The 144,179-nt window shown below is 39.4% G+C and overlaps 1 protein-coding gene and 1 pseudogene across 2 annotated transcripts; one reads left to right on the top strand and one right to left on the bottom strand.

Moving 5' to 3' along the window:
- Window positions 1–31,194: 31,194 nt before the first annotated feature.
- Window positions 31,195–89,916, bottom strand: LOC308266023 (116 kDa U5 small nuclear ribonucleoprotein component-like; annotated as a pseudogene). The gene is made up of 5 exons: window positions 89,810–89,916; window positions 45,138–46,745; window positions 43,708–44,973; window positions 42,561–42,574; window positions 31,195–31,278 (listed from the first exon to the last, which is right to left on the bottom strand). The product of its transcript is annotated as a 116 kDa U5 small nuclear ribonucleoprotein component-like (transcript).
- Window positions 89,917–97,256: 7,340 nt separating this feature from the next.
- On the top strand, window positions 97,257–98,522 carry TPBG (trophoblast glycoprotein; the record flags this gene model as incomplete). The annotated part of the gene is made up of 1 exon (XM_080700712.1): window positions 97,257–98,522. One exon carries the CDS (start codon window positions 97,257–97,259, stop codon window positions 98,520–98,522), a length of 1,266 nt encoding a protein of 421 aa, XP_080556838.1.
- Window positions 98,523–144,179: the final 45,657 nt, after the last annotated feature.

The following is a 144,179-nucleotide window of genomic DNA, read 5'->3' as shown; positions in this document are numbered from 1 at the left end:
GAAGTTATTAGAGACAAGCATAGGATCAACACTCCAACATATAGGCGCAGGGAGTAACTTTCTCAGTAAGACTTCCAAAGCGCAGGAAATAAAAGCAAGAATTAATAAGTGGGATTCATCAAACTAAAACGTTTCTTCTCATCAAAGGAAACCATCAAGAACCTAAAGAGGAAGCCTACAGAATGAGAGAAGATATTTACCAACCACCACTCTGATAGAGGGATAATATCCAGAATATACAAAGAGCTCAAAAGACTCTACACTAGCAAAACAACCCAATCAAGAAATGGGCCACTGAACTGAATAGACATTTCACAAAAGAAGATATACAAATGGCCAATAGATACATGAAAAGATGTTCAACATCACTAGCCATCAGGGAGATGCAAATCAAAACTACGCTGAGATTCCATCTAACCCCAGTCAGAGTGGCAAGCATAAAGAAATCAAACAACAAATGCTGGCAAGGATGTTGGGAAAGAGGAACTCTTTTACACTGTTGGTGGGAATGCAAAGTAGTTCGGCCGCTATGGAGATCAGTGTGGAGATTTCTTAGAAAACTCGGAACAGCCGGGCATGGTGGTGCACGCTTGTAATCCCTGCACTTGGGAGGCGGAGACAGGAGGATGGCGCAGGTTCAAAGCCAGCCAGAGACTGTTTCAAGAAAAAAGTATAAAATAGGTCTGGGAGTGTAGCCCAGAGGTACACAGGCTTCTAGGAACTCCAGTACCACCAAAGGGAAAAAAATAAAAATAATTTTAAAAAAAGGAAACTGGGAATAGATCCACCATTTGATCCAGCTATACCACTCCTTGGTATCTTTCCAAAGGGGTTGAAATCAGAGAACTACGTTAACATATGCATACCCATGTTCATAGCAGCACAGTTTGTAATAGCCAAAATATGGAACCAACCTAGATCTCCATCAACAGATGAATGGATTGCAAAATTATGGGAAAGACACACAATGGAATTCTATTCAGCTATAAAGAAGAATAAAATAATAGCATTTGCAAGAAGATGGGAGGACCTGGAGAACATTATGTTAAGTGAGATTAGTCAAGCACAGAAAGAAAAGTGTCATATGTTTTCTCTAATATGCCCAAGCTAGGGAGTATTAGACTCCAGTCCAGTCCAGAGGGACTCCAGATGATGGAGGGGAAATTTCAGCAAAGCTAGAATGGAAGAATAGGAGAGGAAGAAAGCTGAGGTTGTTCAATGGAGGAGCTACATATGAATATGTGTAATAGCATAAATGCAACATGATTAACCTGAACACTCTTTATTGGGAGGGGGAAGGGAAATGGGAGGGGAGAGGGCACAAAGCACAATCTAAATAAATGTACACCATTTTCAATATGTTCAACTTATAAATAAAATAAAATATGGAAGAAAAAAGTATAAAATAGGTCTGGGAGTGTAGCCTGGAGGTAGAAGGGTTTCCAGGAACCCCAGTAACACACACACACACACACATACACACACACACACACACACACACACACACACACACAAAATGAAAAATAGGGGCTGGGAGTGTAGCTCAGAGGTAGAATTCCCCTGGTTTCCAAAAAAAAAAAAAAAAGAAAAAATAGGGTTAGGCTGTAGCTTGGAGGTAGAACACCCATGGGTTCCATCCCCAGTACCACAAACAACAACAACAACAACAAAAAATAAATAAAATAATAGGTCTGGGGGTATATCTTGGAGGTAGAATGCCCCTGGGTTCAATCCCTGTACAACACATTTAATTAATTAATTAATTAATTGAAATCTTTAACATGTCATTATTTTTCAGAACTGAGGAATAAACCTAGGAGCACCATACCTCTGAGCTACCTCTCCAGGCCTATATTTTTTATTCATTATTTTGAAACGGGGTCTCACTAAGTTGTGGGTGGTCTCCCTAAGAGGCTGAGGCTGGCCACAAACCTATGATGTCTCAGCCTCCCAAGTACTGGGATTACAAATGTGTGCCATCACGACCAGTTCAGTTTGATTTTTATGATTAGAATCTATTTTAAATATTGTTTAACATCAACACATCTACATGTCATTTGAGTAAGTATGAAGATTTTTTTCCACTTCTTTGAGCATTTTAATATACCTCTAAAACTATAGTACATATGGGAGTTTCTTCTAGCCAGCTGTGGTGGTACACTTCTGTAATTCCAGCACTTGGAAGCTGAGACAGGAGAATCACAGGTTTGAAGATAGCCTCAGCAATGTAGCAAGACTGTCAGCAATATAGTGAGATCCTGTTTCAAAATGAAAAATAATATAGAGCTGGGGTATGACTAGGAGTTAGAATGCCCCTGGGTTTAATCTTCAGTACAAAAAAAAAAAAAGAATTTTTCTTCTAGAGATTCTAGTTCTAGAATATTTTTTTACCTAATACTCAAACCAACCAAGATGACTAAAATAGAAGTTTTAAATCTGGAGGTTGTTCTTGAGTCCTTGATTTATACATGAAAATGAAATCTTTATTGAAATAAAGATATTAATGTACACAGAATTTATGTAGAATGCACAAATGTTATCATATTTTTGTTTTATATAACATATCTTTTATATTTATATATAAAGTTAAGATACACACACACATTTACCTATATATTTATAAACATCCCATTAGGGTATGAGTCTCTTACATGCCATTTGAAAACCTCCTACCATTCCAGAACATTCACTGCTAAGGATCGTCATATTCTGAGTGGAGAAGGTCTTTCAATTTTTTTGTTAGTTGGTTCAGCAAGTTGAACCCAGATGAACTCCACTTCAGAGCCACACCCCCCAGCTCTATTATATTTTTTATTTTGAAATAGGATCTAGCTAATTTGCTGAGGCTATCTCTAAGTCATTGAGGCTGGCCTTCTGTCTCAGCTTCCCAAGTGCTGGAATTATAGGCATACACCACCATGCCCAGGCAGTCTTTGTTTTTTATAGTCTGCAGGTACCACAGTTGCATTTTTTCCTTGATGTCATATGATCCATTCGTCACGGCTAGTCCTCTGCTCTTCTGCCATTGATACTATATGAGACTTTAGAACCTTCTGGTCCAGCCCCAACTCAAGCCATATATACATTTTCCTTCAGAAGACAGTCTACTAACAGTCTAGTCCCCCTCATTACTTATGTTTATTTCAGACATTTCATGCAGACTTCTCATGCACAACCTAGTGCTAAGGTGGTCAGTAGCACTCCCACAGTCTTTCCCACTGAGGTTTCCCAACAGAAGTGTGATTTCCAAGCAGGCTCAGCTCTTGCCTGGTGGAATCCATACTATGTATGCTTCTTCTTACCCCAACACACAGGAATCACTCCATCCCTTCTAAAAAATATATATAGTTATATTGTCTCCACAGATCTGAATGAAGATACACACACACACACACACACACACACACACACACACACACACACACTTATGTTCATTTTTATCAGATACATTCTGTTTAGTACTCAAATTATAAAAAGCCCTAAAAGGATAAGGATACAAGAGATCATTAGTACCTTGGAGTTAGATGTCCTTTTTTTTTAAATTACATGTATAGAAACCCATTTTATGAAAAATTTTGATTCACTATAAATAGCCTGGGGCATGACAGACACACATTTTTTGGTATCTTGAAGTGGGGCAAAAGCACAAAGTCTAATCCCCAGCATCTGTGCTCTCCTCTGTACTCCATTGACAGGAACTCAACAGACAGATTCTAAGAGAGGGATCCCATCAAGCATGGTCACACCATCCTCCTGTGTCACTATTGTGTCTTATTATTCTTTTACTTTTTATTTTTTGTGGCATTGAGAGTTGAGTTCAGGGGCATTCTACCCCTGAGCTACACCCCAACCCTATTTTTTTATTTTTATTTTGAAAAAGGGTCCCACTAGGTTGATGAGAACCTCACTATTTGCTGAGGCTGTCCTGGAACCTATCATCCTCCTCTCTCAGCTTCTTAAGCATGGCGATTACAAGTGTGCACCACTGTGCCAGTTCTACTTTTAACAATAGCACAAAATAGTGCCTTATAGGTTACTGGAAAGCTCAAGAACTAATGCCAAACCAGAACAAGATAAAAGAGAGAAAGACTCTTTCACTATATCTCCAGAAAAACTCTGAAATAATGCCCACTCAGCAAGGAGAAAAAGAGATGCCGACACAGATTATGTGTCACCTTAATTAAAACTCCATAAATGATTCTATTAAGATTTTTGTTGTTGTTGTTTATTTGCCATACTTAAGGTTGCAAGAAGATACACTCACCATGACCTTGCATCTATCATGTTATGGTTATGTAATTACAAAATAATTAAACTGCCTTCATATAATTATAGGAAAATTAAATGATTACATTTTAGAAATAGGCTGCTTAATCCTGTTCAGTTTCTAACCCATAATAAACTTGGCACCACTAGAGAAGGTTGGAAGTGAGACATAAAGTGAACACTGCTTGGCTTTCTTCCACACACATTCCTGCTGTGGAAGACTGGCCCTTTCAAATAACACCAAGTACTGAACTGGTATTTAATTTAAAAATCTTCAATCAACAAGGATCCCAGCAACCACTTGAACATCACTGCATGTCAACTCTAACTACCAATTACAAAATCACTGCTAATGCCATCAATAAAATAGGAACCTTTGGGAGTAGGAAGGGGATGGGGAAACCATAGAGATTGAGAGATCACTATCTTGGTTTTTTGTTTGTTTGTTTGTTGTTTTTTTTTTTTTGTAGTGCTAGGGATTGAACCCAGGGGCATTCTAATTCTGAATTACACCCCAGCCTGATTTTTTGTTCTTTATTTGGAAACAGGGTCTCAGTAAGTTGCAAAGGGCCTCACAAAGAAACTGAGGTTGTCCTCCAACCTTTGATCCTCCTGTCTCAGCCTCCCAAATACTGGAATTACAAGCATGCACCACCATACTCGACTTCAAAGATTTTATAAATCTCTTTAATTAGTGAGGGAACTAGAAAGGTATTAAAGTTGACTCATAGGAGAATTATTCAAATGAACTCCTCCCCAATTTCTCTCTCTCTCTCTCTCTCTCTCTCTCTCTCTCTCTCTCTCTCTCTCTCCCTCTCCCTCTCCCTCTCCCTCTCTCTCTCTCTCTGTTCTATAAACCCTGTGATGATATGGCAAGAAGTACCTTTGTCACTAGCTGGAAAGTAGGCAATGATTGACACATGCAGACGTGGTCAGCCTATTGGTGCCTAGACAGGAGATTCCCCAACCCCCATGAAACAGAGCAGCTGGTAAGCAGGGTACAAGATGGAGACCTGATCCTGAAGATATCCCACAGTCTAAGCAAAACTATCTGTAAGGACAGGTTGGAGATCACTCTTTGAAAGGGAAAAAACAAATACCTAATATATTTGCTGGGCTTAGTGGTGCACACCTGTGCTCCCAGTACTTGGGAGGCTGAGATTGAAGGATCATAGGATGGAGAACAGCCTCAGCAAGTAGTGAGACTCTCATCAACTTAGTGAGACGCTGTTTCAAAATAAAAATAAAAAATAGGGCTAGGGTTGTAGATTAGAAGTAAATGCCCCTGGATTCAATCCCAATTACTCCCCCCCCCCATAGTTAGCAGTTTCTGATTTGTCTAGGATTTTTTAACTCTTTGTTTTCTTTTCACATCCCTAGAGGTAAGTTAGTTTATTGATTTTTAACTTTGCGGAACAACTTCTAAAACTCTGCCCTCATAGATGTACATTTCTTTAATAAGAATAATTAAAGATACCTTTTTACATTCACATAAGTAAAATTTAAGAATGATTAACTTAAGCAAGAGAAGTTAAAGAGGGGTGAATGTTGTAGTAGTGTAAGTGGTATAATCAGTTTTGTTTTCTTGGATTATTATCATTTTCTAATCTCAGCAGAATCAGTATTTTATTTTAGTATGATAGCTACAACAGAAAAGTTCAAACTTCAAATATCAAGGAAGTCATTCTTTAATTAGTGAAAAAATTTTCATCTTTTCTGGCTTAAACCACAAAGCATATTAACCTTAAAACTCTCAGTGGCACCAAAAAGAGACCTCAGGATTAGATTATTCCCAGAGGAGGGGAAAATTGAGTTAAACCTGGAGATTAGCTGGGCATGGTGGCTCACACCAGTAATCCCAATACTTGGGAGGCTGAAAGAGGAGGATTGCCTCAACAACTTAGGGAGACTCTTGGCAACCTAGTTGGACCCTGTTTCAAAACAAAAACTGGGAATGGTGGTGCATGCTTGTAATCCCAGTACTTTAGAGGCTGAAACAGGAGTATCACAAGTTCTCAGCCTCAACTACTTAGTGAGGCCTTCTGCAACTTAATGAGACCCTGTTTCAAAATAAAGAATAAAAAAATAAAAAAAGGACTGGAGGTGTGGCTCAGAGGTAGAATGCCCCTGGGTTCCATCCCCAGTCCTGCAAAAACAAAAACCAAAAACCAGGGTTGGGGTGCAACTCAGAGGTACAATGACCTTGAGTTCAACCCCTAGTACCAAATAAATAAACAAACCACCCTAGAGTTTTCAAACCAGAACCTAATGGTCGTGTGTGTGTGTGTGTGTGTGTGTGTGTGTGTGTGTGTGTGTGTGTACGTCCCTGTGTGCATGTCCCGGTGCATGGGCCTGCAGGTGCTTTTTCAAGTTGTCCCTGGGGGACACACAGCTTTTTAATGTGTCTATCACTAGATGGCACTATATAAACACCGTTATTTTTACTTTTTGCCTCTTCCCGAAGAAAGTGCCAGGAAGAAGGAAAATATTTGGTAAGGCAAACCAGTTAGCCTTTTTGAAATTGCTACAGTTTGTTGATTTAACGAAATCATTAATTATAAGGCTAAACACCTTGTAAGTGATTTGTCAATACCGTATCCGTTTACCAACAAGTTCAGTTCTGTTGACAGTTTCGTAGAGAATAGCTCAAAGGCAGTTTTAAGTTTGCTATCTGTCAGATCGAAAAATGAATAATAAGAAGGCAAGAAAATTGATAATATGGTAGAAGGAGGAGAGAAAAAAGAAACACATTTACAAGAGAATGTACAATCTTGAATTTTCTTTGGTTTCTATTAAAACTGCTGGTGCCTCAGAAGCTTGTCAGTTCAATGTTCTATCCGTAGTTCTGTAATTTATTCTTTTGTCACGTCATGAGGCTTGGAGATGAAAAGGCCCATGCTAGCGGAAGGCACGAGAAGAGATTATGTATGCAAATAATTCTGTCAGCTCTTGTACCAGGAGAGTTCGTCTGGTAATATTTCTTTTAAGTCACACATAGAAATCTTTGGTGGGTCGCCAAAAAGCAAAATTGTCAGATTAAAAAGAACAGGGAGAAAGGAAGAGAATATTTGAAAGGAGCACGCAAAGCTATGATGAAAACTCCGAAGATGGATGATAGCCGCAGTGTCTGTGATATTTTTAATAGCTAAGAATAGAGGGGATGAGGGAGTGGGTAAGGAATACAGAGAAGCCTAGAGAAGCAAGGTTAAGTATATTCAAGCCCGGGGAACTGAGGACATCTGGTTATGTGTGTGAAGGGTGGTAGGTAGGGGAACCCAGGTCACTGCCTTTCCTAAGGTAGGTCGCTGCTTCTTGACTCTTCTTCCCAGGAGCAGAGGGCTGTGTTCCACCAAGCTGCGGTACCATATGCTACTCCCAGCCCCCAGGAAATGAGCAGACACGGAGGGAGAGTTTTTTAAAGACATTAAAGAGCTTGAGAAGACTCATGGTCTCTGTAGCTGGCTGTCCTACTAGTCTAGGAAGGTCAGGGAGGAACGGAGAAATGAAGGATACATGCGTGGGGTGGAATGAAGAGGCCTGGTAGAAATGAGTGTTCTTCTATCACATATTCAGTAAACTTTCTCCCTCCTTCCTTTGTATTTTAGCTTAAAAACACTGGCTCCTTTCTGAAAAGGTCACCCTGCTATTCAGATAGATTTTGGACTTTCAGCAGCTGGGAATACCTTGGAAGCAAAGAGAACCTATTAGAAGAGAGGGAAGAGAGGGAGAGACAGAGAGACAGAGGAGAGAGAGAGAGGGGGGGGGAGAGGAGAGGAGAGGAGAGGAGAGGAGAGGAGAGGAGAGGAGAGGAGAGCCATTGCTGAGCCAAAAGAGAGAGGAGTCTTTTTAATGACAAGAACACAAAACATTTCTCTTTTTATTCATAACCTTAATAAATTATATTTATCATCTGCAATAATTACAAGGTGTTCTAGATACTTTTATATTAGAAAAGGGTTTAATCTTAGTTTGAATTACTTTAGAGAAGAAATTCTCTATTCTACCACTAAAAGTTATGGAAAAAATCTATAATGGAATTTTTTTTTTTTACTCTCACTAATGAAGAAAGAACTTAAAAAGGATTGCTGGTGATTTCAGAGCTTAGTGAATCGTGTTTATATCCACAATAAAATGCTAGGTGACTACTTCAGAAGAGCCTTGGTTCATTTATTTTGACACAAGTATTTGAAATAATTTAGTTTCCTTGGTAAATGGTCTGTGGACTCTTCAAAGCGTTGTTAGCTAAAATATTATTAATGTGAACTCACTCAACACATCTCATAATTTTGCTGAGAAATGAGACGTGAATGCAGCATTTTATGGTAGCAAGAGCTTTAGGAGGGGAGCTGAGAGGGGAGTGCGGATAAACAGTGTAGGTGAATTTATGGGAGGGGGCTCAGAGTTGCAGATTAAGAGGGACTGGCAATTGGAAAAAGAAAGCATGAAATTTGGATTTGGCTACCAGTTATCATTCAGTTTCCACCTGGAAAATAAATAGTGAATAAACATGCTGAGGATAGTTAACCAAAGTGTCCATAGCCTGCCCAACTAATGATTTAACACTGTGGAAAAGGCTTTTGGAGAACAAAATGTTGATATATTGACTTATAAAAAATAAAATGTAACCACAGTGGAACTAATTCCAAATAAGTACTATTTTTTGTTTTTGCAGAGTCCCTGAAAAATATTTTGAGGAAGAAAACGTCAGGATGGAAGGAGACTGTGCAATGAATCACACTATCCCATGACATGGACTGTGCTGTTCAGAGGTGGAGGCACCAAGTTTCTGCTTTGCTTTGCTTCTAAGGGCTCCTGCTTTCCACCTGAGCACCTTCTCTTTAATCCTTTCTGAGATTTTTCCACAGTGCTATTCTATAAAGTCACCCCACTCCACCCCTGCCCCCTACATGCAGGCCAACATAATAATGTTCTCCTCTGAACCTATTGCCCTTTAACTGAATTCCTTTCAGGTTGCTTTTTAATTTATTCTGTACTGATTTGTACAGATAGCTTTATTGAAATAGAAACTCTTTGCAGGCAATGACTTTTTCAGAACTATCTTTTCAGGTAACAGAGGCTCACATATATTTACATCATTCTCCACATAGCTCTAAAAATAATGTTTCACATGAACTGTAGTCATATGGTTGGGATTTCCCTAATCATTCAATGTGATCTACTCTCCATGTGTTAATTCCGTTGACTTAACAAATGTTCCACAGGTGTTTGTCCACCCAGCACTTCACTGAATTTATGCTGGACATCAGTTCTAACATGATCATACTCCCACCTGCTATTGCCGGGCAGCATTCGGGAAGTCTGCTCTGTGTCCCAGAGTCAGGGTGACCAACTGTCTCAGTTTGTGAAGAACTAAAGGTTCCCCAGTAAGAGAGACTTTTGGTGCTAAAACAGGGACAGCACCAGGTAAACTGGAACGATAAGTCCCCTTAACATTCCTCTCCCAGCCTCTCGAATATACTTCTGTTTTTCATAAGCATAGTGTAATATTTGATTTTCTTGTTTGTCTCTCTAACTAGACTGTCTCATCACTCTGTCTCCTTGGCATCTAGCACAGTGCCTGGTGATTAACTGATACTCTTTTAGAACAGAAAAAAAAGGAGAAAAATATGTTGAAATATGTAGGGAGCAGCAGCAGTCCTTCTTCACTTCCCCACAAGGAGAAGCTTAATCATCCATGCTGAGGTGCCTTCTCTATGCTAAGACAGCCTGGCCTAATTTCCCTCCTTCAGTGGGCCCTGTCCCTCATATAACCTGCATCACATATAGAACTGCTCTGAACTGAGAATAACAAGTGAATAAATAAACAAGTAAACAAACATAAAATAATTATGGTAAAATACCAATCATTTCTTTACCATTTTTAAGTCTATAGTTCAGTAGCAGAACAACAAATATTTTAACTTGCCAAATAAAATAACTTCAAACTAAGCAATTGTATTCAGTTAAGGACTTTGCTGATTCACAAGTCAATTCCCTATTGCGGATGTCCCTTTCCTTTTTGCTTTTGTACTCAAGATAGGGTTTTTCAGGGAAAGTATTCTTGACAGTGCAGGAAGTTGGCACCCATTGATCACGTTCTACTGGTCTTCGCCACCTAGTGGGTGGAATGAAGACATCTCTGGACTTGTGTCCCTTGAGGAAAGGCCGTGAGCCTCTCTCGCTCTTTCCACCAGCATCCTTCCCCAAACCTCCACCCTAAGAGTTGTTTATTCAACTTCTATCTTTCTCTGGAATTTACTGTTTTTCTTTTTCTTCCTCTTTCCAAAGGACATCCTCTACATCCTATACTTTTATCTGGTGGTATTAACCACAATGACTCAGCTTTAATAGTGGATGAGTTATCTTCACATTTTGAAAGAAAATCTGATTTGAGTCTTAAGATATAGCCTTGTAGTAACTTAAAAACAAGAATTACTGAGTACCAACCAAAAATTTTTCCTTATTACATAAATAAATAAAACTGATTTCACAACCTTGAATCAATGACTTCAAGCAAAATATCTTTACTATATATTGTCTTAAATTCAGATTTTTGGGGGTGTATGTATGTGGTACTAGGAATTGATCCCAGTGTGTTCTACCTCTGAGCTATGCTCCCAACCCTTTTATTTGTTATTTTGAAACAGGGTCTTGCTAAGTTGCTGAGCCTGTCTCTGAACCCATAATCTTCCTATGTCAGCTTCCCAAGTACTTCCCAAATACAAAAACATAATTCACTTATCTAAGTATCTCATGAGGTTCTTCCCATGTGCTTATCATGTATCTTTCTGACTATATATCTGACAACTGGATTTAGAAAATAAGAATATATGTACTTATTAAGTAAAAATATGTACTTATTAAGTATATTAAAAATAAAGGCTATTTAACATTTAATATCTACTTTTGATATTTTTGTATTTTCTGAAATGAAATAATGGGAGCAAAAGATAGTTATCAATTTAATTAAAATTGTAATATGGTTGAGTTTTATGATGAGATTAGTTGGATATTGATATTTTAGGCATATATGTTTAATTTTCACTGATATCAGGACAAAAATATTTATAAACAACATTTATACTCCTGGTTTTATAAAAGTTCTTTAATATGGAAAAAGAATAAGATACAAAATTGAAGAAAATCATGAATTATAAAAACAAGAATTAATCTTAATTTTAAATTAAGAATTAATTAAAAAAAAACTTTAAATACAGAGACATAGCTAATCCCTGCAACACCAAAGGATGTTAGATAGGACAATCTACTTAACACTTGCTTAATTTTCTGCAATTTTCCTGGTGGCTCTGATTGACCCTGCTGCTAGTATGGTTAATACACTTTTATTTAACATAAGCTTGTTCTATCCTTATTCATGTAGTAGTATCAGTCAGGTAAGAAATTGGACAGAGTAGATTTTTCAGACCTAGGTAGGTTTTTGTGGTTGCTGCCTATCCATTTCAACTAAGCTGTACCAAAGAACTTTAGTTTTCCTGTACACTGCCACATTCTCCTCCTGACCTCACTCACTTTACAATAGACCACAGAAAAGGGGGCATGGTCTCTCATCCATTCCAAATCTATTTTAGACTCATGGATCAATATACACTGAACATCAACTTTGAGAAACTACGGAGACCTTTACCTTCTTTTATATTTTCCAAATATTGATCTTTCTTCATTTTCTATATTTAGGGAAAGTGTGAGATGAGTAGAAGGCTGCAAAAAAAAAAAAAGTGGCCTTATGGGGTTAAGATGAAATGAAAGATTAACTTCCATTGTTGTAACATGAATAGAAAGCACACAGTAGGCGTGAAATAGTGTTGGCCTCTAGAATCAAGGGGATTGCTATGATTCAAAGATCCTTTAAAGCCAATAATTATATTGGATGTGACTTAGTAAATTGTAAAAAACAACAAACTTTAGGCAATGAGAATAGCTAAAATGTCTTGAACAATTTTAATGCATGAGGTACTTACGCATTAAATGAAACTTAACCAGTTTAATTTAATCTTCACAATCTCATCTTGAGGGTAGTACTATCATTATTCCTTTTTTACAGGTAAGGGAAATGAGGAACAAAGAATAAATTGTTAAAGTCACATGGGTAGTAAATGGAAGAGTGCTTACACTCACTGATATAATACCCAATTCTTTAATTCATATATGTATGTGTAGCATACATTTATTCACATATATTTGTAAGGATACACACAAATAATAAAACTAAATTTGTGAAGAAGCTGTCTTTTTTTGGGGGGGCGGGGTACCAGGAATTGAACCCAGGGCATTCTACCTCTGAGCTATACTCCCAGCCCTATTTTTTATTCTTTCTTTCTTTCTTTCTTTCTTTCTTTCTTTCTTTCTTTCTTTCTTTCTCTCTTTCTTTCTTTCTTTCCTCCTTTCTTTCTTTTTCTTCTTTCTTTGTGATGCTGGGGATTGAACTCAGGGGCATTCTCCCTCCAAGGTACACCTCCAACCCGACTTTTTTTTTTGCAGGTCTGGAGATGGAACCCAGGGGGCATTTGATCTCTGCGCTACACCCCCTGATCTATTTTTTTTTTTTTTTGCAGGTCTGGAGACCCCCTGATCTATTTCTTTTTCTTTTATTTTTGCAGGTATGGAGATGGAACCCAGGGGCATTTGATCTCTGAGCTACACCCCCTGATCTATTTTTTATTCTTTATTTTGAAACTAAGTAGCTGGATCCTCCTGTCTCAGCCTCCCAAGAACTGGGATTAAAAGCATGAGTCACCATGCCCAACTGTATTATTTATTTTGAAAAAGAGTCTCACTAAGTTGCAGAGGGCCTCACTAAGTAGCTGAGTCTGGCCATGAACCTGCGATCCTCCTGTCTTAGCCTCCCAAGTACTAGAATTACAAGCCTGCACTACCACGCCTGGCATGAAGCTGTCTTCTTGAAAGAAATGTTTTGTTAAGAGGGACAGTTTCTGTTGGAGATGATGTAACTCAGTGCACAGTAATCTCTTTCCATAAACTCTGCTATCCAGTACTTGTTAACCTCTATACCACTATAATCTCTGAATTTGACTGCTTTGTGTCTCATATAAATGGACTCATAATTTCAGGGTTTTTCCATATAATGGCATGTGTCAGAATTTTATTTTTTTCTGTAGCTGTATAATAGCTCTATGTGTACATACCACAGTTTGTTTATCCATTCATCTGTTCATGAACACTTCTATTTTTTTCTTTTGTGTGTGTGTGTGTGTGTGTGTGTGTGTGTGTGTGTGTGTATGTGGTACTGGGATTGGAACCCAAGGGCATTCTACCTCTGAGTTACATCCCCAGCCCTATTTTTTATTCTTTATTTTGTTTTTTGTTTTTGTTTTTTGTTTTTTTGTTTTTGGTGGTACTGGGAGTGGAACCCAGAGGCTTTCTACCTTCGGGCTACACTCCCAGACCTATTTTATATTTTATTTGGAAACAGGGTCTCATTAAGTTGCTGAGAGCCTCACTAAGTAGCTGAGGCTGGCTTCGAACCTGCGCAATCCTCCTGTCTCAGCCTCCCAAGAACCGGGATTACAAGTGTGTGCCACCACGCCTGGCTTTTATTCTTTATTTTGAAACAGAGTCTCACTGAGTTTCAAAGAACCTCACTAAGTAGCTGAGGCTGTCAGCAAACTGTAATCCTCTTGTCTCAGCCTCCCGAATGCTGGGTCATGAACATTTCTTGCTAGTGTAACACTTCAGAGAATATTATTTTATAAGTAAAAAATAATACCAAGAGGGACAGGGTAATCTTAGCATAATATTCTCTAGTTCTATCCATTTTCCTGCAAATGACATAATTTTGATCTTCTTTATGGCTCAGTAAAATTCCATTGTGTGTATATACCATAGTTCCATAGCCCATTCATCTGCTGATGAACACCTATGCTGTTTTCATAGTTTGGGTAATTTGAATTGTGCTTTTATGCTAAGTGAGATTAGCTATTCTCAGAAATTGAAGAACCCTATATTTTCTCTCATATGTATAAGCTAGACAGAAACTGGGTAACAAAAGGACTTCAGATAAATGAGGAGAGATACGAACAGCTTAGTGGAAGGGGCTTTGGGAATGGAGGTGGGAAGAAGAAAAGGGAGACCTGACAAAGGAAACAGTTCAAACAATTCTAAGTACATTTGTGAAGCTATCAATATCAATTTCAATATTACAAATAAGGAGGAGGAGGGAGCGGGTGGGATCCAGAGGGAAAGGCACCAGGTTATAGTCTCTATAACACAGAACCTCAATATGATATATGGTCAAAAGACACCAATAAACATACATTAGAAAAGAAAAAAGACAGAAAGGAAGGGAATTCCCCCCCCCCCCACATTTGTTGAGTAGCTTTTCAGTCTACAACAAAAAACATTAGGCCAGTGAAGAAAAATAGTATACCTGAAAGGAAACTAAACAATTTGTGGAGATTCAAGGAAGACAGCAAAGATGAGAATCTTTTCAGAAAAGCTAAGAATGGAGTTTTGTTGTTAGTCATTTCATTTGTGCTTTGTTAATATTCAACCCAGACTTGGTTATTCCACTATCCTTCTTCTCTAGCAGCAGATTATTGGAGCTGGGTTTTGCCTTCCCATTTGTGTGCTTTTCTATCTCAGTACATCTTCCACAATGAGACTGTGAGGCAGGCAGGGAAGGGTTGTCAGGAAACACTGGGAAACTTAGAAATGTAGCATGACCATTAGAAGACCCAGTAGGAAGGGACATCACTCTGTCCAAGATAAGAATATTATTGTTATGGTCAGATATAGAGCGCCCCCTGCAGAGCTCATGTATTAATGTTCAGGGTTGATATAGTTAAGTCAAGAGGCTTGTATCCATTTCAATCTCATTGTAATGGATTTATCTGGGTGGAAACATAGGCCAGTGGGGTATGGCTGGAGGAGGTGGTTCCCTGGGGTGTGGCTTTAGGGATTGTGCTTGTGATTTTGAATCCCCTCAATTGTTGGTGCTCTATTTTGCTTCTGATCTTCCTGACATGAGGAGTAGAACCAGTGTGCTCTTCCTCTCCCCTTCCTGCCCCCCTGCCCTGAGATCCAAAGACACTGGCCTCACATGGACCAAACCCTGAATCTCAAACAAAAACAAAAGCAAAAACAAAAACTGTGAGCAAATAAATCTCTTCCTCTAAGTTGAGTGGTAAGGCTTTTTTGGATTCTAGTAATTAGGATGTTGACTGACACAATTATCATAGAAAAAAACAAGATGGTAATCACTAGTGAAGAGCTTTAGTTTCCATCTCTTTATTAGCAGCACAGTCCTCATGATTCTCTGGGATTCTACAAGCAACTGTTTCTCTTGTTCAGTCACTTATGGGCTTCTAAGCGATGAGGAAAGGTGCCTCCATGGGCCAAGAAAGAAGAAATTCTTGATCACTTTCAAGATATATACATGAAGGAGAGTTCCAGAAAGTCCTGAAAAATTGAATATGAAGTGATTGCAAGCCAGTGTCTGCTATGGCTTCTCGGGAAGACAAACAATGTGTTGGAGATAGTGATGAAGAAAAGGGCTCTACAAAGGTTGCCCAGGGATCTTTGGGATCTCTGTGGAAAAAAAATCTCCATGTTTGGTAGATATGCTCTACAGAGTTTTATACAAATTAATTAAACCTTTTAATAGAATTATGTGGCAAGAGCTCTTGTGATTAATTCAAATGTTTCTTGGTTCTGGGGAAGGGAAAGAACAGGGAGGGAATTAAAATACTAGATGCAATTATGCAAAAATAGTTATGAGGAATTTATAAAAGTTGATTACAAGGATGATTGTATCTGCCAATGTTAGTGATTTCATTCTTTACTAAGTGTTGCTCGTTATTGAATCATATTGGTATTCCAGTCCAGGCTTTGATAGTCTTTCTTTCAAGTTCTTGCTTTTGTATTAAATGAAGATAACATCAGTCTCTCTCTGGTGTCTTTTAGCCTAATATAAAAAATATATAATTCAATAATTAACAGATTTTTCTGCTAAACTCTTTTTTACTTTTATTTCTTTGTCAGACTAATGGAATTGAATATCATAGATAATGATAAATAGGTATATATACACACATATAGAGACTACTTTGCACTTATAAACTTAAGAGCTATGTCTGTAAGTCCACATTTGGCTCAGTTGATTGGAACTGGGAATGATTCTGCATAGAATATTGTTTGAATTCAGTCCTCTTAAAATATATATATATATTGGGGCAGGGCACGCCAGATGGGGCCCGGGTCGAGGGACTCTGGGCCCCTGCCGAACTGCGCGTAGCACGCCAGACCCCTGGAGAAACCGGACCCAGTAAGACGCTGGGTTCTGGGCGGGGGTCGCGGGCTGGGCACGCCAGATGGGGCCCGGGTCGCGGGACTCTGGGCCCCAGGCAGAACTGCGCGTAGCACGCCAGACCCCTGGAGAAACCAGGCCCAGTAAGACGCTGGGTTCTGGGCAGGGGTCGCGGGCTGGGCACACCAGATGGGGCCCGGGTCGCGGGACTCTGGGCCCCAGGCAGAACTGCGCGTAGCACGCCAGACCCCTGGAGAAACCAGGCCCAGTAAGACGCTGGGTTCTGGGCAGGGGTTGCGCGCGGCGCACAAAAGCCGGGGCCTGGGTCGCGGGACCCTGGGCCCCGGGCCGAACTGCGCGTAGCACGCCAGACCCCTGGAGAAACCAGGCCCAGTAAGACGCTGGGTTCTGGGTGGGGGTCGCGGGCGGGGCACGCCTAATGGGGCCCGGGTCGCGGGACTCTGGGCCCCTGCCGAACTGCGCGTAGCACGCCAGACCCCTGGAGAAACCGGACCCATTAAGACGCTGGGTTCTGGGCGGGGGTCGCAGGCTGGGCACGCTAGATGGGGCCCGGGTCGCGGGACTCTGGGCCCCAGGCAGAACTGCGCGTAGCACGCCAGACCCCTGGAGAAACCAGGCCCAGTAAGACGCTGGGTTCTGGGCAGGGGTTGCGCGCGGCGCACAAAAGCCGGGGCCTGGGTCGCGGGACCCTGGGCCCCGGGCCGAACTGCGCGTAGCACGCCAGACCCCTGGAGAAACCAGGCCCAGTAAGACGCTGGGTTCTGGGTGGGGGTCGCGGGCGGGGCACGCCTAATGGGGCCCGGGTCGAGGGACTCTGGGCCCCTGCCGAACTGCGCGTAGCACGCCAGACCCCTGGAGAAACCGGACCCAGTAAGACGCTGGGTTCTGGGCGGGGGTCGCGGGCTGGGCACGCCAGATGGGGCCCGGGTCGCGGGACTCTGGGCCCCTGCCGAACTGCGCGTAGCACGCCAGACCCCTGGAGAAACCGGACCCAGTAAGACGCTGGGTTCTGGGCGGGGGTCGCGGGCTGGGCACGCCAGATGGGGCCCGGGTCGCGGGACTCTGGGTCCCGGCCGAACTGCGAGTAGCACGCCAGACCCCTGGAGAAACCGGGCCCAGAACAGAAAAAGATAAAGAAAAATATCGGAGAGGTGGTAAGAAAGCCGTTATGGATGCCAGGACACTGGAGATGCAGACAAAACTTATCTAAATGCACTGGAACTTATGGAAAAATTCGCCGTGAAAGAGGACTGCTATTTCTCTATATTGTTAAGAATCTCAGACATCACATATAAGGAGAGAGTTTAGCGGAGACCAAGGAGAAATGCGGTGTTGAAAGAGTTCTTCGCGATGGTGGTGGAGACTTGTATTCAGGAGAAGCAGAAACCGGATCTTACCAACTTTATTTTTTTGGAGAAATTACACTAAATGTCGAATGATACCATCACGCATGCTTAGGAACACTGGACAACTTTCAGAGTGGAAAAAGAGCCTGGGAAGGATTTGAAACGGTGGAGGCAGTGACAATGCCAGTGGCCAATATTCGGGGGAGGCAGAGATCTGATACATTACAACTGGAACCTTTGAAATAATAACCACAGAGACAGTGATCGGAACCTGCTGATGGGTTAGGCGGGCGCTGGGGCCAGTGGCCGACATCTGAGCTTGCTGTGAGGCAAGGCCACTACTGAGGCCTCCGTGGCCGGGATTGGAACCTGCAGAGGGGTTAGACCGATGCTGGGGCCAGCGAGGCCGGCATTGGAGCCTGCCATGATGCAAGGCTTGTGCTAGGGCCTCCGAGGTCGGGTCCGGAACTTGCTGAGGGGTTAGGCCGGTGCTGGGGTCAGCGAGGCCGGCATCGGAGCCTGCCGTGAGGCAAGGCCAGTGTTGGGGCCCCCGAGGACGGGACCGGAGCCTGCTGAGGGGTTAGGCCAGTGCTGGGGCCAGCGAGGCTGGCATCAGAGCCTGCCATGAGGCAAGGCCGGTACTTGGGCCTCCGAGGCCAGGATAAGAGCCTGCCGAGGGGTTAGGCCGGTGCTGGGGCCTCCGAGGCCAGGATAAGAGCCTGCTGAGGGATTAGGCCGGTGCTGGGGCCAGCGAGGCCGGCATCGGAGCCTGCCGTGAGGCAAGGCCGGTACTGGGGCCTCCGAGGCCAGGATAAGAGCCTGCCAAGGGGTTAGGCCGGTGCTGGGGCCAGCGAGGCCGGCATCGGAGCCTGCCTTGAGGCATGACCAGTGCTGGGGCCTCCGAGGCCGGGATCGGACCCGCCGAGGGGTTAGGCCGCTGCTGGGGCCAGCGAGGCCGGCATCGGAGCCTGCCGTGAGGCAAGGCCGGTACTGGGGCCTCCGAGGCCAGGACAAGAGCCTGCCGAGGGGTTAGGCCGGTGCTGGGGCCAGCGAGGCCGGCATCGGAGCCTGCCTTGAGGCATGACCAGTGCTGGGGCCTCTGAGGCCGGGATTGGAGCCTGCCGAGGGGTTAGGCCAGTGCTGGGGCCAGCGAGGCCGGCATCGGAGCCTGCCGTGAGGCAAGGCCGGTACTGGGGCCTCCGAGGCCAGGATAAGAGCTTGCCGAGGGGTTAGGCCGGTGCTGGGGCCAACGAGGCCGGCAGCGGAGCCTGCCGTGAGGCATGACCAGTGCTGGGGCCTCCGAGGCCGGGATCGGAGCCGGCCGAGGGGTTAGGCCGCTGCTGGGGCCAGCGAGGCCGGCATCGGAGCCTGCCGTGAGGCAAGGCCGGTACTGGGGCCTCCGAGGCCAGGACAAGAGCCTGCCGAGGGGTTAGGCCGGTGCTGGGGCCAGCGAGGCCGGCATCGGAGCCTGCCTTGAGGCATGACCAGTGCTGGGGCCTCTGAGGCCGGGATTGGAGCCTGCCGAGGGGTTAGGCCGCTGCTGGGGCCAGCGAGGCCGGCATCGGAGCCTGCCTTGAGGCAAGGCCGGTACTGGGGCCTCTGAGGCCGGGATCGGAGCCTGCCGAGGGGTTAGGCCACTGCTGGGGCCAGTGAGGCCGGCATCGGAGCCTGCCGTGAGGCAAGGCCGGTACTGGGGCCTCCGAGGCCAGGATAAGAGCCTGCTGAGGGGTTAGGCTGGTGCTGGGGCCAGCGAGGCCGGCATCGGAGCCTGCCTTGAGGCAAGGCCGGTACTGGGGCCTCGAGGCCATGATAAGAGCCTGCCGAGGGGTTAGGCCGGTGCTGGGGCCAGTGAGGCCGGCATCGGAGCCTGCCGTGAGGCATTACCAGTGTTGGGGCCTCCGAGGCCGGGACTGGAATCCTGCCAAGGGGTTAGACTGGTGCAGGGGCCAATGGCCAGCATCAGAGCCTGGCGTGAGGCAAGTTCACTCCTGCGGCCTCCAAGGTCGGGACAAAAGCCAGCTTAGGGGTTTGACCGGTTCAGGGGCCAGCGAGACCAGAACTGGGTCCTCCCATGAGGCAAGGCCGCTGCGTGAGCCAGCGAGGTCTGGATCAGTCCACTGAGTAGCCAGGGCACTACTGGGACCATCAAGAGTGGGATTGGTACTTGCAACGCAGCATGCACAGAGAAATATCGCAGAAAATATAAATCAGACGCTTCCCTTAATCAGCAATAACTAGGAGGAAACGGGCAACAGGAAGAGGTTGAGCTATAGAAAGGGCCCTATAGTGAAGCAACTAATGTGACCAATCAGAGGGTATGTAATACTGGAGGACGGAGCCTCTTTAAAATGCAGGAGGTACATAAACAAATGTATCAAAGTAAATCACCAAAGAAGTGTGGGATGGAGGGAGGGGGAGGGAATGGGACGGGGGCTGCAGGAGGGCTAATTGGATGATGTGTGCTTGTATATCCTCTCAAGTCTTGTACTCCAATGTGATTGATATATGACTACAATGCACCAATTTAAAAAATAAATTAATTAAAAAAAAAAAGAAAAACAAAAAAAAAAAATATATATATATATATTTAGCCAGGCGTTGTGGTGCAGATCTGCAATCCTAGTACTTGGAAGGCTGAGACAGGAGAATCATAGATTCAAAGCCAGCCTCAGCAATTTAGTGAGGCCCTCAGCAACTTGGTGGGATCCTTTTCAAACAAAAAATAAAATAGGGCTTGGTGTATAGCTCAAAGGTAGACTGCCTCTAGGTTTAATCTCCATTACCACACAAACACACACACACACACACACACACACACACACACACACACACACACTTTATTTGGGAGGTTGAAACAAGAGGATCACCAGTTTGAGGTCAGCCTTGGCATCTTAGCCAGACCTTGTTTCAAAATAAAAAATGAGAAAAGACTTGGGGGTGTCACTCAGTGGTAGAGTGCCCATGAGAGAATAATGCTCTTCTCCCAATATTCAGTGTAATATAATTCATGGATATATTTTTGGGGGGTTTAGGAATTTTCCTCATATATTTTGTCTTAGTAATATAAGATTTGAAATCTGACTAATTTGTATTCATCATCTAATTTAATCCTCACAAATATCACATTTTATCGCTAGAAAAATTTAAATGACTAATTGTCCCTTGGCTACTCAGATACTAGGCAGTGGAGCTAGTGTGTTGAATTTAAAACATGTTCCTTTCCCTGGAAACTGAGCTGGCCCTAATGACTCACTTAGCACTAGCAGAATCCGGTAGAAGTGAACCTGTGCGACTTCTGAAGTGAGGTTAGAAAGGTCACGCAGTTTTCACCTGGCTCTTTCACCATGAGTTTTCTAATAGAAACCAATAGGCATGTAAGAAATTTAATCATCCTGAGACCTTCATGCCAGAAAGGCTACATGTAGGCACTTTAGTCAACAGCCCAGCACCAGCTGTTATCATGTGAGTGGGCCAATTATATGCCCAGCATTACCACCTTCATATGTTTGCAGGCCCATGTCTGCCTATAACTGCATGAAAATATTCAAGTGAGCATTACCTGGTTGTTGCTTTATACTACTTAAGTATTAGGGCATTTCGATATGCAGTCATGACAATGAAAATAGCAAGAAATATAACTTGGGTCTTCTGGACTCTGAAGTACATCTGGAGTTATACATTCTACTGTCTCTTTTAACTTTTGATACTCTTACTACTTGTCCATACTATAAACTAGTATTAGACTCAACTAAGTATACAATTACACATTTAGCTATTTAAATTTGGTATAGTCATAATTATTTGAGTTCGGCAAAATAGAAAAAAAAATTCTTGAATTCTATTCTGTCTAACAATCCAGAGCATCACAATTTTACAAATAATGGTCAAGTTCTTATTCACTCAGCGAACATTTATTGAATACTTACTATATTTTAAACAGGATAAAAACTCTCAAGAACATACAAATGAATAAGCATAAGCTTCATTACCTCAGTGGGTGAGGGCTAAAATAATATGGGAAAAGATGAACATGTAAACAAAAAAAAGATGACAAATGAGAGTTATATAATAAAAGAGAGCACAAAAGAGATGCTGGTTCAGCAAAATTTTAGTTTGGTTTTCCAGGTAGTTAGAAGGAGGTAGAGAGGAGAAAGGAGAAGGGTATGGACTCACTGGGCTAGTTAAATCTAGAGTACTAACTTCAAGTTCTTAGTTAAGGACCCCTGAGTACTGAGAAAGGGGCATGGATAAAAGACTCAAAGGGTGAGAACTAAAGCCACCCTCCTGGCAGGCACCCACATGTTAATCTGCCAGGAGAGGTGCTGAGTTAAAGGTTCCCTGTTTTCAGTCTACCAGACTTTGACTTCAGATAAAGACATTTTCTCTTTTTCCCCCATAAAATAATGATCATCATCCTTATACTTAGAGAAATTATGGTCTTTTAGAACAATGAATGAGATACTATCTATATAGATTCATGATTTCCTTGCTTAACAATAAAAAAAGAAATCTCCACACTGATCTCCATAGCAGCTGAACTAGTTTGTACTCCCACCAACAATGTAGAAGAGTTTCTTTTCGCCCACATCCTCACCAACATACGTTGTTATTTGACTTCTTTATCTTTGCCACTCTGATTGGAGTTAGATGGAATCTCAGTGTAGTGTTTTGTTTTGTTTTGTTTGGTGGTGGTGGTACTGGGGTTCCTGGAAGCCCTTCTTCCTCTGGGCTACACTCCCAAACCTATTTTATACTTTTTATTTGGAAACAGGGTCTCTTAAACCAGTGCGGCTGGCTTCGAACCTGAGCAATCCTCCTGTCTCTGCCTCCCAAGCGTGATGATTACAAGCGTGCGCCACCACGCCTGGCTCAGTGTAGTTTTGATTTGCATCTCCCTGATTGCTACTGATGTTGAACATTGTTTCATGTATCTATTGGCCATTTGCATCTCTTCTTTTGTGAAGTGTCTATTCAACTCAGTTGCCCATTTCTTGATGGGGTTATTTATTTTGCTAGTGTAAAGTCTTGTGAGCTCTTTATATATTTTGGATGTTAGCTCTCTATCAGAGGGGCAGTTGGTAAAGATCTCCCATTCTGTAAGCTTTCTCATTAGATTCTTGATGGTTTCCTTGATGAGCAGAAACTTTGATGCTATCCCATTTGTTAATTCTTATTTTAATTTTCAGCACTTTGGAGGTCTTGTTGAGGAAGTTACTGCCTGTGCCTATATGTTGGAGTGTTGAACCTATGCTCTCCTCTAATAGCCTCAGAGTCTCTGGTCTGATAAAAAGCTGTGGGGAAAGGAAGTAACCATTATTCCAGTACTACTGGTTTTACAGTTTAAGAATAAGAAAAATGTCTCAATCTTTGTTCAAGTATGTGGTCTACTCCAGCACATTGTATTTCTTACTCAGTGAGGGAGCAAGTAATGTTTTTTCATCTGCTTCTCTCTTGCTCACATTCTTTGTTTAGCCACCCATGATTAGAGACTGCCCTGTTTGCTTATTTGGTTGTGAACAACTTTGTTTTTTATTTTATTTTCTTACTTTTTAAATGTCTGTCCACCTATTTTGGTTTGGGGAGCTATGTCTTTTGGGAACTGTCAGTCATATGGTCTCATCAGTCCTGCTAGAGATAAGTCTATGATTCATGGTAGCCAACAATCATATTGTACTTCTCCTCAACATTATTTAGTTCAAGGATAGGCATCTGTCCAAGTGGAGACTGAGTGTATTTTAGGAATTGATATTTATGATTGATGAGAGAGGGTACTTAAGGTCCTAAATTTCAAGGACTATGTAAACCTGATGCTATCAGGAATCATCTTCTCCATGATGTAGACAGTCAACCCATGAAATAAAACCAACCCCCCCAAAATTAATAGATGAAGATATACAGAAAAATGATTACAGGAAACTTCATTTAAGTGCCTGGTTTTATACTTGAAGCTTCCAAACCCTTGGATATTTTGATTAACTAAGCCAATAAATTCCATTTTTCCTTTCTGATTCAAACTAGGTTGAATTGAGTTTCTGTCACATCCAACCAAGATTACCTCCACTTTATTTCACTTTTTTATATGGATTTATAATTCTGGAAATAACTTTTACCATTCATAGATCTACCGCCTCATTACCTTCCTTCCAAACCTTCTGACACATTTATTCAGTGTGGTGTGGTTGTTAAGAACAAATACTTTGCCGGGCGTGGTGGCGCACGCTTGTAATCCCCGCGCTTGGGAGGCAGAGACAGGAGGATCGCGCAGGTTCGAAACCAGCCGCGCACGCTGGCTTAGGAGACCCTGTTTCCAAATAAAAATGTAAAAAAAAAAAATGAATTGGTACAAAAAAAAAAAAAGAACAAATACTTTGAAGTCCTGCAGAACTGGGTTCAAATACTTTGAAGTCCGGCAGAACTGGGTTCTAATATCAGTTCTACCAGGTATAAGTTGTATGATTTGGGGTTAAACCATGACTTCTTTAATAATGTTTTCTCTGCAAAATAGGGGCATTTAGCGTGTGTTTTCTAGATTTGTTTAAGGTAATTTATGTAAAGCATTCAGCTCAATCCTTAATGAATTTTAGGGTCTAGTTAAATGAATCTTCAGACAGTAATCTTACCATTTCTTCTACAAGCTAAGATAGACACTAAGAATGTTAAGGGAAGATGTGAGTAACTGGTTTGTTCAAGAACACTTCTTTATTTTAGTCATCAAATCATCTCAGAGTTAACTTAACAGAAGACATCTTTCCTCAGAAATTTCACAACACTCTTTCTTTAACCCTCCATCCTAGACACATGCAGATCAGTGCTACCTCTGCTACCATTGCTCGCAAGAGTTGAAGTAAACACTGACCTACTAAAAAATTGAGTTAATTAAAAGACTTCCATAAAACTTTCCATGATTCAATTTCAGACCTAACTAGAGAAGAAGCCACAGGCAACTGTCCAAACTTGTAGAAAGAACTGAGGTATTTGTACTGTATCACCCAATTGTTGCAACAACAACAACAACAAAACAAAACATCCCCTAAACTTAGTATTTAGCCCTAAAGAAGAAACAATCCTGAATATTTTTTATGGCTTTTGATAATTTGTGCCTCATTTGCTATGGTCTGAATGTTTGTATCCCCTACCAAATTCATATGTTGAATTCCTAATCTTTAGGATTAAGAGATGAAGGGGCCTTTGGTAGGTGATAGATCATGAAGGTGGATCTCTCTGCTTAGGATTAATACCCTTATACACAAAGACCCAGCTAGGCCCCCTACCCTGTAAGAACACTTGAATAGGTGCCATCCATGAGTCAGAAAATGAGCCCTCAGCAGACACTGACTCTGCCAACACTTCAACCTTGAACATACTAAAAGTCTTTAAAAAATGTTATCAGAGATTTTGAGAAGGAGAGACAGGACTTATTTCATTTTGAGCAATATAAAATAAAACAGTCCCAGATGGCTGGAGAGTTTAAGGATATATTTACTGGGACAATTGTGTTGCAGCTGCATAGTGTTGTTTAATTAATAATGAAACTCATTGTGACAGACTTTTACTTGTAACTCTCAAATGCAAAAATAAGATCATATGAAGCTTATATCAATTAGATAGACTAAACAAGAATAATAATGCTAAGATGAGCTATGAAAGTATGTTTCTGAATTTGGAATTACTCAAACAAATTTTGAAAATACCAAGAGAAGACATGGGTATTTGCACTGACAAATGAGAAATTGTGCATAAGTGCTTAGAATAGTATCTGGTACAGTCAGTACTGTGTATATGCTTGGTCTTTTACTGTTTCAAGGGAGAACCATCTATAAACAACTAATATCTTAGCAGAAAGGCAAAAGAATTACAGAAGATAGATATAATAAAGGAAAAATTCTGAGATGTTGTTATGGTTTGGATATGGAATGTGCCCCGAAGGCTTGATCCCCAGTACAACAATATTCAGAAATTGAGTGTGAAGAAAATGATTGGATTATGAGGGCTTCAACCTCATCAATAGATTAATCCACTGATGGGTTTATAGCTGATGGCATTATGGAGAAGGGGTGTACACTTTAGGAGGTATAGGGCCTAGTTAGAGGGAATAGGTCCCTGGGAGCATATCCAAGAAGGATATTTTTTGTTCCTGGCCCCTTCTGCATTTTTTTAAAAAATCTCTGTTTCGCAGCTATCATGAGGTGAGCAGCTCTCCTCTACCATGCTTTTCCACCTGAACAATGGAGTCTGCTGACCATGGACTGAGCCTCTGAAATCATCAGCCAAGTCTTTCATTTTCTTGCAAATTTTGTTCTTTATTGCTAAATAAAGTTTTACTATGTGGATATTCCATAATTTTGTAATCCATTTATCTATCTGTTGATGGACACCTAGGTTGGTTCCATAATTTGGCAATTGTGAATTGTGCTTCTATGAACATGGGTATGTACACATTACTGTAGTTCTCTGATTTGGGCCCCTTTGAAAAGCTATCCAGAAGTGGTATAGCCAGATCATATAGTAGATCCATTCCCAGTTTTCTGAGAAAGCTCCACATTGATCTCCATAGTAGCTGAACTAATTTGCAATCCCATCAACACTGTGGAAGAGTTCCAATTTCCCCACATCCTCACCAACATTATGTAAAGTGAGGTTATCCATTCACAGAAAGTGAAGGGTCATATGTTTTTGCTAATATGCAGAAGAGAGAGGACAATTGGGATAACAGAGGGACTTCAGATAATGAAAGAGAAACTTCAGTGGAGTCCAGAAGGTGTTGTAAGGGAAGGGGAGGGGGAAGAGTGAGATTCATTACTACCATTGGCTATGTGTACATTTGTGAAAATACCAATGTCAATCTCAGTATACTGTATGGGGCATGGGGGAGATGGGGAAGCAGCCCAGGGGCAAGCACCAAGTGTTGTATACATGTATGTCACTGTTAACACGATTTACATTATGAGGTGAGATGATAATGCACCAATAAAAGCATATTTTAAAAAAGAAATCAGCCAAGTGAGTTGCACATGCTTATAACTCCAGTACTTGGGAGGCTGAAAGGAGGATCACATGTTTTAAGCCAGCCTCAGCAACTCAGTAAAGGTCTCATCAACTTAACAAGACCCTGTTTCCAAGTAAAAAATAAAATAAGGTTGGGGGTATAGCTCAGAGGTAGAATGCCTCTGGGTTCAATCCCCAGCACCATAAAAAAATGAGCTAAGATAAATCTTTCCTTCTCTAAGTTATTTTTCTCATGTGTTTTGTTACAGTGATAGAAATCTAACTAACAAAAATGTCCTAAATATAATTACAAAGGTCAGGTGGAAGGGAAACGCAATAAAAAGAGATAAGAAAAGTTAGGACTTTTTTTTTTTTTTTTAGTGGGGATTGAATCCAGGGGCATTCTACCTCTGAGCTACACCCCCATCACTATTTTATATTTATTTTGAAACAGAGTCTTGCTAGGTTGATGAAGATCTCACTATTCGCTGAGGCTGTCCTTGAACCTGTGATTCTCCTGTCTCAGCCTTCCAAGTACTGAGATTACAAGCGTGCACCATCACACCCGACTTTATATTATAATCTTGACTCATTTCCCATTATGGTTGACCAGAGTGTATCGACATTCTAGATTGTTAACCCCAACCAATCCAGAGGGAACAATCGTATCTCCTGATGGACTGCCCCACATCTTAAATCTTCCCCCACCTCGCTTTGTGTTATCATGCTCCTCTTACCTGTAGTTGTGTTAATGGGTTTTCTGTCAATATAATGATGTACCTAACATAAATACTTATTAGAGAAAAGGTTTATTTAGCTCACATTTCTGAAGGTTCCAGTCCAAGAATAGGTAAAGCCTTTGGTTTGGGGCCTCTTGTGAGAGTGTGGGGTGACAATGGGGAGGAGCCAATGGTGGAGCAAACTGCTCTCCTCATAAGCCAGGAAGCAAGAGAGAAAAAGGAAGAGGCCAGGATTCCACAATCTCATTCAAAGGTGTGCCCCTGATAACCTAAGGACCCTCGCAAATCCTCTCTTCCTAAACTCCCCTCCACTTCTCAATAGTGCCACTCTGGTGACCAAGTCTTTAACACAACCCATGGACCTTCAGGCAAGATTTAAGAGCCGAAGTATGGTGGGTATGTATGGTGGCACACACCTGTAACCACAGCTACTCTGGAAGCTGAGGCAGGAGGATCACAATGTAAGGCCAACCTACACATCTTAGCAAAATCCTGTCTCAAAATAAAAGGAAAAAGAAAGAGGTGGAGATGCAGTTCAGTGCTTGCCTGCATGTGTGAGGCCCTGGGTTCAGTCTCCTATGCTGCAAAAAGAAGAGTCAGGGGGGGAAATATCTTAACCATAGAGATAGCCAATGTAGGATCAATGTAAATAGTGCTTTCCTTTCCCAAAGTTTATAAGAATATTCTTAGTTCTAGTTCTGATGAACAAGTTCCAACTGCTACCTAGTTCTGCTTTTGCAGGAATTTTTCCCAAGACCTGGTCCTTTCTTAACCTGGTAATTAGTCTGAAAAAGGCTCAATAAACCCTTTTATTTCAGAGATCTCGGGTCTCAAGAGTTTTGGTTGAGCAGATAGATAGATAACCTACATAGATAAGTAGATAGAGTAGAAGAGTGGGTAGATAGAATTTTAAATAAAATATTAGACAATTTTTTTTTTTGGTGGTACTGGGATTCCTGGAAACCCTTCTACCTCCGGGCTACACTCCCAGACCTATTTTTATATTTTTTTATTTGGAAACAGGGTCTCTTAAGCCATCATGGTTGGCTTGGAACCTGCAAGATCCTCCTATCCCCACCTCCCAAGCACGGGGATTACAAGCATGTGCTACCACGCCTGGCTAGACAAATATTTTTAAAATATTAAACAAATAATAATTAATATTGTGTTGCTATTTTATGACCTGAATTTCATTGTTCAAAGAATGGAGCACCTTTTATTCTCCCTTTTGTTTTCTAGTGCTCAAGTTATACCCCTTCCCCTGTTTCTCCTTAAGGATATATATATATATATATATATATATATATATATATATTTTTTTTTTTTTTTTTTTTTTTTTGGTGGTACTGGGGGTGGAACCCAGAGGCTTTCTACCTCCGGGATATACTCCCAGACCTTTTTTTATATTTTATTTGGAAATAGGGTCTCACTAAGTTGCTGAAAGCCTCACTAAGTAGCTGAGGCTGGTTTCAAACCCATGCGATCCTCCTGTCTCAGTCTCCCAAGCATGGGGATTACAAGCATGTGCCACCACGCCCAGCTCACATAGCTACATATTTTAAGAAATTTAAATTTAACTCAAACAAACATAACCTTATGTTCATAATCTATTGAAAGAACCATTGATGGAAGAGATAACTCTTTGCTATTCACAGGAAAACAACCCAAACTATTATTATTCTTACATATTATGTAGAAAATTTCATTTTAAACACTTAGATAAAGCTGATACTCAGAGTCACTGCTCTATTATTATCCTGGTTCACAAAGGAAGAAACTGAGGTGCAGAGAAGTTAACTAACTTGCTGAGCATTTCACAGCTGAAAGTAGCAAGACCAGGGTTTAAAGCAAGGTAGTCTAATTTTAGAGCAGAAGCTGTCAATGAACCAAGTTACCTAATTTTTCAAAAACCAGAAATAATCAGTCAAAGCTAGTCTTCTATCTTGACCCGTTTTTCTAAATATTTTATTTTTATCTTTGGGGAAGTAATCCTACTGTATATAACAGACTAATTCTTTATCACTGAGTGGGGGAGGGCAACATTCTAGTAGAAGTTTACTCATTCTTTAGTGACCACCTACCATGTATCAGGAACTCTTCTTGGCATTGACTCTATGGCAGCGAACAGGACAAGCAGAAATCTATACATTCATGAAGCTTATGCTCTAGTGGTGTGGATGCTGTTGATCACCAAATAAGCACAAGTGTTATGAAGAAACAGCAGGATGAGTAGACAGGGAAGGCCTCAAAAGAAAGTGGTTCATTTGTTTAGGAAGCCATGGAGAAGAGAAACGAAATCTTGTGTTCAACTTTCTCCCCTTACCTTTGGTCTTTTCCCCAGTAAGATGACGCATAATTGGGATCCAGGGCCCCACTGGACACTGCTTAACATGATTTAAAATTTCATACTTGAACTCATGCAAAGCCAGAAGCGTCGTTGCTCCTCGTCGTGGCCCCCTCTACGTTGCAGGTTCTTCCCATGCAGTGCTGCTCTGTGCAGTGGCACATGGATGTGTCTACAGTTCTTAAAAGCTGCTTAGGGAAACTTCTACACCTGAGGACCTCATTGTTAAAGCATTGTGAAGATTTAAACTTAGCCAAATGCAATTGCCTTGGGCAATTCAGTGTCCTTTACATGGGATAGGATCTTGGCTTGTGGAAAGATGAGTTGGATTCCCTACGACCTCATCTCAAATATGTTAGTAGTTAAGGTATCGAATAATGAGATTTCCCCCTTCTATTGCTATTTTAAATGTATGATCATCTATTTATACTAAGACGTCTACCATGGCAGAGAAGCTAGAGACAATCATTATAGAAGTATAGAATCATGTTGACAAAGTGTATTTCTCCATGGATTCTCATAAATGATCTAAACACTCCAAAATTGTAATAGACACTCCCAAAACAGAATAAAAAATCCAAGCAAAGTCCCAAGCATGAAAAGGGTATATATGAATTCATCAAAAGATTTATTTCACCCTTTAAAACATCTTTAGAGCTGGGTGTGGTGGCACACACTTGGAAACCCTGTATTTGGGAGGTTGAGACATGAGGATTTCTCAGGTTCGAAGACAGCCTCAGCTACTTAGTGAGGCGCTCAGCAACTTAATGAGATCCTGTTTCAAAATAAAATATAAAATAGGTCTGGGAGTGTACCCCAGAGGTGGAAAGTCCCTGAGCTTCATACCCAGTGCCCAAAAAAACAAAATAAAATAAAAAATAAAACATCTTTTGAAATCCTAAATGGCCATCATCATTTACTCCTGTTTTCTCTCTGCCTCTTTAGAAAGGCCATTTTCTCATTCATCAAACATAACTTAACCTGTTTGTCTGGTTTTGAATATCATGAAAAGCAAAAACTGGAAACTAAACATATCAGTTGATGCTGCAACTGCAGGGCAGTTTTGCAAAAGCTTAAGTTTTATCAGAGCCTGATTCCAGTCGGTTCACACAGGAACCCAGTGGGAAATGCTAGTAAGGCCAGCCTTCCCAGGAGCAGCCTGCCCACCGAGCTTGCTCACTCCCTCTCACGCTTCCTCCTCATTCCAAACTAGGTAGCAATGGTCACTCTTCCTCTAGCATCATCTTCTCCCTTCTCCAAAGGCTTACTTTCGGATTTTCCATTGTTTTCAAACTTTAGAGGAAATGGGAATTAAGAAAGAACTCAGATATCTCCATCCTTTCTTTAAAACTGACAAATAATAATTACATACACTTAATGGGCTACAATGTTATGTTTTGATACATGTATACATTATGAAATGATCAAATCAGGTAAACTAACATATCTCTCTCCTCAAATACTTATTTCTTTTGGGTGAGAACATTTAAAATCCATTCTTTCAGCTATTTTTAAATGTATAATACCTAACTGTGATTCCCCCTACTGTGCAGCGCAATACCAGAACTTAGTCCTCCAGTCTGAATGAAACTATATATCCTTTGACATCTTCTCTTTCCCTGTCAACCCTCCTCCATCCTCTGGTAAGTAACATTTTGTTCTCTATTTGTATGCAACCAACTTTTTCTGATTCTACATATGGAAGATTGTGCAGTATTTGTCTCTCTATGTCTGACATATTCTACTTAGTATAATATTCCTTAGGTTATTTCATGCTGTTTTTTTAAAAGCTGAACTGTATTCCATTGTGTATCTATCTATATATCAATTTTTAATGTGTTCATTTATTGCTGGACACTTATAGTTTTGTTTCCATATTTTGACTATTGTGAGTAATGCTGAAATGATCATAAGAATAGAGGCATCTCCTTAACACTGATTTCAATTCCTTTGGACATATATGTAGAAGTGGAATTGTTGGATTATATGTTAATTCTATTTTTAGTTTTTTGAGGGAACTTGCATACTGTTTTCCAAAATAACTGCACTTATTTACAATATCTCCAGTGGTGTACAAGTGTTTCCTTTTTTCAACATCCTGGTCAACACTTGTTATCTTTCATCTTTTTGGTAACAGCCAATCTAAAAGATATGAGGTTTTAATTTGCATTTCTCTGATAATTAGAAATGTTGAACATTTTTTCACATATCCATTGGCCATCTGTACGTCTTCTTTTGAGAAATGTCATGGAATATACATGTGCTTGAGTCTTTCCTCTTATCTCAAAGATTGTGATTTCCTAGGCCTGGGCAGGGTCCTAGAATCCACATTATAAATATGCATTCCAGGTGATTCTTTCATAAGGAAGTTTGAGGGTCACAACTTGAAAAATAGTGTTAGTGGCAGCAAAATAATTTATCAAGAGAAGATCTACATAGAATTTTAGATTTTATATATTCAGTGTTAAATAAAGCTTAAACTTGGAGCTGTGGAGATGTAGCATTTTGGAACATTCAGGCTGGGAAGGGAGATCATTCTGGTCTAATGCCTTCATTTTATAGATGAGAAGATGTAGGCTCTGAGAAGTGCCCCAGGGTTATGTAACACCACTGTGGCGGAAAGAAGGTTAGACATAGGTCTTCACTCCCCATTCAGCCCTCCCCTTTTCACATTCTAAAATGAAATAAAATTAAAAGGATTGATTAGAAAAGCTCATATAATTTTTAACACCTTTTGTAGGGCTCTAGACTTTCTAATTGTCTTTCCAAATATAGCTCCAGTCTTTTTAAACATTTGGAAGGTAATGAAGAAGTTGATTTTCATGAAAGTAGAAAAGAGCATGGAAAAATACAGCTGATAGAGGGCAAGTTTGTCTCCACAGAGAGATTCTAAACAAAGATGGTATGTTTTAAATATCTGTAATTAGACCTCCCAGTATAAGCGGCGGCAGTCTCCTTTTAGCTTTTTTGCACAATACTTTTCCTGCACAGCAAGGTCAAGTCGTGTGGTGTTGTTGCACACATGATGAACGAGGTACGTGTATCATGAATGTTAACACCCAGTTATCATTTTAGAAAATCAAGTATCAAGCACCTACAATGCCAAGATGAAAAAACAATCCTTCAACAGACTCTTCTCCATTTCTGTCAAAGTCTTCTGCATTTTTATAGAATAAAAAAATCTATTTCAAAGTTGTGCTGCTGGCAGTTTTGTAGGAAATTTATAGATTTTAAACATGGCCATGAAGAAAAATACAAACATGAGTAACATGTGCAATTATTATACAAATTGTACTGTCCTGATTGCTTGGAATATCCATTATCCCAGATGTTCTCTTTTTTAAAAGGGAACATCAGAAAATAAATTGCACATTTAGAAATTGAAAATCTGACATTCTTTAAAAAGGAATAAAGTTTTCACTTCTCCAGAAAGAATTGAACATATCAGAGTAGGAAGAGCACTAGAGTTGAAACCAGGTGACAGAAAGCTGCTTCAAACAAGTTTTGAATAAAAACTTGATTCCAAATTTTGCTGTGAATCAAAATCTCTGAGCAAGGTCAGCAGCTCTGAACAAGTTTCAACTTCTGTTTCTGTGAAATGAGAATTATATCCCAAACTACCTGACAGGTTGTCAGCAGTCTTCTATGAGCTTATACTTGTAAGATGATAAAATAAATTATATATTATTTAGTAATTGATAGGTTTATTTTAGTGAAAGTAGTATTGCAAGATATAGTCACAATACTTATTTTTTATACATTACCTATTTCTGGTGAAAGAACAACAGTCTTTTGCAAGCATAACATTTCAGAAAGCATTTCAGTACTGTTATTCAGTTTGTGCCCCCAGGGTCTTGGAACCAGCTCATAGGTGCTGACTTTTTTTCCAGCCCCAAATCTTCATTCTAGGCAGGAATTGAGCCAAGTGGAAGGAGACCTGCTGCAGAGATGGGAGCACAACTAGAGATAAACAACCATTCTACACTCCCTGGTAGTTCATCAGTTCCCTGCACACAGGCATGCACTGAAGATTGTCTCCAAGAGGACCACCTGCTGCAAGCTATTTGCTTGTGTAACTTGTCAAATCTAATTCACTAAATGAGACAAATCAACAGCAGTGTTCTGAACGCCACCTTGTCATAATCAGAGAGTTTGGGGCTGGAAGGGATCCATTTTTCATAAGTCTCCAATGTGATTTTGCTATCCAACCAGGTTTGGGAACCAGAGCTATACATCACGTAATGCAGTAGCTCTCATTCTCTGGTGTGCACTAGAATCTAGAGAATTGTTTTAAAAAATTTGTTCAGGCTTTATTCTTAATATTATATTGAAATGTGTTGGATGTGGTGGCGCATGCCTGTAATTCCAATACCTGGGAGGCTGAGACAGGAGGAAGAATTCCAATTTGAGGACGGCTTCAGCAGTGTACTGAGACTCTAAGCAACTTAGTGAGACTCTGTTTCCAAACAAAAAATTAAAAAGTGTTGTGAGTGTAGCTCAGGGGTAGAATGCCCTGGTTTAAATTTCCAGTACCACACACACATTAAAAAAAGGGGGGGGGGAACTATAGTGGTCCTAATATGCAGCCAAATCGAAAACAATTGGTCTCATTGAATTCCTTGTTCTGGGAGGAAAGAGAGCTCTTCTCATAAAAGAAGGAAGTAATTAAACTTCTATAAGCATGTACAAATATGAATACTCAATTCAATTCAGCAAAACTTTATTGAGCACCTACCTACATATATGGTATAAATCCCTATTCAAGTGACTTATCAACTCATAAGAGGAGTGAAAGCAATTCAAAATTATACAGACAGAATAAATGCCTCAGGGCAGGAAAGGCAAAGGGTTTTGGTATTTCAGAGACCTGAGAGAGAACTTGAAAACTATGAGAAATCTGGTGGATGGTCCCTTAGAATCAAAGGATGATGATTTCTGAAAGCTAGTGAGTTCTGAACTTGTGGAGCTGAAAATAATATTATATGATTCTGAAATTCTACCTCAGGCTTTGAAATTTACCTGTATACCAAAAATTGTAAAGATTGCTCCTTATGGGAGTTAGCATTTAAAAGTGTCCTGGAAGAACATATAATACAATAAATACTATATTGTAATAAATAAGAATAATTATTATTCTTTTCAAAATAAGTATTTAATATACAAAATTGTCATGTATGTCCACACAAGTTTTTTACCCCAATATGATGTATGAATATAATGCACCAATAAAAAAATTTTTTTTAATTGCACTATTTCTAAAGACCTGGAAAATTACTTGAGAGTCACTACTATATTTTTTGTTGCTGTGTCCAAATTAAGGACAGCACAACTTAAAGAAGAAAGGTTTATTTGGTGCATTGGTTTTAGAGGTTCAGTCCATGGTTGGCTGGCTCCAAGGCAGAAGCATCTCATGGGCAAGGACTCAGGACATGGCAGAGGAAAAGCTTCTCTCAATGCATGGCAGCCAGGAACAGATATGATCCTCAAGGCCATGCCCTCAGTGACCCACCTCCTCCAACCATTACCCATCATGTGAGCTTTGAAAGACACTTCAAACCCAAACCTAAAACTACTAATGATAGCTCTGAAATATGTAGTCTTTCCTTGTTATCTTTTATTTATTTTTAATTAATTATTATTATTTTTTTGCAGTACTGGGATGTAACCCAGGGGCATTTTACTTCTGAGCTACACCCCCAGCCCTATTTCTAATTCTTTATTTTTTGGAATTATTTATTTATTTATTTATTTGTGCTACTGGGGATGGAACCCAGGGACCTTCTACATCCAGGCTATACCCCCGACCTATTTCATATTTTATTTGGAAACAGGGTCTCACTAAGTTGCTGAGAGCCTCACTAAGTAGCCGAGGCTGGCTTTGAACCTGAGCTATCCTCCTGTCTCAGCCTCCCAAGAACTTGGATTACAAGCGTGCGCCACCATGCCCAGCTTCCTTGTTATTTTTAAAAATTCTCTTTTTCACTGTCACAATATATTTTATGTCATTGATTTTCTAATTCCAGGGATAAATTACTTTCAACTACTTTAGGTGTTTCCAATGGCATTATTTGAAGAGATATTATTATACGGCCTTCTCTAGACTTCTCAATATTGGACATTGTCTATCGATTTTCTACTCTATAGGATGGGGATTTAGCTCAATTATACATGCCTTGTACCTTCTTGCAATAACTCTTAGGAGGAATGGTGATATACCATTGGGTGTGACTATGTTCCTATACTTATGAAATTACATTCTGGTGTGTAAAGGTAAGAAATAAATGAGTAACCAAATAATTAAATAATATAGTTTCAGAAAGTTATCCATAATGTGAAAAAATAAAAGAAAAAAGGGGAAAGATGACATGTATCTCTTTACTCTATCTGCCCAATATGGTTGTAATTCAATTTTTGTGCTTTCATTTCTGTGGCTAGATAATTATTTTTGTTTGGGAGGGGTTAGCACTGGGGATTGAACCCAGGGGGCATTTACCTCTGAGCTATACCCCATCCCTATTTGTGTATGTATGGAGGGTATTGGGGATTGAACCCAGGAGCATTCTACCTCTGAGCTATACCTCTAGCCCTATTTTTAATTTTGAAACAAGGTTTCACTAAATTGCAAAAGGCCTCACTAAGTAGTTGAAGCTGGCCACAAACCTGAGATCCTCCTGTCTCAGTCTCCAAAGTACTAGGTTTACAAGCATGCATCACCACGCTTGGCTCTTTTTTTGTGTTTGAAGTAGGGTCTTGCTAAGTTGCTGTGGCTGGCCTTGAATGTATGATTCTCCTGTCTCAGCCTTAAAAGTACTGGGATTACAGACCTGTGCCATCATGCCTGGCTAGAAAATTACTTTATACTAAGGTACATATTATACTATGAATAAGTTTCATTTATTTTACAACTATTTATTTTCTCCGAGACTGCAATTGCCTTGTTCTTACATTTGGTTCATTTACATGTACTAAGAATAAATTCATTCCTCAACATTCTGTCAGAATTGTAAAACAGCTCTCAATATGGTCAAACACAACAATTAGTCTCCATTTTCTTCCTTCTTCTCTTTCTCTCTTATCATTTCTTCTTTTTCCTTTCTTTCTTTTCTTTCTTTCTTTTTTTGCAGTACTGGGGATGGAACCCAGGGGCATTCTACCTCCAAGCTACACCCCCAGCCCTATTTTTTATTCTTTAGTTTGAAACAGGGTCTCACTGAGTTGCAAAGGGCCTCACTAGGTAGCTGAGGCTGGCCATGAACTGCAATTCCCCTGTCTCAGCCTCCCAAATGCTGGGATTACAAGCGTGTGCCACCATGCCCAGCTTTCATCATTTCTTGAGAAACTTCTGCCTTCCTACTTTGGTTCCTGTGCTTCCCAGGCTCACAGCAGAGCTGCCGTTTAGGGCCTTCTCCTGAATGAGTCTCTTTTTCTGGTCACCATATTCTCCATTATCTTGATTTAGTTCTCTCTAGAAGCTTCTTGAGAAAGGTTGCACAGAGAGTAAATTTTTGCATCACCTAGTGAATGAAAATATTTTTTATTCTCTTCTCACCCATCATGGGTAGCCTGGCACAGAATTTTAGTTTGGAAATATTTCTTTCCTCCCAAATTTGGACTCATTGCTCCATTGCCTTCTGGATTTTAGCATTGCTACTGAGAATTCTGATGCCATTCTTGTTCCTAGTCCTTGATATGTGATGTGCTTTTGTTCTGCTGAAAATCCTAGGGCCTAAAATTTCAGAATAATTTAGCTTAGATTTTTTTTTCATGAAGAGAAGAACGTGTGGTGATTAAGAATACATATTCTAGAGCCAGACTGCTGGGCTCATCACTTAATTATCTCTATCTATTCAGGCAGATTACTCAACATCTCTGTGTCATTGTTGGGATTGTTGGACACAAAATGAGGGTAATACTAGTGCCTATATCATAGGGTTCTGGAGGATAGCAATAATACTTAAGATGGTCTAGAATAGTGCCTGGCACATATAAGCCTCCTGTTCACATCAGCTATCATCATCATCATCATCATCATCATTAATGTATGAGACATTTACTTCAATTTGGAAACATGAATTTTCATAGCTGGGAGATCCACCTGTGTTATATATTTCTTTAGTAACTTCTTCCCCTTTGTTTTTTGATACCTTATTTCTGGAATCCTTGTTGTTAATACAATTTCCACAATGTTATACTTTTGGGAAAATTTTTTCTAGCTTATTGCTCCAGATTTTTTTTGATAAATGTTTGTTAAATAAGTAAGTGTTCCCAGAAATAGCCCTATCTCATACTCTCTGCTGGCATTCCCCAATCCTGACAAATTAGAGGTAAAGGTGTTTACAGGAATGCCTCTCAAACTATACAACTTAGAAGCTCAGGTTTGCAAGAATACTTTAACAAGTAAAATGTAAGAGAAGAGAAATTAAGTCAAGTCAGTTTTATAAACTCTGACCTCAATAAATTAAATTTCTTTGCATCAAGACTTTTTAGAACCTTAACTATGATAATCTTCAAGGAAATAATTGTTATATTTTCTAAATTTATCTTACCACCAGTCTTACTTAGGTAGCATACTATTAACTCTTTACAAAGTTAATTACATCAAAATATATTTGGGGGATTTTTTTTATCAACAGCATGTTTCCTAGATTTATACTTATGAAATTTATACTCCTGAAGAGTAATTTTATTTCTCCCATTATCAATTCCATTCTGGATTCTGATCTCTTATGATTAATATTTTGAAAGCCCTTAGAAAATCACATTGGCCATCTTCCTTCAGGATCTAAATGATGCAGTGGGAAATAAAAATGTATGTCAGAGAAATTTACATGTCAAAATTATTGAGGAGAAGCAGGGATGAATAAGGAATAACAGTGGATGACATAACATAAGAGAGGTCATTCAGGTAGTGCTGAGCTGAATATCTTGCCTTAGGGTCAGTGTTAATTTTAAGGCAGAGTCAGATGGAAAAAGAAATCACATCAAAGGTAATTATTAAGCATTCTTTTCTCTGTCTTCTTTCTCTGCTCTTTAGTGTTTGCCAAACTTTCTCATTGCATATTTTAAAGATTCAGATTTTGTGGCCAGAACCTGATGCTGACTGCACCAGAATCTCCAGGGGAGAGCCTTAGGCATCTGCTTTGAAAAGATGATACTCAGGAGTAGCTGAGTGTGCAGAATTTTTTCAACTGTGCCCTGCGCCGCCCCCGTGAAGCCTGTTGTCCACTCCTGACCCTGGCCTCCACTTGCCTCTCATACCCGTGGTAATCCTTTTGGAGAATGTGAATTCGTTATTGTCTCAAGCTCCCCTTAGCTTCGAATTCTGACCGTACAGTTCTCAAGCCTGGGCTCTCATCTTGGTTCTGGTTTCTTCCCCTCAACTTAATATTTTAACTGGCATTAAACTGAGTGAATTTTCTCTCCTATTAATCTCACCAGAGCAGCTTAGGAAAAATGATCTGGATACCTCTTCTAATATTTGAGAAAATTGGATGTTAAATAGGGACTTAAAAATAGTTGACATAGCTGGGCGTGGTGGTGCACGCTTGTAAACCCTGCGCTTGGGAGGCTGAGACAGGAGGATCTCATGGGTTCGATGCCAGCCTCAGCTACTTAGTGAGGCTGTCAGCAACTTAGTGAGACCCTGTTTCCAAATAAAAAACATTAAAAAAAAGAGGGTCTTGGAGTATAGCCCGGAGGTAGAAAGCCTCTGGGTTCCATCCCCAGTACCATAAAAAAAAAAGCTGACATAGAATTTTAAAAAGCACACACACACACACACACACACACACACACACACACACACTCACACACACACACACACACACACTCACAAACAATCATAATCTAAATCATAATCTAATCATAAATGGACAGTATGATCCTTCTTTGCTGTTTCTACCAGCAGTGTAGTTTTACTTCTTGGAGGCCCTTTTTACTTTATGAATCCTCTGGAGATAGTCTAATGTCCATATAAACATTTGTCTAATATGTGTGTGTGTATTTGTTTTCCCTACAGGTATCGTATTTTCGACATGTTGCTTTATTATGCTTTGCATGTTGCTTTCTTTATCTACTTATCTTGATAATTACTTTAGGTTAAATCGTTTCCTCTCAAGAGATATGTTAGAATAATTAGAGATAATTCCATCTTGTTTTCTTAGTATCCTCAGTACTTCAGAAAATGACCTTATTTGGAAATAAAGCTGTTGCAAATATCATTAGTTAAGATGAGGTTATTTTGGAACAGGAAGGACCCTCCATCCAATGTGACTGGTGTCCATATTAGAAGAGGACACACAGAGGCATAACTTGAGAATGCCACATGAGGAGAGACAACAGAGGCAGATAAACACCAAGACTTGCTGACAACCCCCAGAAGCTAGGAGGACGCAAGGATGGATTCTCCCCTACAGGTTTCAGAAGGAATGTGACCCTGCCAGCAACTTGATTTTGAACTTCCAAGACCCAGAGCTATCACACAATAAACTTGTTTTACATTAAATTTTGTTTTAAGTCACACATTTTGTGGTACTTTGTTTCAATAGTCTTCTATAATGAAGTTAGAGACTTTCCCATATCAATAGAGAGATGCTTCATCCTATTTGCCAGCTATATAGTATTCTGTCCTATGAGTGGGCCATGACTTATTTATCCAGTCCTCTATCAGTGGAAATTTGATCTGTTTTCAAACTTGTGTCATTAGAAATAGTGCAGAAATAAGTAACATATATGTGTCATTTTCATGCCTGTGGGAGATTATACTGGGCTAAGTATCTTGGGGTGGTGAATACTTGAATTGAAGCAACATGCTTTGCACATGAACTAGTGAAAAATAATGTGACCTGAGTAATCTTGAGTGTACATAGAGAGTATTTAAAAACTGCGCTCAAGTCAGCAATGATGATAAATGGAATGTTTTGTTCTGACTTCTCTCCCATCTGTCCCCTAAGTATCCACCTGTGCATGAACCAGCCATTCTTCTCTGTGTCTCTGCTGCACTTGAGTTCTCAGTGTTATGATACTGAGAGTCTTAGGGTAGTTGCAAGGATCAAATGAAGAAAATCTTTGTTAAAGTAATTACCCTGCACAAGATGGGGGTTTGCTCTTGCCTTTGTCTTGGAGAAACACTTGCCAACCATATTATGCTCCTCGTCCACATTCTATGCTCCTTCCACACTTGCCTGGGTTATATATCAATTTCTCCTGTATTTATGTTTTCATACATTTAGTAATTTTTTATTGTCTCTTCCTTTGTCTGCTTCCCAGAGAGTTTGTATAGTATCTTTTCTACGAATGACAACTCCTAATACATGTTATATTCAGTGCTTTCATGATCTAAATTTCTCAAGAAGTAAAGTGCTTTATTCCTCAAGGTGGTCTCAGGCTTTAACTTTGTAGAGAACCATCTCTATGAAACAATTTCTTCCTCTTATTTTCATAGATAAGAATAACTGGTAGGGGTATATATTTTGACTAATGGATTTGAAAAAATTCAGTAAAAATTCCAGTTAATTGTCACAGATAATTCATGATAAGGGCTATACAAAGGAAGAAAATAATTTTATCCTGTTTTCCTAGGTCATTTGGAATTTTATTCAAAAGCTCATGTATTGAAACCATAGTCCCCAATATGACAAGGTGCAGAGGTTGGACACATGGGCAATAATTGGATTTTGAGAGCTATAACCTCATCAGTGGATTAATGCATTTTATGGATTAATAATTTGAACAAACTGTAGTAACTGTAGGCAAGTAGACGATTGGGGCATGGCTTTTAGGGACTCTATTTGTCCCTAGCCCTTCTCTCTCCCTCTGTCTTTGTTCTGCTTCCTGGCTACCATGAGTTGATTAGCTTTCCTCAGCTATGTCCTGCAGCCATGAGGTTTCTCCTTGGAGCCTGCTGGTTATGGGCTGAAACTCTGAAACCATGAGCCAAAATAAATCTTTTCTCCTCTAAGTTGTTCTTATCAGGTATTTTGTTCATAGCAATGAAAAGCCGACACAGTCATGAAGACTTTTCTTTCAAGGAAGGTTTGGGTTTGGGACTTTGGTCACATGGTTATTATTCTTAGTATGCTCAGCCTTCTAGCCTGCCAAGAATTGTCAGCGCTAAGAGTAGGCTGTTGTTTATATGATATAATTGGTGAAGTGCTAGGAAGAGTTTTAAGTCTTCACACATCTCTCCTAGAGCATTCCAAGGTACTTAAAATTCCAAGCTTCAGAATCAATGCTTTTGTGAATTCTCTCCCCCTAATGTAAATAGCCTGAAGGGATATCATAATAAACCATTATCAGGCAACAGCAACTCAGTGTGAATCAGTCCATTAGATTCCTTTCCAGCTGACATTGGATGGCCAAGAAGAAAGCAAGAATTCAACAGAGAAGCTTTTGCTCAAGTAAGCTGTGTGCCACCTCTGCAGAGAGCAAAATGTAGTGAAGTATATTACTTCCAATCTTATCTTCTTATCACTGACCTGTAGACCCAGAGCTTCTTTCAAAAGAGCAGGTCCTAGGATTGGAGAGAACTAGAGAGATCTAGAGTGTCCATCTAAAGAAACTTCTTCATCACTTACCTGCACAGGCAACTCTAGGCAAAATTGTGGAGAGGGAGCTGTTAAGTTTTTCTAAACTTTCAGTTTGATAAATATCAGAATGATTCTGGCGGAGCTCAAAATGGTATTTGGCAGTCAAAATGGTTCATCACACTTCTTTAAAGCATAATGTTGGGAGTGGCTGTTTTTTGAATCAAGCCACTTACTAAGATAAAAGTAGTCTGTACTTTACATTTTCCCATTTCTGTGACTATTGTAGGGCAACTAAACTTCATCCATTTTGGAAGAGGTTTTTTGATTAGCTGAATATTTTATGGTCATCAATGTAGTCAGTATTCTCCAGTGCATGCCAGTGTAGCCTGAGATCCTGAGATCTCCTTGGGGGTATTGACTGCCTGGCTGATTCAGTTTCTCTCTCTCCCTCTCTCCCTCTCTCCCTCTCTCCCTCTCTCTCATCTTTTTAATTTTCACATGACTAGAAAAACTGTAGTGAAGAGGTGCTATCCCATCTAGATGAACCTGGCTAGACTCTTGCCCATGTCTCTCAATAATTCATGTTCATTTCAGAAGCAGTAAAAAACTACAAATTGAAAGCACACCCCATGGAGGAAACACTTTCTTTGCTTGAAAATAGCCAACAAATTATAGGTAGTTTCATGAATTAGATTCATCCAGGGTTGTTTCAATTCAAAGATTGGTCTCACATTGATTTATTGAATTTGCTACATTATCTCTCTGTGATATTTATCCTTGATGAGAAATTGTTTTCTAAATAAATAAATTTTCAGTTCTTATACTCATTGCCAAAAACCCTGCTCTCTACATCCTAGGAAAAAGAAATCCTCCTTTGGATCCTGTGTTCTATAAAATGAATGCATTATGTTTTCTTCTCATTTCTTGAAGACTTCTTGAAAAGTCTCTGTACCCCACCCTCCCATTTTCTCACCAATGAATTGCAATAATTTCAGCATTAATGGTAACAGCTGGTATTTGTTGAGTTAATAATGCATGCCAAGCACTGTGCCGCTTACATGAATTACTTCATTGACATCTTCCAAGAGTCTAGTGAATCCAGTGAGGTCGGTATATTAGTATCCCTTTTTATACATATGGGAACAATGGGGGCTTAGACATTAGAGAAACTTCAGCTTTGTCCTACAAATGATACTTAAGACATTGCTCTTGGGGAGGATGGTGGGACATGGAGGGGTACTGGAGATTGAGCCCAGAAACATTCTACAGGTTTTGATCATGAATTCCTGGCAAGGTGAGGATCTAGCTGTGGCTCCAAGGTGTAGATGACAATGCTTTTGTCCAGAGGATCACTGGGTACAATCTGCCAATGGTGGAAGACTGACAGGAAAAAGGCCTGTATCTGAGTATGAATCTGGATATCAGTCTCGAAGCCAAAAGATTTAATGGCTGGGATGAAAGCTTTAATACTGTAGATGAGTCTCAGATAGGTGCATCCTGAGTCATGTGCCCCCTGCACCTGGCCAGGACAGGATAAACAGCAGACATACAGTCTGTGGTGGGGGACTCCCACAATATAGAAAGGCTCCATTAGATGAGAAGTGGCCATGAGGAAGGCAGAGTAGATGATTATTTTGGCTGTGGGGATGATCTGGCCACTGCCCTGATGTAGGGATTCCTGGGCAACAACTGCGTACAGAATCTTAAACTTGACATCCCAAATCAGCTCATAACAGAGAGGTTCCTACTTGGTTCCCTACTGGAAACCTTGAAAAATGCTGTTCTTTACTGAGCCAAGAAGATCCTTGTTTACCTCAAAGGGCAGGGTATCATCTACCAGGATGTTGGAGCCCGTGGCATCACAGCCAAAAGCCTGGATGGAGTGTGCACCCAGAAGATCCCAATTGTACTTGGTCTGGAAGTTCTCCCAGCTTCTTTCTTTTCCATGTATTCTGGACCACCTCCTTCTCTGACTTCAGTGAGGCCCTTCTCCAGCAGCTCTGAAATCATAGTGATCTTATTCTTCTTATTGGGCATTTTAGCAGAGCACTTGAGGGAAGATGGCTCTACCACCATCTCACAAAATGTAACAACTGGTTCAGCCACCTTGATGTCTATTTCTGAGTACATTTTCTGCAGATTGTGTATCAGAGACACTCCAGGTAGAGTCCCTGATGCTCAGGATCACATGCTCACCAGACTCTTCCACTTTGGTGTTGAGGGATAGATAGCTCTTGCTGACTTTGTGCAGGCCATCACACATCTTGGGTAACTCTAAAGGATTGACTGGATCCACAGCAATCTTGATAACAAATGTGGTATTGAACTTCACAGGCTGGAAAATCTGAGCTTCCTCATTGCCTTGGAGTTCAGTTATGGTTGCTGTCTTCATGATTGGCTGATTAACACCTTCAATCAGAACCAAGTTGCCAGCAGGAACATAGTTCACCTCAAATAGTACCTAGAATGACATCCAGTAAACAGCCATGAACTTAGACAGAGCATCTGCTCCAAAAATAGGTACTTAAAGAGCTATGCACAGTGAGGCAAACCTGCAATCCCAGTACTTGGGAGGCTGAGACAGGAAGATCACAGTTTCGAGGAATCTAGGGGGAACCTGACCACAGAGATCCAAAGGTGGCCCACAGCATATCTGGGAGTCCTCATCTTTCAAGGTGTAGTTCTTCCCTAGTACCTTGAGGGGCTGCCCAGCATGGATGGTACTGCTCAGTACCTAGCTGAAGGTGTGAGACTGAACTCCATCATCTGTGCTGTGCATCTTAGTAGTGTGGCACATCTGGGAGCCATGAGGGTCACATTTGCTCATGGCCTCATCAAGTCGCCACTGCCAGTATAGGTGTGCTAAGTCTTTGGCTTGGATCCCACCTTTGTAAAAGAGATATGCTGTACACACATGTCTGCAAAGCCTGCAAACTCATGAAGAACTTTTTGCAAACCAGCTTGAGCAGTGGGCGATGTTTGGCTATAACTCCTCTTTGGTCAGGTAGATGCCAAATTTGTTTGAAATCTTGGGAAGCTGGGGTCCACATCACCCATCACTTGAGCAAAGATGTCATAGGGAAACTCCAAGATAAACTCCATGAAGCTCCTCTGGGAGATGCTAGTTGAAGCTTTCTTTGTGAATGCCTCTGGGAGATGCTAGTTGAAGCTTTCTTTGTGAATGTTCTTATCTTAGGGTTGAAGTAGATGTCACTCCAGAGTCTTATCAAATTCCTGGTAATTATTGTCACCAAAGGTGTTGGCATAGATCTTGGCAAAGGAGCTCAGTGTGAAGCAGATGCTGTACTGGGAGCTGAAGAAGCAGACGTTGCTCAGAAGCTGGGAGAGGATCATGTTCTTAGAGGTGGAATATATATTTTTTTAATCCATTGACCTCATCCACAATGTGGCACAGCTTACAATAAGTATCAGTTGGAGGCAGTTTCAGCTCCAAGATCAACTGACCAATCTTGTTGATGCACATGGTGACCGCCAACCTCTCCTGCACCACATGCTTTATCAGGCCTCGGTGACATTGATGAAAAGGACCGCTCTATCTGAGATATGTAAGCAGTGGTGACTCATCAGAAAAATACGCATGTCTTGGAGTGTTCATGGTATTGAAGAGGTAAGATTTTTCTTTGGTGTTTAACAAGACCACTGTCACAGGAGTGTTTTTCATGCCATTGACTCTCTCTTGCTCTGTAAAGAGGATGTCAGTATAGCATAGATTTTAGTCATTGCATTTTCGGATTTCTGGGTGTGTTTTCTCTATTAAAAAATCCACAAAACACATCTTGCCATGGTGGAGGGGTTTCATTAGGTCACATTTCTGATGAGCTCCAATTATCCATTAGATCTGCCAAGAAGTCTGTTTCATATACTGTGACAGGTAATATCTTTTCCATTAGAGTGAATTTCTTGGTTTCTACTGGCTTAATAATGGGTTCTATGAGAGACTGGGCATCTTCCTCCTGTACGTAGTCTCCACCCCGGGACCATACACCTCCTTTGCCATGGGGGTAATACTTCATGTCTTCATGCAGCACCACCTCCATCCCAGGGTGATCATCATCCTGCTCACCAGTGTCATTGTCCTCATCCTCATTATCATCCATATCCTCAAGATCTTTTATTTCGTTGCCCAATTCATCATCATCTTCATCAGAATCAAGCTCTGGTCCAATATAATTCCCGAATTTATCATACAAATCATATCCATGATGCTCCTGCCTTTTCAGTTAAGAGACTCAAGTCTGCCACTGAAACTCTTTTTATGTTTTTAAGTGTTCTCTCTGACTTTGCTAATTTGTTATTTCCCTTTTTTATTTCTTTTTCTTTTATGGGGGAGTAGGTACTGGGGATTGAACCCAGGGACATTGTACAGCTCAGCTGCACCCCCTCCAGCCCTATTGTTATTTTTTATTTTGAAAAAGGGTTTCACTAGATTGCCGAGACTGATCTTGAACCTACAATCCTTCTGCCTCAGCCTTCCAAGGATCAGTATGAAAGTCATACATGTGCCACCACACCTGGCTAATTTGTTCTCTTAATTTTTTCTTATATATTGGTGTAATCTGAATTTCTTCATCTTTTGAATATGTTCCCTGAGTAATATCATAGTCCCTATGGTATAATAATCATCTCAGTTCTAATTATAGTGCCTTTCTCTTAAGCTCCAGGTTAATATCTTATAGGTATCACAAACTAAAAATAGCAAGGCCAGCATAATTATTTCTCATTCAAAATTTATTCCTCCTTCTTCATTTCCTCCCTCATTCTAAAATATGTCTTATATAAACATACACACTGAAGGAAGGGGGAAGAAAGCCACTTTTATGTCTGTTTTCCTTTCACTTCTACAATTAATCAGTCAGCATATTCTGTGTATTCTAATTTATATATTTGTCCATTCCCATCTACTATCAGTTCTGTTGCTTCAGCCCAGGGCCTTATCCTTGTGGTATGAATTCATTTAATTTCCAACAACACCTAGCACAATTGTGTATACAGAAATAGATCATAAAAGAATAAGTAAAGAAAATGTGATATATATGCACAATGGAATACTATTCATCCATCAAAAAGTACAAAATTCTCTATTTTGCAGCAAAGTAGGAGGAACTGGAGTGTCGGGACACTGGCTAATGAAAACGTTTTATGAAGAAATACATTGGAGTCTCATGAGGAAGCTCTGAGAAGAAAGACCTTCACTTAGTGTAGTACTTTGGACTAAGGTGTGACCTTGGCTGTGTTCTGGTGTTCCCTGCCAAATCAGTATGTTTTAATCAAACAACCCTAGAAACAGGTATATTTCTTGTAACCAGAAAGACTTTTTTTTGCAGAAGACCTTGATTTGGCTTCTTCTGAGAATGAAATCTATTGTGCTATGTGTCTATTGCTGTCATGTAGTCTGTAACCTCTAAAACCTGCCTGGGTCCCACTGGGTTATAAAACTTTTCAGATCCCAGTATAAGCTAGCTATAGCATAAGGCTATGGTCCATCTCATTTATTAGGCTTCACAGTTTCAGGTCCAGCACTGACCTGGAGAGCAGTGGTCTACCTGGAGGAACATTATTAAGTGAAATAAGCCAAACAGAAGTATTGCATGCTCTCTCCCATATGTGCAAGCTAAGAAATGCTGATTTGAATGTAGAAAAGTCATTGCTAGAAGTTAGGAAGGTTGTGGAGAGAGGACAAAATACCACACTGAACCCCATTATCGTATAATAGCAAATATTAATCAAAATAAAATATAACTAAAATAAGAAACAGACCATCAAAGATTTGTTAAGTGAATAGATGCTTTATTTCTCTGACAGTTGATGAAGACTATTTCTAATGCTTACATATTGCTTGCTATTCACCAGACATTGCTTTTTTCAGACATTTAAATTATTTAGCTATTTTACCTTATTTAATCTTTGCAATCTTCTTTTGCAGTGCAGTTATTATTCCTGTTTGATCGATAAGAAGACTGACAGAGAAATGAAATCACTTGCCAAATTTGATGTGGCTAATAAATGGTAGAACTAGAATCAGGTTACATATTGTTTGGCTTCAAACCCATTTTCTTAGCATTATACTTTCTTATGTTCCCTTTTTTCTTTACCTCTGTGTATTATACTTATCCTAATTATTCTTCCATTATAGATACAAAATATAATAGTTACTAAGTTCACACACATAGGTGTGGATCTAGGACTAAATTCACATTCTTGGCTTTGTCCAACCCCTTCTCTAATTCTAGAACACTTCAGAACCCAATTTATCTCAGAGTTTGAGAAAAAGCTGGAAATTAAAGTAGGGTCCAGTGACTCAAAAACGTGTGAAACATAACCAACATTGCTCCTGAAACTTAAAGCAAAATTAGGGTCTAGGGTAGGACCTGGACAATTTGGTGAGCATTAGCCCTGCCACTCTGAACTGTGAGCAGCATAGAACTGAAAAGACAAGGCTGTGGGGCAAAAGAAAGTATACTTGCCTTATTCAGTATGAACTGCCATACATAAGGTGAGCAAATGGTCTAGAGCCAATCAATGAAGGTCATAGTGATATCCATATGGAGGAATGAATTGAAGTCAGTCAATATAAACTGATCAATAATATGAAGAAACTTAGCCAGGTGTGTCACAAGAGCAGAAACGTGTACCAGAGCAACTGTGCCTTCAAACTCACAACAAAGTCAGTCTGATGTCTTGCACACTATTGCAAGGTGGAAAGGTTTTTGAATTGAGTGTCTGAAAACCTGCATTACAACTTGGTTCTACCATCACTCTCAAATGTGATAATAGAAAAGCCATTTAAACTACCTAGAGTTCAATTTTTTTCATCTGAAAATTTAGAGATTTTAATGTGGTAACTTTTGAGAGTTACACAGTTACAAATTCTCCATATAGTGGTCTTAAAGATTTTAGCCATGAACTCATTAGTAAAGAAATCTTTGCAAGTATGTCTAATAAAGTGATGAATGGACAAATTTATAAATTATTAGGGAGTAAATTAATACATGTACCACTTTACTAAATATATTATGAAAAAAGTAATAAAATAAAATGAAACAAGCTGGGATACTTGTAATCCCAGTTTGCTTGTAATCCCAGCATTTGGGAGGCTGAGACAGGAGGATCATGGTTTGCTCCCAGCCTCAGCTACTTAGTGAGGCCCTTTGCAACTCAGTGAGACCCTGTTTGTGTAGCGTGGGGGTAGAATGTGCTTGGGTTCCATCCCCAGTACAGCAAAATCAAAAACAAAAAACAAACGAAAGATGAAACAAGATATTTTATTTTATTGTAGCACTGGGGATTGAGCTCAGGGATATTCTACTTCTGAGCTACATCCCCATACCTATTTTTATTTTTATTCGGAACCAGAGCCTCATTAGGTTGATGCAAGTCTATTTGTTGAGGCTGTCCTCAAACTCATGATCCTCCTGTTTCAGCTTCCTAAATACTGAGATTACAAGTGTGGGCCTTCACAACTGGCAAAATAAGATATTTTAATGTTTTGTCAATTGTAATAGTATCAGCTTATCACTAATTAGTATCTAAAGCCACAATATACATTATCATGATAATGAATATAAATCTTTCAAATAGTCTAACAATTTTGACTTTTGGCCAACTGCTTGACATCTCTGATTAGATTACCATTATTTTTATATTGCAATTTGACTGACAGAGACTTCTTACTTGAATTCAGAGAAGTCCCAGCAGTGTCATTTTCTTGTTCATTCACTCTTACTTATCAATGTCAGCTTCATTGTTGGTGCAAGTTCCTTTGCACCAATTTTTTGGGGCATATGTATATAAGTACTAACATATAATGTACACATGCTAACTAGACAACATAGTACACAAATCCACTCACCCTGACTTCTTAGGTTTCCTCAGCAGCAGACCTTTAGTCAAGGACATGAGGCAGGTCATTAGCTTGGGAGGTGATCCCAGGAATCATGAGGGAAGGAGTCAGCAAAGTGAAATAAAGGGTGTGCTAAGTCATGTGGAGCACACCTCAAACCATCCTTTCCTGGATAAAGAGAAGTCTGGGCGTTTATCTACCAGTGGCCATTCCCCACTGCTTGATGGTTGTCTCTGGTGGCATTAACTCTTTTTTGCTTTGGGGTTAGCCTGTTATGAGAGAACAAACTCCCAAGGTGATGGAGACTCATGAAGAGAAGAGATGCTGGAGCCAGAGGTGAAAACATTTAGCATGCTGCAAACTGGTTATCATACCTAAAGCAAAATCAGATGGGCGCAGCAGCCATGGGATGGACTGCACCTGGTTATGGTTAAGATTAGGGTCGAGATTAGTGCTTCTGATGGGTTGAAGCAAGCAAAGAAAGGAGCCCACCTCATTAGCCTCTTCCTTTACTCTTTCCTTGGGATATACTGAGTCCCATATTTTGTCTGTCTGTCCATCTATCTATCTATCTATCTATTAAACATTAATAAAGCATCACTTTATTACTTTTAATCATATATATGGGTCAGACTGAGGAACAAACCCACTGCCTGAATCATGCTATGTAAGTTGTCTCTACCACTGAACCACACCCCAGCCCCTGGACATTTCTTTCCTTTCCTTTCCTTTCCTTTCCTTTCCTTTCCTTTCCTTTCCTTTCCCTCTCTCCTTTCTCTCTCCTTCCTTCCTTCCTTCCTTCCTTCCTTCCTTCCTTCCTTCCTTCCTTTCTTTCATGCTGGGGATAAAACCCAGAGCATTATGTGTGCTGGGCAAGTGCTCTACCAGTGGCTGTATCCACAAACCTGCTTCACTTGGGATCCCACCAAGGTAAAGTTTAATAATAAGCACATTTGGATTTGGAAAAGACAAAAGTCTGAAACAGACTTACCTCAGTGACAACTCCATTGGGCTCAGGAGAGACAGGTTCAGAATATTTCTTGAAGGTCTTGTGGTCTATTTTATTTTATTATTATTTTTGCAGTAAAGTATTGGGGATATACCCCAGCCCTATTTTTTATTCTTTATTTTGAAACAGGATCTCAATAAGTTGCAGAGAGCCTAAGTAGCTGAGGCTGGCCATGAACCTGTGATCTTCCTGTCTCAGCCTCCCAAGTACTAGAATTAAAAGTGTGCACCACCATGACCGGCTCGGTGGTCTTTTTTAAGCCATAAAACTTTTGAAATATGATAGCAAACATTAGAAATAAAACATTTTGAAAATTTTGTGCCAACAAGTACATATCAGTTTTCTTGAGCTTAGATTGTTTTCTCAATAAAGATTTTATAATAAAATGGAACATTAAATGTTACTTCTTAGCCGGGCGTGGTGGTGCATGCTTGTAATCCCTGTTATTGAGAGGTTGAGACAGGAGGATTGCGGTTCGAGGACAGCCTTAGCTACTTAGTGAGGCTCTTGGCAACTCAGTGAGACCCGGTTTCAAAATAAATAATAATAAAAAAAAATAGGGCAGGGGCTGTAGCTCAGAGGTTGAATGCCCCTGGGTTCCATCCCCAGACCTTCAAAAAAATGTTATTTATTTTGTTTCTTAGCCAAAACCAAATTTATAGTAAGATTACACACATGGAAGAGTTTACATTAGTAATTATAATAGAAAATCAAGCTCAGCAAAGCTATCAGAAATTATAATAAATCATGTTTCATGTTCAAATAACTAGGTACTCTATTTTTAATATTAGGTGCAACTTGTAGTCCAATAAGTATATTTTTTCATTCTATCTAAAGACAAAAAGCTATAATGAACTGCTTATAATAAAACCTATTTGTCATACTGACCTATCACCTCATGTATTTAAATCATCTATTGGACAACTATTGAAAAATATATTTCAGTCACAACCTCAAAATTAGCATTTATATTTTTTCTTCATGTGAGCTTTGATAAACCTTGTTTTGGTCTTAAAACTTCTCATATTAGCCACCAGGGAGATGCAAATAAAAATTACACCGAGATTCTATCTAATTCTAGAGTGGCAAGCATAAAGAAGTCAAACAGCAACCAACACTGGCAAGAATGTGGAGAAATGGGAACTCTTTTACACTGTTGGTGGGAGTGTAAACTAGTTCAGCCACTATGGAGATCAGTGTGGAGATTCCTTAGAAAACTGAGAATGGAGCCACCATATGATCCAGCTATATCACTCCTGGGTATACATATACATATACATATACATATACATATACATATACATATACATATACAAAGGGGTTGAAATCAGAGAACTACGGTAACATATGCATACCCATGTTCATAGCAGCACAATTCATAATAGCCAACATATGGAACCAACCTAGGTCTCCATCAACAAATGAATGGATTGCAAAATTATGGAAAATACACACAATGGAATTCTACTCAGCAATAAAGAAGAACAAAATCATATCATTTGCAAGAAGATGGAAAGACCTGGAGAACATTATGTTAAGTGAGATCAGCCAAGCACAGAAAGAGAAGGGACATATGTTTTCTCTAAAATACTCAAGCTAGGGAGTATTAGGGATACCAGAGGGACTCCAGATAATGGAGGGGAAAGCTCAGCAAAGCCAGAAAGAAGGGGTAGGAGAGGAAGAAGGCTGAGGTTGATTAATGAAAAAGCTACATTCTAATATGTGTATACATGTGAATATAACATTGTTAACCTGGACACTCAGTATTGGGAGGGATGGAAAATGGGAGGGGAAAGGGGGAAGAGCACTAAGTACTGTGTGAATATATGCCATTGTCAACATGATCCACATTATGATGTGAGACTATAATGCTCCAATAAAATAAAATTAACACTTCTCATAACACCAAGCTGCTAAAGTAGCAAGCTAAATTCTATTGCTTAATACTGTTAATGTTTCCATCTTGAATCCATGCCATGAAAAGTATATTATTATTATTATCACTTATTTCTCTTTTACAAAGAATGTTCATTGTGACCTTCAAAATTTCACATATTCCTTCTGCCTCTACATCCCCACAAACCAGCTGTGAGCCCCTCAGCCAGGCAACCAGCTAACACCAGTGTGGTAAGTAACAAGGGTCCTTGCCACAAGTTCTATTTCCTGCCCTCTCCTGACAGTGACCTACTGCAATTCACACAGCAATGAGATTTCCCCTCACCTCTTCTTGTGCGTCCTACCCTGAACCCCAATAAAGGCCCTTGCCCATGAGTCCTCCCTCTCTTCTGCTTCCCTTCCGCTGGTCCTGCTCCCTTGGACCTGCTCCTGAGTGGCACCCTTCTCAGCACTGGACCTCTCTCCTCTGTTTCTCCTTGTGACTTCACCTGACTAACCATCTCACCAAAGAGCATAAGACAGAACAAAGAGAGTAAGAGAAAAATTTGTCTACATTAAAAATGCTATGATGTAGCCAGGCATGATGGTGCACACTTGCAATCCCAGTACTTGGGAGGCTGAGACAAGAGGATCGCGGGTTCTCAGCCAGCCTCAGCTACTTGGTGAGACCCTCTGTAACTTACTGAGACTCTGTTTAAAAAAATAAAAAAGTAAAATAGGGTTGGGGGTGTAGCTCAGAGACAGAATGCCCCTGGGTTTGATATACTCAGTACCACAAATATATATGAACTTGTTTGAAAAGTTCAAAAATCTTCAAAAAATCCCATTAGCTAAGAAAGAATTTGATTATTTAAGTATTAAAAATTGCACTATTTTATCTGAGGTAAATAACATAAAATGTTTATTTTGGGTCTCAGTCTTAAAGAATTCAGAGTACAGTGGCTCATGTCTATAAATCTCTTGGGAGCTAACACAAAGAGGATTTCAGGTTCAAGGCCAACCTCAGCCAGCAATTTAGTGAGACTCTCTTTCAAAACAAAAAGTCTAGGGCTGTAACTCAGAGGTAGAATCCCCCTGGGTTCACTATCCAATGCAAAAAAAATGCGCTAAGATTAGATAAAACAGATGATTGAGGCATTGTAATTACTTTGTCATCCATCCATTCTTCAATCCATCCATAGTGCTTCAAAAGGTGCTTTGCTTGGCACCGATAATATGATAATACAGAAAAGATCCAAGGCTGATGTAAAAGTTAACTACGTAAGCAAATAACCGTCATCCATGAAATAAGTTCAGCAACAAAGGTGCACACTTCATAGCTGACAGGGTAGGGTAGAGGACGGAGCAGAGCACATTGCCAGAGGTCCAGAAATTTCAAGAAGAAGGTGACATTAAGCGAGTATTAGAATTTAAGTATGAGTTTACCAAGCAGGCAAAACAAAAACAACCAACGAAACAAAAAATACGTATGGAAGGCTCTCTGAGCACAGTGTTAAATGTGAAGAAGACTGAGCCAAGAAAGAGGGTAAGGAAGGGAGGGCAGGAGGGAGAGAGGGATAATGAGGGAACCATAGCTGTTTTGTGTTGTGTAAGCATGGGATGCAAGAGTGGTTTGAGGCAAATGACACAGAGTTAGGAATTTTACACTAAGAGAGGTGGACCTTGTCGACAAGGTGAGGAGGTACCATTAGGGCTTAGGGAAGAGTGAACACCTTTGAATTTTGTTTTTATAAAGATCATTCCTGGGTGGAGGATGAATGAGAAAAAGAAGAATCTGGAAGTACTAGATTGTATACATATGTTTCTATTTTCATTATAGAATGTATTCAGTCCTTTTATATGAGCCTATATTCATGCCAAGTACTTTAATCTAGGGGTTTAAAGTTTAATAGCACCACCCAGCAATCCCAGGATGCTTTGAATTATGGTCTTGTTATATTTTAAGTTAGCTATTACAACTCACTTGTCTGATGATGTTTCTTTATAATTCAAGTTTTTCTTATTATTTTATACTTTAGCAGTTTTATTGAGCTATTAACACCATATATAATTCTTTAATTTCAAGTGTGCATGTCATCGGTTTTTAGGATACTCAGATTTATGCACCCCAATCAATTTGTAAATTTTCATCACCCCCAAAGCAAATTCATATTTCTTAGTGGACACTCTTAATTTCCCATACCACAAATTTAAGCTTTAGTAACCACTAAACTACTTTCTGTCTTCATAGAATTAACTATTATTAATAATTTGTACAAATGGAATCATATATGTGGCTTTTTTATTTATTTATTTATTTATTTTTATTGGTGCACTGTATTCATACATCAAAGTAGGATACATACTTTTGTAGACATACATGCACACTTTTTCCAGTCAGCCCCCACCCAATCCCCACCCCATTCTCTCCCTATCCCTCCCTCCCATGCTTGGCTTAGTAGTTGACATCTAGTATTATGGCAATTTATCTAAAATTAAAAATGATAATCTCACATAACAGTTTCATTTGTCTGATACCAAGCTTTTGATGACTTAAAGATAACATTTCAATATTTCTTTTTGCTTTCTTTCTTACCAGAGAATTTTTTTCTATTTTTTAGGTGAAACTATCATATATTTATATATTTATTTTTCAGAAAAAAATCTATCCTAATATGGAATATGGACACTAGGTACCCAAAATGATCTTGAAAAAGAACAAAGCTAGAAGATATATATTTTCTGATTTCAAACCATATAAAGCTACAATAATTGAAACAGTGTAGTACTATTCTAAAGGCAGATATATAAACCATTGGAGTTAAATAAAAGCCTAGAGCTAAATTCTTCCCTATATTGTCAAGTTATTTTTGACAAGGTTTCCACGAACATTTGGTGGTGGAAATATTAATCTTTTAATTAATTTTGTTAAAAAATAATAATTACATGGAAAAGAATAAAATTGGACCCTTACCTAATCCCATATACAAATATTAACTCAAAATAGATAATAGACCTAAATATAAATCTTAAGACTATAAACTTTTAGGAGAAAATCTAGGTCATTAAACCTCACAACATTGAAATTGGCAGTGATTTCTTGGTTATGATTTCAATGGCACAGGCAACAGAGGAGTATACAAACTCCCTATAAAAAAAAATTATATATCCAAAGACAATGTAAACAGAGTTAACAGTTACTAATAGAATGGGATAAAATATTTCCAAATGCTATATCTGAAGGTATATTAATATTCCAACTAGAAATCCTAAAAATTAAGAACAATAAAGGCAAACAATACCCTTTAGAGATAGGTAAAAGACTAACATAAATAATGAATCTCCACAGATAACCAATCTTAGTTGTCTGTTGGATGGAAAATCATGTTTCTCTAGTTCTGGAGTGTGTTACCTATTTCTTCTTTGTAGTTAATCTCTTTGAGTATTTTCTCTAGTGCTGGTTTTGAAGACATAAATTCCTTCAGTTTCTGTTTGTCCTGGAAGCTTCTTATTTCTCCATCTAATTTGATAGAAAGTTTTGCTGGGTAGGAAATTTTTGGCTGGAAGTTGTTTTCTTTCAGAGTTTGGAATATGTTACTCCAAGCCCTTCTGGCTCTCATGACTTGGTTTGGGAAGTCTGGAGTGATTCTAATTGGTTTGCCTCTGAATGTCACTTGGCCCTTTGCTTTTGTTGCCTTTAAGATTCTCTGCTTGGCTTCCACATTGGTCATTTTGACAATTATGTGGCGTGGGGATCCTCTTCTCCGATCCTGTCTAAAGGGAGTTCTATACGTTTCCTGGACCTGTGTATCAACCTCTTGCTCTATGTCTGGAAAATTTTCTGCTATTACTTCCTTGAAGAGATTGTTGATCCCTTTGGTTTCACTTTCTTTTCCCTCCTCTATTCCAATTATTCTTAGGTTAGCTCTCTTAAAATGGGCCCATATTTCTTCAATATCAGATTCCTGCTGTCGGATATTTTTTTCTAGATTAGAAACTATGAGTTCATTTTTGGATTGCTCATCTTCTAAGAGCGAGATTCTGTTCTCCATGTGTTCTAATCGGTTGTTTGTGCTTTGAATTGAGGCCTTTACTTCATTAATTGCATCCTTTATCTCTTTTTGGCTCTCTCTGAGTTCTTTTCGAAGCACCTCTATTATTTCTACAGTTATTTTCCTGATTTGATCTTCTAGAAATCTCTGATTTTCTGTTTTATCGGGTTCTGATGTTGTGGGGTTGTGGGCATTTATTGCTCCAGTATTATTTCTCTTTCCCATGATTTTGGATGTTTGTGCCTTCTCTGGGTTCTTCCCTTGGGTCACTATGACTTCACTTAAGGTGTTCTGGATCTCGAGTCAGTAGTATCTCAGACCCCACTACTCCTTTACTGGGTTTTATCACAGAGTCTCCGACCCAGAGAGTCGATAGAGGCTGCTTTAGACTGTGGGGGGTGCCAGGTTGCACGTTCTCCTATGGTGTGATATCTCTGCCACCGCCCCTCCCCCACTGGGTCAAGTCCCAGGGAGTACAGTACTGGGATTTCTCCTCTGTGGCCTGCAATTTGACTCACTGTTCTTGAGTACGCAGATATAGCTGTACTGGCCTTTCTGAATTCGGTGCTGCTGCCGCCGGTGGCAATATGGCGCCGCTGCTACACCCTTGGCTGTGGGGCTGGTGTTTTTCTTCTTGGTTTTGATTTCCACTCTGAATCCCTGCAGCGTGTGCTGAGCTCGGCCACTGGGAGCTTTAGATGCTCTCTGCGCGGAGAAATCCCGCCTGGCTGTTCCGCAGCGTCTCACCTCGGCTTGCTGTAGCCATCCCGTGAATTTGCCGGTGCTGCCGGTAGTATGGCGCTGCTGCCGCGTCTGCCGCGTCCTTGGGCGTGAGGCCGGTTATCTCCTCTGTGGCTCTGTTCTCAGTCCGCTTTCTCTCTGGAGCCTGGTGATTTTTTGTTTCACTGGTGATGGTGTTTTCTGGCTATGAAAGGCGCTGATTTTGTGGTAATGGAGATTGGTTGTTAGCGGGGCTCTTAAGCCCCGCTTTTCTCGGTCGCCATCTTCCCGGAAGTCTCATATGTGGCCTTTTTTGACTGTCTTGTGTCATATAATGTGATGTTTCTGAGATTCAGGTTGTATCATGTATTAGTACTTCATTCCTTTTATTGTCAGGCAATATGTTTATGATATCTTAGATCTAGAATGTGTCCCCAAAGCCCATGTTTTGAAGGTTTGGTCTAAGTGTGGAGCTTTCAGGAACTGGTGGACACTAAGAGATAGGTCTAGTGGGAGAGTATAGGTCAATGGGCACATGCCCTTCAAAGGAATATTAGGGCCCAGTCTCTTGCACTTCTTCTCCTTTTGCTTTTTGGCCACCATAAGTTTGAACAGTTTTGTTTCACCATGCACTACCACCATGACGAGCTGCCTCACAACAGGCCCCAAAGTAGCAAGGATGGCTGATCATGGACCCACTCCTCCAAAAATGGGAACCAAAATAACCTTTTTATTTTGCTACTAGGGATTAAACTGAGAGGCATTCTACTTCTGAGCCACACCCCCAGCCCTATTTTAATTTTTATTTGGAAACAGGGGATCTTACTAAATTGCTGAGATTGGCCTCAAACCTGAGATCCTCCTGCCTTAGTTTTCAAAGTATTGGGCTTACAGCCACTATGCCTGGATAACCTTTTTTTTTTTACAAGTTATTAATTTCATATTTGTTACAGTAATGCAAAACTGATTAGCACAAACATTATTACAAAAGTATACTACATTTGTTCATCCACTCATCACTTGATGGATATTTGCATTGTGTCCATTTTTTTGTTAATTTGAATAATGCTGCTTTGAACATTCAGATGTTCACACAAACACAATTTTTTGACATTGCATATTTTTATTTATTTTTATAATTTTTAATTTATTTTTTATTTTTATGTGAATCATACTGAAAATGGCATACATTCAGACTGTGCTTGGTGCCCTCTCCCCCACTTCCCATTATCCCCCCAACAGTGAGTGTCCAGGTTAACCATGCTAAATTCATACTCCTCCATTCATATTCATATTCATACTCCTAAATTCATACAGCTCCTCCATTAATCTGCTTCAAACTTCTTCATCTCCTACCCTTCCATTTCAGCTTTATTGAGGTTTCTCCTCCATTATCTGGAGTCCCTCTGGTATTCCTAATAGTCCCTAGTTTGGGCATATTAGAGAAAACATATGTCCCTTCTCTTTCTGTTCTTGGCTGATCTCACTTAACATAATGTTCTCCAGGTCATTCTATCTTCTTGTGAATGTCATGATTTTGTTCTTCTTTATAGCTGAGTAGAATTCCATTGTGTTTATTTCCCATAATTTTGCAATCCATTCATCTATTGATGGAGACCTAGATTGTTTCATATTTTGGCTGTTACAAATTGTGCTACTATGAACATAGGTATGCATATGCTACTGTAGTTCTCTGGTTCCAACCCCTTTGGAAAGATACCCAGAAGTGGTAAAGCTGGGTCATATGATATATCCATTCCTAATTTTCTAAGGAATCTCCACACTGATCTCCATAGCGGAACCCTTACAAGTTTTGTGTGGACATAATCCTGGGTATTTCATATCTAACAATGTAATTACTGGGTTATACAGTAATTTTATGCTTAACATTTTAAGGAGTTGCCAAACTGTTTTTCTAAGCAGCTGCACCGTTAACATTCTCACCAACAATGCATGAGAATTCCAACTTCTCCACATGCTCACCAACATTTGTTACCTGATTTTTTTTTAAATTATAGCTATCTTAGATGGGGCAAAGTGTTATATCATTGTGATTTTTATTTGCATTTTCCTAATAGGTAATGACATTTAGCACTTTTTCTTTGGCTTATTGGCTATTTTCATATTCTCTTTGCAGAAATGTTAACTTAGAGATCTTTTGCCTATTAAAAAGACTGGTTTATCTTTTTATTATTGAGTTATAAGAGTTCTTCCTCTTCCTCCTTCTTCCTCTTCGTCTTTGTTTCCATCTTCATCTTGTTCTCTTGAGTTCCTTGTATAGTCTAGACAGAAATTTCTTATCAAATATGTGATTTGCATTTTTCCTATTCTTTCAGTGTGTTTTGTTTTATCATTTTCTTGAGTGTCTTTTAAAGCAGAAAAGTTTTAATTTTGATGTAATCTAATTTATTGCATCCCTAAGGCTCTGTCCTGCAGAGCCCCAGGAAAGAAGACACAAACGCCGAGTCTGCTGATGATGCTTCCTCTTTAATGCTCTCTCTCTTCAATGCTCTCCCTCCTCTATGCTCTCCCTCCTCAATGCGCACAGCAGGCAAATATATTTCAGTCTCATAACCCCTCCCTCATCACTCCACCAACCCCAAGCTTCCCACAGCTAGGGCATGCGCATTTCTAACCCTCTCATAGGCAGGCTGGTGGTAGCACGAGGCGCTGCATCACTGATCATCTGTAAGACGCCTGATAGGGCTCACTGCGCAGGCTCAGGGCACCGCCAGCCTCGTGAGCCTCGTGACTTGGCTGCAAGCCTAGGCGCCATCTTGAGTCCACGCTGGCAACAAGCCTGGGTGCCATCTCGGTCCAGCCGAGTGGGCCCCGACACTAATTAATATTACTTTTATTTTTATTTTTACTTTAATTGTCATATCCAAAAAGGCTCAGCCTAATCCAAAGCCATAAAGATGTAGATTTATGCTTTTTTCTAAGAATTTTTTACTTTTAGCTCTTATATCCAAGCCGATGATACATTTGGAGTTAGTTTTTTGTCTGTATAAGTAAGGCTCTAAGTTAATTTTTTTCTATCATTGATTAATTAATTAATTTTTATGTAGATATCTAGTTGTCTCACACAATTTTTTGAAAAGACTGATCTTTCCTCCACTGAATGATTCTGTGTCAAAAGCCAACTTAATAGAAATGTGAAAGTTTATATATAGATGTTTGGTTCTATTAAATTGATCTATGCAAAACAACAACAACAAAAACACCCCTACAGCTTACATTACATTTAATGATGAAATACTGAATGTTTCTTTCTCCAGTCAGAAATAATGCAAGGATTCTGCTTTCACCACCTCTATTCAAATTTCTAAGGAAGTCTGACCCAAGGCAATTGGGCAAGAAAATGAAAGGCATTCAGATCAAGAAGGAAGAAATAGAACTATCTCTCCTCTCTGATGACATAATCTTTACTAATGTAAAAATAATCTAGGGATTCCACCAAGAATCTATTACTGTTAATAAAGGAGCTCAGCAGCAAAGCTACAGGATACAAAAATTGATTCTATTCTATTCACATCAATGAACCATCTGAAAACTCAAATTAATGTCTTTTAGAATTAAATGTCAGCTTAGCTGTGCTTTCTTGTTTGCTTTTCTGGTTTTGTTCTGCTTTCTTTTGTTTTGGTGCCTTTCATGATAATGAAGAAGTTCCCTTCTATTTCTTGATGGTTAACATTTTTTTTTTTGTCATGAAAAGTTTGTTAAATTTAGTTAAATGCTCTTTTTGCTTCAGTTGAGATTGTCATGGGTTTTCTTTATTTTTCTTCTTTCTTTTCTCTTCTCATGAGGTTAATTACAATAATTGATTCTCAGAATTTAAATGCCTTTGCATTTCTGGATATAAATCCCATACTGTTGTGATGTGTATTCCTTTTTATATGATGTGGCATTTGATTTGTTAGTTTTTTTTAATAATTTATATATTGCCGGAGCCAGTCGCCAAGAGTACGGGTTCTGAAGAGAAGCATGAGGATGAAGAATTTTTAATTCTAAAGTGGGGGAGCCTCCAGCCTATTATCTCTACTGGTCAACCCCTGTTTCTGGGTCAATATTTCCTACGGGTCGACGACTATGCCTGGGTCAGTATTCTCTATTGTGTGGATGCTCCTGGCCAATGCCTACTTCTGGGTCAATCTCATCTTTATTGCGCCGATGCCAGGTTTGTTTTTCCAGAGGTATTTATACACAGTTACAGGTCCATCAACATTCTCATGCTATCACCACTGGAATACAATAAGGACCAATCCAAAGCACATACATTACAGGTAGATTAATCAATACCCTTGTGCCATCACCACCTGATCTTCTCCCCAAACCTTGTTGACTCTGGGTGAAGGACAGTCAGCTGAGTCAGAGACACTAATCTAGGGGAAAGCCTTAATGGCTCCCCACAATCCCCCCTTTTTTACTATATTCAAAGGAGACTGTGTCTGTCTTAGGTTGTTTCCTTCAGGTATCAAGTATTACCTCCTTGTCCCAAGGAAATCTTATCTGTCATTGGCTACCAACCTCTTAAATGGGAGTACTTTTCAAAAATAAATTGTACACTTCTGTTAAATAAAAATGTTTCACTTTGTCCTAAGATCACACTTTGTCCCGAGTCTCTAACAAACAAGGTATTGGGACTATTAGTAAGATAGGCATTTTAGAAAGACATTTTCTCTAATTAACACAATGGTTTTTACATGTTAAATCAGTTTAAAAGAGTAAACAAGTTATTAGTGGGCTAAATTTTTTATCTTTTTGCCCTGGGTAACCAGGGCCCCACAATACCAAACCTTCAATAGCACAATTACTATCAGTCTTTGTCCAAAATAATCAAAAGTACCAATTCTTTGTCCAAAATAATACTATCAGTCTTTGTACTATCAATTCTCTGTCCAAAATATCAGTCTCTGTACTTGTCTGCAATACCACAGGTGTCAACTGTAGACATCCCATCTTTCCGACATATTTACCAGTTCTTTGTCCAGCATAACCAAAAGTTTCTGCAATGCGCGCAAAATTCAAAGCAAGAAGTCCCAGGAATCGCTGATTGTCACTGAAGACAGCGATCTCCCGCTGCTCCTAAACAGCTGGATGAAGTATGGGATGATCTGGAATGTAAGCCCATGTTTCAGTCATCATCATTAATCCAAGAGTCCTCTATCTTTGCTTGATCCGTATGTCACACCAGCCACTCAGGTATCCACCGTGCATTATCTCCATCCTGTGAAAAAACACAAACATGCCCTCTTCCCCATATTAGTATGGGGTCAGGATTTTTCCATTTTACTAAAGCAAAATTGTTTTTGGAGGATGGATGCCAATATCTATTTTCTGCTGTGCGACCAGTTTTGTCAGCATTCAAAAAATCTAATAATGCTTCCTTAACCATCAGGGTCTTCAGTATTTGGGAAAACTCTGAATCCTCTAGTATCTACTCTGTTTTTTGCAGCCTGATTTATAGCTTCTTGAAGCAGTGATATTAAAGAAAACAACTCATCTCTATGGTACTGAGCAGCAGTTTCTTCCTTAGGAAGCTTAACACAAAGCATATCTTTTAACCTATGTACAAAAAACTAATTTTTGGACCCATTGTATATTACAATATTTTTTGACCCATTGGATTTTTACAACTCTTACGTTAGGAACTAATCTTCTGACCTATCGTCTATTACTATTTACATGTTAGGCACCTACATTTTCTACCGTAGTTTCTTTCTTCATTTGCCGGCTTAGTTTCTTTTGCGCAAAGCTTTACTTTTAGTGACCTATTATATATTACAAAAACCCCACATTTCACTGCTACCAAAAATCTTCTGAGCGTGCTCCTTTTTTATTCAGTGGTGTCTTTCATGGGATCCTCAGTTTCAGAATGTCCCCATAAGGGCCACCACCTGTCAGAGCCAGTCGGCAAGAGTACGGGTTCTGAAGAGAGGCATGAGGATGAAGAATTTTTAATTCTAAAGTGGGGGAGCCTCCAGCCTATTATCTCTACTGGTTGACCCCTGTTTCTGGGTCAATATTTCCTACGGGTCGACGACTATGCCTGGGTCAGTATTCTCTATTGCGTGGACGCTCCTGGCCAACGCCTACTTCTGGGTCAATCTCATCTTTATTGCGCTGACGCCAGGTTTGTTTTTCCAGAGGTATTTATACACAGTTACAGGTCAATCAACATTCTCATGCTATCACCACCGGAATGCAATAAAGACCAATCCAAAGCACATACATTACAGGTAGATTAATCAATACCCTTGTGCCATCACCACCTGATCTTCTCCCCAAACCTTGTTGACTCTGGGTGAAGGACAGTCAGCTGAGTCAGAGACACTAATCTAGGGGAAAGCCTTAATGGCTCCCCACAATATATCTATATCTATTAATAAGATAGTGGTCTATGGCTTTCTTGTGATGTCTTTATCAGCTTTTGCCCTCATTGAATGAGTTGGGAAATCTTCCCTTCTCTTCTGTTTTTTGAAAAAGTCTGAAAACTGGAATTAATTAATCTTCAAGTATGGAGCTCATCAGTGAGATTTGTAGAGAGGTTTTTCATATTATTACTGACTTAGTCTCTTTACTTATTATAAAGTTCATTCATATTTTCTATTTCTTTTTGAGAAAATGTCAGTAACTTGTGTCTTAACATTTGTTCACTCCATTTAACTAATCTTTATTTTATTTTATTTTATTTTTTGCAGGTCTGGGGATGGAACCCAGGGGCATTTGACCTCTGAGTTACACCTCCTGCCCTACTTTTTATTCTTTATTTTGAAACCATGTCTCACTGAGTTGCAGAGGGCCTCACTAAGTAGCTGAGGCTGTCTGCAAACTGTGATTCTCCAGTCTCAGCCTCCCAAATTCTGGGATTACAAGCGTATGTCACCACACCCGGCTTCATTTAACTAATCTAAATGTTGGTGCACTGTTATCCATAGTATTCAATTATCTTTTTATTTTTATAAGATTGATGGTTATGTCTACTCCTTCATTTCTGATTCTAGTAATTTGAGATTTCTTTCTTTTTCTTTTTTTTTTTTTGCGGGTCTGGGGATGAAACCCAGGAGCATTTGACCTCTGAGCTACATCCCCTGACCTAATTTTTTTATTCTTTATTTGAAACAGGGTCTCACTAAGTTGCAGAGGGCTTCACTAAGTAGCTGAAGCTGTCCGCGAACTGAGATCCTCTGGTCAGCCTCCCGAATGTTTGGATTACAAGCGTGTGCCACCATGCCTGCTTAGATTTCTTATTGTCTAAATTTTGGCCACATTTGTTGATCTTTTTGAATAACTAACTTTCCAGTTTTCTTGATTTTCCCTATTATTTTACTTTTATCTATTTCACTATTTTCTGTTTTAATATTTATCATTTCCCCTCTTTGCTTGATTTGGGCTTGATTTGTTCTTCTTTTTCTTTTCTTGGTGTCTTAAGGGAATGTTACATTATTGTATATCATTGTTCAAGACTTTTTATTTTTAAAAACTATAGCATTTACAGCTATAAATTTCCCCATTTCAGCTACATTCTCTAAGTTTTGCTATGGGTGTTTACATTTTCCTTTATCCTACATTAATTTTCTAATTTTTCTTTTGATCTTTCTTTGACTAGTTGGTGATTTATAGAATATTGTTTAGTTTTTGCATATTTGTGAAAATTCCAAATTTATTATTGCAACTAATTTCTAAATTCTGTTCATTGTGATCAGGGAAATATTTCTTCCCATTTCTATAGCTCTGGATTTATTGAGGCTTGCTTTATAGGCTAGAATATGGTATATCTTGAAGAATATTCCCTATACTATAGCAAATGTACATCCTGCTATTGTTGTGTGGAGCAATCTGTAGAAGTCTGTTAGGTCTATTTTGTGTTTGTATATATGGTTGTTCAAGTTTTCTATTTTCTTTTCTAATATTCTGCTTGGATGGTCTATCCATTATTGAAACGAGGGTATTGAAATTCTCAACTATTATTTTTTTAATTGTATAAATTTTCTTTCAGTTGTGTTAGCTTTGCTTAGCTTATTTTGGGGCTCTCATGTTAAATATATATATACATTTATCATTTTTATAACAGATTGATCCTTTTATTATTATCAAATGTTCTTTTAAGCCAAATGTCGCAGCATAGACCTGTAATCCCAGTACTTGGGAAGCTGAGACAGTAGGATCCCAGGTTCAAGACCAGCTTCTGCCACCTCATGAGGCCCTCAGCAACTTAGTGAGTCCCGGTTTTAAAATAAAAAAATAAAATAGGGCTCGGGGTGTGGCTCAGATGTAGAATGCCCTTGGGCTTAATCCCCAGTACCACAAAAACAAAACAAACAAACAAAAACTGTTCTTTTGCTACTAGTAACATTTATTGTTATTTTAAAGTCTATTGTTAGGCATGTGTGGTGGTGCACGCTTGTAATCCCTGCGCTTGGGAGGCGGAGACAGGAGGATCGCGCAGGTTTGAAGCCAGCCACTCTGACTAAAGAGACCCTGTTTCCAAAAACTAAAAAAAGTATAAAATAGGTCTGGGAGTGTAGCCCGGAGGTAGAAGGGCTTCCAGGAACCCCAGTACCACCAAAATAATAATAATAATAAAAACAATAATAATAAATAAATAATAAAGTCTATTGTTTCTTATATTATTATATAGCTGATCCAGCTTTCCTATGGTTACTCTTTGTATAAAATGACTTTAAATTCCTTTATTCTCAGTTGCTTTATACTTTTGAATCTAAAATATTTATCCTGTAGATAGCAAGTAGTTAGTTGGATCATGCTTTATCAGCCAAGATGACAATCTCTGCCTTTTGGTTATATTATTTAATCTACTTATGTTTAATATTATTATTGATGTAGTTAGATTTGTCTGCCATTTTAAATTTAATTTACTATTTGTCTCATATATTTTGTTCTTTTATTATTCCTACTGTTCTCTTTGCATTAAGTGAATATTTTTATAGTAATATTTTGTTACTAATTAGCATCCTAGTAGTTGCTCTAGGCTTTAAAATATACATCTTATTAGAATCTACTTCAAATTTATACAAATTTAATTATCGTGAGATATTTGAATGGTGCTCATATAGCTCTATTAATCTCTCTTTTTGTGCTATTGCTGTTATACATATTACAGCCCAATAATACAGTTATAATTATAAATTTGTAAGTTTTATGTCCATTAAGTAAGCTAAGAAAAGAAAATAATATGCATTTACAGAGAAATATGCATTTATGGAATTTATTTACCATTTTGGATTCTCTATGTTTCATAGGTTCAAGTTACCATCTAGTATCATTTCTTCTTTTTTTTTTTGTGGTACTGGTGTTGGAAACTAGAGGCTTTCTACCTCTGGGCTATACCCCCCGACCTATTTTATATTTTATTTGGAAACAGGGTCTCACTAAGTTGCCAAGAGCCTCACTAAGTAGCTGAGGCTGGCTTCGAACCTGTGCAATCCTCCTGTCTCAGCCTCCCAAGCGCCAAATTACAAACGTGCACCACCACGCCTGACCCCTTGTATCATTTCTTTATCCCAATATAGCTTTGCTCCCAAAGCATAAAATTCTCTTTTTAGGCTATTATTGGCAAATATTTTACATTTCTGTAGATTCTATTCCAAAAATACAATGATATACTTTTATACAATTGAATTTTAAATCAGACAAGAGATGAAATGAGAAGAATCATGCTCTTCATCCAATAATTAAATTTAAATTTATCTAACGATTAAATTTATGCCGTTATGTAGGGACAGGTGAGTTAAAAAAAAAACTGGTATTGGAGATTAGATCTAGTGGTGTTCTACCTTTGAGCTCTACCTCCAGCCCTATTTTTATTTTGAAACAGGTTTCACTAAGTTGTGGAGGGCCTCATTAAGTTGCTGAGGCTGGCCACAAACCTGTGATCCTCCTGTCTCAGCCTCCCAAGTACTGGGATTATAAATGTGCCACCACACCCAACACAGGGGTAGTTTTTGAGGCTAGTCTCTGAGATTTGTTCTGACCTCAGGAGGATTCTTTTTAGCTTTCTCTCCCACTGAATTTTTCTCTGGTGAACTTTCCAGCCTGTCTATTGTTCAGCTTGCTGTTCTTAATTAAGTGGTGTTATTTTTGAAATTGCCCTTAGGCTTGAACTTCTCCATACTTTCAAATAAGTCAGTTCATTTGGGAAGCGCCACAGAGCTCTCCTTTCCTGTGGGTTGCCTCTCCTCCAGGGCAAAATTTCTGATCCACTATTTCAGGCATTGTGGAGGATGGAGTGCATTGTCTGAGCTTTTCAGTTTGTTTTTCTGGAGACAGAACTTCTGTACTATGAATAGTTGGAATGAAGGCAATTCAGGCTCACCATTCTTGACTTGCTGTGCATGGAGCAGAGCACCTGTGTGAATGGTAGAAGGAAACACTTGGCCCTTCACACTCCCTTCCTTTCTGGAAACATGATAACCTTTTCTTAGGCTGAGGAGGAAAAGAGGCCTGTCTTCTTATCCACACTCACTTAAAGTGGAGATTCTACCTAACTGAGCTTGGTTGTGTAGAGAGTAACATGTGGTTTCATTTTCACCGACTCTTGCGAGAGAGAGAGAGAGAGAGAGAGAGAGAGAGAGAGAGAGAGAGAGAGAATGAGAGAGGGGGGGAGGGGGGAGAGAAGAGAAGAGAAGAGAAGAGAAGAGAAGAGAAGAGAAGAGAAGAGAGAAGGGAGAGATGAGTAGTAATGGGGATTGAGCCCCCTCTAGGGGCATTCTACCTCAGCTGCAGTCCCAGTTCTTTTTATGTTTTATTTTGAAACAGTCTCACTAGGTTGCTAAGAGTCTCACTATGTTGCTGATGCTGTCCTTGTGTCCTTGAAACTGTTACCTTCCTATCTCAGCCTCCCAAGTACTGAGATTACAGGTGTGCATCACCATGCCTGACTTGAAAAAGTGTCTCTTTAATTTTCTGTGTACCTTGGTACAATTTCCAGAAACTTTAAATGATTGTCTGGCATGGATTGGCCAGATCTGCTTGTTTTGCTAGTGAGAGGGCTCCTCAAGTTCCTTACTCACTCATCCCAGAAGTCTTCTCACTAGTTCCTTCATGTACCGGGGCTTAAACACAGAGGCATTATGCCTCCAAGCTCTGTCCCCAGCCCGTTTTTTATTCTTTATTTTTGTTTTAAAACAAAGTCTCCCTAAGTTGCTGAGAGCTTTCTTAAATTGCTGAGAATGTCCTCAAACCTGCAATCTTTGTCTTATCCTCCAAAGTACTGGGATTACAGGTGTGTGCTTAAACATTATTTTAATGGCTTTTCAGAGGCACAAACTAGGCTTTCATTAGGTGGAAATAAGCCCAACCCTTGATAGAAGGAGCCCAGTTTTGAAATGGTCATTGTGGAGAGTCTCTTTACTGAGAAACCAGTAATAATCAGTGATCTCTTTAAAAAAAAAAAAAAAATTTCTAGCTGGCGTGGTGGCGCACGCTTGTAATCCCCGTATTTGGGAGGCGGAGACAGGAGGATCGCGCTGGTTTGAAGCCAGCCTTGCTGGCTTAAGAGACCCTGTTTCAAAATAAAATATAAAATAGGTCTGGGAGTGTAGCCCGGAGGTAGAAGGGTTTCCAGGAACCCCAATACCACAAAAAAATTTTTTGCTGATGCATTATAATTATACATTTTCTTTGGTGGTGGTACTGGGGGTGGAACCTAGAGGCTTTCTACCTCTGGGCTATACTCCCAGACCTTTTTTATATTTTATTTGGAAATAGGGTCTCACTAAGTTGCTGAAAGCCTCACTAAGTAGCAGAGGCTGGCTTCAAACCCGTGCGATCCTCCTGTCTCAGCCTCCCAAGCGCGGGGATTACAAGCGTGCGCCACCACGCCCGGCTGTAATTATACATCTTAATGGAGTGCAAGATAGTAGAGGCATACACGCACACATCACCCAATTAGCCCTTCCCCAATTCCCACCACTTCCCTCCCACCTTCCCTCTGCATGTCTGGCTTAGTGATTGACTTTGATTGTGAATGTGTATCATGTACCTCAGGGAATTTTCTCCCCCCTCCCATTCCCCTCAGTTAGGTGACCTTAACTGCTCATCTATAGTTTCTCCTTTTCCGTCTAGAGTTCCTCCTATGATCCTTTTTCTCTCTAGCTTGTGCATATTAAGAGAGCATCCGATTTCTTATTTTTTTGTGACTGACTAGTCTCACTTAGCATAATATTCTCCAGTTCCATCCAATTCCCCGTAAATGACATAATCCAATTCCCTGTAAAACCCTTCTTTATGGCTAAGTAAAATTCCATTTTGTACATATCCCACAGTTTTGTAATCCATTCATCCGTTGATGGACATCTTGGCTGGTTCTATAGTTTGGCAATTGTGAATTGTGTAGCTATGAACATAGATATCCATGCATTAGTTTGGTATTTTGGTTTCCATTCTTTTGGGTATATACTCAGAAGTGGTATTGCTGGATCATATGGAAAGTTTATTCCCATTCTTCTGAGGATCCTCCATACTGTTTCCCAAAGTGGTTGCACTAATTTGCAATCCCACCAACAATGTCTTAGAGTTCCCACTTCTCCACACCCTTGCCAGCATTTGTTGTTGTTTGTGTTTTTAATAATTGTCATTCTAGTTGGAGTTAGGTAAAATCTCAGGGTAGTTTTGATTTGCATCTCTCTAATTGTTAATGATATTGGGCATTTTAAATATATTTATTGGCTATGAATTTCTTTTTTTGTGAAGTCCCTATTTAGTTCACCTGTATATATATATAGTGTGATACTGGGGTTCCTGGAAGCCCTTCTACCTCCGGGCTACACTCCCAGACCCATTTTTTTATATTCTATTTGGAAACAGGGTCTCTTAAGCCAGCAAGGCTGGCTTCGAACCTGCGTGATCCTCCTGTCTCCACCTCCCAAGCGTGGGGATTACAATGTGCCACCATGCCCAGCCACTTGCCCATATTTTGATTGGGTTGTTTTCTTAGTGCTGAATTTCTTTAACAGAATTGACCTGAATTTCTCAATAGCTACCTTGTCTTATTCAAAATCTGCTTATGAATTGACCTGAATTTCTCAATAGCTACCTTGTCTTATTCAAAATCTGCTTATGACATATAAAGATACCATGAACATCTGACCCCTATTTTTATATCATTTACATTGTAAGGCTCTTTGTGTCTCTTGTTTATACTTAATAAGCACCCCACCCCCTTTACAAATTATTCACAATTCACCTTTCAAAGCTGGCATTATATTTAGGATTATTAAGTAATTCTTGACAACTTAAATCTTTTTTATATTTTTCTAGTTTTATTTGGCAAAGCATTTGATTAAACATGCTTCACTGTTTGTTGACATAGTTATTTGATTTTCTTTTCTCATCCATAAATATTATGAATAATATTAATAAATATTTCAGTGCTGATTAATACAGGAATTTCTGAAAAAATGCTAATTATTCATGGGATAATCTTCCTTCCACACACCATTGAATTTCACTTAATAGTATTTTTTTTTTTTTTGCAGTATTAGGGATGGATCGTAGAAGTTTCTACCTCCAAGTGACACCTCTAGCCCTATTTTTTATTCTTTATTTTATTTATACTTTTTTGGTGGTACTGAGGGTAGAACCCAGAGGCTTTCTACCTCTGGGCTATACTCCCAGACCTATTTTTAATATTTTATTTGAAAAAGGATCTCACTAAGTTGCTGAGAGCCTCACTAAGTAGCTGAGGCCTGCTTTGAACCTGTGCGATCCTCCTGTCTCAGCCTCCCAAGCATGGGGATTACAAGCGTGTGCCACCACGCCTGGCTATTCTATATTTTAAAACAGGGTTTCACTGAGTTGTAAAGGGTTTCACTAAGTATAGCTGAGACTGTCCACAAACCGTGTTCCTCCTGCCTCAGCCTCCCAAATGCTGGGATTACAAGCATGTGCTAGTGCATTCAGCTACTTAATAGTATTTTTTTCATCTAAATCTATATGGGTTATTTGAACCAGGTGTGGTAGTGCACACCTATAATCCCAGTACTTGGGAGGTTGAGACAGGAGGATCACAAGTTCGAGGATAGCCTCAGCAAGTAATGAGACTTGCATCAACCTAGTAAGATCCTGTTTCAAAACAAAAATAAAAAATAAGAGGGCTAGGGTTATAGCTCGGAGGTAGAATGCCCCTGGGTTCAATCCCCAGTACCACATACACAAAAATCTAAGTGTTATTTAATAATTTGCATGGTACCAACATTATGAGGTTCCAACATTGTGAGGTTTTACTATTAAAGTGTTGTGCAAGAGAATCAGAATACAGCACTACTGCCATGTGGTGCAGCTACAACAGGGAGTTAATTGGAGGGAATTAACAAGTAGAGAAGAAAAATATTCATAAAATCTTTTGATATCTCATCCCCCACAGTTGATGTAGAAAGCATGCCCTATGGCCACTGTTGCTATGGATATGGGTCTTATCCCATTATGTTGAACATATTTATAGGCATGGAGGGGCTTGGTTGAACATGGAAACTCCTTGGCTGCAATGAAACCTTGTTAGGGAGATAGGAGTGGGACTTCAGAGCTCACAGGATTTATTATTGAAGAGGGAATGAAATAATTTCGTTTAATGCTTTAAGTGAAAGATTCTATTCTATTTCTGGTTTTAAAAAAACACTTTTGGTTTCAGTTGTCCCTTGTTATTAATTATTTTTTTTATCCTTTCTTCTATAATGCTGAAAAAAATAAACCAGATGGTAAAAGATCTAAATGTAAAAAATAAAATGTTATGATTTTAGAACAAATGCCTTCCTAAATATGGCACAAAACCCAAAGCCACAAAAAATAATAAACTAAAGTATATCAGAATGAGAGAAAAATTACATTAAATAACTTCCTTAGCCAGGTTTGGAGGCACTTGCCTGTAATACCAACAGTTGGTAGGCTGAGATAGGAGGATTTCAGGTTCCAGACCAACTTCAACTTAGCGAGACTCTGCTTCAAAATAAAACATTAAAAGGGCTGGAGGTGTAGCTCTGAAGCAGAATGTCCCTGGGTGCAACTCCCAGTACCACATAAATAAATAAATAAAAACTTCCTCAATTAAATCCAAAAACAAACACAAATTTGTAGCTAATTTAGTAAGATATTAACTTCAATAATTCATACAAATAAATTGGGAAAAGATATTTTAAAACCCCATTGAAACAAAGTAGGCGAAAGATATGAATAGATGGATTTAAGGTAGTTACACTTACTTATAACAAAAGTAATACAAATTAGTCATTGGGGCTGCTGCTCTCTCATCCCCCTGGAGGCAGCCTGTCAGGTCCACCTATTAAACTCTTTACTCCCAATCCTGGTGTTTGTGTGATAGGTCCTGAGTGCCACCCTTTTCATTGGTACGGTGACTCAGATCCAGGCTCTCCTGTTGACTTTGTCTCCCTTTGGGATCTGAGCTGCTTCGGGACCCTTTCCCTCGGGCCCAGGACTATCCCTATAAGCTCCTTCCTGCACTGAGTACTCTTTACAGCCAAACACTGCATCTCCAATTTACATGGGTAAGTGTGCCATTGGGCCCTCCTACCCTGTGAATGCCTCTCTCTTCTGTCTCTCTGGTCTCTCTCTCTCTCTCTCTCTCTCTCTCTCTCATCTTGGGTCTTGCCTTTCCAGTCTATACAAACCTGTATCAGGGACCCTTATCAGCCTTAGCCCAGGATTCAGAAAGGTCTGGGTGGTGACCCCTTTCCCCTTCTCCTAAATCCTACACTGCAGTTTGATCTGGGTCTGGGCACACCCACTCCCAGTCACTCCGAGCTCACCATGGGGCAAGCCCAGTCACATGCTCCCTCCGACTCTCCCCTTGGGTGCCTGCTCGCCAATTTAGTCTCCCTCCGGCTGACACCAGTAACCAGGCTTGGCCAGCTTATGACCTCAAAGTGGCTGCTTAATGGCACCTTTGATCCTGCCATTATTAGGAATCTTTATAACTTTTGACAGGCTCAAGAAAATGGATGATTTCGTACATCCAGGCTTTCTCTTGCCTTCACTCTAAACCTTCCCTTTGCACTTCCTGTTCTCCTGCACAACTTATGCTCGCTTCCAAAAGCCCCGGTTCTCTGTCACCTCTCCTGGCTGCTGAATCCTCTGCTTTCTCTCTCGACCTGGCAGATGATTCACTTTCATATAGGTTCCAAAACCCAGCCCCCATAAAATCCACCCCCTCCATCTAAGGTTTCTCAGAAGTCCCCACCACCACCTAGCCCGCCCTCCTCAATGCCTGCTAAACCCCATTCTCTCTTCCCCAGCCCTCTGCTAACCAAGTCTCATACTAATACCTGAGAGGCTGCTCCCCCCTCCTTCCTTTGTGTGAAGTGACCAGGGCAAAGGGAATCATCCCAGTACACGTTTCCTTTGCCTACAGTGATCTTTCTTAAATTGAAAAAGTGTCTGGATCTTTTACCTCCAACCCCACCACCTATATTAAAGAATTCTAGTATATCACTCAGTTATATGACCCTACCTCTCATGATATCTGTATCATCCTGGCTAATACCCTTCTCCCTGAGGAGTGGAGACAGTCAGGGATCAGGCCTGCCTACATGCAGATGAAGTACACCAAACCAACCCAGCTCACCCCTTAGGCCTCGAGACTGTACCTGATTAAGAGACTCACTGGGAATGCAACATCCACGATGGAATTATGAGCAAGGAAGATTCATTACCTGCCTGCTGGCTGGCATGCGAAAGTCCACTTGCAAAGCAGTTATTTACGATAAACTTAATGAAATTATCAAGGACAAAAATTAAAACCCATCTGATTTTCTACAAAGACCCAAAGCTTATTACAATATACCAATTTAGACCTTGAGTCCCCTGATGGCCCTAGCCTTCTCATTAATCATCTTTTCTCAAAGCTTACCCAATATAAAGGCCAAAGAGGTTGGAAAGAGGCTCCATGACTCCACAAGCTCAAATACTTGAGGTGGCTTTTAAGGTGTACAGTGGCTGAGGGCAACCAGCTAAACGGGCCAAATACCAAATGCTAGCCAAACCGCTACAGCTGCCTCGTTACTCTCCTTGGCTCCAAACCACAAAGGGCCTTCAGGCCCCTGTTTTAAGTGTGGTCAAATGGGTCACTGGGCAAGGTGTGTCCACACCTTGCAGCCCTGTGGGTCCTTGTCCCAAATGTCATCAAGGGGGTCACTGGGACATTAATTGTCTCCTTGCTTCTCAAGGAGGCCAATCAGCTCCACCCTGGCTCTTGGAGATCTTCTGGGACCAGCCATCGTCAGGTGATTGATGCAACCTGGGATTCCAACACTGGATGACCACCATCACAATGCAGGAGCCCAGGGTAATCATCTTGGTAGGAAGTTGTCTAACCCTACAACTTCACCCAACTGGCCAACAGGCCTCTCCTCCATACCCAAAGAGGACCATTGCTCAGTCCTGGTTGATGAGTAATTCTATTACCCCTTCCTGGTATTATCAGTTCCTCTGCATTTTGTATGAGGACCTTTCACCTGCCTTTTATCAGTTTTACTTCCTCACCCTATGGCACCTGATCCAGGACTTCCATTTCCAGGGACCATCTTCTGAATTTATGCCTTCCTACAAAATAGAAGGAAGGACCCTGGATCTCCTTATAGCTGAAAAGGGTGCTACCTGTCTCTTTTTAAGGAAGCAGTGCTGTTATTTGGTTAAAATATATATCAGTCTATAACCAATGGTCACCTACAAGACCCAGATAGTAGAACGTGATATTACTACAACCCCTATCAGCAGGAAGCATCTATAAGAAGAATGACCTGCATCCTTACTCCCACTACAACAGGCCAATTATTAAACAAAAAAATGGGGGAATGTTGGCATAAGTGCAGCTATTTTTAGACATTTCTGCCATGATTAAGCATAAAATAGCTCTGTAAATGTCAACCCTCCACCCATAATGGATTTTCCGCCTTTGTTTCCTGCCCTAGGACCCTATAAGGCCTGTATTACCAAAGGACAGGGCTGCTGTTATCTAGCTTGCCAGAGGCAGCCTGTCAGGTTCCATCTCTACCCCACACTCCACATAATAAACTTCTCTTCCTTCAAAAAAAATAAAACAAATTAGAGTCATTCCAAGATTATATTTTCACATGTAAAGTGGCAAAGACTTTTAAAAAATGATAATATAGTCCCAGCATTTCTGGTGTGAATATAAATTGTTACTATCTATCATCTGTGAATAGTGCTTTGGCAATAGCTATAAAAATATAAAAGCCCATATCATATCCTTTAATCAAGAATTTCAAGTCCAAGGATTTATCCTATGAGTATTCTGACATATATGGAAGATGACATATGTATTCAGTCATTTCTTTATTGTTTGTGATAGAAAAAGGCTGAAAACATCCTTACAGGGGAGTCTTTAGAGTGTATCAGTTTGTGATAAATTTCACCAATAGCCCCATTTCTTCAGACTTTCTTTTTTACATATAAGTGGGGTTTTTTATTTTTATTTTTATTTATTTATTTTTATGTTTTTATTGGTGCATTGCAGTTATACATCTTAATGGAGTGCAAGATGGTAGAAGCATACATGCACACATAACTCATTAAGCCCTTCCCCACTTCCAAATCCTTTTCCTCTCCCCTCCTTCTTCTAATGTTTGGCTTAGTAATTGACTTTGATATATTTGTGAATGTACATCATTTACATTAGGGAATTACCCTCTTCCCTCATCTTATCCCCCTCAGTGAGGTAACCTTATTTGCTTATATAAGATTTCTCCTTTGTCTGGAGTGCCTCCTATGAACCATTTTCTCCCTAGCTTCTGCATATTAGGGAGAGTATCCTGATAAGTCTGGTCCCTCCTTTTCCCCATGGGACTCTGCAGTGGGGATAGAAGGCAGAACCCTGGAAGCCAGAGAAGAGATGCCGTGAAACTCCCAATGTCTGGGGCAGGCCCCAGATGTCGTGAGACTCCAGAGATCATGAGACTCCAGATGTCACTAGAAGACCAGCATTCCCAAGCCACTAGCTCTACCCCAAGACACCAGCTAATAAATACCATCACTTCCTTTCTGCTGAGTAACCTTTGCTGTGACTCTGCTGTCCGGTCATCAGTCCCTTTCCCCATGGTCGGCAGACCTCTCCCAAAGGTGCCAGTTGATTAGAGGCCTGGTCTCACACAATAAATTGGCTGGTTTTACCTCCTTTGCGACCCCCTACTCAATGTCAATGTTACATCTGATGCAGAAAACCTGGGAGGATTTATTTCTTTTTAAATTTTCTTTCTCTTTTTTTTTTCCCTGTTGTTTTATCCCTCCCTGGGCACCATACTCTCTGACCCTTAATTGGACCGACTGCTTTCTTTTAGACAGGGTAAGTTTCCTTCCCTTCCCCTGGTCAGTGAATCCCAGCGTTCTGCCTTCCAGCTTCTTGCCTCCTGCTTCTGTTTATCCAAACGTGGGGCCACATCAGAGTTGCCTCCAGGATGACCAGGTCATCCTCCAGCCTTGAGAAGGGAGGGGAGATGTTCCTCTTGCTCTTCTGGCCCCATTTCCAGATTTTGATAAGGAAAAATAGGGATGCCTGTTTCCCGTTCTTCGTTCTCACCCGTGGACCAATTATGGGAAGCCAAAATTTCAAAATAGATTCCCATTCCCTGCTGGGTTATCTCCTCACTAATTTCCAGACTCTGGGTCTAGCAGAAGATTTATGCCAAGTGCCTACAATTGCAATAGCGTCTGGCCTCAATACAAATTGGATAATGGGTCACAGTGGCCTGAGAAGGGTACTTTGGATTTCAATATCCTGACAGATCTCAGCAACTTTTCTAAGTGATCTGGTAAATGGTTGGAAGTCCTTTATATCCAGGCCTTCTTTTTTATGCATTTCACCTCCCCACCACCACCATCCAGGTCCTACTGGCTAGGGATTACCACCAGCTGCCATCTTCCCGGAAGCTGCCATTTTCTAACTTCTCTCTCACAGTCATCATCTTGGTCACCCCATTGTGATGGTGCACAGCTGCTGTTACACAGCTGCTGTTACACAGTCATCATCTTAGTTTCCCATTGTGACGGCGCATGGTTGGAACGTGGTGATGTCACACTGTCACCATCTTGGTCATCCCATTGTGGTGGCATGTAGTTGCCATCTTGTGACTTTGCCAAGTTACAGGAGCCATTTTCTGAGGACCCTGATCCCCAGGATCTCTCCTCACCACCCCAGCTACCAACCTACCCTAGGACAGTTTCTCACTCTAACCCGCTCCTTTCCCCCCTGCTGTCCTCTGTTAAGGGACCAACTCTTACCTCCCCCTTGCCTCCTCCTGTAAGTTACTGTACCCACTCCAAGGACACCCCTCCTCTCTTGGCCCCTCTCCATGAGGCGGCCAGTGCAGAAGGCATAGTCTGTGTCCATGTCTTTTCCTCCTCTAGGACCTTGCTCAAATTGAAAAAAAAAAAAAAACCTGGGTTATTTTTCTGCCAATCCATCTGGTTTTATTAAAGAATTCCAATATATTGTGCAAGTGTACAATCTCACATGGTGGGATCTTCATGTTATTTTAACCTCTGCCTTAACTTCTGATGAACGGGGATTGTATTTTAAAGGCTGCCTGAGAACTGGTTGACCAGGCTTATTTAACAAACCCAGCCCTCCCTACAGGAGTGGCTGTAGTACCTTCTGAAGATCCTCACTGGGATTATCAGCCAGCCCCAAATGGTGGGGGTGAGGGATTAAAAGTGAGAGACCATATAATACTATGCCTTCTTGATGACATGTGGGCTGATTCCCATAAAGCAGTTAATTATGATAAACATAAGGAAATCATCCAAGGTCCAGATGAAAACCCAGACATTTTTATTAATTGGCTTCAGGAGTCTTTCACCCTCTGTATTCGCTTAGAGCCATCCACTGAGGCAGGATATGTGGTGTTGGCCACCCATTTCATTGGGCAAAGGGCCCTAATATTCAGAAAAAAAAAACTCCAAAACTAAAAAAGACAGAGGACGGCTCTCAGACCCCTATCTGAGATTTGGTGAAAATGGCATTTAAAGTCTTTAATTCCCAAGAGGAACAGGCTGAAATGGAGCATACAATCTGACTTCGCCAAAAGACAGATTTGCATGCTCGAGCCTTGGTAGCTGCCCTGTGGCCGGCGGTGGCAGCTCAGGCCTCTGGGTGATGAATGACACTAGGGGTGGAGGACAGCAATGACAACTACCTCCAGGAGCCTGCCTCAAGAGCAGCAAGGCCATTCCCACCAACTAGACCATGCCCAACTTGCAGCCAACAAGGCTACTGGAACATTGCCCTTGGAAAAGCGGTGAGCCCAAGGTGCCTCAACACAGGGGGACCACCCTTCCAGACCAGGCCCCACTCAGTCTGGCCAAAGATTGACAGCTCCTGGACTCCTCACCTCGATCATCCTTGCCAAGCCCAAGGTAGTGGTAAGCCAATCTCCTTTTTGGTTGCCTACTCAGTCCTTCCATCATTTTTGGGTCCTAGTTTTCCTTTTCCAGTATTGGTACAAAGGATTGATGATAAGCCCTCCTGCCCACACACTACAGGCCATCTTTAATAGGACAAAATTACCCTACCTGAGGCTCAGGCCAAAGCAGTTGTTAACCTAATACATAATTCCCTACACATTGGGCCTACAGAACTTAAACATTTCCTAAACTTCTTATTGTATTCACCCACCCCTCCTGCAACAGCTGATTAGTAAAGTCAGTGCCTCCTGTTCTACTTGTGCCATTTCTCCCCGAGGAGGTCTATACCCCTCTTTTCTTACCCACCAAATGAGAGGAAATTTTCGAGGGCAGGACTGGCAAATTGATTTCATCCATATGCCCTCTTATAAAATATCTTCTTACCATGGTTGACACCCTAACAGGCTGGAAAGAGGCTTTCCCCTCAAAGGATGAGACAACCAGCACAGTGGCCAATGCTCTATGCTCAGACATCATCCCTAGGTTCGAACTCCCTAATTCCTTACAGTCTGATAATAGAACATCTTTTATTTCTAAGGTCACTCAACAGGTGGCACAGGCCTTTGGCACCTTGAAAAGCTTCACATCCCATTTTGACTGTAGTCATCAGGAAAGATAAAAAAAGATGAATAAAAACAATCTAAAAAAGCTCCCTGGAGTTGCAGGTGTCATGGCCTGAGCTCCAACCACTGGCTCTGGCCCACATATGGGCCACTCCTCGAAGCCCTCCTTCATGAGTCCCTTTGAATTGCTATATGGTCGCCCTTTTTTGCTTAATCACTCTCTCCCTTTTAATCCCCCTCCCTTAGCTTCCTACTTGTCTTTTCTCAGGCACCACCTTAGGGAACCTGCTGACCGATATCTTCCCCAAACTGGTGCTGAAGAAACAACTTCACACCCAGCAGCCAAGGTCCTTAAGCCAGGAGATCAAGTCCTCCTCAAGTCACTTCAACCAAAACATCTCCAACCACATAAGACCAGGCCTTTTTACAGTGATCCTCACCACACCTACTCTGGCCAAACTGCTGGGGGACCCCAACTGGAATCACGTTACTCGATTAAAAAAGGCTCCATTACAACACCCCCATGACAAATTCTCCTGTACAATATTGGGGCCAACTAAGCTGTGTTTTTCTCAGCATAATTATCTTTAATGCTTTTATTTCAGCAGGCCCACCTGTTTATGTCTGGAAATTCACCATATTTTCCCCCTCCATAAAATGTTGGACTGACCATAAGATGGGATCAGCTCAGTGCTCTCTCCCTCTGAATGCCAGATAGCCATAAGTATTAAACTCTCTAAAATTTGTTACTGATGCTCCTGACCCAATAGCATCTTTTCCATTTGACCAGACTGACCCATATTTACTCACTGCTGAAAAGTTGGTGTGTGTCTCTTTCTCAGAGAAAAATGCTGCTATTACATTAATGAATGTCGTCTAATGGAGGAAATGTCTAAACTCTGACCTAGTGAGAATCTAAAAACACGGTATTGACTGTTTCCCTCATATCTGGAAAGATTCTAAGAGCCAGTAGCTTCTGGGCTTCCCCTCCTGGGACCCGTTCTCATGATTTGCCTTTCCTTTTTAATAGCCTTTGTCTGCTAAAGTTCATTCAAACATGCATTACCAAGCTGTCCAGGGTAACCTCCAATCAACTCTTGCTACAGCCATACTCCCACTTGCTCACTTCCAAATGACCCAACCTCTCCTGGCCAAGGGCCCCCTACAATGTCCCCTCTGACAGCAGGAAGTAGTTATTGACTTGGTCGTTGCCCAGTATCACCAAAAGGCTGAATGATAGGTCGGGTCCCTCCCTTTCCCCACAAGACTCTGCAGCGAAGACAGGTGGAACCCTGGAAGCCAGAAAGGAGATGCCGCGAGACTCACGATGTCGAGGGGCAGACTTCAGATGTTGCGAGAGGACTGGCATTCCCACAATGCTAACTCCACCCCAAGACCCCTGCTACATAAATACCCTCACTTTCACTCTGATGAGTGACTCTGCTGACCATGACTCTACTGCCTGGTCATTGGTCTCTTCCTGGTTGGCAGACCTCACCCAAAGGTGTCAGTTGATTAAAGAGACCTGGTCTTACACAATAACTTGGCTGTTTTTTGCCTTCTTTGCGACCCCCAATTCAATTTCAACATTACACATTGTATTTTTTTTTACTTTTTATAACTGACTAGTCTCACTTAGCATAATGTATGTTTTCCATTTCCATCTATTTCCCTGCAAATAAAATAATTTTGTTCTTCTTTATGGCCAAATAAATTTTCATTGTGTACATATCTTGTAGTATTATAATCCATTCATCTGTTGATGGACATCTTGACATTCCAGAGTTTGGCAATTGTGAATTTTGTGGCTTTGAATATAGATATGCATATATCTATAGTTTGGTAGTTTGGTTTCCATTCTTTTAGGTAAATATTTAGAAGTGATATTACTGGATCCTATGGTAGGTTCTTTCTCATTCTTCAGAGGATCCTCCATATTGTTTTCCAAAATGGTTGTACAATTTTCAATTTTACCAACAATTAGAGTTCCTACTTCTCCACACTCTTGCCAGCATTTGTTATTGTTTGTATTTTTAATGATTGCCATTATAACTCTTAGGGTAGTTTTGATTTGCTTCTCTCTGATTGCTAATGATGTTAAACTTTTTTTATACATTTGCTGATCATTTGAATTTCTTCTTTTGTGAAGTATCTATTTGTAGATGACATGATACTATACTTAGAAGACTCAACAAGCCCAGTATAGTGGCACATACTTATAATCATACTACTTGGGAGCCTGAGGCAGGAGAATTTCAAGTTGTTAGTTAGTTTCAGCTACTTAGTGAGGACCTCTATAACATAGTGAAACTTTGTTTTAAAAATAAAGAATGGCCTGGCATGGTGGTGCACGCTTCTAATACCCATGCTCGGAAGGTGGAGGCAGGAGGATCACACAGGTTCGAAGCCAGCTTCGCTGGCTTTAGAGACCCTGTTCCCAAATAAAATATAAAATAGGTCTGGGAGTATAGCCTGAAGGTAGAAGGGCTTCCTGGAACAAACAAACAAAAAAAACAAATAAAAATAAAAAATAAAGAATGAAAAATGGTGTTGGAGGTGTAGCTTGAAGGTACAATGCTGCTGGGTTCAATCTCCAGTACCACAGATGAAGAAGAAGAAGGAGAAGGAGGAGGAAGAGGAGGAGGAGGAGGAAGAGAAGAAGAAGAAAAAGAAGAAGAAGAAGAAGAAGAAGAAGAAGAAGAAGAAGAAGAAGAAGAAGAAGGCACACAAACCAAAAGACTCAACCAAAAGGCTGAATAGAATAGCTCAAAAAATTCAGCTAAGTGCCTGGATATAAAATCAATATTAAATATCAGAAGCTTTCCTGTATGCCAACCATAAAACCACTAAAAAAGAAATCCAGAAAACACTTTCACTTATGATATCCCATGAAAAATAAAATACTTAGGAGTAAACTTAGCTAAGGAGGTAAAATATCTCTACAAAGAAAATTATGAAATGTTGAAAAAAGAATTTGTAAAACACGAAATAGAAAGATCTTTTACACTCTTAAATAGGCAGAATAAATATCATAAAAATGACCATTCTTTCAACAGTGATCTACAGATTCAATTTAATATCTATTAAGTTACCAAAGTCACTTCTCACAGATGCAGAAAAATCAGTTCTTAAATTCACATGGAACCACAAAATAACCCAGAATAGCCAAAGTACTTTTCAGCAAAAAGAACTATGCAGGAGGCATCACAATGCCTGACTTTAAACCATACTAAAAAGCCATAATAATAAAAACAGGATGGTATTGTCAGTAAAACAGACACATAGACCAATGGAGCAGAATAGAAGCCTCAGAAACAAATCTTCACATGTAAGCCAATTGATATTTGACAAAGTGGCCAAAATCGTACACTGAAAAAAAAATCCTCTTTAACAAATGATGTAAAAACTGGTTAACTATATGCAGAAAATAGAAATGAACCCCACTTTCTTACCCTGCACAAGAGTCAATTCCATAGATTAAAGACTTGGAAATCAGACCAAAGATTTTGCAGCTCCTTGAAGAGGGCATAGGTCCAACACTTCAACACATAGTCACAGGCAAAAACTTCTCAACAAGACCATAAAGGTACAAGAAACTAAAAGGCAAATCATTACATGGGATTACATGAAACTGAAGAGCTTCTGTACAGCAAAGGAAACTATCAAGAACCTCAACAGAGAGTCGAAAGAATGGGAGAAAATTTTTGCCAATTACTCCTCTGATAGAGGATTAATATCTAGAGTATACAGAGAACTCAAAAAACTCACTACTAAGGGAAAAAAACAATAAGAAATGGACATGTGAACTAAACAGACTTAACACAAGCACCCTCTTTGAGTGATGTTATTTTGAGTTATGTTTCCTGCTCCTTGATTTTAGCATGTGAGTTTCTTTGATTTATAGCATGTCCACTGATGTGCTACCAGCAGTATCTTAAAAGAAACTTGTATGTTTCTTTTAGCAAGCAGAATTAGGCCTGCTTGCATGAATTAGGTATACTTACATAAACCAGGCCTGCTTGCTGTTTATGCTTAAACTGTTGTCATGAGAAGAGCATGCTTCTGGTTTTGGGAGGAGGTAAGAAACCATTTAGAGCAGAACTGTCTTCAAGTAAGGTGCTGTAGTCAAACCCAGACTAAAGCCCATCAGTCAATTTTCAGAATGAGCAAGCCCAGATTAGCATAGTTTTCCAATCAAGTTCAGATCAGATCATCCAATTATCAGCCAAACTAGAGACACATAAGCTATACTTTCAGATATCTGTTGTTTTAAGCCACTGAGTTTTGAGGTGGTTTGGTACACAGGAATAGTTAAAACAATGTCCAATGGTTACCATCTATGCATAAAAGAGTGTTTTTTTAATTGTACTAATAAAGAAGAATCTCAGTTACTGTTAAATTAAAATAAAAGTGCAGAACAATGTGTAGTGTTCAACTAATTGTGAAAATGAATTTGCATATATTTACATAAGATATAACTGGAATAACACACACACACACACACACACACACACACACACACACACACACTGATAAAAGTGCCTGAAGGACAGGAATGGATGTAACATTTTGCTGTATACCACTGTCATATTTATTTTTGAGAGATCAAATCTTGCTCTTTCTTCTAAATCAGTCTTGAATCCTGGATTCAAGGGATTCTCTTGCTTAGCCTCCTAAGTACTTGGGAGTACCTATAAGCACACAATCTCACCTCAATCCTCTCTTGTCACTTTAAAATATTCAATTATTTAGTCAGGTGTGGTGGTGCACGCTTGTAATTCCAGCATTTGTGAGGCTGAGACAGGAGGATCAAGGTTAGTGAGACCTTTTACAACTCAGTGAGACCGTTTCAAAATAAAGAATAAAATATATGGCTGGGGGTGTAGCTCAGAGGTAGAATGCTCTTGAGTTCCATCACTAGTACAAAAAAATTCAAAAAATTCAAGTGTTTAAGTGTGTTATGTATTTTTTAAAAATTAAAATTTTTTTGAAATCTCAGAGAAAAAGCTGAATCAGTTAAATTTTCTTCCTTTACAAGTACCACTTTTTATTTTTATTTTATTTTTTAAGGTTTTATTTTATTTAATTTTCTTTTTTTAATTTTCTTTTTTATTGGTGCAATGTATTCATACATCATAATGGTATAAAGAAAATACTTTTGTAGACATATATGCACACATCGCCCAGTTAGGTTACCCCCTACCTGATCCCCACCCCGTTCCCTCCCCATCCCTCCTTCCTATGCTTGGCTTAGTGGTTGACATCTAGTATTATAGCAATTTATCCAAAATTAACGATGATAATCTCACAGAACAATTTCATTTGTCTGATACCAAGCTTTTGATGACTTAAAGATAACATTTCAATATTTCTTTTTGCTTTCTTTCTTACCAGAGAATATTTTTTTCTTTTCTTTTCTTTTAGGTGAAGCTATCATACATTTATTTATTTATTTTTCAGAAAAAAATCTATCCTGATATGGAATATGGACTCTAGATACCCAAAACAATCTTGAAGAAGAACAAAGCTAGAAGATGTATATTTTCTGATTAAAAACCATATAAAGCTACAATAATTGAAACCGTGTAGTACTGTTCTAAAGGCAGATATATAAACCATTGGAGTTAAATAAAAGCCTAGAGAGATACATTCTTCCATATATTGTCAAGTTATTTTTGACAAGGTTTCCACGAACATTTGGTGGAGGAAATAATAATCTTTTAACTAAATATTGTTGAAAAATAATAATTACATGAAAAAGAATGAAGTTGGACCCTTACCTAATCCCATATAGAAATATTAACTCAAAATAGATAAAAGACCTAAATATAAATCTTAATACTATAAACTTTTAGAAGAAAATCTGGGTCATAAAACCTCACAACATTGAAATTGGCAGTGATTTCTTGGATATGATTTCAATGGCACAGGCAACAAAAGGGTATACAAACTCCCTAACAAATAAAATATTGTATATCCAAGGACAATGTAAATAGAGTTAAAAGTTACTGATAGAATGGGATAAAATATTTCCAAATGCTATATCTGAAGGTATATTAATATTCCAACTAGAAATCCTAAAAATTAACAACAATAAAAGCAAACAATACAATTTAGAGATAGGTATAAGACTAACATAAATAATGAATCTCCACAGATAACCAATCTTAGTTGTCTGTTGGATGGAAAATCTTGTTTCTCTGGTTCTGGTGTGTGTTACCTATTTCTTCTTTGTAGTTAATCTCTTTGAGTATTTTCTCTAGCGCTGGTTTTGAAGACATAAATTCCTTCAGTTTCTGTTTGTCGTGGAAGCTTCTTATTTCCCCATCTAATTTGATAGAAAGTTTTGCTGGGTAGGAAATTTTTGGCTGGAAGTTGTTTTCTTTCAGAGTTTGGAATATGTTACTCCAAGCCCTTCTGGCTCTCATGACTTGGTTTGGGAAGTCTGGAGTGATTCTAATTGGTTTGCCTCTGAATGTCACTTGGCCCTTTGTTTTTGTTGCCTTTAAGATTCTCTGCTTGGCTTCCACATTGGTCATTTTGACAATTATGTGGCGTGGGGATCCTCTTCTCTGAGCCTCTCTAAAGGGAGTTCTATAAGTTTCCTGGACCTGTGTATCGACCTCTTGCTCTATGTTTGGAAAATTTTCTGCTATTATTTCCTTGAAGAGATTGTTAATCCCTTTGGTTTCAACTTTTTTTCCCTCCTCTATTCCAATTATTCTTAGGTTAGCTCTCTTAAAATGGGCCCATATATTTCAATGTCAGATTCCTGCTGTCAGATATTTTTTCTAGATTAGAGACTATGTGTTCATTTTTTGAATGATCATCTTCTAAGAGCGAGATTCTATTCTCCATGTGGTCTAATCAGTTGTTTGTACTTTGAATTGAGGCCTTTACTTCATTAATTGCATCCTTTATCTCTTTTTGGCTCTCTCTGAATTCTTTTCAAAACACCTCTATTATTTCTATAGTTATTTTCCTGATTTGATCTTCTAGAAATCTCTGAATTTCTGTTTTTTCGGGTTCTGATGTTGTGTGATTTTGGGCATTCATTGCTCCATTGTTATTCCTCTTTCCCATGATTTTGGGAGTTTGTGCCTTCTCTGAATTCTTCCCTTGGGTCACTACAACTTCACTTAAGGTGCTCTGGATCTCGAGTCTGTGGTATCTCAGTCACTACTACTCCTTTACTGGGTTGTATCTCAAAGTCTCAGACCCAGGGAGTCAATAGAGGCTGCTTTAGGCTATGGGGGGTGCCAGGTTGCGTGTTCTCCTATGGTGTGATATCTCTGCCACCGCCACTCCCCCACTGGGTCAAGTGCCTGGGATTCAGTACTGGGATTTCTCCTCTGGGGCCCGCAATTTGACTCACTGTTGTTGAATACGCAGATGGAGCTGTAGTGGACTTGGTGAATTCGCTGCTGCTGCCGCTGGTGGCAATATGGCGCCACTGCCATGCCCTTGGCCGTGAGGCTGGCGTATTTCTTTTCTGTTTTTGAGCTCCGTTCTGCGTCCCTGCAGGGTGTGCTGAGCCCAGCCACTGGGAGCTTTAGATGCTCCCTGTGCTGAAAAATCTGCCGAATCCCACAGGGCTGTTCCACAGCGGCTCATCTCGGCTGGCTGTCCGCCACTCCTCTCTGTAGACTGGTGGGCTGTTGAGCTCGCCGCTGCCACTGGCAGTAAGGCACTGCTGCTGCGTCCTCGGCCATGAGGCCAGCGTATCTCCTCTGTGGCTCTAAGCTCTGTTATGAGACCACCTCCTCTCTATGGCTGGTGATTTTTTTGTTTCTCTGGTGATGGTGTTTTCTGGCTATGAAAGGCGCTGATTTTGTGGTAATAGAGATTGGTTGTTAGTGGGGTTCTTAAGCCCGGCTTTTCTCAGTCGCCATCTTCCCGGAAGTCCCTTAAAGAATATTTTAGTTCCTTACCATGAAGCTTGAAATTATGGAACAATATTAGAGTGGCAGCCCATATGAAGGAGGGTGGTTATAGACATGATTAGAAACCTCTAAGTGTTTTTATTCTATGGCTATGTAGGCACTGTATTCAGGCTGACAGATTCAACAAAGCTCTACTAATTGTTTAGAATGTGGAGTCCTGATTATTGAACAATGATTGGTCAGAGCTGTGCCATACTGATTTACACTGTTTTAAAAGATCACTCCTTTGCAAATGTCATATTAATACTTCTTGGGTTAAAGTAACTCCGAATGTCATACATTTCCTCCTGCAGGCCATATTCAAGTTCAATATAAGTATCTGCTGGCACTCTCTGCACCCAGGTTTATTCTACAATTTGCTACTCTTTTCAGCCATATGATTTGATACTGGTTTTATTTTCTCTCCTCTCTCTCACTCTCTGTCTCTGTCTCTGTCTCTCTCTCCCACACACACTGCTAGGTTAATATAATAAGTTTTTATTCCAAAATGCATAACATCTTTTGGTACTATCTTTCTTGACCTTTATATAGAGAATCTAAGCTAAATCTGCTAAGTATTTATATATTGTATTTAAACATTTCAAGCAGTGCTTGTGACCATCTTACTGATCTATGTACTTTAGAGAAGCCAAGATCATGCACCTAAACTTGGCCTATTATATCTGCTGAGCCTTGCCATGGATACACAATTTCTGTCCATGTTTCAGGAACAGAAATATTTTTGAGGGAATTGCTAACTCTGGAGGTAGTTCTGGTTGGAAGGCAAAGCGAGCACTATTTTTAAAAAAAATCACATTAATAAACATTAATTTAATTTAATTTAATTGAAATTAATTGAATTTGGATGGTAGCCACAGTTGCAAGAGCTCCTATTTCTTGGTTGAATTCCAGTTTGGGTTTAGAATCCATCTTGGGGAAGAACAAAAGAAATACAAAGTCTTCAGTCATCTTCAACACTGAATTAATTTATATAAAAATAATATTAGGTAACACTGTTGATTTAAGTATTTACCATAAGACATCTTTTAAAAGACAATAATACCAACTAAACAAGACAGGTTATTCTTTAAGTAGGTTCTTTAAAGTTCATTGTTCTAGCCTTTCTCTAGTTATTTTTCTACCTCCTCACAAAATCAAACCTGATTCTTCAAATTATTAGAATTTTTCTTGTACATCATTTAAAATAGAGAAGTAATCTGTTACATTGCAGTTTTTATAAGTGTCTGTATTCTCACCTCCAAAGTGAATAAATCACCAAGATTTATCAAGCCTAACTGTTAAAGGTCTATATAGGTTGTTTGAAATTTCTTTTCTTTTCTTTTTTTTCTTTTTTTTTTTTTTTTGGTGGTACTTGGATTCCTGGAAACCCTTCTACCTCTGGGCTACACTTCCAGACCTATTTTATACTTTTTTATTTGGAAACAGGGTCTCTTAAACCAGTGAGGCTGGCTTCGAACCTGCGTGATCCTCCTGTCTTCGCCTCCCAAACATGGGGGTTACAAGCATGCGCCACCACTCCCGGCCCTGTTTGAATTTTCTAAAAGCCACATTTTCTTTTTAAAACAAATATTTTATAAAGCCCCTTTTATTACATAAAATGTTACTTCACACAAAACTTTAAAAATATATATTCTAAATGGACCAAGATGGCGATGGCAGTGGCAGCCAGTATTTGGGAAAGGCAGACAGATCTAATCCAATCCACCTTGACCTTTTGAAGAAATCTCCCTGAAAGTAGACTGCTCCTGCCCCACATACTCAGGAATTCTGAAAAATATACCATGTAAAAAAAAAACGTTAGGGGCGCATGTGAGGGAGTCCTACATGCCCGGGGTCTGCCCGTCGTGCCACGTGTCCCAGAAAGTCTCTGCGCTCATGGCCACCATGCTGGGGGCAGTAGTGTATTTGGAGCAGCCAATCCCACTCTCCATGGTGAAGCTGTGGACCTCCGCCTTTGGAGGGGAGACAAAATTCATTGCAGCTAGGTATTCAGGCTCCCAGCTTTTGCAAAAGAAACAAACTGTTTTCTCCTACTTAAAAAAAAAAATATGGAAGAAAAAATGGGAACTTCTGTAGACGCCCTACCCACAGCCTTGGGGACTGGAGTCTGCCACACAGCGAGGCTTGGTACGGAACCTGCGGAACAGAAAGTGACTGCGAGGCCAGGACCCAGACATGCTGAGTGGCAAAGCCCAGTGCCGGTGCCTGCTGCACAGCAAAGGGCCAGAAGGTCCCTGCAACCGTGAGGTCAGGAAGGACTTGAAGCTGCCATTGTCTCACCCCATCTGTCAGCAGATTCCCAGATCCAAATGAAGACAACCTAAAGGAGGGGGGAAGAAGGAAAATCTCTAAAACACACAATGTACTTAAACATATCGAAGTCAACCACGAAGCCAAGCAAGGGAGGGAGGGGTGGGGAGGGGATGGGGTGGGAATTGGATAGGGGTTAAATCAGTAATGTGCACATGTATGTCCATACAAGTTTTTTTTTTTTACCCCAATATGATGTATGAATATAATGCACCAATAAAAAAAAAGAAAAATTTGGGTGTGAGTGGATCATTTTGTCAAAGTCACTCACCTTCTGGCGGTCAGTATTTCAACAAATGGGAATCAGTGTGGAAAATAAAAGATGGACTTCCAAGGAAGAGATAAACTGTAACTGTAATTGATTGGATGTGGAGAAGTAGAAACTCTAACACATTATTGGTGGGATTGCAAATTAATGAAACCACTTTGAAAAACAGTATGGAAGATCCTCAGAAGAATGAGAACAAACTTATCATAAGATCCAGCAATACCATATATGGGTATCTACCCCAAAGAATGAAAACCAAACTACCAAACCAATGCAAGAGTATCTGCAATTAAGGTGACTTCTCTGAGGGGATGGGAGGGGGAAGATGGAAACTCTTTAAACACATGGTGTATCTAAACAAACATATCAAAGTCAATCACTAAATCAAGCATGGGATGGAGGGAGGGGAAGGGAACGGGATGGGGATTGGATAAGGGCTAATTGAGTGATGTGTGCATGTATATCTCCACAATTTTTTTATTCCATTAAGATGTATGACTACAATGCACAAATAAAAATACATATAATATATATGTATATTCTATATTTAATAGAATATTAAAGAAGAAATAAAAGGTCAAATAATATGTGACATCACAGAAATATTTGAGAATAAGTATATTCGGGAACCTAAGGACATGGTGATATACTTCACCTACTTATAAATAAGCTAGGACTTCAAGAGTGTTAGGCCAATATTCAAGTAAGCATTGAGAATAGAGTTTTAAAATTTTAGACATTTACAAATAGAACCACTACAAAGGCAACCACTACAAATGTAAACTAATCCAAGTGGGCTGTTTGGGTAATTCAAGTAGAACCAGTGGCATGAATGTTGGAGATAAAATTTTGGTAAAGTTTTAAACAAATAAATATATATTATCCCATTAATGAACAACATAGCCATATTTCTGGAAAGTTATTTGGATTTTTAAATGTAAATCAGGGTTAATTTTAGGCCAAAATTTCAAGGTTTCATCTACAAGCACACCTAGACAGATAATTTAAAAGTCATGGGGATATAGAACAATTCTTCATTGTATGGAATTGCTCTTCTAATTACAGGATGTCTAGTATTCCTGGCCTCTACCCACTAAATACCAGAAGCTCTCTTCAATTATCACTGACCAGAAATTACCTCCAGAAGTATACAAAATGTCCACAAGGGGCAGTGCCACGCTGTTGAGAACCAGTGGTTTATATAAACTGTTCCTGCCTTGCAAATCTTTGGTTTGGGTCATCATCTTTCACTTGGACCTCCCAACTTTTCTACTTATTCCAGTCTTCCTTGTCTGTACTTCAATGCACATGTGATAATTTACACCCTTTGCTGAAAACCTTAATTGCCTCCTCAGCACTATAGGGTATTTCAAGTTTTTTTTTTAGGTTGAAGGTCAATCATCTGATCTCACCATATTTCAAATCTGACCTGTACTGCTCTACTCTTCTTTATGTAGTATCTAGAACTGAAAAATATCCACATATTTCTAGCTATTCTTTCCAGTCTTTCGAAGCCTTTTAGTTTATTTCTTTAATATTTAATCTCAAATGAATTTCAAACATTTATTATATTTTTCTTCATAATATTAGCTCCAACTCACCTTGTACTGGTGAGACAAATAGGTCTTTTGGACCCATTTCCTAGTTTATATTTTACTTAATTAAGGTCACATATGTCAGAAAAATAGCACTTAAAAATTCATTCAAAATAATCTCATGAGAAATTATTTTTCCATATACATAATTTTTTAAGTCAGAGTAACTTTCAAACTGGCCATTTTGGTTTAGTGTTGGTTCACAGTTTTAAGACATATATGCATGGTATTCAACAACATTTGACTTTATTTTACATATTAGATTTGAGACTGTTTACCTTTTCCAAGTCCTTTGCTAACTTAACCAAAGGATCAAAATTAATTACTTAGTCTTAAACAATCTTGTTAGTACATTACGGACGTCACAGTTTAATTTTGCTAGTTACCATAAGAGTAACCATAACCACCCTTAAAAAAATCTACCTTATTCTTGTCGTCTCAAAATTTAGCAGCATTATTTCAATAATTTGATAATTCTTTGCATCATTAGAAGAGAAATTATTTCTGCAGAAACAATCTTTTAAATAAATGATAGTGTAGAGACATTGTTTCTAAAGGTTATAAAATGACCAACTGAAATACAGTAAATGGTTCTTTGTTGGGACATTTAGATCTTTCCTTTATTTCATTTTGAAATGGAAGAATAAGTGGGGACAATGTGCTCTGCAATCCTTTGTCCTGCTTTAGAGCATGTAAATAGCATCATGCACAAAAAATTTTCAAGCTGTCAGAAGTCAAGAAAATATGATAATTTAGTATAATTAAATGCTTAAGACAATCAAAATAGAACTTATCCTAGTAGGCTTTTTTTTTTTCTTGAAGGAAACTTCTTTAAAAGTAGCTAATGATCCAAATATCTTTCAACAGGACTATTAAAATATGTTTAGTGTAACAATCCACAACATGGAATATTTTTAGCCTTAAAGAAGAAAGCATACCTAGATGGATGGGCATGAAATATATGTGGTTGTTTTTTATAATGAAAGATTTGACTAGTATGTATACTATGATCCCATTCATATAAAAATAACAAATAGAAGCAAAGATATACAGAAAGAAATAGGACTGGAAATACATACATCAAACTCAACTCTACACTAGAGCTTATGATTCTATGTTTTTAGTGGTTGTGTATTTTCTGAGCAGGTTAGCAAATTAGATTTGATTTTGAACTGTAGTTTTTTTTTTTTTAAGTGAACGTGTATCCCAAATATCACATGTAACATACTAAAAAATTGTTAAGTAAAATTCAAGGTTAGCTGCATTTTCTATAATTTTACTGTGAAATCTAGAAGCTTTACTCTAAAAAGACCTTTAACTATCTTTATATTCTATCAGTAACAGTTGCAAAGATAAAACATGTTACTGTAGATGACTGAAGGAAAGTAATTAATGAGAGAACAGTAATAATTAACAGGTGGTTTTGCTGTGTTCCATATATTATCTCAATTCTTATGAGAAAATGCCTAAAATTCTTTAGTGGTCCTATTTTTTATTTTGGAGTTTAATGTGTGTGTGTGTGTGTGTGTGTGTGTGTGTGTGTGTGTGTGTGTCTGTGGTACTGAGGGTGGAACCCAGAGGCTTTTCTACCTCTGGGCTGTACTCCCAGACCTATTTTATATTTTATTTGGAAACAGGGTCTCACTAAGTAGCTGAGGCTGGCTTCGAACCTGTGCAATCCTCCTATCTCAGCCTCCCAAGCACAGGGATTACAAGCATGTGCCACCACGCCCAGCTGGAGTTTAATATTTTAAGTTGGCTTTTGTTATGTTTCAGGGCTTCAAACTCAAGATTTTTCTGACTCAGCCTCTCAATTACCTGGGATTACAGGCACATTTCATGACCCCTGGTTTAGCGATCCTATTTTAAATATTAGGAAATATAAGTATATAAACCAGAAGTGGTGGCACATGCCTGTAATCCCAGCTACTTGGGAGACAGGGACAGGAGGACTGCAGGTCTGAGGTCAGCCTGGGAAATTGATCAAACCCTACAGATGTAGCTCAATTGTACAGCACTTGTCTAGCAGCCCGAAAAGCTGGGTTTAACATCCAGTACCTCAAAAAAGAAAGATGTGCAAAGGACACTCCAGGTAAGTGTTGGAGCTAGAAGTTACTGTTTCTGGGTGATCATAACCATAGTCAGCTGCAGGAAGGAAGGTGGGTGGTGAAGATTAAACAAAAAGAGAGAATCTGAGTTGGGGCTTTCTTTCTGCTTAAATGAAACAGAATAGAACTTTACACAAGCTTCGTAATCTTGCCTAGTGGTGGAAAGTAAAATATATAGGAGGCAGGGAAATCTGGGGTTGGGACTGGTTCCTACCTCCATCGCTCATTTGAACGAGTTATGTAATTTTTGTGCTAATTTTCTCATCTGTAAAACTGGAGAGGACCCATTCCACTGATATGAAAAGTAAATGAGATCATTTCTGTAACGTGATCAGCCCAGGCTTCCTAAGTAGAAGACACTCAATTGAGGCTACTTATTAGCTTGAAGCCCTAATTTTTAATTTGTAAAACAAAACAACAATCACAAGACGATAATGCTGATATCCATCTTGCCTCTGAGTTAGAGATGAGAATATATATTATTTTCCAAATTCTAAAGCGTGCCTCGCCCTACTACCAGAGCAGCTGTTTTTTGATATAATCAGATTTAAGATCACGGCAGAGCATTATTTCAGGCTTTCTTCCTATAAACAACTAATTTCACTTAAAAATTATCATACAGTAAAACAGACTCCTCTTGGTGTACAAAGTCCTGTCAGTTTTAACACGTGTATAGATTTATGTAACATCACCACGATTGGGATAGGAACATGACTATAGCTTTTGAGATTCTCTTTGCAAAATGTTTCACATTTATGTTACAAAACACTTTTAAAAATAAGAGAAAGAGATTTAGATAAATATGCTAACAATGCAAATTAATGAAACTGGCTTTTTGCATATATCTCTGCAGTCTTCAGCCTCCGCAGCTTTTGTCTGGCCATTTTTGCTGTTGTTTCTGCATATTATCTCTTTCTAGAAAAGTAATCAGGTATAAATTCAGAGTTGGGGCCTTCATACTAAGGACGTGTGTCACAGGAATAAACCTCAGCATTCCTTGTTTGATCCTTTTTTATTATACCCAGATGTTAATTTCCCCAACCTTTCTTTCTTCTAATTGCTATTCTCTCTAAAATGAAGAAATCTGGCATGACCAGCATCTTCTTACACTTTAGGGCAGATTATTTGATCTGGGGCAAAAGAAAATTATATACAGTTTTTGAGAGAGGGATGACAGAGCTCTGGAGACCCCAAATATAATGGATCCTTCCTGTTACCATCAGTCTTCTTCTCCAAGCTCATCCTCCTGTGGCCTGCAAGGTGCCCCCGCCCGGGCAGGGTCGATTTGGGACAAACTTCTGTTCTCTGAGGTTGGCTTCCCAGATGGATCCTCTTTCCCACCCCGCGAACTCTCCAGGCTTTAGTGACTTGTACTGACACAACCGGCCACATCTGGTGAGGGGGGCGGGTCTGTTTCCTGGGTGACTCACGGCGTTGCTATTTGCCTTTTGTTTCTAAGATGCTTTGGCTGCCGTTTTCTTCCCTCTGCTTTTAATTTTGAGAGGAGAAAAACCTAACGAGTCAAGAATGAGTCTGCTCTGCACTTTTCTCCCCCTTCTTCCGTAAAGTTGGCGCTCCCTCTCTTTCTCCAGTCCCGCAACTACCGAAGACCTGCCGGGGCGGGACAGGTGGGGACGCGTCAACGACACCCAAACCAGCAGCCGACAGCCCGAGGTGCCACTTCTGGTGGGAAGGCTTCCCGCAGCGCCCTAGCCCCTGCCGGGCGTGCGCGGCCGCCGCTGCCCATCCGCAGCTGAGATCGCGCCGCCGCCCGGAGCGGCTCGCCGCGCCCTCCCTCGGCTCCCCTCGGCCAGAGGCGCCCGGGGCAGCGCGAATTCCACGAGATCCTCCAGCGGTTTCCAGCCCGTCCGAGGTAAACGCTGTATGCAAAACGTGGAACCACCGAAGGATGCCTGGGAGGGGGACGAGAAAGGGATTCCCTCGCCTTTTCCAGCACGATCCCCATTAATTTCCACCCGGGGGCGGCGCGCAGCCCGGACCCCCCAGTCTCCCCTCTCCACACCCCCCCCCCGCGCAGCCGAGGTGGGGGGCGAGGCCGCTTCCCTCGCGGGCCGGGCCTCCCCGCCCCCGGGGTTGGTTTTTCCCGGCGCGGAGGCCGGGCGGGGGCCGGGGTGCGCGGAGTCGGTCCCGCCGCGCGGCGCGGGGGTGGCGGGGACCCCGGGGGGAGCCCGCGCTGGCTTCGGGGCGGCGGCGAGGTGAGCGCGGGGCGCCGGCGGGACCCGGGGGCGGCCAGGCCCTCCCCGTCCTCCGCGGGGAAGGCGCCTCTCTGCGGCCACGCGCCCGGGCCCCCGCCGCTTTGTTCGCGGGCTCTCCCGGGCTTGGGGACGTCCGGACCCCCTCTGCGATCCGGGCGGGGCGCGGGCGCTCCATTTCCTAGCGACCCGGGGAGATTCCAAAGAGATCAAAGGACTCCCGTAACCTGAAACTTCCCTCTCCCACCCTGGGCCGGGGCGGTCGGCGGGGGCGGGGACCCCGGGAGGCAGGTGGCCGCGGGGGCGGTGGGCGCGGGACCCGCGCGGCCGCCGAGTTGGTCCGCGGGACGCCGGGGAGGAGCGCGAAGTTGGAGGCGGGAGGCGCGCGGCGGGGGGCGGCCGCGGGGCGCACGGGCCGCGGGGCTCGGCGCGGTCCCGGAGGGCGCCCCGCGCTCGGGGAGGGCCCCAGACCCGCGGGCCCGCGGCTCACGCTTCTCTCCGCTCGCCCAGGTCGCGCGGCGGACCCAGCGAGCAGCGCCAACGAAAGGGCGAGGAGGCGCCACCGGGCGGAGCCGGAGCAGCGCGGACCTGCGCCCGCGGCCGTGCGTACTTTCTGGAGGGAAGGGCGGGAGCCGCCCGGGAGGGGGCGCCCGGCGGCGGGGCTAGCCGAGCTAGGCCGCGCGTCCCCCCCCCCACCGCGCCCCCACCCGAGGAAAGTTTCCCCGGACGCTTCGGGCCGCCCGCGCCCTCGGGCCGCCGCGCCGGCCACGAGCCGCGATGCCTGGGGGGCGCCCCCGGGGCCCCAACGCCGCGGACGGGCGGCTGCGCCTGGCGCGCCTGGCGCTGGTCCTCCTGGGCTGGGTCTCCGCGTCCGCCCCCACCGCCTCGGCGCCCCCCTCCACCGCCCCGGCGCCCCTCCCGGCCGCGGCGGCGTCCGCCCCCCCGGCGCCGGCCGGCCAATGCCCCCCGGCGTGCGAGTGCTCCGAGGCGGCGCGCACGGTCAAGTGCGTGAACCGCAACCTGACCGCCGTGCCCGCCGACCTGCCCCCCTACGTGCGCACCCTCTTCCTCACCGGCAACCAGCTGGCCGAGCTCCCCGCGGCCGCCTTCGCCCGCCGGCCGCCGCTGGCCGAGCTGGCCGCGCTCAACCTCAGCCGCAGCCACCTGGCCCAGGTGCGCGCCGGCGCCTTCGAGCATCTGCCCAGCCTGCGCCAGCTCGACCTCAGCCACAACCCGCTCGCCGACCTCAGCCCCTTGGCCTTCGCGGGCACCAACGCCTCGGCGCCCAGCCCCCTGGTGGAACTGATCCTCAACCACATCGTGCCGCCTAAGGACCCGGGACAGAACCGGCAGAACCGAAGCTTCGAGGGCACCGTGGCGGCGGCCCTGCGGGCGGGCCACGCGCTGCGCGGGCTGCGGCGCCTGGAGCTGGCCAGCAACAGGTTCCTTTACTTGCCCCGGGACATGCTGGCCCAACTGCCCAGCCTCAGGCACCTGGACCTGCGGAACAACTCGCTGGTGAGCCTGACCTACGTGTCCTTCCGCAACCTGACGCACCTGGAAAGCCTCCACCTGGAGGACAATGCCCTCAAGGTCCTTCACAATGGCACCCTGGCAGAGCTGCAAGGCCTGGCCCACCTCAGGGTGTTCCTGGACAACAACCCTTGGGTCTGCGACTGCCACATGGTGGACATGGTGGCCTGGCTCAAGGAGATAGAGGTAGTGCAGGACAAAGCCAGGCTCACCTGTGCATTCCCGGAGAAAATGAGGAACCGGGTCCTCTTGGAACTCAACACCTCCGACCTGGACTGTGACCCTGTCCTCCCCCAGTCCCTGCAGACTTCTTATGTCTTCCTGGGTATCGTTTTAGCCCTGATAGGTGCGATTTTCCTCCTCGTTTTATATTTGAACCGGAAGGGGATAAAGAAGTGGATGCATAACATCAGAGATGCCTGCAGGGATCACATGGAAGGGTACCATTACAGATATGAAATCAATGCGGACCCCAGGTTGACAAACCTCAGTTCTAATTCGGATGTCTGAGATAGTAGACGACAGGGGAAAAAAAAAAAAAAAAAAAAAAAGGACAACTCTGCATGAGGTGTAGACTTAGGCTTTCTCCTACCCTAGGCTTGCCCTCCGCTGCTCTCCACTGTGGACGAGATTATCCTGGACTGGACTGAAAGCTGTGGGGATTGGCTTCCTTGTTATGTAAAGTTTTCTTCTTCTTTTTTTTTTTTTTTGGCGTGTTCTGTTAATGTAAGACGATGACAAATTGTGCACAGTGTTTTACCCTCTTTCTTTTCTTGGAACTCCTCAACACGTGTGGAGGGATTTTTTTTCCCCCAAGTTTCAGCATGAATAATGGACTCCTCGCTGTCTGTCTGTCTGTCTGTCTCTTAGTACAGGTCAAGGTGTAGCAGTGTACCTACACAAATAGAACTCAACAGAAGCTGCCTCAACTATTTTTTTGAGAAAATACTTTATCTATAAATATCAGTTTTATTCTCATGTACCTAAATTGTGGAGAAAATAATTGCATCCCATAAACTGCCTGCAGACCTTAGCAAGCTCTTAAAAATAACTCCATAGTGCACAAGAGCACCCGCATCCAGGAGCATGCTTAAATTTTACTGTTCTGCATATTAAAAAATTACTTGCAACATCAGATAACTTCTTTGACAAAGTAAATTTTGATTGCAGTTTATAAGAAACTACTGAAGTTTTTTTTTTAATAAACTGCATCAAGATCCAACGGTCTGAATTGTTAAAAAATCAATAAAGATTCTTAAAAGACTTACAGTGTATTCAAGTTTGGTATTTGATAAAAGGATTCAAGACAATAATACCGAATGGTCTTACTTTGGGTGATAGTTAAGTTATATATTAGCAATCTGAGAGTCAAATGGATGTCTTATATAAATAGGCTTTGAAGATAGTTTTGAAGTGGTGGATTTTTTCAGGATTTAAATAGACATTTGAATAATTATGTGGCTCAATTTCTCATGTTCCCAAAGCTAATGAAGCAATTTTGTAAGAATGTTATGAAGTTGATGAGAGTGAAGGGTTCTGTATGATAAGCAGTTCTCAGTTTGGGACTTTTTCTGGACTGATGAGGTTGTTAGAACAACAATTTTATTTACTTAGTAAAATGAATAAAATTGTTCTGTAGATTTTTAGATAATACAAATAAAGTTCTGAACATGCAGGATCTTAAACACACAGAATATTCTGAAATAAAATCTCTACAGCATATATTTAAGAAAATTTTCTGAGCTCATAAAGTAAATTGAAACTTAGATTTTCTTGGTAGTATTTTTTTAAAGCACCTAAATGGAAACATGTGGTTGGTAGTTTATCAGCGACCCAGGTACTGTGTTTTTAAAAATTGCCATAATTCAACTTAATCTTGAGGAAATATCCAGAGATAAATGTCTTTATCTAAATAAGTATCTACGTTGATCACAGGTTCTTATGTTTGGTTCAGTATAAGAGTTTGAGGATACTTTTATTTTAGTTAAGATCATGTAGGTATATATGCCTTCATGCATAATCATATTTAGGTATAAATAAAAAGTTCGTTATTGATAACAGTCATGACAGTTTTTTGTTGCTGTTTAGTTTCTCATGAGCCATTTGAACTGAAAAGTAAATTTCATTAATCTTCAAGCCCTTATACCAAGGGATCTAAATTTAGCCTTTATCCCTAACTTAAAATAATGGGTAAATTTGCATCAATACGCTTTAGAGCCTGTTTTCTCCTTAAAATTATTAAAGTTATGTTCTGCGGTGCTTTATCTTTGAAATAAAATTTACATTTTAAAAATTAGAGTTAGATGGCACCTTAGTATCTAGAAATTTTTGCTGATTTTAATTAAATTCAGAAGTCTTAAAATATGTATAAGAATATGTGAATTTATTCCTTATTTAGATTAGATTATACAGTATAGTCAGAATATGACATTTTAATACCTTAAGTTTCCTAAAGCTCACTTTATGAAATCTTAGAGTATTCATTATTTATGGGTTATATTTCAGATTATATAATTACCTGAGAAAGGGCTAAATGTATTTTTAATATTCTATAATCTCATTAAATATTTTAAGTGTTTATCAGGGATTCATATACTGGCTGACTGCCATTACTTTCTAAGAACAATGTGGTTGCTACTCTGCCAAAGATGACAAAAACATCTAATAAATAATAGCTCACTATCATAGAAAGAAGCTGCTGACTGACTTTAGTTGGGACTGACATGGTAATCTGTTAAAAATGGAGTTTATCGTGTGTGTGTGTGTGTGTGTGTGTGTGTGTGTGTGTGTTGTGTACTGGGGATTGAACCCAGGAGCATTCTAACTCTAAGCTATAAGCCCTATTTTTATTCTTTATTTTGAAACAGAGCCTCACTAAGTTGTACAGGGACTCACTAGCTGAGGCTGGCTTCGAACCTGCAATCCTCCTGTCTCAGCCTCCCAGGTACTGGGATTACAAGCGTGTGCCACTCCGCCTGGCATATCTACATTTGAGGAAAGTGGTAGTTGATTAGTCTACCGATAAGCCTGAAGCTGTGATGAATCTGGTCAAGGGGAGCTGTGTTTTCTCCTGTTAGGTGGGTGGCTTTTAAAGTTATGATTTATTTTACATTATCCCGGTCCTTCCTTTGTAAGAACAGTTTGCCATGGCTTTTTTTCCCATCATTTCTGGCTATTCTCTAAAATACAGCAGTGGAAATTCTTAAGGGAAAAAATGTTGTTTGACAACTAATTAATACTTGTACAGTCATAATACTCTTAAGAATGTCCACAAGACATTCTAAGTTCTTTGGAAGATAGGTATTATATAAATCCAGTAGGTATAAGAAACTATAGGAAGCAAGATAGAAACAAAAGCATTGCGATTTTATTTAACACACATCAATAAAAGTATACTAAAAATAAAATAAGAAAACAAGTATACTTGTTCTAAACAGCTTTTTCCTTTCCTTTTTTTTTTTTTTTTTTACAATCATGCATTAATTTTCCTGGAAATCTCCAACATTAATTTTTAAAAATTTGTTTGCTATTATACTTTATTACTGAGCTTAAGTGTTCATCACAAAACATCCTGCATCTCTTCAAGTTTTATTTAGAAAAAAAAATCTAAAAAAGTTATTTAAAAATCTCTTATTATATCAAATAAATTTGTATGTAAAGTAGGAGATGTTAGGATAATTCAGCTATCTGACCCTGAATTGTAGCTCCCTCTTCCATTGTAAGTATCACTTTGCAGTATTATTTTTTGTAATACCAGTTTTGCTGCTAAGAGTGTGATTCATTGGTGACCTATAAGGCAAATTTGTATAGCAGCTGTATGATTTTTCTTACAAAATAGACTTTGAAGCACATTTAGCAGATTTTTTTTTTATCAATGAAAATGAACTACACATTTTCAGGGGTGAAAGGGAAGGCTGGGTTGGAAGAGTTGAGCAAATTATAATTAGTAAATTCTTTTGAAATATCTTGATTGACAGTGAATGTGGATTATGCTCATCTCAGTATTTAATTAGAACTAACTTATATCTGAGTTTCCTGTCTTTTTAATTAAAGTGGCTGTGAAAAAGAAGATCCAAAGGCAACTGTGGAGGTTTCCTTAGAAATTGTTTTACTGTCTCTTTTGGCCTGATGTTCCCAGTGCGGAGCTTACCTTCTTGGAAGTTATTAGTTAGAGGCTGTGTAACTCTCCTTTGCAAGAGTTCATCTGTCGTACCATTTCTGCTTTCTATTTTAATTTTTTCCAAAGACTACAGTAAAAGAGACACGATGCAGATTTGCAAGATTAAAAACACTTTGGCACATGCTTTCTTCCTGCTCCAAATTCCATTCAGTCATCCAGCCTTGAGAGCAGCTCTATAAGGTAAAGACAGACATTTATTAGATGAAATTTGGGGTTCACTTTTACATCTGTGCAAGGGTTTTTAACCGCGAAGGAGAGAAAAGAGAGGAAATTAGATTTCTAGGTAACATATAAAAATATCTTGATAATATCCTTTAAAATAAGCAATACACAGTACTACACTAGAAATAATTAGTTTAAGAAAATATTTTTCTGTGCTGTCCATGTGATCCTGTCTCCTTTCAGATGGGAAAGAAATCAACTTTGGGATGTTTTGAACAGTTATCTTTTAATTCGAACCCTTAGGGACTTTTGATTCAAAAAAGCAGATTTTAAGCCTTTTATATTTTGTCTTAGGATATTTTAGCAGCATAATATTAGTCATGGGTTAAAAAAATCTAGATTTTAAAAATTAAATATATGCTTTATATGCTTATAAGGCTATGGATTCTTATTACTTCAAAATCAGAAGTACTCTAGGACATGTCAATCCCAGTGTCCCATCTTGAAGAGAAACTGATAATTATGATTATTATGTTATATAATGACAGCCAAGATGAGACTCCAGAATTCTAGACTCTCCTTCTAGCGCTGTTTGCCTGTTATGATGGCATTACTAATTACCTACCTTAGGGCCTTTGAAATTCCCAAGTCTAATTTTTTAAAAAGGCAATTCCTATGTTTAATTTATTTGTTTTATTATTTTTGCCTTGAGTGAATGTTTTGGTTTGTTTCAGATTATTAAAAGTTTTACTGTTTTGCACTCCTGAACATATTTAAGTGTTTCTGAAATGTTTTCCTGAAAATTTTACTACTGTAAAGCCCCTCTGAGTATATGACATGGTGGGAAATATTTTGGACATGTGGTAATCATATTTCTTTTGAAAAGAAAAAGGAAATCTCTAGAATGCTGTGCTAGCTTATATAATTCTATCTTAAAGATGAGCTAACTCCATTGGTGAGAAAAGGAACCAAATGAGATCAAGTTCATGGCCACGAAGTTAATCACCAGGTGAGACAGTCAGCTTTGCATACTCTGGTCTGCTTTCCAGGCCCACACCCACTCCAGGTGCACACTACCATCCTCCAAGGACCTAGACCAACCAAGGGAAGCTGAATCAATGCAAATCCATTATCACCCTGGAAAATCAGCAAACTGACTAGCCAAACCCTGCTAACTCTGCCAACATGCCAGTTTTCTGTCTTAACTCATGCAGGGCTACACATGGCAATCTCAAGTCCCCTCACATTTTAGTATATATGCCACAGATTACAAAAAGGCTTGACATTGATGTAAATTTTGAGCAGAATCGTTAATGGGTACCTTTTAATGTGTACCAAGAGGAACTTAGGTTTACTTTATTATTTAAAATAAAAATATGATTTAAGATGAAAGGTTATAATCACTACATCACAAACGTATATGTAAATTTTGTAAAAATTTTTTGTTTACCTGACATTTTATAATAGTAGGATTTACTTGGAGTTCACAATTTAACTTGATTAGCATAAGGAAATCATTATTTTTCAAAGAAACAAAAGTTCAAGATAGTGTCAACTACAATACTTTTGTGAAAAGTAAAAATTTAATAATATGTTTTTAAAAATTATAGAATGCTATTCTGATAGTTTATGTTTAAAAAGGAAATTTAAGCTGGGCATGGTGGCACACACTAGTAATCCCAGTACTTGGGAGGCTGAGACAGGAGGATTAAAGGTTTGTGGCCATCTCCAGCAACTTAGTGAGGCCATCTGCAACTTCTGAGACTCTTTCAAAATGAAAAATAAAAGAATAAAGTAGAGCTAGAGATGTAGCTTGGAGGAAAATTGCCCCTGGGTTCCATCCCCAATACCACACATACACAGAAAATGGAAATTTATAGACTTTTTTTTTTTACCCCTTTTTTCCCTCCATAGCTCTATTACTGATTTTTCTTTTCTTTCACCAAGGAGAACATGATACATATCATTTCAAGGTGACTATTTATAGCAAGAGAATTCGACTGACTGGAAATTTAGGTGGGTCAGTTTACAAATACGCATGACAGTTTTCCTCAATTTTACAATATAGTAGTAAACTATTCAGACATTGTTCAATTATGTGGTTGTTCACATAGATCATTTAGACACATGAGTATAAAACATTAAGAAAGCATAGTTTTAAGTTGACATGTTTTTAAAAAATAGAAGCAGAAGAGAAACACCATATATAATCCCATAATTAAGGAGGGAAAAGGCCCTAATGTTGAGATAAACTGCTTTCTATATTACATGTATCTTCTCTTTTCTAAACATTCCTTGATGTTAATCAAAGATTTTTGATATATGGTCTTAGAGTTCTGTAGACAATCACATTTTATACATGTAGGACATTTCTTGCAATTTTAAGTAATGTTTTAATGAGCATTGCTGTACCTCCTTGTATTTTTGCATCTGACACATTCTTCCCTTAAGGTAGATGGTTGAAGGAGAATTACTGTTGTAACTTCTAAAAATAATTTTGATGTTCATTTAAATTAGATAGTTCACTGTGTATTTTAAGAGTTTTCTATCAAACTTCACAGAGTAATGAATGTTTATGGACAGGAATTTGAACAAGAAGAAACTTAGCAGGGTTGCAATGAATTAGTCACTTTTTAAAATTCATAAATGTCTGTTTATTAAAATACAAATTTAGAAGGTAACTAGACTCCTAGCTTAGTTGAAATTTTCAGGGTGGGGAGAAATGTGGGGTATGAAGGAATATCTGGAAAATTAACAAATTTATTAGTTTGTTGCACTGGGTTTTAAAAAATGAGTTTCTGAGATAAGACTGCTTCTGATGTAGTAGTGAGACTAAGCAATGATGATAGCATTTCACTGAGGGTTTACTATGAGCCAGACACTAGGCAAAGCCCTTCACATGTAAAGCCTTATTTCTTCTCAGTTGAGGAGGAATTGAGGCTTCGAGAGGACAGGTGACTTGCCGGGCTATGGTGAGGTAGTGAGAATAGATGTGGGATTTTAACTATTGATTTGGGGGCTGGGGTTCTGTCTGTAGAACACATACTCTCAGTGCCAGGGCTTAAGTAGCATTAAGAAGTGAGTGACTTTGCTGTGGGCAGAACATGATGAATGCTCCTGTAGGTTCAAAGTGTGATACGGGTTCAGTGCAGGGAGAGATCTTGTCTGGTGGGGAGATTCTAAAAAGGTTTCATGGAGGAGTTAGCTTTTAAGGTGATCGTCAAGAAGAGGCAACTTCAGATGTTGGGTGGGAGATAAAACTCAGGACAGAGGAACAGCATAAGAACGGAGGTGATTGAAAATGAAATATGTTCTGAAAACAGTAAGATTTGATGCTACTGGGGATGGAACCCTTCTACCTCCGGGCTATACTCCCAGATATATATATATATATATATATATATATATATATATATATATATATATATTTTTTTTTTTTTTTTTTAAATTTGGAAACAGGGTCTCAAGCCAGCGAGGCTGGCTTCGAAACTGTGCGATCCTCCTGTCTCCATCTCCCAAGCGCAGGGATTACAAGGGTGTGTGCCACCATACCCGACAAAAACAGTAAGATTTGAATCATAATGCTTGCTTCATTATGTCTGAGGAAGAGGGATGGAGCTTAAAAGCTACCAGTAATTAGATATCAGAAATGCAACCAGACCCTATTACAGTCACCACTGATGTTTGATTGATGGCTGGACTATGTCATTTCTCATTAGTAGATTCTGAATTTGAGCCATTATTGCACACTGTGAGGCTTGAAACATGAGCCCAATAGAGGAAGGCAAAGTACTGTGGAAAGCCATCTTTACTACTGTTTTGAGAAGTGAAATGCATACCTGGTTCACCATCACTAATGTCAGAAACTCTGAAGGTGATAAGAAATAAGGCCTTTTATGTGAAGGGTTTTGCTAGTGTCTGGCTCAGAAGTAAGCAATATATGAGAGCTTTTGTCTGGGTTTAAGTAAGGGCAGATATGTGGGACCTTGGATTATATTTTTAGTAACTTTGAGACAAGGAATTACCAGGTTGTTTTTTTTTTTTGCCAAAAGAGAGTGACCTTGGACAAAGAAATGTTATCACTGCTATTGGCAACTAATTGGCCAAATAATTGGTATTGATGCAGGAGTTTGTACAAATTCAAACATTGAACTAGTTGTTTGTCAAGCTTCTTCTAGAACTGAGATGACTGCATAAAGTCATCTTATGCAGTTGTGCTGACCTACCCTTGGTCAGGGATTTCTTGGTTAGGAGATGGGTGGCAGCAGCTCAGTGAGAGCTTTGTCACATGATGTGGTGATGGTGACCTTACCATTGGCAAAGTGTGCAAATTCCCTTTCCTGATTATGGGTCCTTCCTAAGGGACTCTCCGATAGCCTATGGTCGGGAGAAGGGTGGTCTTCTGCATCTGTGTTGCATCTGGCAAGGGATTGGGATCAGGAAAAGATACTTCGTTCTGGAGGTTAGATATGCCAGAGGGCCCAGGTTTGGTCCTGTTCTATACATAGCATTTCCATTTAATGACTAAGTCTTTGTAAGTATGCTGAGTCTGTAGGTGCTGTTTCAATGGTCCAAGCATTAGAAGCAGTAGATACGGAGGGTCACGGGCTCAGGGCCAATTAGGAACTTTGTCACCAGAAAAGTCCAGTATGTGGCCAGTTGATGTTCAAATGGTGTGTAATGTGGGGCAGAGGAGAGCATCAGAAGCCCATGGGCAACAGGTGGCCACCATGGGTAGCTGGACTCCAGGAGGCATGAGAGGAGAATGGTATGGCCTCTATGGTGAATGAGTCTTTGAGAGACATTAAAGAGAATGACAGGGGTAGTGGAATTTGGACAGATTCTTAAGCCTTTTGCTGGAAGTAGCCCCGTCCAAGGAGTACTGATTTGCAAACAATGGAAGTGGAAGTGAACTTAAGAATTTGTAAATATGCTTGTAACCCCAACATTTAGGAGGCTGAAACAGGATGCTGACACTAATTAGCAGGCCAGCTCTTAGGGCCATTTTGTTGTGGCCTCTGAATGAAAAAATGGAGATGACCAGGAATAGCTAACAGGCAGAGGGATTCATAGTCCATCTCTTAATTTTTTTCTTCTGTTTTTTTGAGATGTATTCTTTTTTTGTGTGTGGTACTAGGAAGTAAACTCAGGGGCATTCTACTTCCAAGCTACATCCTCAGCCCTATTTTTTTATTCTTTATTTTGAAAAGGGTCTCACTAAGTTGCCGAGAGCCCTCACTAAGTAGCTGAGGCTGTCCATGACCTTGTGATCCTCCTGTCTCAGCCTTCCAAGTAATGGGATTATAGAGGCATGTGCCACCACACCCAGCTCTTTTGAGAGGTATTCTAATGAGAAATTAATTCCCCAGAGGGTTTGCTTGAACAAATCTGCAATCTGATAATTTAGAACTGGCTAGTCAAGTTAAATGTTGGGTGTGATTATGTTCTCACAGTCCTTAGAGTGAGTTGGACACATATAGGTAAGTGAGTTTTAAATTCACTTTATACTTGCTCTGGTTTGGATCTTCATGTTCCCCCAAGTCTTGTGTGTTCAGATGGGAGTTTAGGGAACTGACTGGATCATGAAGCTCTGGTCTGTCTGTCTGTCGTCTGTCTGTCTCTCTCCTTCCCAGGTGCCATAAGCTGGGCAGCTTTTCCTCATATTGTCCTTCAGCCATGATGTTCATGCTCCCAAAATGAAGCCAGCTGACCATGGATTCAAACTTCTCAAACCATGAGATGAAAGAAATATTTCTATCTCTACATTGTTCATATCAGGTATTTTGGTCACAGCAACAAAAAGATAACTAACACAACAATACTGTGTGTGTTTATGTACATAAGCATAGCTTATATACATATGTGCATAGCTTTATACTTTATACTTTATTATACACATTCATAGTATGTATGAATGCTTTATTATACTATATGATAATTTTTTTAAAAAAAGCACATTCCTAAAAAAAAGTAATGTCAAATTCTTTTGAAAATATAGATGGGCTCATAGATTTCTTTTGTGACATTACATGATGAGTTGTATGCTATTAGTCATATCCATTTGGTAGGAAATACCTTCCACAAAGTAAAATTTAGTTTTGAAAAGTTTTGACCATTAGTATAAGATCCATGGAGAAAAGTCAGAAATTTCAAGCCTTCTCTTAGATATTTTAAAAACCTTATCACATCTGAGGTCTATATTTAATATATGAATCAGATGGTTGTGAAATTCTTCTCTTAGAATTTAGGAAACTTTGTCATGCCTTTTCAACCTAATCTCAGCTGGGCAGTTGCCCTCTGGATGGAGAGGCTGAGAGCAAGCACCCCGTCCCCTTGTGTGTCTGCCAGAGCCTTGATCCCTGTGTTCTCATCCAGGCCCAGTTTTTTTTTTTTTTTAGCAGTTCCTCTGCTCCTTATGTAAACTGTCCCCATTATGCACTGCAATCAACATACTTTTCAAATAACCTGTATCTTCATATACAAACCAGCCTCTTATTCTTTTAACTGACTTTATTTGCCATGTCTCCAAAATAACTGCTCAGTCCAAAGAAACAACTTTTCTTTTTCAGTTAACTTGACCTTTAGAATAAAAAACAGAATGCATTTTTAGATTGACTTGACTTTTTTCCCTCTTTACTTGACCATTTCACTTGTGCAGGTTGCCATAGTGTTAGTCTGAGTATCTTTGGTAAAAGACGAAGCAATACAAATAAAGTCAAGATCTGGGCATGGTGGTACATGTCTGTAATCATCTTACTTGGGAGGCTGAGACAGGAGGATCCTAAGTTTGCAGCCAGCCTCAGCAACTTAGTGAGGCCCTCAGCAACTTATTGAGACCCTGTTTTGAAATAAAAAATAAAATAGGACTGAGAGTGTATCTTAGAGGTAGAATTCCTCTGGGTTCAATCCCCAGGTTTAATTTTATAAATAAATAAGAATTTATTTATTTATAAAAAATAAATAAAAATAATAAATAAATAAATAAATGTGAAGGACTATTGAGTAACATTTTCCATGTATATGAGTAACATTTCCATCTCTCTCTCTTAGTTGGAAGTAAGTTGCTTTGCCATTGGGAACACCTGATTCAATCCTATGATTTGATAATAGAAAAAATTCTATTAAACTAAACATTTAACTAACATAAAAAGCAATTGTGATATTTATATTTGACAATTTGTTACTGTCTGTTTTTGTTTGTTTGTTTGATTGTGTGAAAAGCTCAGTGCAAACAGCACTTTGCCAACAGAGGTGAAGGCGGAGCTGATGGTACTAGCCTGGACAGAACTAGTTTTGGCCAGTCTTGAGTTGAGTGCCAAGCTTGACTGAGGTCTGACTTGAGAAAACTTTTTTTTTTCTTTTCCTAACAATGGTTTTGGAGACTCTAGAAGACTGAATGAATGAATTGGATTAGGTTTGGCAATAAGTAGCAGAAAATCAAGAGTTGAGGTAAGTTTATTTCTTCTTCTCTTTTAAAGAAAGAAGGTTTGAAGTCCACAAGTGTGCAGGAAATTTGTTCCACAAAATTCTCCGGAACTAAGAATGCTTCTAGCTGATTGCTTCTCCACGCCTACCTGGAAGCCTTATCCTTTTGATTCAAATAATCTTGAATCTAGAATCTCTTTAGGATGAACCCTTGGCAGTCTTACTTCATCTTCTAGTAGAAAGTGGACCATCCTGCCAGTGTGTGTGTGTGTGTGTGTGTGTGTGTGTGTGTAGAGAGAGCAAACATGTAAGAGAGAGTACATGTGCTCAGCTTCTCTATATTTTCCATTCTATTTTTTATTCTTAAGCATATAATTAGCAAACCTTCAATTTAGTAATTGAAAAACAGAATATATATTAATTGAAAGTGTGATGAAAGCTATAGGTTTTCCTTTCCCCATGTAGCTAACATGAACTCCCTAACTATGGTTTAAATTAGTGAGGTTTTCAATTCAGAAAATATTAATTCAAGACTTTTCAGGGCGGTGACTATGTTGGGGCATATGAACATTAAAAGATGAACTTGAGAGAGTCGATGCATTCTCACAGTGGAAATTAGGCAAATACATGAATAACCTTAGTACAAAGCAAAATCTGACTAGAAAAGAAGATACATAATGTGCAAACCCAAAGGAAGATTGTTTTTACCTCGTGAATCAGAGAAGGTTTTATGGAGGCAATGGCACTGAATTTGGGCTTTGGAGGGCTAGAGCACGAGAGGTAACTGTTGGTTGTATACATAACAGCCATCTCATCCCTGTCCTCCATCTGCTAAGTATGGAAGCTATCCATTTTAGAGGCTGACAGTGCTATATGCTTATATTTTGTGCCTCTTTGAAACTGCAGGATGGGTCTGGATGGTTCCCTTTGATTGCTAATTTAGCAGAGGTCAGCTAAAGAGCATGCTGGAAAAGTTTTCCTTCCTTTATTAAAAAAAAAAAAGTGTATGAGAAAACCTTTCCTCCCATTTCTTTGGGTATAGATGTGTGAGGCTGTGGTAACTAGATCAGTGGCAGCCCCTTGTGACCAGAAGGATACAATCCTGAAAGTGACAGCTAGCACGCTGAAGACAGCAAATCAGAACGAAGAAGGCACAGGACTCCTTCAATCTCAGAACTTCTTGCTACGTAAGGTAATACATGTCTGTATTTGTTTAAGACACCGTTACTTGAGAGTGTTCTTTCTGTTAAAGGAAGTGATAGCTCACTGACAGGTCATAATGGGGAGTACAACAGGGTGAAGAGGTATGGGGAGAGAAAATCAACAGAAACACTGTTAACAAAAGTATGGACTGGAAAGACTCTTGTTATAGTAACAAACAGTGATTTGCTGAAGCAAAAATTTGAGGATTGAGGGTTAGGAAGGTAAATGGTAAGATTTGGGACAAGCATGAAAATTTCTATAGCCATGCCTTAGAGGTTAGAATTATTTCAATAGAAAATAGTAACCAGCTAAAAGTTTTCTGATAGAATCAAAACCATGCTTTCTTTTTTGAAGAACATCTTATTTTACATACATAATTTTTTGTAGTTATACTTTTCTCCTTTTGAATTTTCTCCATCCAATCAACAAGAACATAAAATTTCACAAAGAAGGGCAGAATATTATGAATTTTACACCACTGCTGGGTAAACTTCAGGTAACCGCGTAACGATTTTGATTGCCTAAGGTAGTTTTCTTCTGCTTAACTCTCATTTAAACATATCTAGAATAAAATGATTGAGTTTATGTACAATATGGAGACAAGGAGAATCCTTATCAGAAATGCTCATTCTATTTTAATATGCAATTACTTTGTGGTTTTACCAAGAGTTAAAGCAAGTTTTGTTCTTTTAAAGGTAAAGGGTTCTTCAATACAAAGATAATAAACTATTCACTGTGGACATTTGAGAAATCCAACAAAATGGGGACAAGAAATAAACCAATATATTTCCCTCACTCTCAGACTCCTATGGTCCTTGAAGTTTTGTTCCTGATCTAAGTGATTTTTAAAGAATTGAAGATGATACATTAAATATTTAAATTTAAGTAGAAAATATATCATTGGCAAATCTAATTCAATTAAATAAATCTGATTTCATCATTTGATAGTAAAATGTATGTCTTAGCTCTAACTTATCACTTAGATATGTGTTCTTCAGAATCTATGTATATTATTCATTAGTTTTAGTTTATTTCAGAAAATGAATGTAGATTATCTCAGAGTAAACAGCTGTCCCTCTGGAAAAACAGCAAATCCTGACTTTTATTATAAATGTACTTTTATTGTTGCATTATACTCTTACATCATAGTGTAAATCATAGCGATAGTGACATGCACATGGCACTTGGTGGGCTTCCCCCAGCTCCCTCTATAGGGTATTGAGATTGGCATGTATTCTCACCTATGTACATGATGACAATAGAAATGTCTCCTTCATTGGTCCTTTCTCCCCTCTCTCCCCTTCCTCTAGACCACCTCCCTGGCTCTGAAGGTTCTTCTCAATTATCTGAAGCCCTCCTGGTATCCCAATCAAATCCTGAATTTTATTTTGGATTTTCAGAATGATAATCACAATCCAGTAGAGGTTACTCTTGTTCTGAACACAGCTTTTTGCAAATTTTCCAGAGGATTTACAGCATAGTTCTGTAGTCACAAAGTCTAGGAAATACTGTATACAGGACACTAAGAAGTTGATAAATGAGGACAAAGTAATAAACCTGGCCCATTTAAAAATACTGTATCAGACAAAACTAGCTATTGCTGTTATGATTGTCATCAAGAATTATTCTTTTGTTTGTAACTTGTGATTTGTTTATTACACATTACTTGGGACTATTTTAACAAATCTCCAACTATATAGAGGGATTTCTAGAAAAATATTTAGTTAGAGTCACGTTAAACGTCTATTATAAAGCCGGGTACGGTGGTACATGCTTGCAATACCAATACTTGGGAGGCTGAGACAGGAGGACTGCACGTTCAGGGACAGCCTCAGCAAATAGTGAAACTCTCATCAACCAAGTGCGGCTTTGTTTCAAAATAAGAATAAAATCGGTCTGGGGGTAGAGCTCAGAGATAGACTACCCCTGGGTTCAATCCCCAGTGCCACACATACACAAAAAGTCTATTACATTGCAGTGATCTAAATTTAAAGTTTTTAGAACAAAAAAAACATTTTTGGCTTAACTGTAGTAATTAGTCACAGAAATCTAAAACCCACCTCTTGTTTGTAGGAAATACACTTATCTGTGTTTTAGGACAGTGCTCTCTAGCAGTACCATGTACAGGAATTGTCTGTAGTGCTTGTTAAAATGCACTTTCTGAAGAGAAGATCTGGGCTGGAACCCAAGATCCTGCTTTGCTAATAAAATCAGTGCTGAAGCCACTGGTCCAAGGACTATGCTTTAAATAACAAGGGTTTGGGGGGTGGGGGGATAGAATTGCTGTTCTTATGAAACAAGAAAATGTGTTCCAAAAACTGATAGACCCATTTAATTGTGTGTAAATTGGTGGGGAAATGCTGTGGCTGGGAAGGGCCATCACTCAATACTAAACTATTCACAATTGCAAACACGAATGAGATTTTAACCCAAGTTACATTCCCCAAATCTTTTCTGCTTGTGCACTTAACTCCATAGCCCCGATGTTCTGACAAAACAAGTTTCAACTGGAGCCCAGACTGCAGACATCAAACATACAGCACAAGTCCTTATTCTGGATTTGGATTTGAAAGGAATCTTGTAATGAGTCTTTTCCAAGTCTTTGAAGATGTTTAAATGTAGTTATTTTCATTAATTATTCTTAGCAAGAAATTAATACTGCTTTTGCAGTTTCACGGGCACACGTGTCTTTCAGATGCTAGGCTTGTGTTTGGTACCATTTTGTAGACACTTGTGCTAGTTGCTTAAGCCCTCTGAAGTGAGAAAGGGAGGAATTAAAGTGGACTAATCTTCAAAGTAAGAACAAATGTGATGTTCTGGATACAGAGGTTATTGTTGTTAGCTTGTTTGTTGCTTTTCTTTTCTTTCTTTTCCTTCCCTTTTTTTTATTTATTTCTTTTTTTTTTTTTCAGTACTGGGAATGGAACCCAGGGGCATTCTACCTCTGAGTTCCACCCCCAGCACTATTTTTTTTTTCATGAATGTAATTTTTTTTCCCAGCCCTATTTTTTATACTTTATTTTGAAACAGGGTCTCACTGAGTTGCCAAAGGACCTCACTAAATAGCTGAGGCTGTCCTCAAACCTCAGTCCTCCTGTCTCAGCCTTCCAAATGCTGGGATTACAAGTATACACCACCACACCTGGTTTTCTTTTCTTTCTTTTTTAAATATTCAAAATTGTCCATTTAAATAGTTGCAAACTTTAGGCTATTTCAAAAAAAGCAGAATTTTTTCTGTCCTTTGAGTAAAATCTTCTAACACAGGAAAGGTTAAGGGAAGTAAATATTTATCTCAGCAGTTACAAATAGTGCATTTTAACAAGTTAGGAGCAGGCTCCTCTGGGCCATAGTGTTGGCTCCAGCTAGGTGGTGCAGAGGCCCCAGGACGGGGTGCAGGGCTCATCTTACAAACCTCTTTCGAGTAAGTGGGAACCCAGCCCTCCAGGCAGTTCTGGAGCTGGAAAGCCAGATGCATCATTTTTTTTTTTTTTTTTTAAGAACTGGTAGCTTTCTCTGTCTTACCTGTGGATGTCAGCAAGCCAGCCATTAAATATGTTTCTGTCAGTGTCTATTTGTCATATTTCAAATTCTTTAAAGATCAAGTCTGAGGTCACAAATCTTAACTGGAAGTGATTAAGTTATCATAAGCTACAAGGATGCTAGGCTCTGGGCAGTTACTGGCCTGAAGTAACTTACATTGAACTTCAAATTCTCAGATTTTCATTGCTTGCTCATTAGCATGTAGATTTCAGTTTCTATGGTAGGAAAATTTCCCTAACTGCAGAATAAAAGTAATTAAAAATACATTTCCAAGAAACAAAGAGCAGGCATGCACTTGTACAACAAGCCACACAACTTCAGCAGAGGCTACGCTCTAGGTGCTGGGGTATCAGACACACAGGTGAGTGCTCATTAAGTAGAAACAGAACATTTCGCAATACTTTAGTGCTCAGCGTTTCTAACCTCAGCTCTCTCCTGTTTTTCTTCCTGTCTGTGCATTTCATAAGTGTCTATTTTATGCCAGGCATTCTCTACAACGTCACCTCACGACACTCTCATTCTGGCCTGGTTTAGCACAGGGCTCTCCTTGCTTTTCCCTTTCTGCTCTGTGGCTTTGAGTCACAGGAACTCTTTAGCGAGCTGTCAGTGACCAGTGCCACAGAGACATGAGGGATGCTCACCGGCCACAGGCTTCAGTCAACTCCATCCCTTACACTGGTCCTCACTACACTTCATAACAAATCCTCTCAGAATGCCAGAGGGAAGATGGAACTGTGCCAAATGTTTGCTTTCACCTGTGCAGCTGGCTAAGCTGAAGAACTATATGCTAGGATAGCATTTTTTTTATTTGAAAATGTTTACTTTATAAAATTGCTTCAAGATAAAAGGACAAAACTCAAAACATTAATTGAACTGCATAAAACAGCAATAGTAATTAAGATAGCACCAGAAACCTAGAGTATGTTATAATAAAAGAAAAGTAAATAGGGATGTTGAAATTATATGTTTTATTTATCAAAAGTTTTAACTTATTTTATTAAAAATAAATGGGAGTTGCCCTAAATTTAATTTATCATACATCTATCTTCCAGTCTTTATGGGCTTGATCAAGGGATCAAGATTATATTGAGTATGGTACTGTTTTCTTGATCCACTGCCGTTCTTAGCTTTTAGTACCTCTCTAGTAATGGCCCATAATACTGGTCCCTGCCCAGGTTACCATAAAGCAGCCAGAGGTGCAATCCAAGTGAACATTGTGTAAAACCAAAGAGAATGAGATATTGATTTCAAAGGTGTAAGGGACATGACTCTTCTCTTGGCACCAGTCAGCAGCAGAACCTGATGTAGCTGCTCCCTGATCTGACACCAGGACCACGCCCGTGTCTGACCCCGGGCTTCTTCCAGCAAAGACACTGTCCTTTCAGCATGTATGCGCACACGTGTGTGTGTGTGTGTGTGTGTGTGTGTGTGTGTGTGTGTGTACGCACATAGACGTGCATGTGTTTACCTCTAACTCTCCTTTTCCTGAGCCACCAAGCAGCTTTGGGACTGTGAGATTTCCTGCTTACATGATTTTTTCTGATACTTCCAACATTCCTTCTTATCTTAATCTTTCAATAGTCACTTAAAAAAGAACTGGAAAATTATAGGACTAATTTAACATAAATGAGGTCATTTTAAGTGATATTTTTCTCATGAAAGCAAACAAGACAAAAGGGAATGTTTTTATTTTCTTTGGATGTCGGTTGCAGTTTGAGCTAGACTGGAATTAGACAGAAATTAGATGAACAGAAAGCCGTTTCTGCACCTCTTAAAGCATCTTTTTAGTTAGAAAATGCCAAGTGCAGACTTCACTACATTAATATTTTTAGCAAATGAGTAAAAATGCTTGTAAACAAAGCAGGAAAAGACTTAATATACTTGTGAATTCCCACATATCCTTGACATCACCACTGTTAACTTACAGTAAAAAAGGAAAACATCCAGCAGGCTGGAAAATAGTTCTTTCTGAAGCCTTTTTGTGCTCAGAACATAACATTACATACATAGTATATGTTTATTTATGTTCCATATTTTTGCAAAATAATAGAAGAAATGCAAACTGAATATACCAGTTTTTTTCCCTGGGAAAAATAATTGTGTACTTTTGTTACTGCATAGCATTGGGAAAGTTGTACCTCCTGGAGATGCAGTATTAACAACAGTGGTAAATGTCTACTTTTAGTAAAAGTTTATTTACCTAAAAATCCTCATTTGGAGAAGCTTCTACATAAGGTGAATATTTCTAAATAATTTGGTTCTTTCCCTCATGTTTAAATACCTCTTCATTTTGTACTCTTAGAATTTTCAAAAATGAGTTGATCCCACTGTGATACTTATTATTTATAATATGTATCATTAAGAAAAAATGTGCATATTTCAGAAAAATAAAGCAGCTACCTTATTCCAGGAAGCACAGACATTTAACTATAATATACTTTTAGAAAACAATTATTATTTCTTACTAGTTAAGGGCCATAGAAATTTATATCATTGCAAGTTTTAAAATTTTTCCTTTTAGCGTTTTTAATAAATATATATGAATTCTTCCTTTAAGAAAATAAACATTAAAACAAACATTATATGTATCATTCTTTCATACATAGAGAGTATTTGTTTCCATTTTGTAAAAATCTGATTTATGTGTTTATTTAAAAATATTTGTTATTTAAAAATTACCAAAATTAAAATATTTAGTCAGATAAAAATATACTAAGTACCAATGATATCATTGAGTAGTTTATTTTATTCCACATAGATTATTGCTAAGCCTTATGCACATAATATGTCACTTCCCTGCATGATACTATTTTCTGCAGGAAATGGTAAAAATATCTAATAATTCTATAGATAAAAATACAAAACATGGTTACTTTTTTTTTCCAAGTGGCAAATGAATATTTGAATGAATGATTGGCTTGATGCTTTCATGAACTAAAACATTTGCTCATCTCCAAAGAAAATATATTTTCTTATCATACTCATACATTAGCAAAGCAAAAGATGTCCTATTTCCAATTTTCTACTTACTGGCTCATATGATAGGATTCTCCCAAATTTATTTTTATTTGGATGACAAAAGGACATGTATTTCAGTGGGAAGTTTTGAATGGAATGAGATCTTTGAAACTGCATGTTGATTTCAATTGCTGTGCGTTCCTCTTTTATTTTGAGATAGTACTTTTTGTAGTATCTGGAAGTGTTGGGTTGTGTGAATAGGAAGCTGGAGCTTGGGAAGGCGGTCAAGAGTAATGTGACTAAAGACTTGGATGCTAGAATCAAATAATACTAGGTTCAAATCTTGATCTCTCCCACTTCTCACATACTTGAATGAAAGGGGTCGATAAATACATCTGTTGTTATTATCAGTTTCTTCCTTTGCGCATGTGATAAGCTCCATGATGATTTAGATAGTTCATCTATTGGGGAAAATATGGGGGAGTACTAGGGATTGAATCCAGGAGCATTGCTTCTCCAAACTACGCCTCTAGCCTTTTTTATTTTTTTATTTTGAAACAGGGTCTTGCAAAGTTGCTGAGGGTCTGGCTATTGCTGAGGCTGTCTTTGAACCTAGAATCTTTCTGTCTACTGGGATTACCATACCTGGCAAAAAATATGCTGTTTTTAATTTTAATAATTAAAAACTTTCATGAGTATTAATACCTTTATTACATCATATAAAAGTAGTTTACTTGTGCTCAGTTTAACTTAATCCTATAAATTATGATAAGGAAGTAGGATGGTATCATGAGCCTCAATTTTTAGTTGGGAAACCAAAGCAAAGCAAAGTTAATGGACTAGACCAGAGTTGCACAGTACATAGTATAAGAGAAAGTTAAGAATTTACATTAAAGTCTGCAAGACTTAGAACTTTTATCTGAGCAGGAGGAAACATAAAGCACTTGATGTAATAGATTCTATAAAGAGAATTGATCAAGACATTGATTTGGAAAGCAGTTTCCCTTTGCAGTTGATTTTGATTCTAATAATAGTGGAAAAGTTTTTCCTGCACCTTAACTGCATTTGGATATATTTCTAGAGCACTGGCAGGAAGAAATAACTTACTTTTAAGTGATGGAAATGTCTTTGAAAATATCAAGCCAAAGGGAGAAAGATTTTTTGGGGGGTGACAATTCCAAGTTAATGCTTGACTTGCTTAAGATACACATTTGGTGTTCCTTTGGGGCTTTGATACTGCAGTAGTTGTTATGAATTTTCTTATACAGACATCATATCTTTATATGTTGTATAAAATTTTATTCTTTGGCCATAAATAAATGATCACTTTGCTATTCACAGTTTTCTTATGTATAATTACTCAATTTGGGTTTCATCAAGAGACATATATATTTGCCATTTCATTGAAATACACCTTGAAAGACAAAAAAAATCTTGTTGTTAATAAGTATCTTTCATTAAAAAATCAATATGATGGCCTAATTCCATGGCATATTCAAAGATCTTTTCACCTGGTTAACCACCCTACATCAGCAGGATGAAAAGAGTTTCTCTTAATTTTATTCCATGTTCATTTGTGATAGAGAGATGAATGTCTGCTGATCATATCATTTTTAAGAGTTTAGAGATTTTATAATAGAATCACTAATCCACCCAACTTGATTAATCTATTTATAGCATTGCATTAAGTTTACTATATTCACCTGTACCATTTCAGACTTGCAAGGCACAGAAAGAATCTCATGAATGAAAAAAATTTTTACATTATTTAAACAGTGTAGTATCCATGAAATAAACAATGTACTGTTCTTGCTTCACCAGGCAAACCCTCTTGCCCTCTCTGAGTCCCCAGTGAACTGCAACTCATTAACCAGACTCACTGGGACATCAGACCCCCTCTCTAACAAGCAAACAGGTCACCACAAGGAGAAGCACAGAACTGCCGGGCGGATGCGTCTCCCCCCAGAAACCTGCTTTAATGAGCATGTTCTTGCTTCTCAGGGCAATCCTCACACTCTCATTTTGCGCTCAACAAGAACACCTGGGATTCTTCAGCCTTGCCATGTGTGGAGAACAGCCCAAAAATAGGTCTGCTAAGACTTCCAAGATGGATTGCTAAACTTTGTGAGTCACCTCTGAAACTTAAAGCTCTGTGCTTTGTGATTTTTGTTTGCATCATTAGGATGAGGAATTTCAGCAAAGCTAGCCACAATTACTTGCTAGGCTAATCTTAGCAGATATAAAAGCAAGCATTTTCTCTTTCAAATCTATATACTTAAACAAAGGACACCTTTGTAGAAGATAACCTTTCCCAGTGATTGTCCTCAACAAAATATTCATAAACAAAAGCTTATATGGTATTTTACTAAAATGCAAAGTATATTTCTCAATTGGCACATCTCTCTCAATTTACTTTTACATGCAATGCTAGCAAATAATAATTATAGCTGGTATGTTAAGCATACAAATCTAATTATTTATACAGATTTAGTTCTTTATAATGGGAACATAAATCATGCTCTGGAAGGAGTCAAGAGTAAGCTGGTATTCTCATGAGACTAAAGCAGGAAACAAAGGCTTTTACATAATATAGAAAATGAGATTTATCATGTAAAGGCTATCTTTAATTTACCAGAGCAAATTCCATTTACCCTCATCCTGTGTCCTCCACCGTATTTATTTTATGATTCAAGAGATACATCAGTGGTTAGGAGAGCTGTGCTTTGGCCGTGTGCTCCCATGGTAAGGTTGGAAGTAGAACCCGGAAATAGAGAAAGGATGATGTAATATAGTGGACTGATAAATATGGATTCAATGATCATTAGAATCCAAGTTGCTTCCTGTTTAAAGGAAAACCTTATGCATTATTAAGTAACAATGTCTCAAACTGATTCAAGGATCACACCAGATGGAAATGTTCAGTAAACTTCTCTGGCAAGGAAGAGTAAAAACATAAGCGAAATTAAAAAAAAAAAAAAAAAAGAATGGAAGTCTAGAGTAAGAAAGAAAAGGCACAGAGAGGGCAGACACGGAGATGGTGACAGTGGTGCGATAGGCTGGTGTATTCCAGACCCAAAGGATGTAAAAAAAAAACCATATCTGAATAAATTAAGTCTTGCCTTTAAATTACTTATAATCTAGGGGGAACGGGAGGATGTGGCTAAAGGAAATGCAGATAAAAATTGAAAAGCTAATTTTAGCTGGTCGTTTCAATTTACCTTAATAATCTCAGTACATTTTTCAGAGCTTAAAGTGTTTATGTCAGGTTCATGGAATTACAATCTTTAATGCCTCAAATTCATGTCCAGATGATAAATGATGACCTACATTTTCAACACTCCATTAGCCAATGTTCTCAATCACAGTAGCAATATCAGCCCTCACAAACAAAGAACAGCAAACATGATTAGCATCCCTAGTTGGCAAAAAGGAGAAAACTGAGACTTAAATAAGTGGAATGAGTTGGCCTAGATTACATTAGGTATGTTGGTACTAGGTTAAAAGAGAAATTCTCTACTTCTGCTCACATCTGCTTACTTTCTACCAAAAGTTATCGGTTTCCAGATTGGAAAAGACTATAATTTTAGAAACTTTAGACTAACTGTGACTCATAATACAAACATATAAACAGTTGCTGAATTTTTAAATTCCAAGAAAGTGCAGGTATGATCAGAAATTTAATTATCTTAGGGCCAGATTGCCTCAATAATAACTGGGAGAAGAGGTATTTTATAGAAAATAAGTTATGAGGAAGTAGAATAGATGAAATAAAGTTTCTTATCTCTTTCAGAAGAGAATATTTTCTTAAGGTTTGAAAGGGTACAAGGATAAAGGACTTGGTGGTGCTAAGATCTCTAGGGGAACTGACAGGAGGAGACTGAAGTCTCAAACCACCGGGGTGCTGAAGCTGGTTCACACTTGCTGCAAGTGCCAATTATTAATTTTTAGGACTTTTGTGGGTTAATTTTTAATTTTAGACACTGATAAAAATTATATTACATTAATTAAAATTAAATGCATTCTAGCCAGGTATGGTGGCACATGCTTGTAATCCCTGCTCTTGGGAGGCAGAGACAGGAGGATCGCGCAGGTTCGAAGCCAGCCTCGCAGGCTGAAGAGACCCTGTTTCCAAATAAAAAAATATAAAATAGGTCTGGGAGTGTAGCCCGGAGGTAGAAGGGTTCCATCCCCAGTACCACCAAAAATAAAAATAAAAATTAAAGTAAATTAAATGCATTCTATTAAAATGAAGGCAAAAAGTATTCAAAATTTAATATTTCCTAATTATTCAATGATTTTTAGTATCATCTGTACCATTGAGATTATGTTTATTTTTGTGTGTTATAAATTGCATGCTCCTATGCATTTCTGTCTAACTCTACTTTCAGTAATTTTATGTAATGGTGGTGGGAGTATTTATATAAGAAAAACTGGCAAGCAGGAGGGCTTGAATGTTTGTTTTGTTGATTGTCCAGACCAGGGTTCAGAAAAATAGGGTCTATCTTCCATCTGATGTTATAAATAAAGTTTTATTGGAACACAACTGCATCCATTCTTTTATGCACTGTCGATGACTGATTTGATGCTGCACTGGGAGAGAAGAGTAGTTTTGACACAGACATCATGACTCACGAAATCCAAAATATTTACTCTCTGGTTCATTATAGAAAACCTTTCCTCCCCTTCCTTCATCTAGACTTAAAAATGTGATGGGAAAAAGTGTTAAAAGTGCAACATGCTGCTGGGCGTGGTGGCGCACGCTTGTAATCCCAGCACTTGGGAGGCTGAGACAGGAGGATCGCGCAGGTTCGAAGCCAGCCTCAGCTACTTAGTGAGGCTCTCAGCAACTCAGTGAGACTCTGTTTCCAAATAAAATATAAAATGGGTCTGGGAGTATAGCCCGGAGGTAGAAAGCCCTTGGGTTCCACCCCCAGTACCACAAAAAAAAAGTGCAACATTTTTATGTTAAATATAAACTCACATGGTGGCAGTAGGAGTTACATTGTGACTAGAATAAAACTTGGAGGGAACAATGGGAAGATATCTGATTAGATAAAGCAATTACATTATTGATATTAGGGTACTGGATCAAGAACAAGTTTGGGTTTAATTAATATGATCTATATGAGGATGAACAGTAGCGTAATAGTAAGTAGATCACATTTCAGGCTCAATGACAGTTTTTTGTTAATGTAAAAATTAGCAGACCACTTCACACCCATTAGCATGTCTGTTCAAAAAATCAAAATATGAATGCTGTCAAGAATGTATGAATACAGTGCACCAATAAAAAAATAAATAAATTTAAAAAAAAAGAATGTGAGGATGTGGACAAACGAACATTTTTATACTTTTGACTACTCTAGCTATTTCATGCAGCTGCATGAAAACAGTATGGTGGTACCTCAAAAAATTAAAAGATCTCTCAGGTGGCCTCACAATCCCACTTCTGGGTGTATATTCTAAAGAATTCAAAAAAAGTCTTGAAGTATATTTATGTTCATGGTAGCATTATTTACAAGAGGCAAGAAAGAGAAGCAACCTACATGTCCATCAATAGATCAGTGGAACAACAAACATGGTATATGCATATGATGGAATATTATCCAGTCTGATAAATCTTCTGGCATGATATCACTTGCATGAATCTTGAGAATGTTACACTAAATAAAATAAGCTAGTCATAAAAATCTGTGACCTCAATATTATGTGAAATAGCTAGAGTAGTCAAACAGAAAGAAAAAAATAGAATAATGGTTCCCAGAGGCCAAGAGGAAGAAAGAATGGGATATTGTTGTTTAATGGGCATTGAGTTTTAGTTTTGCTAGATGAAAAAGTTCTGGAGGTTGATTTTGATTGCACAACAATATTAATACATGTTACACCTTTGAAATACACACTTAAAAATGGTTAAGATGGTGAACATTATGCTATGTGTATTTTATCATTATCTTAAAAAATCAACGGAGCCAGGCATGGTGGTGCACACTTGTAATCCCAGCATTTGGGAGGCTGAGACAGGAGGATGTGGTTCATGGACAGCCTCAGCTACTTAGTGAGGCCCTTTGAAACTCAGTGAGACCCTATTTCAAAATAAAAAATAAAAAATTGGGCTGGGGGTGTAGCTCAGAGGTGGAGTGCCCCTGGAGTCCATCCCCAGTACTACAAAAAAAAAAGTCAATGGAATTAAGATACAACTATTTTTGTCAAATTACAGTTTAATTGCTTCTGTAGGTTGACTATGGATATAAGAACTGAGCAAAAATTTACATTTTTTTTTTTTTTTTTGGTGGTACTGGGGTTCCTGGAAGCCCTTCTATCTCCGGGCTACACTCGCAGACCTATATTATACTTTTTTTATTTTTGGAAACAAGAGTCTCTTAAGCCAGCGCGGCTGGCTTCGAACCTGCGCGATCCTCCTGTCTCAGCCTCCCAAGCGAGGGGATTACAAGCACGTGCCACCACACCCTGCTGAACTGAGAAAAAATTTACTAAAGCCCTTTTGTAAGAATTGTTTGGCCATATGGGTTCTATAATAAAAAAATGAGTAGTTTTATACTTTGTGAACTCTTTGCTACATGTCATTTGTTGGTACAGTTTAGAACATATACATACATATTCCCACACAGAGAGTTGGTTGTTAACATTTACCAGCACACCACTGTTGGACTGGGCTTTCTCTCACCCAGGAAAAGATGAACCCCGGTGGAAGGGCACTGGCTTGGATTCAGTGCTCTAGATTCTATTTCTGATGCCTCCTCTATTTGGACAATTCTGGGCTACTTTCTTAAACTCTCAAATCTCACTTTTCTTGGATTTTAAATGAGGGATGGATTGAGTAATCTGTAAGGTTATTATATACTGTAAAATATATGACCTTATTCGACTGTAGACTCCATGAAAATAGGCTGTTTCTCTCTTAAATTTCTGAAATCATTTAGCACTGACCTTTGTACATTGAACTATTGGCTGTCAAGTTAAATTGAATAGTACTTAACATGTTGGTAGATTCTTAAAGGTGATCATAACGAATGTTTTTTATATTACTATGCACAAGTTATTTTCTCTCATTTAATTATTTTAATTTTATACAGTAGGGACAGTTATTAACCACACTTATACACATATGAGATTCCAGAGATCTCACAGCTAGAAAATGGCAAACTGGGCTTAGAATTTGAGTCCGTCTGACATTACAGAAACCATATTAACCATTAAACCATACGGCTTCTTATTAAGAATGAATGTCTCCCCTCCAAAGCTAGCCACTGGCAAATATCTTCAATGCCAGAAAAATAAAACAGCAAGCAATTCTTTACATGGACCCATTGCAGCCCTAGGAGTGCTGTCATCTGCTACAGTTTGGATGTCGAATGTCACCCGAAGGTCCATGTGTTACAAGCTTGGTCTCCAGGGTAATATTGGGAAGTGGTTGCCTCTTTAGGCGGCTAGGCTTAGTGGAAGATCCTTAGGTCTTAGAGGCTTGTCCTTGAAGGGGATTGTGGGGCCATGTCTCTTCCTCCTCCTTTGCTTCCCAGCTCGTGAGATAAGCAGGTAGTACACCATGATCTGCTGCCCTTGCCCAGAGCCCAAAGCAAGTAGGAACACTGGATCTCAGAACCTCCAGAACTGTAGGCTAAAATGAAAGCTCCCGCCTATTTTTTTTTTTTTTTTTTTTGTACTAGGGATTGGAACCAGAGGCATTCTACTTCCAACCTGTACCCACGGCCCTTTTTATTTTTTATTTTGAAATACAGTCTCATTAAATTGCTGAGGCTAGCCTTGAACCTGCCATCTTCCTTCAACCTCTCAAATACTGATGATATAAGCATTTACCATCTGGCTCTTTTTTCTTCATAAGTTAATTTTCTTGGGTATTTTGTTATAGTTATGGAAAACTGAGTAATAATACATCATCATGTCTCAAACTTTAGTAGGAATCCAGGCCATTTGCACTTCTAAAATGCAGATTCCTTGGCCCTGCCTTATGCATCTTCAATCAGAATCCTTGGGGGGTGAAAGTAGGGAGCCATAATTTTTATCAGAACCATGATTTTGATGGGACTGGGAGGCAATTTAAGAGAAGCTGCAGCCCAGAGTGGGGACTTTCAAGCATTTTAAACCAGTCTTGAGTTAGAAAACATTGTGACCCAGCTTTTATGTATGTGTTCTCACAAATTTGGGAGCATTCTGATAATTTTATACTCTAATCTATTTTATTTTAAGGTAATAGAGATTGAACCAAGGGATAGTCTACCCCTGAGATAACCTTCCAGCCCTATTTTAATTTTTATTTTGAAACAGGGTCTCACTAAGTTGCTGGGGACCTAAGTTGCTAAGGCTGCCTCAAACCTGTGATTCTCCTACCTTAGCTTCTCAAGTACTAGGATTACAGGCATGTGCCACCACACCTGGCTTAATCTATTTGATTTAAAAAAAAAATACTAGTCAAGGGGGAGAAAGAGATCCCAGGGTGGGGCAGAGGACACCAAGCATAGTCTAAATTTATGCCATGTTCAATATGTTCCACATACAAATAAAATAAAATAAATAAAAAACTAGTCAAGACTCATATATTGATTTTATGTCCCAAAGATGAGTCACAACCTATAATTTATAAAATACTGACTTAGAAGATTTATACTTATAACATGCCTTCCTCCCTGATTTGAAAGTTTCTATATCAGTAGCACAAAAAAATTCATCTGTCATTTTTGCATATCTCAATTAGCTCACTTGATTATTCCAGGCAAGACTGAATTTATTCCTTATTTTACCTTATCCTTTATCTCTTGTAAAGTATAAAGTGTTTTTTTTTATTTTTGTTTTTAGTATTTTGTAAAGCTCCATCTAGCTAGTAATTTCCAGCTGTCTTACCACTTCACCAGATAGTAGCCGTGGTAGCTACAGCCCTGGGCTCATTAAAGAGCCTGTTTGTTCCTCTTCAGCTCAGGCCAGCGTGGGTGGGGCAGACTGCAGGGCTCAGCTTTATCTGTACATCTCTGACCTGGCACAGCACATTTATTTAGCCTTTGGCTCAGGGTTTGCTCCACTATTGGAGTTGGCTACTACTCAGGTTGTGTTTTCAAGAGCAAGCCTGTGACTCCTTTTTCATCCTAAGATTATCTAGCAAAGTGACTTTCTGAATGATTTCTTGTTGGATTTAGCAAAGAAGGGAGTTTTGTTTTCCTGCTGATGTACAAACAATCTCAGATAACCTACATTTTACCAAGTCCTTTATTTTTGAGAATTAAAATACAAAAGCTCAAGGGCTAAATGAGTAATTGTGCATGTATGTCTCTACCATCTTGTACCTCATTAAGATGTATGATTACAATGCACCAAAAAATAGAAAAAATAAAATAAATTTTCCAATCTTTAAAAGTTAGAAAAGAAGATACAAAAGCTCTTTTCAGGGCTATTTTTTAAAGGATGAATATATAAGCCAAAAATAAGAAATATAGTTGGTAATGGGGAAGGTACATTTGGGATGATAAGAAACACCTAATTAAGTAAGGGAAGTCTGTCTTTTTCTTCCTTTTTCTCTTCTTTTATTATATTCTTTTTTTTTTCACAGTACTAGGGATGGAACCCAGGGGCATTCTACCTCCGAGCTCAACCCCCACCCCGATTTTTATTCTTTATTTTGAAACAGGGTCTCATTAAGTTGTGAAGGGCTTCACTAAGTAGCTGAGGCTGCCCACGAATGGTGATCCTCCTGTCTTAGCCTTCCCGATGCTGGGATTACAAGTGTGCGCCACCATGCCCAGCTTCTTCATTCATTTTAACCACCTATTTTACATGAATTTATTGAGAACCTACCATGTAACAGGTCCTGAGGTAAAACTGCAATTGAGAAGTGTCCTGATACTTAAGGGATGATCATCTAATGGGATTGGGAGAATCCAGTTATTTTTTTTTAATTCTTTTATTATTTATTTATTTTTTTATTTTTTTATTTTTTTATTGGTGCACTGTATTCATACATCATAGTAGGATACATACTTTTGTAGACATACATGCACACTTTTCCCAGTCAGCCCCCACCCAATCCCCACCTCATTCTCTCCCCATCCCTCCCTCCCATGCTTGGCTTAGTAGTTGACATCTAGTATTATGGCAATTTATCTAAAATTAAAAATGATAATCTCACATAACAGTTTCATTTGTCTGATACCAAGCTTTTGATGACTTAAAGATAACATTTCAATATTTCTTTTTGTTTTCTTTCTTACCAGAGAATATTTTTTTCTATTTTTTAGGTGAAACTATCGTATATTTATATATTTATTTTTCAGAAAAAAATCTATCCTAATATGGAATATGGACTCTAGATACCCAAAGCGATCTTGAAAAAGAACAAAGCTAGATGATATATATTTTCTGATTTCAAACCATATAAAGCTACAATAATTGAAACAGTGTAGTATTATTCTAAAGGCAGATATATAAACCATTGGAGTTAAATAAAAGTCTAGAGCTAAATTCTTCCCTATATTGTCAAGTTATTTTTGACAAGGTTTCCACGAACATTTGGTGGTGGAAATAATAATCTTTTAACTAAATATTGTTAAAAAATAATAATTACATGGAAAAGAATAAAATTGAACCCTTACCTAATCCCATATACAAATATTAACTCAAAATAGATAATAGACCTAAATATAAATCTTAAGACTATAAACTTTTAGGAGAAAATCTGGGTCATTAAACTTCACAACATTGAAATTTGCAGTGATTTCTTGGATATGATTTCAATGGCACAGGCAACAGAAGAGTATACAAACTCCCTAAAAAATAAAAAAATATTGTATATCCAAAGACAATGTAAACAGAGTTAACAGTTACTAATAGAATGGGATAAAATATTTCCAATTGCTATATCTGAAGGTATATTAATATTCCAACTAGAAATCCTAAAAATTAACAACAATAAAGGCAAACAATACCCTTTAGAGATAGGTAAAAGACTAATATAAATAATGAATCTCCACAGATAACCAATCTTAGTTGTCTGTTGGATGGAAAATCTTGTTTCTCTAGTTCTGGTGTGTGTTACCTATTTCTTCTTTGTAGTTAATCTCTTTGAGTATTTTCTCTAGCGCTGGTTTTGAAGACATAAATTCCTTCAGTTTCTGTTTGTCATGAAAGCTTCTTATTTCTCCATTTAATTTGATAGAAAATTTTGCTGGGTAGGAAATTTTTGGCTGGAAGTTGTTTTCTTTCAGAATTGGGAATATGTTACTCCAAGCTCTTCTGGCTCTCATAACTTGGTTTGGGAAGTCCGGAGTGATTCTAATTGGTTTGCCTCTGAATGTCACTTGGCCCTTTGCTTTTGTTAACTTTAAGATTCTCTGCTTGGCTTCCACATTGGTCATTTTGACAATTATGTGGCGTGGGGATCCTCTTCTTCGATCCTGTCTAAAGGGAGTTCTATAAGTTTCCTGGACCTGTGTATCGACCTCTTGCTCTATGTCTGGAAAATTTTCTGCTATTACTACCTTGAAGAGATTGTTGATCCCTTTGGTTTCACTTTCTTTTCCCTCCTCTATTCCAATTATTCTTAGGTTAGCTCTCTTAAAATGGGCCCATATTTCTTCAATATCAGATTCCTGCTGTCGGATATTTTTTTCTAGATTAGAAACTATGCGTTCATTTTTGGAATGATCATCTTCTAAGAGCGAGATTCTGTTCTCCATGTGGTCTAATCGGTTGTTTGTGCTTTGAATTGAGGCCTTTACTTCATTAATTGCATCCTTTATCTCTTTTTGGCTCTCTCTGAGTTCTTTTCGAAGCACCTCTATTACTTCTACAATTATTTTCCTGATTTGATCTTCTAGAAATCTCTGATTTTCTGTTTTATCGGGTTCTGATGTTGTGGGGTTGTGGGCATTCATTGCTCCAGTATTATTCCTCTTTCCCATGATTTCTGATGTTTGTGCCTTCTCTGGGTTCTTCCCTTGGGTCACTATGACTTCACTTAAGGTGTTCTGGATCTCGAGTCAGTAGTATCTCAGACCCCACTACTCCTTTACTGGGTTGTATCACAGAGTCTCCGACCCAGAGAGTCGATAGAGGCTGCTCTAGACTGTGAGGGGTGCCAGGTTGCACGTTCTCCTATGGTGTGATATCTCTGCCACCGCCCCTCCCCCACTGGGTCAAGTCCCAGGGAGTACAGTACTGGGATTTCTCCTCTGTGGCCCACAATTTGACTCACTGTTCTTGAGTACGCAGATGTAACTGTACTGGCCTCGCTGAATTTGGTGCTGCTGCCGCCGGTGGCAATATGGCGCCGCTGCTACGCCCTCGGCTGTGGGGCTGGCATTTTTCTTCTTGGTTTTGATTTCCACTCTGAATCCCTGCAGCATGTGCTGAGCTCGGCCACTGGGAGCTTTAGATGCTCTCTGCGCAGAGAAATCCCACCTGGCTGTTCCGCAGTGGCTCACCTCGGCTTGCTGTAGCCGTCCCGTGAATTCGCCGGTGCTGCTGGCAGTATGGCACTGCTGCCGCGTCTGCCGCGTCCTCGGGCGCGAGGCCGGTGTATCTCCTCTGTGGCTCTGTTCTCAGTCCGCTTTCTCTCTGGAGCCTGGTGATTTTTTGTTTCACTGGTGATGGTGTTTTCTGGCTATGAAAGGCGCTGATTTTGTGGTAATGGAGATTTGTTTTTAGCGGGGCTCTTAAGCCCCGCTTTTCTCGGTCGCCATCTTACCGGAAGTGAGAATCCAGTTATTCAACAATGATAATGATGTAATGAAAGAAGTATCTAAATCAGGTGGAGCAGTCAGGCAAGGTTTTTCTGAGAAAGTGACATTGGAGCTAAGTCTGAAATGGTAAGTAAAAGTATAAAGAAGCCAAAGAAGGGAGAAGTAGGGATTTTGTTATAGGTAGTTTCCCAGAAAGCAGAGCTGTCATAAGGACTCAGATGCAAGTATTTGCAGCTTTGCCCCTGGAAGCTAGAGTGTGAAGTGGAAAAAGGAAAGAAAGTCCTTACAATTGCATTATTGCAAATTAGTACAGCTACTATGGAGATCAGTGTGGAGATTCCTGAGAAGATTGGCAATGGACTCACCATATGGCCCAGTATCTTTCCAAAGAATTAAAGTCAGAATATTATAATGATAAATGCATGTTCATGTTTATAGCAGCATAATTAACAATAGCCAAAACTATGGAACCAGTCTAGGTGTCCATCGGTAGATGAAGGGGTCACAAAGCTGTGGTATATACACAGCCATAAATAAGAACAAAATTATGTAGTTTGTAGGAACACAGATGGAACTAGAGGATATTATTCTAAGTGAGATTAGCCAGTCTCAGAAAGTAAAGGATCATATGTTTACTCTCAAATTTGGGAGCTATAGAAAAGTGGGAAACAAATACTTCAGATAAATGTGGAGAGATATCAGTAGAACAGTGAAAGGGGATTGCCAAGCGAGAAGGAAAGAACCAATGAAGAAAATAGTTCAAACAATCCTATGTTGTGAAGCTGTCATAACAATTTTAATATTGTGAGTGGGGAGAGGAGGGAGCAGGGTAGGATCCAGAGGGAAATGCACTGGGTGATGTGTGTATATATGTTTTATCACATTAAATCTCAATATAATATAAGGTTACAATGCACCAATAAAAGTACATTGAAAATGAAAATAAATAAATAAATAAATAAAAAGCTTCCATAGTGAAAAAAAGAAAGTTGTGTTATTGAACTCATTTAAACTGTTCACAACTAGGACTTTATTTTCCTCAGAGGAGTTACATTCAGAGGAGTGTATAAAAGTTTTTGCAGAAATGACTCTCTCGACAAATTGTGGGGTATCTGTGCACTGTCCAGTCCTCACAGGTGTGTATGGAGTGTGAGTGGGGTGCAGGTCTAAATGTGGGAGAGAGAGAGCAGGGGTGGAGGAAGATGGAGAATTTACTGTCCCACTTCCTAATGGGTGGACACCCTGATTCTTTGCAGTCAGTGATAAATGGGATGGAGTTGAGGGGGTTCAAAATATTTTGAACTGTTTTGTAGATGTCTTTCATTTTATGAAAAAGTTTAGTTTTGCCTGTATTCCTCAACCCAACTCATTATTTTTTAAAATTTGGATAGATTATTTTAACAGTCAGATGTTGGTAGTAGATCTAATCTTGTGTGTGTGTGTTGAATGTTCATTTGTTTCTGTGTTCTTTGCTGTCTTGATGGCATTCTGAACCCTTGTATAATATTGATATAGTAGTTTCCCATGCTATACTTTACAGTGTGAAAAGAAGTGCTGTGTCATTTCCAATAGGAAAATGTGTGAAAATCAACTTTTGTCATTAAGAACATTTTAAGAACTGGTTCTTAGCTTCTGTTATTCCTACTTTTTACAAGTGCAGGAAACTAATAAAAAGAATCATATTAATTTATTCATGATCAGTGAGCAATAGAAAAAAAAAATCCCAGTCTTATTATTACAATATTAAAAAGAATGCTATGCAATAATACAAGAAAAATGTGGATATAAAAGCTTAATAATTTAAAGGCAAAATGTAAAATTTAGGAATAAAATTTATCAATAAAATATGATTTTTTATAATTTTTCTCTTAAATCATGTGATCAGGTTAGAATAATTTTCTGCATAAAGTAATTTGTAATAGAGACTAGCTAATGGGATAAGTAAAATGAATTTTAGTGCAAGAGAGATAAAACAATCTTTGTTGAAAAAAATTGAATGTTAACTTGTTCTTTGTTCTTTACTTTCCAGATCCTGTTTTCAAATGGCTAATTTATGTGTTTAACCCAAAAATGTCAATTGATTATTTTTTAGTTATTTCATAGTTGGCATGCTGAGATTATTTTTTTAGCATATTCACCTTGATACTTCAAAATAAAGAAGGTTTCATTGTAAACATCTGCTCCAAAGTAGAGGTTTAAGTGATTTAAGAACTTTCTAGATAGCACTAAGGAAAAAAAATACTCCAAATAACAATTGAAAAATATAATTTTCTTTGTAGAATTATTTTACCTCCTTGGCTAGGTTTATTCCTAAGTATTTTTTTTTTTGTGGGATATCCTGAGTGGAAGTGTTTCCTGGATTTCTTTTTCAGTGGATTTATGATTGGCATACAGGAAAGCTTCTGATTTTTAAGTTTTATTTTGTATCCAGATAATTTGCTGAATTTTTTTTATTAGTTCTATAAGCTTTTGTTTGAGTTTGTTGGGTCTTCTAAGTATAGTATCATGTCATTTGCAAATAGGGATAATTTCATTTCTCCTTTTTCTATTTGTACTCCTTTGATTTCCTTCTCTTGTTTTATTACTCTAGCTAGAGTTTTAAGTACTATACTGAAAAGAAGTGATAATAGACATCCCTGTCTTGTTTATTTTTAGGGAGGATTCTTGCAGGTTTTCACTGTTTTATGTTGGCTATGGGCTAATTGAATATTGTCTCTATGATGTTGAGGTTTGTTTCTTCTATTCCAATTTTCTGCAGTGCTCTTAGCATAAATTGATGTTGGATTTTTTGGAATGCTTTTTCAGCATTTATTGAAATGATCATATGATTTTTGTCTTTGGTTTTGTTTATGTGATGAATTGCATGAATTATTTTTAGTATGTTGTACCAGTCTTGCATCTCTGGGATGAACCCTACTTGGTCATGGTATATTATTTTCTTGATGTGGTTTTGAATGAATGTTGCTAGTATTTTGTTTGCTAGTATTTTGTATCTAAGTTCATCAGTGATATAGGCCTATAGTTTTCTTTTCTTGAGCTGTCTTTATTTGCTTTGGGTATTAATGTGATGTTGGCTCTGTAGAATGTATTTGGAAGAGTCCCCTTTCTTTCTATTTCATGGAATAGTTTGAGGAATATTGGGATTAGCTCTTTTATAAAGGTTTTGTAAAATTCCCTTGGGAAACCCTCTGGTGCTGGGCTTTTATTTGATGGTAAACTCTTTATTTCTATTTCAATCTCTTTGATTGCTATTGGTCTGTTTAAATTTTCTATATCTTCTTGGTTCAATTTAGGAAGGTTGTATGTGTCTAGAAAATTGTCAATTTCTTCTAAGTTTTTCATTTTGTTGAAGTATAGTTTTTCAAATTAGTTTTTAGTAATCTGGATTTTTATGCTGTTGGTGGTAATATCTCCTTTTTAATTTCTCATTTTAGTAATTTGGATTGATTCTCTTTTTTTGTTAGGCTGGCTAGTGGTTTATCCATCTTGTTTACTTTTATGAGAAACTACCTTTTGGTTTAGTTGATTTTCTATATTTTTTATTCTCTATTGATTTCTGCTCTGATTTTATTAATTTCCTATCTTCTGGCTTTGAGCTTAGACTGTTTCTATTTTCCAAGGGCTTTGATGTATGTCATTATTTATTTGATGATTATCTGTTCTTCTTAGGTGGGCACTCAGTGGTATGAATTTTCCTCTTAACATTGCCTTCAAGGTGTCCGATATTTTGATATATTGTGTCTCTATTTTTATTTGCTTCTAGGAATTTCTTAATTTCACACCTTACTTATTCAATGACCCATTCCTTGTTCAGCAGTATGGGGTTCAGTCTTCATGTGTTTATGTGTTTATGTGGTTACTCTGGGTCTTCTTATAGTTTTTTTTTTTTCTTTTTTTGCAGGTCTCGGGATGGAACCCAGAGGCATTTGACTTCCGAGCTACACCCCCTGCCCAATTTTTTATTCTTTATTTTTAAACAGGGTCCCACTGAGTTGCAAAGGGCCTCACTAAGTAGCTGAGGCTGTCCACGAACCGCAATCCTCTGATCTCAGCCTCCCAAATGCTGGGATTACAAGCATGCACCACTATGCCCGGCTTTATAGTTTATTTCTAGTTTCATTCCATTGTGGTCACAGTTTTTGAATTTGTTAGTGCTCACTTTGTAGCCCAGAATGTAATCTCTTTTGGAGAAGGTTCCATGAGCAACTGAGAAAAATGTGAACTCTGCTGTAGTTGGGTGGAGTATTCTGTATGTGTCTAAAAGGTCCATTTGGTTTATGGTGTTCTTTAGGTGCAGTAATTGTTTATACCCAATCTTCAGGCTTACCTGCCCTCATGTTACAGTTTGCATACTAATAACATCTGATGTTTCCATGAGCACTAAGAACATATGTCCCTCTTATTGTATAACATTTCAAGAGAAAATTATAGAAATATGAAAGATATAAATTTAGAAGGAACTTCTAAAACTATCTATATACATAGAATGCTTTTTTATGTTAAGGTCAGTTAGGTATATAGAACACTGATGAATCTTTGTAATATCTCTGTAGGGGGAAATTACTATTTTAAAGCATTTGTCAATTTCTGTGTTGTAAATATTCCCAGCATATCAATTTCAAGTGCTCACCATAATGTCTTCACTGAATATGGGGTTGTTTTTATAGTATTTTCACCACATTGATACATGTCAGTAACCTCAAAGAATAGATAACAGTTATCTGTAATAAATTAGGATGTGATCAGTTTTGAATAATCATTGTCATTTGCTTAAATATAACTTAATTATAATTAAATTTTATTTATCAACTTTTTTTGGAATGGGCTTACAAAGTTACTTAAAATTTAATAATTATATGTCATGAGCTGGTTCAAGACAGCTTCAGTGTACCACTGGAGTATAAAAGTACTATTATTGCTGGTTTATAGCCATTATATGGGGATTAAGAAATAGGCTCAAAAGAGAGGAAACAAATGAATACTTGTCAACTACCTATTTGAAGCCATACATGGTGTTGGATGCTTAATAAGTCATAACTCACAACCTCAGAACAACTCAATGAAACAGAAAGTATTATTCCAGTTTTACAGATGCAAAAACCAGAATTTTTCAAATGTCACAGTTCAATTAAGTGACAAATTCAAAAGCAAAATTCAGGTCCCTGGTTCTCAGGATATCTGCTTTTGTTTATACTAATATTTCTTTCTCTATAATTTTCATGTGAACTCTGATAGTGTAATCCCATTAACAACAAAAAAATACTGCAAAAAAAAGGGGTCCATAATCAGTAAGCTACAAACCTGTGTCCTTGTTTGTTTGATGGGGACAAGGCTGAAAAGGGTTTACATTCTGAATGTCAGAGGTGTTCTAATCATGTAAATTTTTGCACTTTTTTATGATCTACCATTTCTAAGTTATTGAACACCCATCATAATGAAGTGTCCTCATTCAAAAGTTTATCACCAGAAGTGACATTTTGAATAAACATTGAGTTCAAACAGAGACTTTCTTGTTTCTTGTCCATACTTGCCCTGGATGCGTCAGTGAGGACGGCTTTTGGGGTGCTCCAGAGAGTTGCTTTTTCCTCCATGCCACCAATAGCCCTTTTGTGCATGATACTAGTATTAACAGTCTCAGAAAGGCCTGGAAATACCAGGCTCTGTCACTCGCCTCATCTCTGCCTGGTGAATCAAAGCTTGACCAACACAGATCAATGAGAGTGACGAAGGGCCATTACCTACAACCCCAGAGATTTCCCATCAGGGCAGTGCCTGAACAGGTAGCCAAGCTTGACTCCACTGCATTCCAACTTGAAGAAAATAGTATCCAATAAGACTAAAATTGTCTCATTATTTGTATGCAAATAAGCTGGAAAAGGAAAGCGTTCATGCCCCCAAAGAATGTAAAATCATGAAAGCACAGAATTAGATTTCACCCCATCCATTTATCTTAGTGTGTTTCCAGTATCTTTCTACATAGCACTTTTGTTTTACTAATAATTTATGCTAATGTATCTAATATATAGTTTATTGCTCTGAGCAATAAATGTTCTAATTGTTCTATAATGTGGAATTCATTATAAGGCAGACTTGTGTATCTTATCCAAGGACATTTATTATTGTAAGTACAGGAAAACCTAAGTAAAAACTTTTGGAATCAACACAGTCCTCTACTACCAATCTGTGACAGGACATAGACTAGGTGTACTGTATATTGTATGGTTTGTACTTTTACACTGCAGAGTTACCATTACTTCTCTGACTTTTTAGTCAACAGAAATCTACGCCAGGATAGCCAAGGTCTGGTGATTCAGCCATAAAACATCAAGGAAGCTCCTTCCCACAATCCCTTGCCTTGCTCTATTATCTGTCCTCTGCATTATTCTTCACACTATAAAAATGTAAGAGACTAGGGGAAAATTTATCTCCCTCTTGTTAAACATGTCTCATATATTTGTCTGAGTGCATGAACATTATAATGATAGACATTTCCAAAGAACAGAGATAAAAGGAAGACTCTAAATCAATGCTCAGAACACCAGAACCATTATTACTTAATATGAAAGACAAGCACGTTGTAACTTTGAACATTTGTTTTTAGGATTTAAAAAAATGGAAGAGAAAATCTTGTTTAAGCAAATAAGACAGCAGTAAGTCATGTTAGCAAATAAGAGAGTAACAAATCATTTTGAGAAGGAAACTGGTATTTGGGGGCAGGGGACTAGCAGAACCTCAGACTGACCACGCTGCATTCAAGTTCCCACTCTAACTCTTCCTGTTGTATCTGTGAGTTACTTAGCTTTTTGTATAAGTTCTCTTGTCTTTAAAATGGGAGTAAAAATACCCATGAACCTTATTAAGATGAAACAAATTAATAAACAGTGCTTTATTAAGTAAGCAATCAGTAAATATTAGCTTTTATTATACAATACATCATGTTGAGAATACTTCCTTTTGGCTAATTGTATAGAATGAAAGAATATATAGCTCACTAGACCATTAGGAAAATAAATATTTGATAACTTAATCAAGCAAATACCCACCCAGGTAACATTACATAGATGTGATTAATTATGACATATTGGTTTAATGGGTGTTACATGTAATTCTGTGATAGACATATTGCAAGTAGGGAACTTTTACTAATTTTATTTGCAATGAGTCCTCTGAGATGGAAACAAAAATTTTATTTATTCTATTTTGGTAAAGAAACAAATATATATATATATATATATATATATATATATATATATATATATATAATCATGTGAAGTATACTTTTCTATTGAAAAAAAAAAAGACATCCCATGTCCATGTGGGAAGGTTTTTACCTGAAATAATTTCTAGTATGAATTGTTTAAGTTTTTTTATGTTCCCGTAGCTCCAAATTTGAAAGTAATTTCTAGCACAACCAAAATAAGCACTTATTAAAACTGCTCAGCAAGATGTATAATGGTAATAGAATCTTGTTTTCTAATTTTAAAAATTTGCTATCTGTAGCAACATTTCACATTTTATAGTAGAGAGGAGGCATTGGACATATTTTTAAATATATCCAAGTCTTAAATTGGACTAGAGATAAGTCATTTGTCCTCACACAAAAAGAAAAAAAAAGAAGCCAAGAAGAACTAATGAGAACAATACATTTGAAATCTACTTTTGCTCTCTTTTCTCATCCAAAACTTTTTGTTTCAAATAACTTTAAGAGGGAACTGGATGCATTTAATATAGGCAGATTTTTGATTTCTGGTATTTTGGTTTCTGTATATCAAAGGCCTCAAAGTGTTTAGACAATTATATGAGATGTATGTGTGGGTAGCATACACTTATTAATATACCAAATGAATAGAAATTCTTTAGTTCAAAAATAATTTTTCAAAAATTTTTATGACTTTAAAAAATAATAGGTCTTGCCGGGTGTGGTGGTGCACGCTTGTCATCCTGCACTTGGGAGGCAGAGACAGGAGGTTCGTGCAGGTTCGAAGCCAGCTGTGCTGGCTTAAGATACCCTGTTTCCAAATAAAAAAAAAACATAAAAATAGGTCTGGGAGTGTAGCCTGGAGGTAGAAGGGCTTCCAGGAACCCCAGAACTACCAAAAAAAAAAAAATCTTAATTTTAGTGCAACTTAAGGTTCTCAGCAAAATCAAAAGGAAGATACAGAGATTTCCTATATATACCCTTGCCTTCACACACACACACACACACACACACACACACACACACACACACACACACACGTCTTTCAACAGTCAACGTCCCATGCCAGAATTGTACATTTTTTACAACTGATAATGTACCTCAACATCATTTTCATCCAGAGTTCATCAGTAGAATTCACTCTTTTTGAGCACTTTATATATATTGATACCTTTTGTCAGAACAAGCATACAACTAGATGCTGTGATTATCTCCCTATTACAGATGAGGAACTAGGTAGAGAGAACTTAGATGACTTGCCCAAGTTCACACAAGTGCCAAAGCCAAGTTGTGAGCCTATGAAATCTGTCTTCAGCTTCATTACTGATGAAAGCAAAGCCTTTAAACTTTACAAATCATGTCATATGAATTATATATGAGTAACATACATGGCAATTGCACTTCAGTGCAATTAATGATTATTCAAAGATCACTGACAGTTTTCCCTTGAAGAAGTATAATAAAAAATAATGATGCCAAGAATTCAAAACAGAATTTTATTTATGTTGGTTCTTCTGTCAGTCATGTAAACCTCTCTAGGTATTTTGAACACAGGGTTTAATATAGTGAATTGGTTATAAATCTTAGAAATGTTGAATATGTATGAAGAGGGATGTAAAGTTACCAGAGATTTATGTGGCATGAATTCACTACCTTATAAGTTAAGGAGTCAAAGGAGATGGTGTTACCCAGAGCCCATCCTCAGTAGTTAGGGTTACTGAAGCACCTGTTGGTGGCCACTGACACTATAATAGCTACTAGCCTGCAGAGAGCCAGAGACCTAGGAGCCTGTAGTCATCTGCCCCTACCACAGCTTCCCTTGGAACCAGATCTTCAGTATCTTCACCATTCCTGCCACCTCTGAGCCATACTCACACACTGTTGCTATGTTCTAGAATATTGTCAAAACAGTAAAGTAAAAGAAAGACTTATCCCTTATTTTAATCATCATTCTAATGGCTATAATCCAAAACACCTGACCACCACAACTTAGTGGAAGGAAAATATTTGCTCACAGTTCTGGAGATCTCAGAAGTTTGGTCCACATTAGGCAAGGTAAAGTCTGTGGAGCTCAAAACCCAATTCTGACCAATCATAAAAGAACAGATGGGGAACCCTAGCAGATTTAAAAGTCCACCTTCAAGAGCTTCAGTGGTTACTTTCTTTCAGGGACCCTCCCTGACCACTGTGTGTATAGGTGAGTTGTTTTCCCCCTGAATTCAAATAAACTTTCTTCTGTTTTCCCCCTGAATTCAAATAAACTTTCATATTTCTATATTCTTCACTAGTTTTTAGACTTGAAATCCACTGGACAAGAGCCCTATAAGAGGAGACACCCTCATTTCACAAGGGCTGTGCTCTCACATCACAGAAGCCTAAAGCAAGAGAGAGAGGTTCTGAAGGGGGTTCATGGAAACACGCACAAACCCTAAGACCACACCCTTGGTGTCTCACCTCCTCCTCCAACACCCACCTGCCTAGGTTACCACCTGATAAAGCCATTACAATGGATTCACCCACTGATAAGATTAGAGCCCTGGTAATTGGATACTGTCACCTCTGAATGCTAATACATGAGCTGTTCAGGGGACATCCCATATTCAAACTATAGCATCCCTCCCTTAATACCTCCTTCCATCTCCCTCCAGTGCCTCCCATCAATGGAACTAAACCACAGCCACCTGACAAAGGAGTCTAAGAAACAGATGGCAAGTTCCAGTCCCTAGTGATGCAGAGAATGTTAGAGCAAATTGGCACCTTTCTGTTATAGTACTTTGCCCATTATAGACACAACAGGACCTATCTTTTTTTAAATTTTTAAAGTTTTAATATTTTTACACTACTGGGGATTGAACCCAGGAGCATTCTACCTCTGAGCTACACCCCAAGCCCTATTTTTTATTCTTTATTTTGAAACAGGGTCTCACTGAGTTGCAAAGGGCCTAAGTAGCTGAAGCTGGCCATGAACCTGTGATTCTTCTGTCTCAGCCTCCCAAATGCTAGCAATACAAGCATGCATCACCATGCTTGGCTTATTTATTTATTTTTTTATCCAAGTACTAGGCATTGAACCTGCTGGTGTTCTACCTCTGGGTTACACCCCAAGCCCCATTTTATTTTTTACTTTTTGAAACAAGGTCTCACTAAGTTGTGGAGGGCGTCACAAAGTTCCTGAGGCTGGTTATAAACCCGAGATCCTCCTGTCTTAGCCTCTCAAGTACTAGGATTACAAGTGTGCGCTACCATGTCCAGCTTAGTACCTATTTAATATGAGCATATATTGAAATACCTATCACTCACCAAGAAAATAGCAGCCAGGCTAATAAGCTGCTAACAATAGATTTCACCATATTTAACTGAACCTGAAAAATAATGAAGTGAAGTATGTTCTGGATGGTCCACAAAGTGTCTGAGAGGTTGGAGAGGCAGTCCTAAAGGGTACTCATCCAGGTAAAATGCCCAGACTATACTGAGGGCTGCTCCAGAAAATACCTCCATCCCCACCTCTAGGCAGAGGCACCACACCGTACACTGCTGAGCCTGGGTATAAGCCACCACACTCGGCCTCGGTGTGTAGTCTCAGGTGCTTCCCACTGTTCTCATCAAAACAGAGTCTGTGTGGTGCCTGTGTCCCCACATGGCTCTCTTTGGAATCAGTACTGCATCATTTCTCCAGTGCAGGCCTGTCTTCAAAGGAGCCTGGCAAAGCATGTCTCCGGCCTCTATCATGGAAGCAGTACTCATGATACTCGATCCTGGGGATAAGCCACTGTTTGGAAACTGACATAATGACCATGTAGCCAGTAACACTAGCTGAATGCTTACTACATTATCTATGGTTATAATCACTTTACAGATACTCATCAGACTCTGTGAGGTAGCTACCATTGTGATTTCTACATGGCAAAGGAGCAAACATAGCACAAGAGATCTTTTCAATGAGCTCATGGTCTCATAGCTGCTAAGGGTCAGGTCAGCTTTTAACCCAAGTGTCAAGTCAGCTTTTAACCACTCACCTGTACTGTACATGGTAAATGTTCTGTAAGTAATAACTACTCCTGCTCATCTTTATTTTTCTGAAAATTAGAGCAAAATGAGGGAGAGATGAGTGGATAGTGGAAAACCCCTCAGAAGCCAGGCCATGAAGGAGTGCAGAGTCATACTGAAAAGTCATGGATATCACCCTTCAGGTGAGCGGTTTCCAAACCCAACACTGATTGGCATCACCTGAAGGGGCATTTGAAGTGGAAGTCAGATCTGTGACCAAGTGTAAGTGTGCAAAGATGGAGAAGAGAAGAGGAACAAATGTAGAGCTATCTTTGTTGTTATCATTTTTTCTTTTTAATTGACACAATAATTCCACATGTTTACAGAGTAGAGTGTGATGTTGCAATAATAAATACATGTGCAATAAACAAATAAGGTACTTGGCATACCCATCATCCCATACATTTATTATTCCTTGGTGGTGAGAACATTCCAAATCTGCTTTTTAAAGCTATTTTGAAATACTCAATATAATATTGTTGACCATAGTCACCCTACTGTGCAATAACGCACCAGAATTTATTCCTCCTATCTAACTTTAACTTTGAACCCGCTGACCAATCTTTCCCTTCCCCCACTCGTCTTCTGCGACTGGTAAGCGCCCTTCTGCCCTCTACTCTGTGAGATCAGCTTTTTCAGATCTCTCATAAGGGTGATATCATACAGCATTTGTCTTTCTGTGCCTGATTCATTTTAGTTATATTGTTTTGTTTTTAAACATTTAAAAAATATGGATAGGAAGAAGAGTCTAGGAATCAGTCTGGGAAAGAATAGTCAAAGAAGAAAGAGGGAAAAACAAGGAAGCATATTATTCTAGAATCCAGGACAGAACTCTTGAATAGAGTGGAAGTGGCCAAGAGCATCAAGTAAGAGAATGGAAAACTGGACTTGAAGTGTATAAGCTTGGAGATCATTGACATTATCTTTTTTTTTTCTTTGCTGGGTACAGGGGATTGAACCTAGGGGCATTCTACCTCCAATATATATTCCAGCCATCCCTCCTTTTTTATTTTGAAACAGTGTCAGTTTAAGTTACTGCAGGTCTCACTGAGTTGCCGAGGCTGGGCTTCAACCTGTGATCCTCCTGTCTTAGCCTCACAAGTACTGAGATTACAACAAGACTGAAATTCTCTTCATAGTAGTCTTAGTAGTGGAAGCAAACTGCAAAAGGTTGAGGGATTAAGAGGAAGATGTGGAAGCAGGAAGAAAAACAATTTTATAGGGGGCAATTGAGAAGGAAAAGAGTAAGAATAGGTCAATGGTAGGTCTTTCTTTCTTTCTTTCTTTCTTTCTTTCTTTCTTTCTTTCTGTAACTGGGGATTGAAGCTGGGAGTGTTCTACCTTTGGACTATATTTCCAGACCTATTTTCTATTATTGTTTTAAAACAAGGCCTCTCTAGGTTGCTGAAAGTCTTGCTAAGTTGCTGGTGCTTGTTGCAAACCTGTGATCCTAAGTACTAGGATTATAGGCATGTGCCACCAACCCCAGCTCCTAGGTTCTTTTTTATTTTTTTTATTTTTTATATTTTTTCCATTTTATTTTATTTTATTTAATTGGTGCATTATAGTCATATATCATTCACATTGGAGTACAAGACTTGAGAAGATATACAAGCACACATCATCCAATTAGCCCTCATCCAGCCCCCATCCCATTTCCTCCCCCTCCCTTGATCCCATGCTTGTTTGGTGATTAACTTTGATACATTTGTTTATGTACCTCCTGTGTTTTAAAGAGGCTCCATCCTCCCCTATTCCATACCCTCTGATTGGTCACATTAGTTGCTTCACTATAGGGCCCTTGCTATAGCTCGACCTCTTCCTGTTGCCCCTTTCCTCCTAGTTATTGCTGATTAGGGGAAGCATCTGATTTTGTTTTCTGCGATATTTCTCTGTGCATGCCGTGTGGCAAGTACCAATCCCACTCTTGACGGTCCCAGTAGTGGCCTGGCTACCCGGTGGACTGATCCAGACCTCGCTGGCTCAAGCAGCAGCCTTGCCTCATGGGAGGCCCCGATTCTGGTCTCGCTGGCCCTGACACCAGCCTAACCTCTCAGCTGGCTTCGATTCCAGCCTCGGAGGCCCCAGTAGCAGCCTTGCCTCACGGCAGGCTCTATGCCAGCCATTGGCCCCGGCACCGGCCTAACCCCTCAGCAGGCTCCGATCCCGGCCTTCAAGGCCCCAGCACCGGCCTTGCATCATGGCGAGCTACGATCCCAGCCTTGCTGGCCCCGGCACTGGGCTAACCCCTCGGCAGGCTCCGATCCCAGTCTTGCTGGCCCCAGCCCTGGTCTAACCCCTCAGCAGGCTCCGATCCCAGCCTCGGAGGCCCCAGGACCGGCCTTGCCTCACGGTGAGCTCCAATCCTGGCCTTGCTGGCCCCAGCACTGGGCTAACCCCTCGGCAGTCTCCAATCTCAGCCTTGGAGGCCCCAGCACCGGCCTTGCCTCACAGCAGGCTCCGATGACGGCCTCGCTGGCCCCAGCCCCGGTCTAACCACTTGGCAGGCTCCGTTCCTGCCTTGGAGGCCTCAGTAGCGGCCTTGTCTCATGGAAGGCTCCGATGACGGCCTTGCTGGCCCTGGCACCGGCCTAACCCCTCAGCAGGCTCCGATCCCGGCCTCGGAGGCCTCAGCACCGGCCTTGCCTTACGGCAGGCTCCAATGCCGACCATTGGCCCCGGCACCAGCCTAACCCCTCGGGAGGCTCTTATCCTGGCCTCGGAGGCCCCAGCACCGGCCTTGCCTCACG

Source organism: Muscardinus avellanarius (assembly GCF_963383645.1).
Source record: "Muscardinus avellanarius genome assembly, chromosome: 8".
Lineage (NCBI taxonomy): Eukaryota > Metazoa > Chordata > Mammalia > Rodentia > Gliridae > Muscardinus > Muscardinus avellanarius.
This window is presented reverse-complemented; position numbering and strand designations above follow the sequence as displayed.